Here is a 115,000-nt window from a genome sequence, read left to right as displayed (position 1 = left end):
TATTGATGTCATCCAAAGAGCCAGAAACCAGGATAGCACTCATGTTTTTACACAGATCACCAACCCCTCCTTCCCCACCCCAGAAGGAGCCCAGCACCCCCCCGCCCTTTGACACCTCTCTCCATCCTAGAGAGTGCCGGAAGGTGATACCGCCTCCCCAGGAGCTCGATGGTTTAGGAGTCCAGAAGGAGAAGGTGATACCATGCCACAAGAAGCCAGACCAGGGGTGTCCAATCTTATCCAAGAAGGGCCGGTGTGGGTAAAGGTTTTTGTTTTAGCCCAACACTCAGACACCTGATTCAACTAATTTACTAACCCTGGTCTTCAATCAAGACCTTGATGAGTTGGATCAGGTGAGGTAGTGCTGAGTAAAAACAAAAACCTGCACCCACACCGGCTCTTCTTGGATAAGATATGACCCCCCTGAGCTAGACTGTCTTGGAGCCCAGAAAGAAGAGGTGACATCATGCCACAAGAAGCTAGACTTGGACTGGACTTTATCGGCAAAGTCAAATTGAAAACCCAACTCTGACATGAAGCTAAACACAGGCTTAAAAGGAAAACACCACCGCATTTCCATACTGAACTATGTTCTGCTCTGATCTTAGACGAGGTGATACATACCTCCCTCTCCTCTGTGCGTGCACTCAATGGCTCTTGCGCGCACTCCGCGCAGCGCTAATTTGCTAGCATGTAGCTTGTCCCAGTATATTCCTTAGGATCCAAAGGGGGGTGAAGTTAGAAGCGACCAAGCACTTCCACGTTGTCCCTATTTAAATACGGTTACGTGAGTAGTTACACGACCCAAGTTTGGTTACACAAAATGAAACATGCCAATTTTTCTAAGCGGATAACAAGGATAACTATATAGTATGGCGGAATAACAACTGGAAGCACTTCAACATCGGCGCAGTAATATCATCACTCCGCTCCCCCTCTTACTTCCGTCAATAGAACCTACGTGACCTGCACGCCGTCGCCTGCACTACCTGTAGTAGTTTGTGCACAGTTGAGGAAGCATCAGGTTGTAGTAAGATAGTTTGTGAACAATCAAACATCATGGTTATAACGTGCATCGTACAGGGTTGTGAAAACAAGCAGAAGGTATATAGTCCCGTCATATTTTGAGTGATGATATTACTGCGCCGACGTCGAAGTGCTTCCAGTTGTTATTCCGCCATACTATATAGTTATCCTTGTTATCCGCTTAGAAAAATTGGCATGTTTCATTTTGTGTAACCAAACTTGGGTCGTGTAACTACTCACGTAACCGTATTTAAATAGGGACAACGTGGAAGTGCTCGGTCGCTTCTAACTTCACCCCCCTTTGGATCCTAAGGAATATACTGGGACAAGCTACATGCTAGCAAATTAGCGCTGCGCGGAGTGCACCACAGAGGAGAGGGAGGTATGTATCACCTCGTCTAAGATCAGAGCAGAACATAGTTCAGTATGGAAATGCGGTGGTGTTTTCCTTTAAGAAGTTCACCTGCGGATGGTGGATGAGGTAGGCGATGGCCCACTTCAGGACCGTGGTGGTGGTCTCCACTCCAGCTCCGAAGATGTCGCCCACCGTCATGAGGAGGTGGTCGTCACTGAGGCCCACCGATTCTGTACCGATCTCTGCTGTGTTGTTGTTCTCGGCACTGCGTTTGGCTCTCAGCAGGGCGTCCAGCAGATCTCTTTGGACGTGGTCACTGTAGTCCGCCTTGGGGGGGGGGGGGGGGGGGGGGGGTATTGGTCTAGATTTATTAGGTTGTATCGTTATAAAAGCACACACAAGAAGGAATCTGAAAGCCAAGCGTACCTTATGTTCATCATATTTCTTTGCAGGAGTTTGTCTCGGATGGAAACACACTGCTTTAGAAGATGAAGGTCTGCATTGGGAAAGATCTGCGACAAAGAGATGCAGATGACGTATACACAATGTGGTATATTATATAAGTATATATCTGTTTTCTGTAGACATTTTAATACTTATATGACTATAGAATCTCTATAATCTAGCCATGTTAAGCCTGACACGTCAACAAAAATGCCAGAAAATTCTAATTTAACTGTAATATAAAGAATCAATTATGAAGTCATTATGCATTGTTTCAAACAGAAAATATTTATTTAAAAAAAATGAGTAACAATATAAATGTTTTTGTATCATTTTTGCTATTGGCTCCGAGAACTCTGTCATCAACATGATCAACCGGCTTTCCCTAAAAACCTGTTGTATATGACCAGGGGTCCATTTCACAAAGCAGGTTTAGTGAAAACCTTGAGTTAGTTAACCCTGAGATGAGGGAAACTCTGGTTTTTCGGTTCACAAAGCCAGTTCAGCATAAATCTCAGTCAGTTAGCCGGGGTAACATACTCCGTGAACCTAACCTGCTCGCTAGCAGGTTTGCTTCCACAAACCATGAGGTACTTGGTGGGCTGCCACTAGAGGATGATTGACAGGCGCTCCTTGCTACAACCACTTCATGGCTACACCTGATTGGACGATCGCTTTCACTGCTGGCCTGTCTGCTCTGGAGTTCACGCAGACCAACATGGCAGCTCATTTGGAAATTTTCTCTTGTTTTACGAAAATAGTTCACCGGAAGGTGTTTCTGAAAACATTTTAAGCGAGAAATAAGCTATGCAGTTGCTGAATCTGTCTTTATTTTAGATCGACAACATTCAGTTTAGAAGATTTTCGCGAGCGTTCCCGAGGCGGCGAGTCGAGCCCGGCGCCTAAAGTAGATTCGACTTCAACTTTATGCAAATGAGGAGCGGCCAACTCGCGCGCCGTCTCTCGACATTCGCCGCGACGCTACCAGAATGCATTGCACAGCTTTTCACATAGACAATGAATGGGACGCGGGGAAACAACGCTGCCTGTGGACACGTACCTTGAGTCAAGTCAAGGCAAGCCTAGACCATCCTGATCAAGCCTATTGAATGGGACGCAGGGAAACACCGTTGCCTGTGGACACGTACCTTTTCTCCCTACATGTCTCCGGCTTTTTCCGGAATCTGAACCAACTCTGAAAAAATGTGCCGTCCTTTCATCGTCAACCTAATTGATATGGAAATAAAAGTGATTCTAGCAGCTTTGCATCGGGAGAGAATTTTGATTGCCTTTCCTTCCAATCACATTAGATATTATCTAAACAATATTCTCCGACATTTTCATATCGTGGACATAATCCGCAACCAGATTCTTTGCGGAACTAGCGTTTTTGCGAACGGGAGATTCATGAAATGTTTAAGTACATTTCTGTGTAGACATACCTACTTATATTTACTGTTTAATGTGTGAAATATGATTAAAATCATATGCCTTAGTCAAGGTATTTGCGCAATATTCTTCTGCTTTCAACTGACGCCACTTTCTTTCTGGGCATGGGGGGATTGCACCCAATGAAAATGATAATTCATTCAATGAACTGCTTTGTGAACTACGTGAGTTGAACCCCTGTCCCCTGCACCGTGGGCGGTGTTGCTAACCATTACACCACAGTGCCGCTCTGCAAGGTTGAAAATAAAGACTTATTACCTTTAGATCAATAGACTGTTTCATTCAGTTATACACATTAGATCGGGCCGTAATTGTCTGCCACGCCAACTATCACTACTTTGCTGCAGTTATGTTGCTCCACTTTCTAAGGATGAGCTCGTTTTCTACATAAACACTCAGTAATATCTAATAACGCTCTCCCAGCTGCCATGGTGAATCGTAGTATCGGAGCTCCATTGATGATGGCTTTGTAGAGTCGGCAGGCAGGCGCGTAACTCAGAGTTTACATACTCAGAGTTGACTGAACTAATTCAAAACCACTGTTCTGAAACCGAAAACTCAGAGTTGCCCATCTCAGAGTTGGTCAACTCAGAGTTCAGGGTTAGGTTCAGAGTTTGTTGAACCTGCTTTGTGAAACGGGCCCCTGATGAATGTGATCTGCCCTCTAGTGGCTTATCAGTTAACTGCAGGCAGTCTTCAAAAAGGCCGCTGTCATTAAATCATCCACACACTTTTGGAAGGAAAATCGTTGCTACGTTGAGGGACATTCAAATAATTAAAATCGTGTTAAAATGTGCGTATCAAATTTGATACTGCAGGTAAATATGGCACGTTATCATTTTTTTTAATTGCAAAATTTCCTTTTTTTGGGGGAGTGGGGGGATAGGATTTTGTTTGAAGGATTATCAACATGTCAGTTCTGAAAATTCTGGCTATTTTTTTGAAGGCTTTACATCATTCTGTGTATCTCCGGCGTGTTCCTCTTGTTGATTGCCTCGTCTCTGCTCTGGCGATGTATGTGGTCAACCTATGTCCATGTGGTCTACTGTGTCCATGTAGTCCACTGTGTCCATATGGTCTACCTATGTCAATGTGGTTTACTGTGTCCATGTGGTCTGCTGTGTCCATGTGGTCTGCTGTGTGGTTTACCTGTGTCCATGTGGTCTACTGTGTCCAAGTGGTCTGCTGTGTCCATGTGGTCTACCTGTAAGCAGGGGAAGATGTCCACCAGGCTGTCCTTGGCCACCGTGTCCACGATGCCCTGGCTGTAGTGCAGCATGGCCTCGAACTCTTCGTCTCCTCGCCGGTAGGACGAGTGGAAGCAGAGCGAACAGATGACGTTGGTGACCGCCCGGGTCAGTTCTGGAGACAGATCCAATGCCAGTCCAGCAGCTGCTGCCTCAGAAAGGACGGAGCACAGAGACTGGGCCTCTGTATGGACTTACAAGGACAAGGACTGTCTTCTGTCACTGCTGAATGTTAAAATGTTCTTCTGGAGCTACTTTTCCCGAAAAGCCATGCAAAAAATATGCCCAGCCATTTAACTTCTACACTGAAAAAAAAAATCTTTTTTTTTTCTTTTTTTTTTTTACACTGTTACAGGTTTCATCGATACAAAAGGATTGCCAAGTGGAAAAATATTTGTACATAGTTTATGTATAAGTCTCTTATAATATTCAAACGTTTTGCTTTGGCTCCTTTTTTCAGGTATATTTTAAATTCACTTATGAAAACAATACATTTGGAGGATGACTTCAGGATTCTATTCTAGCGAATGAACCACAGAAGAGATAATGTTACATCATCTTTAGCCATCTTGGATTATGGCTACCAGGCTTTTCTGGGAAAAGTAGATCCATGCCAAATTTGGTTCTTCTGAAATATTGATTTCATCTGCTATTAGAGGTCCATTTAAAACATTGTTTTTTTGGATTTGTTGTTTTGAAAGATTTACATCAGTGATGGTGCGAGCCACAGACACATTGTTTGGGTCTTTTACCACCAGGCTTCGGTTTAAGGCTGCATTATTACACTGATGGAGTAAATCCACACACAAAAAAATAAAAATAAAAAATCAATTCAAGTGTCAAAATGAACTAAAAAAGATCTGCTAAAAATACCTTATTTACATGCTTTGGACCAAACTGACTAATTGTCAGGTTAATGAATAATCAAAAGCATCTCTTTATCACTTTACCAAAAGTTATGTGCAATTGTTAAAAAAAACAAACTGAAATAGTAGAAAAGTAAATATAGAAAAGTGCAGTACACCCAAATTACAAATATCTTTTTAGCAGTAAACTTTTCAAGCAGATATTGGCTTGTTTTAACTTAAAAAGTTGCCCATAATTAATTAATATTATTAGTATTATTATTAAGCAGTTTGAATTAAATTCCATTCAACTCTATTGTGTTTGTTTGGAGACAGACCTGATCATTTGTTTGTCTGAGAAAAATGATGAATTCATAATTCATCCGCTCCTTCCAGAGGGAATGACGCGTAGCCTACTCACCAATCTTCTCGATGGAGGCCGAGCCCTCTCCAAACATACACAGCGCCCCGTGGACGATCTTCCTGTGGAATCTCCAGGTGGCGCTGTAGTCTCCGAATGCGATGTCTTTCCCATCTCTGGTCAGGACGTCTGTGGTGACCTTCATCACACGCAGACGCAAAATGAGAGAAGAACAACATGGCCATCATAAAAAGAACAGGTATACCCACCGTTCTGGGTCTTCCTGCAAACACCTTGCCCTTCTTCAGCAGGACTTCTTTGGCGTGCGCGTGCTGGTTGATGACGATGACACGATGGGAGCCCATCATCAGGGAGTACGTCTGTCCGTATTTGGCCTGGAGGTGTTTGAAGAGGACGTGAGGGGGGTGAGGACTCCGCAGACTCAGCAGGCTGCCGATCAGAGGGAGAGCGGGGAGGCGGGGGGGCTCCTGGGGGCCACGCCTGGATGTCCGGAGCTTCAGCACGAACAACGTCACTCCGATGGCCACGAAGAGACAGAGGATCAGAAACCAAGCCATGTCCACAGAGCAGGGACCTGATGGAGGGTCTGCTAGATAGGGGGGTCTGGGAGGGGGAGCAGCTCTGCAGGAAGCTGCATTTATGCTGCTCCTTCAAGGCCACGTCCTTCACTGGGCCCATTCAAACAAAGATAAGACGAGTCATCGGATCCTTGCAGGAAACCATGACGACACATAGCCTTTATCTGACAGCTGGTGCTTGTTTTGCAGATGCAACTTTAACACACACACTTATATATTTATTTATGTATATAAAAATAAGATGTATGTACATTCAACTACCCAACAGGATAGCTTATCAAGTTACAACATTATGAATTAATTAAATATAATATAGATGAATTAGCTCCACCCAGATCAGCTGTGTCAATATGATAGACAATAATGCAACACAGTAAATAATTAAACATAATAACTAAATAAAACACATCTTTGCAGATAAACGTATCCATGTACACGCACAAAAAAATGTCAATTTTTTTTTACTGCTAATATGCCTGTATTAATAATGTGTTGACTCCAGTTTATTATTTGCATTTGAATGAACTTCAAAGAGTCATACTGGGAAAAATACACATGATAATGAAATACTACTAATAATAAAAGTTTTGGAAGATTATGAATCTATGAGGAATATTTCTATTCTAATTTATTATAATACATATTATTATTATTATTATTATTATTATTATTATTATTATTATTATTATTATTATAGTATTTCTAAGGTGCACTGTTGCTCTTTTAATGTAATATTTTTTTTTTTTTTTTTTAGATTTTATTTTATATAGTTATTATTATTATTATTATTATTATTATTATTATTATTATTATTATTATTATTATTATTATTATTATTATTATCGTATTTCTAATGTGCACTTTTACTCTTTTAACGTAATATTTGTGTTTTTAGATTTTATTTTAACAAGTTGTAATAATAATAATAATAATAATAATAATAATAATAATAATAATAATAATAAAGTATTTCTAATGTGCAACTTTACTCTTTAAACGTAAACATTTTTTTAGATTTTATTTTATATTCATGATGTGATATATATCACATAATAAATGTAAAATAAAATCTACAAACCAGACCAATTTATTATGTTGGTCTGTCATGTCACGTGTTCTTTGTTGTACGCCGCTCCTGGATGGAACGCGTTGCTGTGTATTTTGACCCTGTGCGCGTACCGTCCATTGCCGTCCTAGACCAGGGAAATGGCATCGGCGGAGTCCCAGCCGCGGTTTGGTCAGTCTGTCAAAGGCTTGTTGTCCGATAAAGTGGGCTCGTGCAGCGGGGACGTGATCGCGCTGACCCGCCAGGTGCTGAAGGGATCCCGCAGTCAGGAGGTAAAACGGCATGAGCGCTGCGATACAGCAGCCGTGATGCTAACAGCTTCTAGCTAATGACGTCACTTGTACGGAAACGCAATGAGTTGTGCGGATCGATGTCGAACATGTTCATTCATGTCTCTTCCAGCTTCTTGGTCAGGCAGCAAGAAACATGGTCATTCAGGAGGATGCCATCCTCCACTCTGAAGATGTAAGTCCAGTCTATTCAGCCTATTCAGTGTGTGTGTGTGTGTGTGTGTGTGTGTGTGTGTGTGTGTGTGTGTGTGTGTGTGTGTGTGTGTGTGTGTGTGTGCGCGCGCGTGCGTGCGTGCGTGCGTGCGTAACGGACAGCTGCAACGTCACAGCTGTGTGTGTGTATCACATGGCAGCGACTCAATGCATTTAGGCATGTAGACATGGTCAAGACGATCTGCTGCAGATCAAACCGAGCATCAGAATAGGGAAGAAAGGTGATTTGAGTGACTTTGAACGTGGCATGGTTGTTGGTGCCAGACGGGCTGGTCTGAGTATTTCAGAAACTGCTGATCTACTGGGATTTTCACGCACAACCATCTCTAGGGTTTACAGAGACTGGTCCGAAAAAGAGAAAATATCCAGTGAGCGGCAGTTCTGTGGGCGCAACTGCCTTGTTGATGCCAGAGGTCAGAGGAGAATGGCCAGACTGGTTCGAGCTGATAGAAAGGCAACAGTAACTCGAATAACCACTCGTTACAACTGAGGTATGCAGAAGAGCATCTCTGAACGCACAACACGTCAAACCTTGAGGCGGATGGGCTACAGCAGCAGAAGACCACACCGGGTGCCACTCCTGTCAGCTAAGAACAGGAAAGGGAGGCTACAATTCGCACAGGCTCACCAAAATTGGACAATAGAAGATTGGAAAAACGTTGCCTGGTCTGATGAGTCTCGATTTCTGCTGCGACATTCGGATGGTAGGGTCAGAATTTGGCGTCAACAACATGAAAGCATGGATCCATCCTGCCTTGTATCAACGGTTCAGGCTGGTGGTGGTGGTGGTGTAATGGTGTGGGGGATATTTTCTTGGTACACTTTGGGCCCATTAGTACCAATTGCGCATCATGTCAACGCCACAGCCTACCTGAGTATTGTTGCTGACCATGTCCATCCCTTTATGACCACAGTGTACCCATCTTCTGATGGCTACTTCCAGCAGGATAACGCGCCATGTCATAAAGGGTGAATCATCTCAGACTGGTTTCTTGAGCATGACAATGAGTTCACTGTACTCAAATGGCCTCCACAGTCACCAGATCTCAATCCAATAGAGCACCTTTGGGATGTGGTGGAACGGGAGATTCGCATCATGGATGTGCAGCCGACAAATCTGCAGCAACTGCGTGATGCTATCATGTCAATATGGACCAAACTCTCTGAGGAATGTTTCCAGTACCTTGAATCTATGCCACAAAGGATTAAGGCAGTTCTGAAGGCAAAAGGGGGTCCAACCCGATACTAGCAAGGTGTACCCAATAAAGTGGCCGGTGAGTGTATGTGTGTGTGTGTGTGTGTGTGTGTGTGTATATATATATATATATATATATATATATATATAATTATTATTATTATTATTATTTTTTTTTTTTGTTGTTTTTTTTGTTTGTTTGTTTGGTCGCATGTGTGCAGTTGAACATCTTTATCACTTCTCTTCCAGAGTCTGAGGAAAATGTCCATCATCACCACACATTTACAATACCAGTGAGTATCGGTCAATGGCAACACACCAAACTGCAACAATTGCCTTTCGCTCCAATTGGAAGTGAATACTGAGCCTTTCTGTCCGTCTCCTCTCCCTCCCTCAGGCAGGAGGCCATCCAGAAGAAGTAAGTCCAAACCCAACACTGTTGGCTGACATCACCGTCTGACAGGAAGCTATAACACTGTTGTTCATCCTCCAGCGTGGAGCACTCCAAAAACCTGCAGGACCAGCTGAGACACCTGCTGAAGTGAAGCGTTGGACAAGCTGCCATAGTCCGAACACAACCATGGAGCTGGGACGTTTAATTCAATGTTACCATTCACCTTTTCTAATATGTAAATGTGCATCATATGAATATGCTTTGAATTTACAATGTAGCACCTTTAGAATTGTTATCTATCTAGTTTTTTTCTTGAGTTATATAAAATGATTTCAGCAATTATTGATTTATAAATAAAAGTTGTGTTTTGGGATTTAAATGTGTTTTTATTAAGTTTTTCGAAGACATTATTAATAATTTGCCACTCTTCTTTCCATTTAGTGAGCAACCACGTAAATAATGCACTGGTCAATTTAAAGAATTTGCTCTATTTTTCTTCAATAATCTTCTTTCAGACTAGTGGGGAAAAAAATCACAAATACAATCATTTTAATACTTTGTCTATTTTTTGTTCGTTTTTGTTCACAAGATGTTTTTTTCTCAGACTCAAACTTTACGGTTTAATTTCTATATTCTGATGTTTCTTTTAACAGAGGGGTTTGATCTATCATTCATAGCCTCGTTTATGTCACTTATGAATAAAAACATGGATAAATTACATTGATATTTTATGATTCATGGAGTGATACAAAGAGATATCGAATCATCCAATGTTCACATATATTTAAGAAGAAAATGCATCATTTGCACATTTAAACATGGCATTTCAGAAAACATTTAATATAGAATATAACGGTGTTAATGTCAATCAATCACTATTACCTATTCAAATTAATTAAAGACAGTTTTGATGACAAAAATGTGTGAGCATGAAACACCAACAAATATACATTAAAATTATTTCCGATTGAGAGGGACTATGGTTATTGTGGCGGCTGCACAGTCTAACAGTGAAGAGAAAATTAAGATTTCCTCCTTTCACTGAACGCATCATCAGCTCATTCTCCAGATACGCTTTCAAAGGGACGTTGTTATCTGCAGCCTGAAGGCCAAACAGCTGTTGACCCTGACGCTGGCCCTTTAAAGCTGCACATGTTCACCACCAGGACACTGTGTTCGGATTGACCTCCGACCCACAGCTGAGCCTGGCTGAATATCTTCACAAGCCTTGAATGTGCAGGATGTTCCTCCTACGACAGCATATCATCTTATCAGAGTTTTGAGGACTGCCAGGATTCAGGTCCAGGGACGGGGGGCTCATCATGCACAGCTCCCACCACAAACCCCTTTCTACTTCAACAATATTATTATCACCATTATTATTACCAACACTCTGAAACAGCTTTGTCATGCACTTATGTATCTGCTAAAACATCCTTTCATCCAGAGACACTGTTTAATATCGATAGATATCGACCCATTTTATTTCTATAGATATAAACTTTTTATTTCTATAGATATAGACCTGTTTTATATCTATAGATATATACCTGTTTTATAGATATAGACCTGTTTTAATCCTATAGATGTAGACCTGTTTTATAGATATAGACCTGTTTTATTTCTATAGATATAGACCTGTTTTATATCTATAGATATATACCTGTTTTATAGATATAGACCTGTTTTACATCTATAGATATAGACCTGTTTTATAGATATAGACCTGTATTATAGATATAGACCTGTTTTATTTCTATAGATATAGACCTGTTTTATAGATATAGACCTGTTTTATTTCTATAGACTTTTGATATCTATCGCTATAGACCTGTTTTATTTCTACAAGACCAGTTTAATATCTATAGATATAGACACGTTTTATTTCTATATATATACAGACCTGTTTTATTTCTATAGACATAGACCTGTTTTATAGATATAGACCTGTTTAATTTCTATAGATATAGACCTGTTTTATTTCTATAGATATAGACCTGTTTTATATCTATGGGCATAGACCTGTTTTATATCTATAGATATAGACCTGTTGTTTATCTGTAGATATAGACCTGTTTTATTTCTATAAGACCTGTTTAATATCTATAGATATAGACATGTTTTATTTCTATATATATACAGACCTGTTTTATTTCTATAGACATAGACCTGTTTTATAGATATAGACCTGTTTTATTTCTATAGACTTTTTATATCTATCGCTATAGACCTGTTTTATTTCTATAAGACCTGTTTAATATCTATAGATATAGACATGTTTTATTTCTATATATATACAGACCTGTTTTATTTCTATAGACATAGACCTGTTTTATAGATATAGACCTGTTTTATTTCTATAGACTTTTTATATCTATCGCTATAGACCTGTGTTATTTCTATAAGACCTGTTTAATATCTATAGATATAGACATGTTTTATTTCTATATATATACAGACCTGTTTTATTTCTATAGACATAGACCTGTTTTATAGATATAGACCTGTTTTATTTATATAGATATAGACCTGTTTTATATCTATGGGCATAGACCTGTTTTATATCTATAGATATAGACCTGTTGTTTATCTGTAGATATAGACCTGTTTTATTTCTATAAGACCTGTTTAATATCTATAGATATAGACCTGTTTTATTTCTATATATATATAGACCTGTTTTATTTCTATAGACATAGACCTGTTTTATTTATAGACCTGTTTTATATCTATAGATAAAGACATGTTTTATATCTATAGATATAGACCTGTTTTATTTCTATAGACTTTTTTATATCTATCGCTATAGACCTGTTTTATTTCTATAAGACCTGTTTAATATCTATAGATATAGACATGTTTTATTTCTATATATATACAGACCTGTTTTATTTCTATAGACATAGACCTGTTTTATAGATATAGACCTGTATTATAGATATAGACCTGTTTTATTTCTATAGATATAGACCTGTTTTATATCTATAGACATAGACCTGTTTTATATCTATATCTATAGACCTGTTGTTTATCTGTAGATATAGACCTGTTTTATTTCTATAGATATAGACCTGTTTTACATCTATAGATATAGACCTGTTTTATATATATAGACCTGTTTTATAGATATAAACCTGTTTTATAGATATAGACCTGTTTTATTTCTATAGATATACCTGTTTTATATCTATAGACATAGACCTGTTTTATATCTATAGATATAGACCTGTTGTTTATCTGTAGATATAGACCTGTTTTATTTCTATAACACCGGTTTAATATCTATAGATATAGACCTGTTTTTTTCTATATATATATAGACCTGTTTTATATCTATCGCTATAGACCTGTTTTATTCCTATAGACTTTTTATTTCTATAGATATAGACCTGTTTTATTTCTATAAGACCTGTTTAATATCTATAGATATAGACCTGTTTTATTTCTATATATATATAGACCTGTTTTATTTCTATAGATATAGACCTGTTTTATTTCTATATATATAGACCTGTTTTATATCTATAGATAAAGACATGTTTTATATCTATAGACCTGATTGATTTATATAGATATCAAGCTGTTTTTTAATAGCTAGATAACATTTTTATATCTTTAAATAGAGAGACCTGGTTTATTTATACATTGATCTGTGTTATTTTTATAGACATAGACCTGTGTTATATCTACAGATAGACCTGTTTGATTTCTGGAGATATAGATCTTTTTTTCTATTGCGACAAATGGTTTTGTATCTAGCTTTTATTTCTATAGATAGAGGACTCTCTATTGATACATATTTCATTGATACTGATATAGTAGCTGGTCCCAGCTGATGCTAGTCAACATGTAGAGACAGACAGGTAAACAGTTTAACACAGGGCTGACATATAGAGACAGACAGGTAACCAGTCTATAACAGAGTCGACATGTAGAGACAGACAGGTAACCAGTCTACCACAGGGCTGACATGTAGAGACAGACAGGTAACCAGTCTACCACAGGGCTGACATGTAGACAGACAGATAACCGGTCTATCACAGGGTCGACATGTAGAGACGCTCCAATCCAGTCGGTGGCGGTAATTCACCTCTAAGCTGGTTTGCCGGCTGCGAAAAAAATCCGAAGAAGAAGCAGCAGAATTGGTAGGAGGAGAAGAAGAAGACGGGGAAAAAGAAAGAAGCAGAAGAAGAAGAAGAAGAAGAAGAAGAAGAAGATTCGTTGAGTAACTATTCGTGTCGTTTTCATGTCTTTGTCGAAGAGTAAAACGCGTTTGAAGTCAAACGGAGCTCCCAGCCGGTACAGTCACCTAATAATGTCGTGTTTACCGTTTGATAAAGTTGTGTTGAAGACACGCCGCGTCCCGGTAACATGAAACATAACGGAGCCTCGCTAATGCTTAGCGCCTGAAGTTCCGTTGCCTTTACGGGACAGCAAGCTAACTTTAGCTGCTCCGGTTTCATTAACATGGTGTCAAATGTGTGTTTACGAAGCTGGCATTGGCGGAGTGATACGGCTCTGTAACACGGCCACCTGTTACTACCATCGTCGTCAAACGGTCAGGCTCCAATAGTAGCATCCGCTTTTCTAGTTCCTGTTTTTTTTTTTTTTTAACCTTTTATGCTTTTTTTTTTTTTTTTAACAGCAGAAATACCAGGGGATCAGAATATAGCCAGAAATCATACCTTAGTTTGTAAAAATGGTATATAGGGTACACAGATTCAGGGTTTTAATATTTGTTTTTGTTTTTTAGAATTTAAAATTGACTTAATATATTGTTTGAATTCCTGTTTGGTGTTTAGTTAGCGTTCATGCACAATTGCATCACTTTTATACTGCAATTTAAAGTGTGTATTTTTTAAGTATTTTGATTTGATTTGTATTTTCCTAGTATAGAAAGTACAATATTTACATAACATAAAATACATCATACAAATAATAAAAAAAAGATTCAAGATCGAGGAGAGAAGCTAAGCATATCATGTCCTGCCCCTTCTTCCATCCATCCATCCATATTCTTCCGCTTATTCGGGACCGGGTCGCGGGGGCAGCTGCCTGAGCAGGGACGCCCAGACTTCCCTCTCCCCAGACACTTCCCCCAGCTCCTCCGGGAGGACCCCAAGGCCTTCCCAGGCCAGCCGGGTGACATAGTCACTCCAGCGTGTCCTGGGTCTTCCTCGGGGTCTCCTCCCGGTGGGGCATGCCTGGAACACCTCCCAAGGGAGGCGTCCTGGGGGCATCCGATGCAGATGCCCGAGCCACCTCAACTGGCTCCTCTCGATGTGGAGGAGCAGCGGCTCTACTCCTAGCTCCCCCCCTGTGACGGAGCTCCTCACCCTATCACTAAGGGAGCGCCCCGCCACCCTGCGGAGGAAGCTTTTCGGCCGCTTGTATCCGGGATCTTATTCTTTCGGTCATGACCCAAAGTTCATGACCATAGGTGAGGGTAGGAACGTAGATTGACCGGTAAACCGAGAGCTTCGCCTTTCGGCTCAGCTCTCTCTTTACCACGACGGACCGATACAGCGACCGCATTACTGCAGCCGCTGCACCGATCCGCCTGTCAATCTCACGTTCCATCCTTCCCTCACTCGTGAACAAGACCCCAAGATACTTAAACTCCTCCTCTTGAGGAGGGGGAGTCCTGCCCCTTCTTATCACGTTTAATTTACATAAAGCTCATATATCGGTGTGAAATAGTCATTATCTAAATCAGAATATGATATATATATATATATATATATATATATAAATATATAAAACAATAACAAAAAAACTGGTGTAAACTGGGCACGGTTATTATTAGGGGGTTGACCAGATTGTTTTTATCAGGACATTATGAGTAGAATGAACAATAAACCCAATAATCATGAAGATAAATAAACCCTCTGTGTGTGTGGTTCTGGGTTTTTCTTCCCAGAAGACGTTTTTGTGCTTCAAGATGACGACGTCCTGGAGCGACCGTCTGCAGAACTGCGCTGACATCCCGGCCAACATGGACGGTGTGGCCATGAAGAAGTACCAACGTGAAGCTCACCACAGGTACGTGTTGCCGCTCCGGTCTCAAACGGTAACCAGAATCCTGACTTATGGTTACACCAGTGTTCTAGTCAGAAATGGTAATAACATTAACACTGCTCATAAGATCACCAACGAAGAGCACGATACGTTTCTTTTTCAAGGTCATTGTGATTTCTTGTTTGTGTTGAGATTTAAATAAAGAAAAAAACATTAATTCCTGCTATTATAGATTTGCATAATGTATATATGGTGTGGTAGACCTCGGCCTGTACCTGGGGTCCTCTCTGGTGTGGTAGACCTCGGCCTGCACCTGGGGTCCTGTCTGGTAGTAGATCCCAGCCTGCACCTGGGGTCCTGTCTGGTGGTAGATCCCTGCCTGCACCTGGGGTCCTCTCTGGTGTGGTAGACCCCGGCCTTCATCTGGGGTTCTGTCTGGTGTGGTAGACCCCGGCCTGCACCTGGTGTCCTCTCTGGTGTGGTAGACCTTGGCCTGCACCTGGGGTCGTGTCTGGTGTGATAGACTCCAGCCTGCACCTGGGGTCCTGTCGGTGTGGTAGATCCAAGCCTACACTTGGGGTCCTGTCGGTGTGGTAGATCCAAGCCTACACTTGGGGTCCTGTCTGGTGTGGTAGATCCCGGCCTGCACCTGGGATCCTGCCTGGTGTGGTAGATCCAAGCCTACACCTGGGGTCCTGTCTGGTGTGGTAGATCCCGGCCTGCACCTGGGGTCCTGCCTGGTGTGGTAGATCCAGGCCTACACCTGGGGTCCTGTCTGGTGTGGTAGATCCCGGCCTGCACCTGGGGTCTTTTCTGGTGTGATAGACCCCAGCCTGCACCTGGGGTCCTGCCTGGTGTGGTAGATCCCAGTCTACACCTGGGGTCCTGTCTGGTGTGGTTGATCCCGGCCTCTGATGACCTTATACTCAGACCCTGTTCTTGTGCTGTCCTTCAGATTTTTCGATACTAACCAGTCCTTCTATCTGTCCTTCCATGATCGTTCCTCCTTCCCCCCCCTCCTCCTCCTCGCTTTTCCACTTTCCGAGATATTCACTTAGCAGATCATCCCTTGGGGCTATCACCAGGTTTGGATCATTCTAGTAATCCGGCTTTATGTTACAAAAACTCAGAATCCCCCATCATGATGTGACGATTAGAACATGAAATCCACGGATAAAGCGTTCGTTAGCCCTGATCACTTCTATTGGTATTGATTTCAGCGTTACGTTCTAGGAAGGAGCAGTTATCCAGATAGTAGCTACTGCCTTGCAATTCAGTTTCAGTTTAGCAGTTTATTGTAACATCACTATCTAGCATTGGCTTTATTGCTACTTAGCTAGCTAGCTACAAATGAAATGTCTCAACACAAAAGTAATTTAACGTTCAAGCTTTCTTTTCCGCCTCCTCTTCTCCGTTTTCGTCCTTGGTCGGACCTTTTCATTAAATAATGTGATCAGCAGTTTATTCCACATCATGTTACTTCTGACAGTTGTATGTTCAATATTGTTTGACGTGTATGTTTTGTTGATGATGTCACTGTAACCTTAATTAATGCAATAATACTAGTTGCATATTTCACTTTGTTGCACCAGAGAATAGGTGTGTATTTATGTTGTCACCACAAGAGGCCCCCCCCCCGACATTCTGCGCCCTAGACGATGGCCGATGTCAACAACAACAACAGACCATAATGTCTCATTCACCAAAGTAGGAGATATACAGAATGTTTTTGTCTATTTATTGACGTTTGTTTCCAAAATATTTAAAACGGTTCAAATCTATACAAAGGAAAGGATAGAGTGAAGTTGTTTTTATTTTGTAACTAGAATTTAGTTGTCCTTTTTATTTGTGTCGTGTAACACTGGAAACTTCAGATTTTAGTTTATTATATATATATACATATTATATATATATATATATATATATATATATCCTTTTTATTTATTTAAATAATGTTTTATCATGTTCTACAGTGTTTTGTGATGTTCAGCTACAGACAGAAAATAAATCATATTTGAACCAAAACTAACTGTGTCATCTTCACATCTCACTATAAAGGAACCTTAAAGCTTGACAGAGATTAAGAAACGTTTTCAGAAAATATGCTATTAATATTGTGATATACACTATATTGCCAAAAGTATTTGCTCACCTGCCTTGACACGCATTTGAATTTAAGTGGCATCCCGTTCTTATTATAGGGTTTAATATGACGTCGGTCCACCCTTTGCAGCTATAACAGCTTCAACTCTTCTGGAAGGCTTTCTGGAAGGCTTTCCACAAGGTTTAGGAGTGTGTTTATGGGACTTTTTGACCATTCTTCCAGAAGCCTATTTGTGAGGTCACATACTGATGTTGGACGGGAAGGCCTGGCTCTCAGTCTTCACTCTAATTCATCCCAAAGGTGTTCTATCGGGTTGAGGTCAGGACTCTGTGCAGGCCAGTCAAGTTCATCCACACCAAACTCTCTCATCCATGTCTTTATGGACCTTGCTTTGTGCACTGGTGCACAGTCATGTTGGAACAGGAAGGGGGCCATCCCCCAACTGTTCCACAAAGTACGGAGCACGGAATTGTCCAACATGTCTTACTATGCTGAAGCATTCAGTGTTCCTTTCACTGGAACTAAGGGGCCAAGCCCAGCTCCTGAAAAACAACCCCACACCATAATCCCCCTCCACCAAACTTTACACGTGGGTACAATGCAGTCAGACAAGTACCATTGTCCTGGCAACCACCAAACCCGGACCTGTCCATCAGATTGCCAGATAGAGAAGCGTGATGCGTCCCTCCAGAGAACGTTGGCGACCTCAGCATCCGCTGACCCCGCTCCGTCATTTTACGTGGCCTACCACTTCTTGGCTGAGTTGCTGTCATTCCCAATCGCTTCCACTTTGTTATAATCCCACTGATGGTTGACTGTGGAATATTTAGGAGTGAGGAAATTTTTTGACTGGACTTGTTGCACAGGTGGCATCCTATCACAGTACCACGCTGGAATTCACTGAGCTCCTGAGAGCGACCCGTTTTTTCACACACATTAGTAGAAACAGTCTGCAACACCATCTGCATTCGGTGTTGGTAGTAGTATAGTATAGTAGTAGGATTTGTTTTAACAGTAGTAGTAGTAGTATTAACAGTATTGACAGTAGTAGCAGTAGTAGTATTGACAGTAGTAACAGTAATCATAGTAGTGTTAACAGTATTGACAGTATTGGGGTAGTAGCAGGAGCAGATTTGGTTATCAACAGCTAATTATTAATGTCAATATGATTATCGATATTAATAATTATTTTTAATATATTATTATGATATAATCATGAATATATGGGGCACCACCCTGGGATCAGGGAAAAGATAACCTAAAACTGTATTCAGTCTCAATATAAAGGTTTTACACTCACATGCCAATCATCGTGATCATTGGCATAGAAGTATAAAAACAATCGTACAATTAAAAGGCGTGAAATTCGAGCACTAGCCTTCACAACCTGCTGTTATCCAGTGACATATACACATGTTGGGACCTCACCATGAGGATTACACAATGCGGCCTACAAAAGCCCTCACATGCGGTCAGGACAAAAGAACAAAGGAGATTGTTATGGAACTGTGTACATTTTTACTTGCAGTTGCACTTTTCGACCAGTAGACGGCGCAGTAGTTTCATTCATGTGTTTTTTGCGTGCATGGGTTTTACAGGAAGTGATGTAGGCTACCGGATGTTGTTGTTGCTTTACCTGCTCCGTAGCAAGAGATTCCTCCGTCCTCACGTTTGTCTTACCCCTTTGTAGTGGCAATATGAGTAAGTAATTATTTACCATTAGTAGATTGCAAACGCTTCTGTAGTTTATCGTAATTAATTAACGAGCGAGATGTGATCGCGGACTCTGCCCGTAGATCTGTGTGTGTTAGATCCGCTACCTCCGTTAGCAGGCTAACAGTTACATGTAAACTTGTATTATTTACCTTGTGGTAATTGAACCTTTTTTGTATTTGTTTCAGTTTTATAATTTCTGGCAATAAATGCGATCCAGTCACAACTCCAGCCTGTTCCTTGGATAAAATGTCAGAAAGAGTTTAGCTGGCTGTGAATCTCAGTCCAGGACACTAGTCAACACTGGGTGAAGCAGTACAGTAAAATCATAGCACTCGGCGAGGGACGTCGACAAACTGTTGGACACTGACTAGAGAGCCAGTCACAGACACATACTCACCTTCACCAGCCCTTCCCAGCCAAGCATAATGGAGACATCGGAGGCTCAAGGTCAAGATTGTGAGGAGACCAAATCACTCTCCGCTCACTCCTTAAAGTCCTCAAAGTCAGAAAGGCTGACTGTTAGATCATCAGCAAGAGCTTCAAGCAGGTCAACTACATCGAGCAGAGCAAGTATGGCAGCAGCAAGGGCTCAAGCGGAAGCACAGGCTGCTAAAGCCAGGCTAGCTTACGCTGAGAAAGAAATGAACATAAAGGTGGAAAAAGCTCGCTTAGAAGCAAGTCTTGGTGTACTTGAGCTACAGAAAGAGGCTGATGCTGCCATGGCCAAAGCAGAGGTGATGGAGCTTGCTGCTGCTCAGCTCGACGCTGCAGAGCGAAGTGGTGAGTTTGACTTCTTGCCTACCCAGGCAACCCCAGAGCAGAAAGTGACTGATTACATAAATAAACACAATCACACTGAACTTGCTCGAAGTCAGAAAGACACCTTTATGCAGCATTGTGACACCACCTGTCAGCAGAAACAAGCTAAACCTTCGCCAACATACACACCTTTTCAACAAGAACCAAATCGCTACCAATTCTCACCACTAGATGGCAGCAAACCAACACTACAAAGAGATGTAGTTCAACAAAGTCTTCCCTACAATGTGTGACAGCCACAGTATAGGTTCACTACGAACCACACAGCTTCTGACAACGCAACCAGCGACCTCGCAAGGTTCCTAGCAAAGAGTCAGCTTGTGACCGGAGGACTGACTAAGTTTGATGACCAACCAGAGACTTATCTGAGCTGGAAGACCACATTTCAGAGTACCATTGCAGGTCTTGGATTAACTGACACTGAAGAAATGAATCTGCTCATCAAGTGGCTGGGCCCTGAGTCCTCTGAACATGCTAAAAGGATGAAAGCAGTCAATATACGTCACCCATCTGCTGGTTTAAACATGATCTGGACAAGACTTGAAGAATGCTATGGCTCATCAGAAGCAATAGAAAGAGCCCTGTTTTCCAGGATAGAAAACTTTCCAAAGCTCTCCAGCAAAGAACCTCGCAAGCTTCGTGAGCTCTCCGACCTGCTCTGTGAACTGGAAGCTGCAAAGCTAGATGGATACTTACCTGGTTTAAGTTACCTCGACACAGCCAGGGGGGTGAGTCCAATTGTGGAGAAGCTACCCTTTCACCTTCAGGAAAAGTGGACAGCGGTCGGGTCAAGGTTTAAAGAAGACTATAAAGTTGCCTTCCCACCTTTCTCTTTCTTTTCTGAGTTTGTGAGGAAAGAGGCTAGAGCAAGGAATGACCCAAGCTTCACCACAGCTCATCCCTCCTCTGTCAGCTTCAAGAAAGAGAGGCTTCCAGGTAATTACAACACAAGGCCATCAGTCACAGTGCACAAGACAGATGTGTCAACAGATGTACACACACACACAGCGGTTAAACATGCAACTGAAGATATAAGCAGGCAATGTCCTATACATCACACACCGCACCCACTGAAAAGATGCAGAGGTTTCCGAACAATGCTATTGGAAGACAGAAAGAAATTCATCAAAGACAATAACATCTGCTATCGTTGCCTTGCATCCACCAGCCATCAGGCAAAAGATTGTAATGTCACTATTAAGTGTGTGGAGTGTGACAGTGAGAGGCACCTGGCAGCTCTCCACCCTGGCCCACTAGTGCAGACACCAAAGCCCCTCTCTTCCTCTAAAGAGCATGGCGGGGAGAGTCTGAGCTCATCAAACCTAGATGTTACCGCCACCTGCACAGAGGTATGTGGAAATGGGATCACAGGGAAATCCTGCTCCAAGATTTGCCTGGTACACGTCTTCCCAGAAGGTCAACGACATAACATCAAGAGGATGTATGCAATCATAGACGATCAAAGTAATCTGTCCCTTGCAAAGACTGAGTTTTTTGATATGTTTAACATCCAGGGCACAGTAGAACCATACACCCTCAAGACTTGTGCTGGCACAACAGAAACATCAGGCAGAAGAGCATGTGGTTATACAGTGGAGTCAGCAGACGGGAAATTGAACTTTCCTCTCCCTGTGCTCATTGAATGCAATGCTATCCCTAATAATAGAGAAGAAATACCTACCCCTGAAGCCGCACGTCACCACCATCATCTGAGGTCAATCGCTGCTGAGATACCGCCCCTCGACCCAGATGTTGACATCCTCCTGCTCATTGGACGGAACCTTCTGAGAGCTCACAAGGTGAGAAAACAGTTGAACGGCAGACACAATGACCCATATGCACAGAAGCTTGACCTGGGCTGGGTTGTCGTCGGCGATGTGTGCCTCGGCAGTGCTCACAAGCCAACTGAAGTGAGTGCTCTAAAAACACATGTGTTAAACAATGGACGCCCCAGCCTTCTCACCCCCTGTGACAACCGCTTCAGTGTGAAGGAGAATTTCAGCCTGATGGGTCACACAAAAGCAACTCCTCAACAGCCGCAACCACCAAACCCACACTCCAAGCCCACTGCAGAGAATTTAGGAGAGACTGTCTTTTGCCGCACTGTTACTGACAACCAGCTCGCACCTTCTGTCGAAGACATACTCTTTTTAAAGAAGATGAAAGGAGTCTTCAAAGACAAAAATAACAGCTGGGTTTCACCATTGCCGTTTAGGAGCCCCAGGCGTCTGCTCCCAAACAACAGGCCCTATGCCTACAAGCGGCTTATGTCTCTTCGTCGCACACTTGACAAGAAGGAAGACATGAGAGCCCACTTCGTCGAGTTCATGCAGAAAATGATTGATAACAAACATGCAGAGCTTGCACCACCTTGTGATAAGGATAAAGAGAGATGGTATCTTCCCACTTTTGGCGTCTACCACCCGCAGAAGCCCGGGAAGATTCGAGTAGTGTTTGACTCGAGTGCACAGTTTGATGGAGTGTCTCTCAATGACGTGCTGCTTAAGGGGCCCGACTTGAACAACACCCTGTTGGGTGTGCTCCTCCGGTTTCGAAAGGAACCGGTTGCCATAACAGCCGACATAGAACACATGTTTTACTGTTTTGTTGTTTGTGAAGAGCACAGAGATTTCCTTCGTTTTCTCTGGTATGAAGACAATGATCTCAGCAAGGACGTGGTAGATTACCGCATGAGAGTACATGTGTTTGGAAATAGTCCCTCTCCAGCTGTGGCAATCTTCGGGCTGAGAATGGCAGCAAAGGAGGCAGAAGAGGTCTACGGCAGTGATGCACGACACTTCATAGAACAAGACTTTTACGTTGATGATGCCCTGAAATCCTTTCCAACTGAAGCTGAGGCTGTCGATGTCCTGCAGAGAGCTCAAAAGATGCTCGCTCTCTCTAATCTGCGTCTCCACAAAATCGCCTCCAACAGAGTGGAGGTGATGAACGCCTTTTCTCCTGAAGACGGAGCCAAGGAAATCAAAGATCTGGACCTCTCCACAGATGAGCTTCCTGTCCAGCGCAGCTTGGGAGTGAGTTGGAATATCATGTCTGATACATTCACTTTCCATGTTCCTCAGAGCCAGAAGCCCTTCACTCGCCGTGGGGTGCTTTCAGTTGTAAACAGCTTGTTCGATCCTCAAGGCTTCCTTGCCCCTGTAACTATCAAAGGACGACTTTTACTCAGACAGCTCTCCAACAGTGACCTTGAGTGGGATAGCCCCCTTCCCCCCGACATGTAGGGGGCTATCCCACAATCCAAGATGGCAGCATGTCCATTGTCTCCTTAGTGTCTGCTTAGTGTTTGTCTGTTTTAAACTAATTTTAATGGGTTTTAGTGTCCTGTTTTTTACCCTTCAAAAGTGCTTCATGTTGCTGTTAGTTTATTTTGAGTATTTCATTGACCTTTTGGGATTTTAGCGCATTTATCCCGTTATTTCTTTGTGAATTGCTGCTTGGACTTTGGTCTATCCATCTGCTCTGAGGCCTGCCTTCTGGCTGTAACTAACTCTGGGAATCCAGGGATCTGCTGCAGAGTCGTGTTTGCTGGAGCCTAAATCATCACAATTGAGGCCTGGGGTGTCTGATGCAGCCCAATTCATCACATTGAGAACGGTGGTGTCTGCTGGGGCCTACCTCACCACATTGAGGACGGTGGTGTCTGCTGGGGCCTACCTCACCACATTGAGGACGGTGGTGTCTGCTGGGGCCTACCTCACCACATTGAGGACGGTGGTGTCTGCTGGGGCCTACCTCACCACATTGAGGACGGTGGTGTCTGCTGGGGCCTATCTCACCACATTGAGGACGGTGGTGTCTGTTGGGGCCTACCTCACCACATTGAGGACGGTGGTGTCTGCTGGGGCCTACCTCACCACATTGAGGACCGTGGTGTCTGCTGGGGCCTACCTCACTACATTGAGGACGGTGGTGTCTGCTGGGGCCTACCTCACTATATTGAGGATGGTGGTGTCTGCTGGAGCCTGACTCACCACATTGAGGACGGTGGTGTCTGCTGGGGCCTACCTCATTACATTGAGGCCCGTGGTGTCTACTGGGGCCTACTTCACTACACTGAGGCCTGTGGTGTCTGTTGGAGCTTACTCCATTTTGAGGTCTGTGCAGCTTACTTAGTCTCGGACAATGGTACTTCTTAAGACTTTTCTTTGTCTACTGATTGTGTGGGATTTGGGGGTAAATGAACCTACCTGGGTGAGTACATCTAACAATGTGTTTACCCTGCTGGACATTGCTCACGGATGCACTTCCACTATGGCTGCTGTACAACCTGTACAACCACCAATTCATTTAGCACAGGACATGAATTTATCAACTAACCTTCATAGAGACTTACCCCGACTTCAAACCCTTTTAGTTTTGCATAATAACTTCATGTTCCATGAGAAATCCTGCTTGGTTTTAACGTGCCAGCTGTCTGTTTCATCATGTAATGTTGCTCGGCAGAGACTGTTGATTGTCTTACTATTACTCTTATCTGGAAATGTGCAACCTAACCCTGGCCCTGAACTGCAGTACACTCAGACGCCATCTGATTTTAAATCTTTATCTGGTCTTAAAATCGTTCATCTGAATGTGCGCAGCCTGTTACCCAAGATGGACATGTTCCGGATTTGGGTTAAATCATTAGATCCAGATATTGTTGTAATTTCTGAAACTTGGTTGACCAAATCTATTACTGATGAAAACATTAACATGGTTGGATATAATGTTTATCGCACAGACAGGCCTAAGAAAGGTGGTGGTGTTGCTGTTTATATCAAATCAAAATTTGATTCTTGTGTAGTTCAGTCTGAATCCATCTGCAAACAACTGGAATTTTTGGCAATCAATTTGGAAATTACCAAGGGCCTTTGTATAACAGTTATTGGGTGCTACAGGCCTCCATCTGCCACCAAGGAAGCATTACAATCTTTGAAGCTTCTTCTGTCCAGATTGAATTATAGTGAACTTGTTTTAGCTGGTGATTTAAACTGGGATTGGCTTAAACCAGTTTCTGATGACTTCAAATCCTTCTGTGACTCCATCAATCTTACTCAATTGGTCAATTCACCCACTCGACCAAACCTTCAAAGCCCTGAGAAGTCCACCTTGATTGATTTAATATTGACAAATGTTCCTCATAAATTTTCATCTCTGGGGGTTTTCTGCAATGATTTAAGTGACCATTGTGTTGTTGCTGCTATTAGAAACACTAAGGTCCCTAAAACAAAACCTCGTATCATCGTAAAGAGGAATCTGAAACACTTTAATGAACAAGCATTTCATCACGATTTGTCTAACTTTGACTGGAAAAAAATAGGACTGATCTCTGATGTAGAGATAGCTTGGTCATTCTTTAGGGATGGTTTTATGGATATTGTAAATAAACATGCCCCCTTAAGGAGATACAGGATAAAAGGGCGAGAAAACCCCTGGTTCTCCCCAGAGCTGGCAGACTCCATTCATGAGCGAAATCTGGCTTGGGCCAAGGCAAGAAAAACAGGTTCTACCACTGATTGGCTTATTTTCAGACAACTGAGAAATAAATGCACCTCTTTCATCAAAAAAGCCAAATCTGAATATTATTTGTCTGTCACCACTGAGAATTTAAATAATCCACAGAAATTTTGGAAAGTTATTAATTCCCTTACTGTGAGTAAAAATTCTCAAGCTCTTCCTTCTTATGTATTAAAGGATTCTGTACCTGTCTATGACAGAATGGAGGTATTGAATTGTTTTAACAATCATTTTGTATCTTCTGGGTTTCTGTTTGACTCTGTGGGTTCTGTCTCTGTGAAACCCAGCACTGATTTCCCAATGTACAAGGGACAGATTTTCAACTTTGTACCTTTCTCTGTTCAGGAAGTTCGTAAAGCCCTTACAGTCTTGGATCCTAAAAAATCTTCTGGACCCGATTTAATCGATCCTTACTTTTTGAAATTGGCGGCTGATTTTATAGCAGAACCTCTTGCACATCTTTTTAATCTTACAGTAGAAACAAATGAAATTCCCTCTGTATGGAAATCAGCTTTTGTTCTCCCTTTATTAAAAGGAGGTGATCCAGTGATTTTAACTAATTACAGACCAATATCTAACTTATCAGTGTTGGCCAAAATTCTTGAAGCTCTTGTGAGTGAGCAAGTAAAGGCGTTTTTACAATCCAATAGTATTTTATCTAAATATCAGTCGGGTTTTAGGAAAAAGCACAGCACCATCACAGCTGCAATGAAGGTGGTAAATGACCTTTCTGTTGCACTTGATAAGAAACAACATTGTGCATCACTTTTTATCGATTTGTCGAAAGCGTTTGACACTGTTGACCACTGTATTTTAAAACTTAGACTCCTTCAATCAGGACTCTCGGAGAGAGCAGTTGCTTGGTTCACCAACTACCTTAGTAACAGGACTCAGTGCATTAAATACGATGGTATGTGTTCTGACATTGTTACTGTCCACAAGGGGGTGCCACAGGGTTCTGTACTAGGTCCCCTCTTATTCATTATTTATATTAATGAGCTGGGCTCAAACATGACAGATGTCAATTTGCACTTTTATGCTGACGACACAATCATTTACTGCTGTGGATCAACTCTTGTTCAGGCCATTGAATCCCTGCAGAAAGCCTTTGTAGCTGTTCAGCACTCATTACTTAAACTGAAACTTGTTCTTAATACAGACAAGACTAAGCTTATGTTGTTTTCTAAATCCAGGAAGAGGCCACAAATTGTCCCCCCAGTGACCACTCTTCAGGGATATGAAATAGAGGTGGTTCAGGAGTATAAATACCTGGGTGTACTAATTGACGACTCCCTCACTTTCAAGCCGCATGTGGTGAATCTTGTAAAGAAGCTGAAGACAAAACTGGGCTTTTATTTTAGAAATAAGCTTTGTTTTTCGTTTGATGTAAAAAAACGACTAGTAGCTGCGACTTTTTTACCCTTGTTAGATTATGGAGATCTTTTATACATGAACGCTCCAGCTCAATGTCTTAATATGATTGATACTGTTTACCATGCTTCTCTCAGGTTCATCACAAATTGCAAATCATTGACACACCATTGTGAGTTATACGCTCGGGTTGGATGGACTGCTCTGGCCACCCGAAGGCTTAGTCATTGGTTTATTTTTATATATAAGGCAATACTTGGCCTACTGCCTTCTTACATTTGTGCTTTAATTGCATTGAGAAGTACTGGTCCTTACTCTTCCCGGTCAAATAATTGCCTGTTGCTTTCTGTACCCTTTGCACGTACCGAAATGGGAAAAAAGGCTTTTGTCTATGCTGCACCGTCTGCATGGAATATGCTCCAAAATGACTGGAAACTGGCAGAGTTAATTTCATTGAGCTCTTTTAAATGTAAGTTAAAAGGACTTGAAGCTGATTCCAATCGATGTTCTTGTTTTTAATGATCTACTTGTAAAATCAATACCTTTGTTTGTTTGTTTTTTGGTGTTTTAATTGTGTAACTGTGTAATTGTTTTGTATATGCTGCTGCCTATCTTGGCCAGGTCTCCCTTGAAAAAGAGGTTTTTAATCTCAATGGAATTTTCCTGGTTAAATAAAGGTTATAATAATGTATGATGGCTGGAGAAGCTGGCAAGAGTCGCTGCAGGATCTCCAGGCACTGCATATCCCTCGCACATATGTCTCCTTCTCCATTTCACAAGCTAAGTGTATTGAGCTTTGTATGTTTTCAGATGCTTCAGTCAGAGCTATAGCCGCAGCAGCCTATCTGAAAGTCACACATGGAGATGGACACACTGAAGTTGGCTTCATCATGGGTAAGGCCAAGTTGGCTCCAGTACCAGAGCTCACCATCCCCAGACTGGAGCTCTGCGCCGCGGTGCTCGCTGTGGAGTTGTCTGAGCTCCTCACAGAAGAAATTGACATGAAAATAGACAAAACTACATTCTACACAGACAGTAAAGTGGTGTTAGGATACATAAACAACCAGCACAGAAGATTTCATGTATATGTAAACAATCGTGTACAGAGAATCAAGCAATCCTCCCTACCAGATCAGTGGAGATATGTCTCAACAGAACACAACCCAGCAGATCATGGCTCTAGGTCTGTAGCAGCAGGGAAGCTTGCCAGCACCACGTGGTTATGTGGTCCTGCGTTTCTTTTGCAGCCTGAGAGCACAACACCTGAGAAAGGCCCATTTGACCTCATTAACCCAGAGTCAGATGTTGAAATTCACTCTAAAGTGACAGTGCTCACCACCACAGTCTCTACAAAGCATTTGGGCTCAGCACGCTTTGAGCGCTTCTCTAAGTGGACGTCCCTGATCAAAGCAGTAGCTCACCTTCGTCACATCTCTCACAGCTTCATCAAATCCAGAGAAGAAACCAGTTGTGCAGGATGGCACCTCTGCAAGACAAGTCTCACAGATGAAGCTTTAAGTCAAGCAGAACACACAGTGATCAGATGTGTCCAGCATGAAGTGTATTCAGAAGAAATCAAATGCATCATGGCAAAACGAGGTCTGTCCTCCAACAGTTCTCTTCACAAGCTTCATCCAGTCATTGATGAAAATGGCCTACTGCGGGTAGGAGGACGCCTTGCAGAGTCAAACGTGTCAAGTCGCGAAGCCAACCCTCTTCTGATCCCAGGCAAGCATCACATCACTACACTGCTGATCCGCCATCATCATGTGGCTGTAAAGCATCAAGGAAGGCACTTTACTGAGGGAGCGGTGAGAGCAAGTGGCCTGTGGATAGTAGGAGCCAAGAGGTGTATTGGCAGCATTATCCATAGATGTGTGACCTGCAGGAAACTACGCGGCAGAGAGGAGCCGCAAATCATGGCAGATTTGCCAGCCGAACGTTTAAAGACTGACCCCCCGTTTTCTTATGTTGGCCTTGATGTATTTGGACCATGGGAGGTCATTACACGCCGCACTAAAGGAGGACAAGCCAACAGTAAGAGATGGGCGGTTTTGTTTACATGCATGTCCACTCGAGCTGTTCACATCGAAGTGATTGAAACTATGAGTTCTTCCAGCTTCATCAATGCACTTCGCAGATTCTTCGCGATCAGAGGTACCGCTAAGCAGTTGAGGTCAGACTGTGGCACCAACTTTGTTGGTGCAGCCAGGGAGCTGAAGCTGGAGCCTCCAAAGCCTGGTGAGAAGAGTGTAGACAGCTACCTCCTCAATCAAAGATGTTCATGGATGTTCAACCCGCCCCACTCATCCCACATGGGTGGCACGTGGGAGCGGATGATAGGAATTACACGACGCATCCTGGATTCAATGCTCTTACAAGTGAGCCACTCCAAGCTGACTCATGAGGTTCTGATAACCCTGATGGCTGAAGTTACAGCTATTATTAATGCAAGACCTTTAGTGCCTGTCTCCACTGACCCAGAAGCTCCTCTGATCTTAACCCCCTCAACTCTACTCACCCAGAAGTTTGGTGTCCTCTCACCTCCCCCTGGAGACTTCACCAAAGCTGACATGTTCAAATATCAGTGGAAAAGGGTCCAAGTTCTTGCTGACACTTTCTGGGCTGGTGGCAGAAAGAATACCTCAACATGCTCCAGAGTCGTGGCAGCTCATCAGGCCAAACATGAAGGAAGGAGACATTGTTCTTCTAAAGGACAAGCAACTGAAAAGAAATGAATGGCCAACAGGAGTCATAGTAAAAGCTCTTCCAAGTAAAGATGGACTTGTCAGGAAAGTGGAGGTCAAGGTTACCCACAACACGTCTAAAAAGACTTTCCTCAGACCCATTTCAGACTGTATTCTTCTCTTATCTCCAGGAGATTAGATTGTGTAAATTTGTTATTGTGGCATTTTTAAAATAATGCCAGACGGGGAGTGTTATGGAACTGTGTACATTTTTACTTGCAGTTGCACTTTTCGACCAGTAGACGGCGCAGTAGTTTCATTCATGTGTTTTTTGCGTGCATGGGTTTTACAGGAAGTGATGTAGGCTACCGGATGTTGTTGTTGTTTTACCTGCTCCGTAGCAAGAGATTCCTCCGTCCTCACGTTTGTCTTACCCCTTTGTAGTGGCAATATGAGTAAGTAATTATTTACCATTAGTAGATTGCAAACGCTTCTGTAGTTTATCGTAATTAATTAACGAGCGAGATGTGATCGCGGACTCTGCCCGTAGATCTGTGTGTGTTAGATCCGCTACCTCCGTTAGCAGGCTAACAGTTACATGTAAACTTGTATTATTTACCTTGTGGTAATTGAACCTTTTTTGTATTTGTTTCAGTTTTATAATTTCTGGCAATAAATGCGATCCAGTCACAACTCCAGCCTGTTCCTTGGATAAAATGTCAGAAAGAGTTGAGCTGGCTGTGAATCTCAGTCCAGGACACTAGTCAACACTGGGTGAAGCAGTACAGAGATAAAAAAAACTACAACCGCCATTTTAGTTTCACCTCGCACCAAGGTGCGAAGTGCAACGTCACACAACTGGTGCCCTATTGGCTGACAACCACAGGTACCCCAGGGGGTCCACGGGAGCAGCCGTGAACTATATAAACCGGCGCCACCTTAAGAACACGCTCTTCCATCGCAACACCACGTTGCAACAGGAGGTGGACTCGTCCACCGCAGCACACCGCTGCAACAGGAGACCAACTTATAATGTCTGCAGCGTTTCCTTTGTCCTAGGCCACAGTCTTCTCCCCGATCTCGCTGGACGAGCGACAGACTGTTTTTGCCCGTTTTCCGCGACTCACCCCCTTTTTCTTTTACTCGTTTTTGGATCCTGAGAGATCGCCACGACCGCGCGATTATCTTTGTTTTTACCTGCAGAAGAAGAAACACAAACGGTTTCTTTATTTCAGCGACCAGCCGGAAGCCCCCCTCCTGTCTGAAGTCAGCTGACTAAATCGCCAAGCTGCGATTATATTGTTGCCCGCGGAAGGAAGAAACACGAACTGTTTTCTTTATTCGAGCTTGATCAACGAGAGGAAAACCGCCCCGCTCTCGTCTGGACTTAGCCGACTCATCACGTCCCCCGCTGACGCCGGGGACTCACGCACTACCGCCGCCGCCCGCCATCGCCGGGACGGACTCGCAGCCTACGCAACGACACCAGTAAGAGGGCTATCAGTCTGGGCAGAGACATAAGTTTGATAGTGTAGGATAGTGCTGTGCAATATGGACAAAATTTTATATCCCGATATAGCTAATTTTATATCCCGATAACGATATATATCCTGATATAGTATTTTTTCTTCGAATTATATATATATATATATATATATATATATATATATATATATATATATATATAAATAAATCAATCACATCTCAGCACTACTACGACCAGTGCCGTAAACAGGTGACGTTTGCGGGTGACGTAAAAATGCTACCACAACGCAGTAGCGTTGCTGCAGTTACATTCGCCTTCAGAACTTGTTTTGAACTCAAAATTTGGATATCCAACGGTCATTCCGACATTGAGTTGTGCTTTACACGGCGTATTAAATCACAACCGTAGTGTACGTTAACGACGCCCAATTTCCACTGCATGCGTCTCCGTTGCGGTGCGTCTCCGATCCGGCTTCGGTCCGCCGTCCGCCAATCCCCACAGGATGCGTTTGAGTCTGCCATGGCACAGTCCGTCGTTCGCGATAAATACGTAATCGCGCGCTGCAGTTAAAGATATGTGTAAACACAGCAACCAAGCGATACAAAGGTCAGTGTTCCCAAGGAAGGAGTACAAGACTTTTTTTGACATAGTCAAGTGGTTTTATTAACACAAGTGTTTTATTTTGAAAAGTTTTATTGTTGAGTATGTACCGAACTTCCTGTTTCGCTATATTTGCCCTGTGCTGAATTGCTGCGCCGTGGTCCGGCATCCGCCAGAAATAGAAGTCCGTATTTGTTGCGGAGAGCTGCGGACTGCCGGAGCTGAGACGCAGCGGACATGCAGCGCAGCGGACCTGGTGGGGATTGACCCATAGACTAAAGTGAAACGTATCTGCTCGCTGGCGTGGCGGAGACGCACTGCAGCGGAGACGCATGCAGTGGAAATGCGTGTAGCAACAGTGCTAAACAAGTAGCCTACACGTTAAAATTACGATATAAACGACAGAGGGTTATATCCTATGGTAGACATTTTTATATCGTACTACGATATATATCGTAATATCGCACAGCTCTAGTGTAGGATATGCTTGTAATTCTTGTTAATGTGTTTTAAGTTTTGATCACGGACCGCCAAATCCGTTGCTTTCCGTGTTGTTGTTTGTGCGCCCACGCCGCTGGGTTTCATCTCGGTAACAGTGCGTGTCCAACCTCGGACACATTCACGAGCTCAGTAAGTGATCTACCATCAGTTAAAAGACCGGGGTCCCGCCGAATGAACGCCAGTTCATTCACGGACTCCCGTGTGATGGTAATAGCTTACTGATCCTTTGTGTATTACGCGCGCATTCTCTCTCTCTTTGTTCTGGCTAACACACATGTGCACACACATACACCGCCCCCACACGTATCCTACGCCAGCTGTTTCCGTCTCCGGACGCTGTGAGGAATGGCTCCATCTGGTGGCTGTACCCAGCCATCTCTCGCTCTCTCTCCCTCTCTCGCGATTCTATCTGACGTCAGTGGCTCCGCCCCTGAACGCTGTGAGGAATAGCTCCATCTGGTGGTCGCGCCGGGCCATCTCTCTCTCTCTCTGTCTCTCTTTCTCTCTCTCTGTCTCCACACACACACACACGCACACACACACACACTCCACGTGTGTCTCTTCCTTTGTTTAGCTTAGCTTTGTGTGTTAGGTAGTTAGGTAATAAGGCTTTGTTAATTGCAGTGTTATTGATTGTGGTCATTATTACTGATTTTAATACATCTTATTATATTATAACTAGCGGTCTCTTGTGCTTGTTGTGTATATGTCACTGGATAACAGCAGGTTGTGAAGGCTAGTGCTCGAATTTCACGCCTTTTTAATTGTTCGATTGTTTTTATACTTTTATGCCAATGATCACAATGATTGGCATGTGAGTATAAGACCTTTATATTGAGACTGAATACAGTTTTTGGTTATCTTTTCCCTGATCCCAGGGTGGTGCACCGTTAATTCATGATTATATCATGATAATATATTAAATATAATTATTAGTATCGATAATCATATTGACGTTAATAATTAGCTGTTGATAACCAAATCTGCTCCTGCTACTACCCCAACACACAACAAGCACATGAGACTGCTAGTTATACTATAATAAGATTTATTAAAATCAGTAATAATGATCACAATCAATAACACTGCAATTAACCAAGCCTTATTACCTAAATCTAACACAAAACTAAGCTAAACAAAGGAAGAGACACAAGTGGTGTGTGTGTGTGTGTGTGTGTGTGTGTTTGTGCGCGTGCGTGTGCGTGCGTGTGTGTCTGTGTGGAGAGAGAGAGAGAGAGAGGGAGAGGGAGAGGGAGAGAGAGAGAGAGATGGCCGGGTACAGCCACCAGATGGAGCTATTTCCCACAGCGTCCAGGGGCGGAGCCACTGACGTCAGATAGAATCGCGAGAGAGAGTGAGAGATGGCCGGGTACAGCCACCAGATGGAGCTATGTATGTATATCCTTAGCGTCCGGAGACGGAAACAGCTGGCGTAGGATACGTGTGGGGGCGGTGTATGTGTGTGCACATGTGTGTTAGCCAGAACAAAGAGAGAGAGAATGCGCGTGTAATACACAAAGGATCAGTAAGCGATTACCATCACACGGGAGCCGAGCCTGTGAATGAACTGGCGTTCGTTCGGCGGGACCCCGGTCTTTTAACTGATGGTAGATCACTTACTGAGCTCGTGAATGTGTCCGCGGTTGGACACGCACTGTTTACCGAAATGAAACCCAGTGGCGTGGGTGCACAATCAGCATTCAAATACAACAACGCAGAAAAACACGTTAACAAGAATTACAAGCATATCCTACACTACAGGGCTCCAGACTAACTTTTTGCATTGGTTGCACTGGTGCGCCTAACTTTTTTTTTAGGTGCACCAGCACAAAATTTAGGTGCACCCACATTTTTCATCGCGTCGCCTTTAATGCCAAAAAGTCACCTTTTTATCGCTCTCCTTTTACATAATGACACCCCCTTATGGCCTAGGTTAACTGCAGCACCATCAGCACCCAGAGGAACCGTTTTCTCCAGCCAATCTGCACACTGATGCCCAAGCGCAGTAAATGCTTGCTTTGTGGCAGCATAAATTCCTCAAGAATAAAAAGATCATACAGGTCACTAGCCTATAGATTGCAAATGGAAAACTGTTTATGTGATCTTAGCCTAGCCTAATTATATTTTTACTTAGGCTATTCATTTTTAATAATAATACTAGGAATAGGCTACTATACAATTTCCTATTCATGATCTCTCATGCTGTAATGTGGGCCTTCAAACACTGCTCCACTGCACATGCTCCACCGGACATGTCCAATTAACATGTTGACCGGCCTCCCTTTATGCAAAATGCAGCAGTAGACAATAACGCACTCCTTCGTAGAGACGTCTGTGTCGCCGTCAATCATGAATGATGTGTACGTGGCGTTTCCAACCTCCGCAGCTGTCTTGTTCTTTAGTGTGTCGGCATTTTTTTCATCACAATAATTTCGGACTTAAATTTAGTGAATGGCAACCCCTCCGTTGCAATATTGTATGCGACGTTGAATTTTATAATCATTTCAGATTCCTCAGCGGACCTGATTGATACAGCCTGACGCTGAAATGCAGCTGGATGAGGGGCCACTTTATTAACACACTTTTCACGGCATGTAGTATGCTTTTTGGACATATTGCGCTTTTTCAATGTCTCGATGCGAAATGTTGTTGACTCCTCCACAAACGCACTATTACCGGCCAAATGCTTACCGCACTCCCGACAATAAATGCAGTGCATTGAGTCCCTTTCTTTATCGTACATCAGCCAGGGAAATTGCTTCAACCAGTCCTGTCTGAAGGCATATTTTTGGGGGGAGGCTTTCTGCCTCTCTTCATTTTCAAAGAAAATCGAAGCGCTCAGCGTCGAAGCGCTCAGAGTACCTGCTCTGCTCGCTCGCATTTTCGAACTGACACAATTTACAGCAGTGAAAAGGACCACAGCCAATCGGAGGCAAGGACCCGCCCGAGCTCTGTCTCTTATTGGTTTAGACCACGATACCGTCAGGAGAACATAAAGAGATGCTGCGCTTATGATTTTTTTTTTCACCCGAGCAGCGTTAGGTGCACCAGTGCGACCTACAACTTTTTTTAGTGGCACTCATAAAGATTTTGGTCGCATATGCGACCAAAATGGTCGCACTCTGGAGCCCTGCACTATCAAACTTATATCTCTGCCCGGATAGATAGCCTCTTACGGTGTTGATGTGTAGCCTGTGAGTCCGTTCCCGGGGATGGCGGCGTTTCTTAACGCGGTGGTGACGGTAGTTTGTGAGTCCCTGGCGGTAGCGGGGACGTGAGTCGGCTGAGTCCAGACGAGAGCGGGGCGTTATCCCTCTCGTTGATCAAACTCGAATAAAGAAAACATTTCGTGTTTCTCCCTTCCGCGGCCAACAATATAATCGCACGGCGTGGCGACTTAGTCAGCTGACTTCGGACAGGAGCAGGGCTTCCTGCTGGTCGCTGGGGTAAAGGAACCGTTCGTGTTCCTCTTCTGCAGGCAAACAAAGAATCGCGCGGTTGTGGCGATCTCTCAGGATCCAAAAACGAGTAAAAGAAAAGGGGCGAGTAGCGGGAAACGGGGGAAAACAGTCTGTTGCTCGTCCAGCGAGTTTGGGAAAAGACTGTGGCCTAGGACAAAGGAAACGCTGCAGACGTTATAAGTTGGTCTCCTGTTGCAGCGGTGTGCTGCGGTGGAGTAGTCTACCTCCTGTTGCAACGTAGTGTTGCGATGGAAGAGAAAGTTCTTAAGGCGGCGCCGGTTTATATAGCTCACGGCTGCTCCCGGGGACCCCCTGGGGTACCTGTGGTTGTCAGCCAATAGGGCACCAGTTGTGTGACGTTGCACTTCGCACCTAGGTGCGAGGTGAAACCAAAATGGCAGTTTTTATCTCCTTTGTTCCTTTGTCCTGACCGCATGTGAAGGCTTTTGTAGGCCACATTGTGTAGTCCTCATGGTGAGGTCCCAACAAAAGTAGTAACAGTAGTAGAACTATTGACAGTAGCAACAGTAGTAGTAGTATTAACAGTAGTAGTAGTACTAGTAGTAGTATTAACAGTAGTACTAGTATTGACAGTAGTTATAGTAGTAGTAGTATTGACAGTAGTAACAGTAGTAGTAGTAGTAGTATTAACACTAGTGATCCACTCCTTGGACCGGACAACAACCCTGACCCACTCCTGGGACCAGAAAACAATCCTGATCCACTCCTGGGACCGGACAACAATCCTGATCCACTCCTTGGATTGGACAACAACCCTGATCGACTCCCTGGACCGGAAAACAACCCTGATCCACTCCTGGGACCGGACAACAAGCCTGACCCACTCCATGGACCGGACAACAATCCTGATCCACTCCTGGGACCGGACAACAAGCCTGACCCACTCCTGGGACCGGAAAACAATCACTCCTGGGACTGGACAACAGTCCTGACCCACTCCTGGGACAAGACAACAGTCCGAACCCATTCCTGGGATCGGACAACAATCCTGACCCACTCCTCGGACCAGACAACAGTCCGAACCCATTCCTGGGATCGGACAACAGTCCTGACCCACTCCTGGGACAAGACAACAGTGTACAATGGGAATATTGTTGGTGGATTTCCTGACCAGTTTTCTTCTCGACATTCAGTTCTTGGTAATGTGGCCATATTTCCTCCAGTTGTTGATGACTGTGTTCCCTGGTATGTCTAATGTTCTTCTCCTTATTATTTTAATTGTACAGGTTGAAGGTCAGTTAAAAAGGTTTTTTATGTAGATCCCCAGTGTTTCCCCTAGAATCTTTTCCAGGCACTGTGGTTCCCATTACGATGGTATATTGGCGGTTGGTTTTGGTCAGCAGGCAGATTTCTGTTTGCTCTTTATAATACTTGAAACAAATTAAACACAAGGAGAGGATGACTTATTAAGCGTATACATTTATTGCAGAAAGATAAGGGAAACCTTGCGGAGGCTCCCACAAATGATATTGCAAAAAGCAGTAGAAGTACAAGTACAAATACTGACATTTCAGTACTTGCTGGAAGATATATGCGACCAAAATGGTCGCACTCTGGAGCCCTGCACTATCAAACTTATATCTCTGCCCGGATAGATAGCCTCTTACGGTGTTGATGTGTAGCCTGTGAGTCCGTTCCCGGGGATGGCGGCGTTTCTTAACGCGGTGGTGACGGTAGTTTGTGAGTCCCTGGCGGTAGCGGGGACGTGAGTCGGCTGAGTCCAGACGAGAGCGGGGCGTTATCCCTCTCGTTGATCAAACTCGAATAAAGAAAACATTTCGTGTTTCTCCCTTCCGCGGCCAACAATATAATCGCACGGCGTGGCGACTTAGTCAGCTGACTTCGGACAGGAGCAGGGCTTCCTGCTGGTCGCTGGGGTAAAGGAACCGTTCGTGTTCCTCTTCTGCAGGCAAACAAAGAATCGCGCGGTTGTGGCGATCTCTCAGGATCCAAAAACGAGTAAAAGAAAAGGGGCGAGTAGCGGGAAACGGGGGAAAACAGTCTGTTGCTCGTCCAGCGAGTTTGGGAAAAGACTGTGGCCTAGGACAAAGGAAACGCTGCAGACGTTATAAGTTGGTCTCCTGTTGCAGCGGTGTGCTGCGGTGGAGTAGTCTACCTCCTGTTGCAACGTAGTGTTGCGATGGAAGAGAAAGTTCTTAAGGCGGCGCCGGTTTATATAGCTCACGGCTGCTCCCGGGGACCCCCTGGGGTACCTGTGGTTGTCAGCCAATAGGGCACCAGTTGTGTGACGTTGCACTTCGCACCTAGGTGCGAGGTGAAACCAAAATGGCAGTTTTTATCTCCTTTGTTCCTTTGTCCTGACCGCATGTGAAGGCTTTTGTAGGCCACATTGTGTAGTCCTCATGGTGAGGTCCCAACAAAAGTAGTAACAGTAGTAGAACTATTGACAGTAGCAACAGTAGTAGTAGTATTAACAGTAGTAGTAGTACTAGTAGTAGTATTAACAGTAGTACTAGTATTGACAGTAGTTATAGTAGTAGTAGTATTGACAGTAGTAACAGTAGTAGTAGTAGTAGTATTAACACTAGTGATCCACTCCTTGGACCGGACAACAACCCTGACCCACTCCTGGGACCAGAAAACAATCCTGATCCACTCCTGGGACCGGACAACAATCCTGATCCACTCCTTGGATTGGACAACAACCCTGATCGACTCCCTGGACCGGAAAACAACCCTGATCCACTCCTGGGACCGGACAACAAGCCTGACCCACTCCATGGACCGGACAACAATCCTGATCCACTCCTGGGACCGGACAACAAGCCTGACCCACTCCTGGGACCGGAAAACAATCACTCCTGGGACTGGACAACAGTCCTGACCCACTCCTGGGACAAGACAACAGTCCGAACCCATTCCTGGGATCGGACAACAATCCTGACCCACTCCTCGGACCAGACAACAGTCCGAACCCATTCCTGGGATCGGACAACAGTCCTGACCCACTCCTGGGACAAGACAACAGTGTACAATGGGAATATTGTTGGTGGATTTCCTGACCAGTTTTCTTCTCGACATTCAGTTCTTGGTAATGTGGCCATATTTCCTCCAGTTGTTGATGACTGTGTTCCCTGGTATGTCTAATGTTCTTCTCCTTATTATTTTAATTGTACAGGTTGAAGGTCAGTTAAAAAGGTTTTTTATGTAGATCCCCAGTGTTTCCCCTAGAATCTTTTCCAGGCACTGTGGTTCCCATTACGATGGTATATTGGCGGTTGGTTTTGGTCAGCAGGCAGATTTCTGTTTGCTCTTTATAATACTTGAAACAAATTAAACACAAGGAGAGGATGACTTATTAAGCGTATACATTTATTGCAGAAAGATAAGGGAAACCTTGCGGAGGCTCCCACAAATGATATTGCAAAAAGCAGTAGAAGTACAAGTACAAATACTGACATTTCAGTACTTGCTGGAAGATATATGCGACCAAAATGGTCGCACTCTGGAGCCCTGCACTATCAAACTTATATCTCTGCCCGGATAGATAGCCTCTTACGGTGTTGATGTGTAGCCTGTGAGTCCGTTCCCGGGGATGGCGGCGTTTCTTAACGCGGTGGTGACGGTAGTTTGTGAGTCCCTGGCGGTAGCGGGGACGTGAGTCGGCTGAGTCCAGACGAGAGCGGGGCGTTATCCCTCTCGTTGATCAAACTCGAATAAAGAAAACATTTCGTGTTTCTCCCTTCCGCGGCCAACAATATAATCGCACGGCGTGGCGACTTAGTCAGCTGACTTCGGACAGGAGCAGGGCTTCCTGCTGGTCGCTGGGGTAAAGGAACCGTTCGTGTTCCTCTTCTGCAGGCAAACAAAGAATCGCGCGGTTGTGGCGATCTCTCAGGATCCAAAAACGAGTAAAAGAAAAGGGGCGAGTAGCGGGAAACGGGGGAAAACAGTCTGTTGCTCGTCCAGCGAGTTTGGGAAAAGACTGTGGCCTAGGACAAAGGAAACGCTGCAGACGTTATAAGTTGGTCTCCTGTTGCAGCGGTGTGCTGCGGTGGAGTAGTCTACCTCCTGTTGCAACGTAGTGTTGCGATGGAAGAGAAAGTTCTTAAGGCGGCGCCGGTTTATATAGCTCACGGCTGCTCCCGGGGACCCCCTGGGGTACCTGTGGTTGTCAGCCAATAGGGCACCAGTTGTGTGACGTTGCACTTCGCACCTAGGTGCGAGGTGAAACCAAAATGGCAGTTTTTATCTCCTTTGTTCCTTTGTCCTGACCGCATGTGAAGGCTTTTGTAGGCCACATTGTGTAGTCCTCATGGTGAGGTCCCAACAAAAGTAGTAACAGTAGTAGAACTATTGACAGTAGCAACAGTAGTAGTAGTATTAACAGTAGTAGTAGTACTAGTAGTAGTATTAACAGTAGTACTAGTATTGACAGTAGTTATAGTAGTAGTAGTATTGACAGTAGTAACAGTAGTAGTAGTAGTAGTATTAACACTAGTGATCCACTCCTTGGACCGGACAACAACCCTGACCCACTCCTGGGACCAGAAAACAATCCTGATCCACTCCTGGGACCGGACAACAATCCTGATCCACTCCTTGGATTGGACAACAACCCTGATCGACTCCCTGGACCGGAAAACAACCCTGATCCACTCCTGGGACCGGACAACAAGCCTGACCCACTCCATGGACCGGACAACAATCCTGATCCACTCCTGGGACCGGACAACAAGCCTGACCCACTCCTGGGACCGGAAAACAATCACTCCTGGGACTGGACAACAGTCCTGACCCACTCCTGGGACAAGACAACAGTCCGAACCCATTCCTGGGATCGGACAACAATCCTGACCCACTCCTCGGACCAGACAACAGTCCGATCCCAGGAATGGGTTCGGACAACAGTCCTGACCCACTCCTGGGACAAGACAACAGTCCGAACCCATTCCTGGGATCGGACAACAGTCCTGACCCACTACTGGGACAAGACACCAGTCTGGACCCATTCCTGGGACCTGACAACAATCCTTACCCACTCCTGGGACAAGACAACAGTCCGGACCCACTCCTGGGACTGGACAAGAGCCCCGAGCTCACCATTTGAAGGGAAACAGTTAGGCTGAGAGTTTTTTTTTACGTCAGATGCACTGGTCACTACAAATAACCTGTAGGTTTGCATGTCTGTCTGTGTTGTGATCGGTAAGTTTTATGCCAAAAGCTGACCTTCAGGAAGTCAACTACATCACTGCTGCTCTGTATGTCTTTTCTCCTATAACTCAAAAATGTTCCATCGCACTTATTTATTAGAAGTGTAGGAAGCGTTTTGTGTGAAATGCAGCTGTAATGCATTCATTGACCATACCTTGTCGTCCCCTTCCAGAGTGTTTGTGAACAGAAGTTTGGCCATGGAGAAGATCAAGTGTTTTGGTTTTGATATGGATTACACTCTGGCAGGTAAGTTAGTTTGATTAATATAGCGCTTTAAAAGCAAACAGGTTTGAAACCAACGTGCTTCACAAAGACAGATGTATAAGCATAGAGAGCAATATTTGCATGGATGTGGAAATAAATAAATCAAGATTAATATAGGACAGTTGATCTGAGGGGTCTGGTTCAGCAATGTGTTTATGCATCTACTAGAGCACAGTGTAAAAATACTCTGATACAAGTCAAAGTTCTTCATTCAACTGGTTACTTAAAGAGTAACTAACCCCCAGGGTTCCAGCTGAAGTATCTCCAGCCTGGAAAAAAATTATAATCTGAACCAACAACATTACTAAATACCCAGAAGCTCATATCTTCCAGCAAGTACTGAAATGTCAGTATTTGTACTTGTACTTCTACTGCTTTTTGCAATATCATTTGTGGGAGCCTCCGCAAGGTTTCCCTTATCTTTCTGCAATAAATGTATACGCTTAATAAGTCATCCTCTCCTTGTGTTTAATTTGTTTCAAGTGTTATAAAGAGCAAACAGAAATCTGCCTGCTGACCAAAACCAACCGCCAATATACCATCGTAATGGGAACCACAGTGCCTGGAAAAGATTCTAGGGGAAACACTGGGGATCTACATAAAAAACCTTTTTAACTGACCTTCAACCTGTACAATTAAAATAATAAGGAGAAGAACATTAGACATACCAGGGAACACAGTCATCAACAACTGGAGGAAATATGGCCACATTACCAAGAACTGAATGTCGAGAAGAAAACTGGTCAGGAAATCCACCAACAATATTCCCATTGTACACTGGTTGTGTATTATGTTTTCTGAATATGTCTGGGTTATGGGCTAGGGTAGTAAGACAGGAAAATGTGTTGTGGTCTGATGAGACCAAGGTTGAACTTTTTTAACCATAGCTCCAAAGGGTAGGTTTGGTGCGAAGATAACAGTGCACATCACTGAAGGAACACCATACCAATGGTGAAGAATTGTGGTGGCAGCAGCATTCTTTGGGACTGATTTTCTCCAGCTGGAACAGGGCTCTTGGAGGGAATTATGAACAATTCAGTAATCCATTGTGACACAAAACCTTGAAGGAGAAATCATTTTTGACCCCATTTTCGTTGTCCCCAGGGTCATCCCAACTTACAAGAAGCAAAAAACCAGCCAAAAATTGACGTTGCCTAGCCCGAGATCTGTACCTGCCTGGCAGCCTTCCAGACCCGCTCCAATGCTAACCCATTGGGGCAAGTTTTATCTGCTTTTCTGGGCCTCAGAAAAGAATTCCAAGACCTATGCAACACAGGTTGGGTCCATACGAGACACGACATCGTTCGTTTAGCTCAAATTGTGTGGTGAAACGACATAAATATGTGTGTTTTTGCAGAGTTACTCACCTCAAATCACCCCGTAGACATTAGCAGTAGATAGCCGAGCGCGCGCTCGTCCCTCCCAGTCACCGCAGAAACGAAAACGTTTTCCTCGTAGTTTTGATTTTGTATCCATAAAGAAACGATCGAGCAGTGCAGTCGTCATGTCCATAATAAATCCATGAAGCTGTTCTGTCCATATTAGGGGTGTGAATCTTTGGCTTCACTTCGATTCAATTAACGATACAGTAGTTGGCGATTCGATTCAAGGACGATTTTTCTTTTTTGTTACAATTAGATTCGATTCGATTCTGTAAACCACGATTCGATTCAGTAACTTGTAACCAAAATTCTATGTCCATTAAATAAACATGCAATAATGCGAGTGAGACTATTTGTATTCTTCTGAAAGGTGAAAAAATAACATATTTATTCTATAAAAAAGTAAACCTGAAAAAGAAAATATTTTATGCTGAATACAAAAATGTAATTAAAATATGCTCTGTTATTTTTTAACATTTTCAATAGACTACATGCTGGCAGGGGAGAGAGTGTCTTAAACGTATTAAAACATTAATCATTAGTAAGAATCATGATTAATCTGATTAAATGCATTTATATCGATTATTGGTGAAGTCAAAACGATTCATTCTATTTATTTATTTTAGCACATCGATTTAGTAGAATCTATAGGACTGACAATCGATTCATCGATTAATCGAATTAATCGTTACACTTCTAGTCCATATGTATGACCATGTTACAACATAGCAACGATTGCTACAGCTAAACAGCAGCCCATAGCCAAAACAATGCAAGTCTGGCGCAAGTTCCTGTCTGACGTCCTCACTCTGGAGCTGTTTTCAAGCCAGTACAGTGACAAATCTTGGACAGTCGCGCGAGGCTCACTTTGAGTACACTGGAGTCGAAAAACAGCGACAATGGCAAGTAGTAGCTAGCTAGCTTCGGAGGCTCTTGCTCGATCTCACTCTGCTGATGAGAGACTGCAGTCTGCACACACGACTCCCACTAGTGCTATCAACACAACTAGCCTACTTAGACTGCGCGAGATTTGTTGTCTCTGTAGGAGGTTCAACTGTCACAAAGGCTAAGCAATCTTACTATGTAGTAGTGACGGCACTGCTCGATAGAAAGAAGTTTGTCACTGTACTGGCTTGAAAACATCTCCAGAGTGAGGACGTCGGGAGACGGCAGACGGGAACTTGTGCGAGACTTGCATTGTTTTGGCTATGGGCTGCTGTTTAGCTGTAGCAATCGTTGCTATGTTGTAACATAGTCATACATATGGACATAACAGCTTCATGGATTTATTATGGACATGACAACCGACTGCTCGATCGTTTCTTTATGGATACAAAATCAAAACTACGAGGAAAATGTTTTCGTTTCTGCGGTGACTGGGAGGGACGAGCGCGCGCTCGGCTATCTACTGCTAATGTCTACGGACTTATTTGAGGTGAGTAACTCCATGCAAAAACACACATATTTATGTTGTTTCAACACACAATTTGAGCTAAATGAGCGCTGTCGTGTCTCGTACGGACCCAACCTGTGTTGCATAGGTCTTGGAATTATTTGCTGAGGCCCAGAAAAGCAGATATAACTTGCCCCAATGGGTTATCATTGGAGCGAGTCTGGAAGGCTGCCAGGCAGGTACAGATCTCGGGCTAGGCAACATCATATTTGTCTGTTTTTTTGCTTCTAATAAGTCGGGATGACCCTGGAGACAACGAAAATGGGGTCAAAAATGACCGGATTTCTCCTTTAAGGCGTCCTAGAAAGGAGGAATTTCAAGAACCCCAATAAAATGCTACTAGAACAGCTGAACTTTATTGGCTTTGTTTGGCAGATCTTTGTTTGCGCTTCATATAAAAGACTTGAAACAAATTAAAAAGAAGGAGGATGACTTATTAAGCATATGCATGATTGCATAAAAATAAGAGAAACCTTGCGGAGGCTCATGCAAATGATTATTGATATTTGGGAGGGATGCACCGGTACCTTGTTTTCAGACCAAGTAAATGGTCCTCATTTAAGTACAAGTACAAATACTTACATTTCAGTACTGAGTGACGATATGTAGCAATACCATTACAGTTTTAACAATAACTTTTAAAACTTTTTTCATTTTCATCACACAATCCTCACAAATTAAAAATGGAAACACTTTGTTTTCTGAACTGAACACTAACTTTAATTTTTTTTTTTTTTACATTTTCATCACACAATCCTCACAAATAAAAAAAAATACAACATGATGCTGTTGCTGATATAGTAACATTAAAGTTGTGTTTTTCTGATACAAACAGAGCAGAGTTTGCAGTAAGGATATTAATAATTAACTGTTTAACCTGCTGTCACTTACACAGTTCAAATGCATAATAAAGATATATAAACCCTCAGAAAATCAGAGGAGCAGCTTGTCACTTAAAGAAGAATAGGTCCACCTTATCAGCCCACCTTAAGTGTGCTGAGCGGGAACTTAGCTTATGTCTAGTTGTAGCGTTTATTCCCCCAGAAATACGTGAATACCTGGTGAAAGGTTTTATGTTCGCCGTCCGTGGCATGGCGGCGGGTTCCATAGGAATGTTGCACCGCCATTGCTAAGACACATCGCCTGATTTACTACAGCTGTATTCAAACAACGCCTTCATCTCCCTCCTTGTCCGTCTGCCTAGTTTATAAATCACCCGAGTATGAGTCGCTGGGCTTCAACCTGACGGTGGAGCGTCTGGTGTCCATTGGATATCCGCAGGAGCTGCTCAACTTTGTCTACGACCCGTCCTTCCCCACCAGGCGGGTTCCCAAAGTCCCGCCTTTTTTGAAATGCCTTGAATCCTCTGAGGTGTGCTTTGGACTCTCTTACACTCACCTGTCTCCGTCCTTCTCAGAGGTCTGGTGTTTGACACACTGTATGGAAACCTGCTCAAAGTGGACTCCTACGGGAACATCCTGGTGTGCGTGCACGGCTTCAACTTTGTCAGGGGGTGAGGTCCACGACTCCCGCCGAGACTCCGATGAGCAGCTTGTCACTTAAAGTAGAATAGCGATTGTCCACCTTAAAAGTCAGCCCGCCTTAAGTGTTCCTGAGCCGAAGTTAAATCCATAAATTATGCATTTCACATATTTGTGCAGCTGGCTTTTTAGGCTCAACAGGTGAAAGGTCAACATCACATTGCTTTAGTGGTATCAGGTGCGCTTGTATCGGAGTAGTTTTATTAGTGTATGAGTACAGTATCAGACCCATGCACATTAATATACCATCAATGAATATAATCTATATAAAGATAGTAATATCTACCTGAGCAGGGAGTAGATATCTCCCTCTGTATGTCTTATCAGATCATAATGATGTGTATAACTATAGTCTATATAAAGATATAGTGTAGTAATGTCTCTTTAGTTTTTCCTTATCGATTCAACCGAATCCTAAAACTGTTTTGGTTTGGTTATTAATAGATAATTATCAATGCAATTATTGATATTAATATGATTATTAATACAAAATATTAGGGCACCAACTTGGATTTAGAGTAGGAGTAAAATCGAGCACTAGCCTTTATATAAACATGCAAATAAACACAATATACAAGGTTGGTACGGGTGCTGGAAGTCCTTGAAAACACGTGAATTTTAGTGTGGTGTGCTTGGATTTAGAATAAAGTGCTTGAAAGTGCTTGAAGTGCATGTCCCATGTTATGACATTTAGAACACAGAGAAAAGAAGATCTCCATATTTGAGGGACTGAAATTAGTTTTTTTTTTTTTTCACATTTCTGCATGAAATATGACTTTTGATGATGAACAGATGATGAAAATAGTTGTTAGTATTTCTGTGGATCTGTTAGTAGAATTAGTTTTCCTTTCATTTGTGCTCCTTCTGTAAAAAGCTGTCTCCAAACATGTTGGTAGTTTATAAGTAGGGTTGGGCATCGAGATCCGGTTCCAAATAGGAACCGGTTCCTAACCTCCGGTTCCGGAACCGTTAAGAAGCTGTTGGAATTGCGATCCTTTTTTTCGGTTCTTAAACGTCCGCACTAGTTTGTTTGTTTTACTCCGCTCGCACTAGTTTGTTTGTATTACACTGCCCAGCGTGCGGAGACTCCGCGATAGAACGAAGAACGTCACTCACTCAACATGGATGGCAGAAGAAGACGCCGCTCGAAAGTCTGGCTTCATTTTAATTTGAACAAAGATGGATTAGCACAGTGCAACATATGTGGAAAACTACACGCTACTTAGTAACGCGTTACTGTAGTCGGACTACTTTTTTCAGTAACGAGTAGTCTAACGCGCTACTATTGCCAAACCAGTAGTCAGATTAAAGTTACTTATCCAAATACAAGGTGCGTTACTATTTTTGTCAGTTAAAAAAAAGATCTGCTTTCTTCTTGCGTCTCAGGGGGGTGATGTATGTTAGCCGACACCTTCACGGACGGTCGCGTGTAGTCTGCTATACCGGCAGAAACGTAAACAATGGAGGGGGAAAGATACGCATTTTCCAGCTGGAAATACAAGCATTATTTCGACTTCATCTCAGCAAAAGATGGCAACATAAAGGTTCGTTGTACACTCTGTGTTAACAACAAAGTGTTGTCTACTTTCAAGAATACAACGTCAAACTTGAAAAAACATTTAGAGTCACAGCATGGCACAACCACATTAAACGAGCAGGTCCCGTCCGGTGACGGTGAAAAGGCGCAGCGTGTGAATAAACAAGACGAGTTCTCGATTTCACGGAGCTCCTGCTAACTCAGTCTGTGCTGAAATGCGAGCGGAGTCTCTCTTGAGAGTTTAGTGGAGAAATGTCTTGCTGCTTGCTGGCCCCGCCCCCTCCCTTCATCATCACGCCGCTCATACTTGAGGACTGTGCTCATTTGTTTCATAAAAACAATCCTTGCTGCTCTAATGCTGGTTCAATATTCATAAAATGTTCATTCATGATGTTACTGCCATTACAATATGCAAACAATTATTTAAGTTAAGTGAAGTCAAGGAAGACTGTCTTTATTTTTTTTATATAAAAACATGTATTTTCTATCAGGACATAGTTTTCAAGTGCAACTTAAAATGTCAGTGGATACATTGTTGATGTTACTGTTAAAAAAGCACATCAATAAAGTGAGTATTGGCAAAATCGGTAGTCGGCAGCTGTTGAATGTAACTAATAAAGTAACTTGTAATCTAACTTAGTTACTTTTAAAATCAAGTAGTCAGTAACTTAACTAAGTTACTTTTTAAAGGAGTAGTCAGTAGTCAGTAGTCAGATTACTTTTTCAAAGTAACTGTGGCAACACTGGACCTGTTGACCTGCACCTCAAAGAATCAGAATCGAGAATCGTTTAGAACAGGAATCGAAACAGGGGATCGAGATCGGAATCGGTAAAATCCAAATGATGCCCAACCCTATTTATAAGACAATAACATCTCATTTAATGTGATGAACAAGTGCAATAATAAGTAGACTGAATACTGACGATTGGATTGATACAAATATGGAGTTCACCTCAGCTGGAATGTGCTGGGAAAGCATTAAAATGCACCTTGAAATGCTTGAAAAGTGCTTGAATTTGACTTTGGAAAAGGTGGAGGAACCCTGGTTTGACCTTCGTCATCACTTCTTGTGTGTTTGTATCCGTGCAGACCTGACATCAGAGAGATGTACCCCAACAAGTTTATTCAGCGTGGAGACACGGACCGCTTCTCCATCCTCAACACACTCTTCAACCTGCCTGGTGAGAACGTTTTTTGAATAAAATTACAAAATTAAAAAATGGCTTTAATGGCTATAATGTCATATAGTTAGATGTATTCATGATATTATTATATACAACGGTGTATTAGGGCCACTGTAGGAAAAAAAACGGAGCCAAGAGAGGGGTTAATATTCCACGAAAATAAGTCGCAAAAATGTGAGTTTATAAAGTACCAAAATTGCGAGTTTAGAAAGTGGCAAATTCACAAGTTTATAAAGTGGCAAATTTGCAAGTTTGAAAGTGGCAAAATTGCGAGTTTATAAAGTGGCAAATTGCGAGTTTATAAAGTGGGAAATTGCGAGTTTATAAAGTGGCAAAATTGTGAGTTTATTAGGGGTGGGAATCGAGAACCGGTTCCTACTCAGAACCGGCTCCAACTAACCAATTCCATCGGAATCCTACGCCTCCAACGTTATCGACTCTTCTTAACGATTCCGCACCATGTTTTCCGGTTTACTCGAAATTTTGCGTCGCGGTACATTGCGGCACTCTCTCTGCGACGACCCTGCGCGCGCCGACAACCTATAAACAACGAGGCAGCATCATGGAGAGGAGGAAGCGATCAAAATTCTGGCTACATTTCACCAAACGCGATGAAAATGCTGCCGTGTGTAATCAGTGGAGGCATAGACCCATTGTAGCATATACAGTACGCTACAAAAGATCATGTTGTCTTTAGAGCGTCATAACTCCGTAATGGTTTGCGCTAGAAACAAGCGTTGTTTCCCTCTTAAACTAGAGAAATGGGGCTAAACAATGGTACCCTGCTTGTCCATGTGAGCGATTTATTTCTGACAACAAAACGAATGCGTAAAGTTGTAAAGATGTGACTAGATGTCTCCTCGTCTCAGTGGCGCATTTCTCCGTTTTTGTTTATGTATATCGATCAACTTCTCATCCACCATCTTGCTAGTGACGTATAGAGTTACGTATATGCATCGGACGCTCGTATTGGCTCCCGTATCGGCTTTTACAGCCAATAGGAAAGCCTGATTTATGCTTGGCCGTGTTTGCCCAAACGGGAGACACAGGAGTTCAAATCAGAGAAAAATGATGGTCAAAAAGTTACTGTAGTGATAGAGATACATGAATGGCACAGAAGAAATTCACTATATCCACACATATTTAGGGCAGGGAGAGGAAAGGACCATTCCTGGCAAAAAATAAATAAAATAAAAATAACACCCATAGACACTACCCAAAAGAATATCCATATTTCATAAACAAAAGCAGCTAGAAGCTTCAAATGACTTCTAGCATAATTCAAACAAGTGTGTGCAACTTTCTATGTTGAGCTTTTCTTTTGTTATAATGGTTTGCAGTGCTTTTGTTAATAAAATGTGTAAAAATTCAAGGTGCGTTTTTTATTTATTTTTAATTTATGGGCTAAAATCCCCTATTATAGTGTATATAAGTATTTATTGAACTACTCAGGAATCGATAAGATAATTGATAAGGAATTGGATCGATAGGCAGAATCAACAATGGCATTGATATTGATAAAAACTTATCAATTCCCACCCCTAGAGTTTATAAACTGGCAAGTTTGCGAGTTTATAAAGTAGCAAAATTGCGAGTTTATAAAGTGGGAAAATTGCGAGTTTATAAAGTAGCAAAATTGCAAGTTTATAAAGTGGCAAATTGCGAGTTTATAAAGTAGCAAAATTGCAAGTTTATAAGGTGGCAAATTTGCAAGTTTGAGAGTGGCAAAATTGCGAGTTTATAAAGTGGCAAAATTGTGAGTTTATAAAGTGGCAAAAATGCGAGTTTAGAAAGTAAAGTCAGCTGCTGCCATTTTGCAGTTTTTCTGACTTAATGTAGTGGCAACTAAAGATTAAAACCTCCTTCGCCACTTCATGAAGAACTTGAAGTTTTAAAATTTCGATATAATCTAACGAGGAAAAGAGGCGGGTGTAAAATAAACCAATCAGAAGATTTTATTCTCCATAACGTGTTAAAACAAAAACTTGTTCACAAAATTACCAAAAAAAATGTACATATAACTGTCAGAAAAGCTGCTGCTCCTCATCTGCACCCCCCAGTGTCCACATGGCAATACTACAGTACAACAACATAATTAGTTGTGGCAGCAGGACATGCAGGTCACCATATCCAAATACATGGTATTTGGATATAATGACGTCTTATGACGTCATTATTGATCACTGTCATTTGTATGCAGCTGGATTTTACAGATCAAATTTCAAGATTGAATCACTTAAAATGACATTTATTTCTCTTTTATCCAACTTCCAAAATTAATTTGACCCCCTAGGGGATCAGTTAAAGCAGGTGGTCCCAAAAATGATCCCAAACTTTTTTTTCTTCCAAAATGTCCAAACATACACATCAAAAGTGTCAATACAAAAAAATCAAGTATTGCAAAAAAGGAAGCAAAAGTGTCTGTGGGGCCGTGATCGGAGATGTAGGGTGTCTGGTACTGAGGCTTTAAAGGAATGACTCTTCTCCCTCAGAAACCTACCTCTTTGCTTGCCTGGTGGATTTCTTCAGTAACTGCTCGAGGTACTCAAGGTACTGCATCCTCGCCACCACACACACACACACACACACAACACTGTGACCTTCTGAGTTACAGCTTCATTGATTGATGAATTACTTCATTGCTTTGGTTAATTAGTGAATTACTTAATTGACTGTTCACAGGCCACTTTTTGACTCACTTGTGTCCTAATGTGTGAGTCTGCATGTGTGTGTCCGCATGTGTGTCCACGTGTGTCCACGTGTGTGAGTACACATGTGTGTCCACATGTGTGTTAGTGTCCGTGTGTTTGTGTGTGTCCACATGTGTCCATGTGTGTGTCCACGTGAGTGTGTCCACATGTGTGAGTGTGTGTCCACGTGTGTGAGTCCATGTGTGTGTCCACATGTGTGAGATCACGTATGTGTGTGTGTGAGTCCACATGTATGTCCTCCTGTGTGTCCCCATGTGTGTGTCCCCATGTGTGTGTCCTGGTGTGTGTCCATGTATGTGTCCACATGTATGTGTCCTTGTGTGTGTCCATGTGTGTGTCCATGAGTCCACATTGATACTTGAGTCCAACCTGCCTGGTCGGATAATCAGACGTGGCTTTAAAATGGTGGATAAACAATTTTATTTCATGTTATTTCATCACAATGGAAGTTATTTAATTATTCAGGAGCAATGTTGTGTTTCCATCAGCAGTAACTTACCAGGACTCAGACAGGTCTCTGCAGGGCTCCAGACCTGGTTGTCCCCTTCTCAGTCTTTAGGAGAGGATCTGAAGAAGATGGGGACATATGTTTGATGGTTTTAAACGTGCTTTAAACTGTCTCTGTAGTTGTGAGACTGGCTTCAAAGATGGCGACCTCTTCATGTCCTACAAGAGCATGTTTCAGGATGTCCGAGACGGCGTGGACTGGGTCCATTTCAAGGTAGCATCATTTCGTTTTCCGACACATAAAACCTGTTTCCAGGTCATCTGCTGCAGTGAAATGATTTCTTCACAGGGGTCGTTAAAAGAGAAAACGGTTGAAAACCTGGAGAAGTATGTGGTGAAGGATGTAAGTAAACCAGCAGCATAAACTCTGCTTGTACACACTGAACTTGTTTCTGATGTTGCCTCTTTTTATGTCCGCCAAGCCGAAGCTTCCTCTCCTCCTCAGTCGCATGAATGAAGTCGCTAAAGTGTTTCTGGCCACCAACAGTGATTACAAATACACAGAGGTGAGAGTTCACAGTCAGATGTATTCATGATATTATTATGTATGACGGTGTATTTGGGCCACTGTAGGGAAAAAAACCTTTAAAAAAACGGAGCCATGAGATTCAGAAAAAAAAGTGGCAAAAGTTTGAGTTTATCAAGTTGTAAAATTGCGAGTTTATAAAGTGGCAAAATTGTGAGTTTATAATGTGGCAAAATTGCGAGTTTATAAAGTGGCAAAATTGCGAGTTTCTAAAGTGGCAAAATTGCGAGTTTAAAGTGGCAAATTTGCAAGTATATGAAGTGGAACATTTGTGAGTTTATAAAGTGGCAAATTTGCAAGTATATGAAGTGGAACATTTGTGAGTTTATAAAGTGGCAAAATTGCGAGTTTATAAAGTGGAACATTTTCGAGTTTAAAAAGCGGCAAAATCGCGAGTATATAAAGTGGGAAATTGTGAGTTTATAAAGTGGCAAAATTGCGAGTTTCTAAAGTGACAAATTTCATGTTCATAAAGTGGCAAATTTGCGAGTTTAAAGTGGCAAATTTGCGAGTTTAAAAAGTGGCAAAATTGCAAGTATATAAAGTGGGAAATTTGTGAGTTGCGCTGCTAACTAGAACGATTGACTTGCGCTAGCCATAGCACAAGCAAACTCGGCAACTAGAAGAACTGAATGAAATTTCTTGAAAACGTCTCCAGACGTCTCCAACACACCGGCTGAGTTGGAAAATAGGTCTTATGTCCAAAATTCCGAACTATCCCTTTAATACATCACAACGTGTGACAGCGCCTCGTGAAGGTCCTTAAGGTGATGGCTGTTAATGGTTATTGTTGGTTTAATTAATGTGGGCCAAATTGTGAGTTGGGCTAATATGCTAGCAGAAGCATTCACTTGTTGTCATAGCAATGGCAAACGGCCGGTGTTAGTGGATGAAGTGAAAACTACCGCTAGCATCTTAGCCCAACCACCCAATCAATAAACACCAATAAGATGACAATGTGGCCCATATAAATAAAACCAACAATAACCATCAACAGCCATCATTGGGGCGACTGTGGCTCAGTTGGTAGAGCGGGTTGGCCAATGTTCGGAGGGTCGGCGGTTCGATCCCCGCCCTTGTCACTGTGTGGTCATTGTGTCCTTGGGCAAGACACTTCACCTAGCTTGCCTCGTGTGAATGTGTATGACTGCTGTATGTTTGAGGCGGTGGTCGGAGGGGCCGTAGGCGCAGAATGGCAGCCACGCTTCCGTCAGTCTGCCCCAGGGCAGCTGTGGCTACTATGGTAGTTTACCACCACCGGTATGACTGTGTGTGAATGAATGGAACCCGGAACCCTGTCAGAGCGCTTTGAGTGTCTTGAAAAGCGCCATATAAATCCAATCCATTATTATTATTATTATCATCCTAAGGACCTTAGCGGCATTGTGATACATTAATTAGAAAAATGAATGCGCAAATTTGCTAACAACCGGCATTTATGCTAGCTAACTTCCCATGAATGTACACGTTTATTTTTCTGATTAATATATCACAATGCGTGACAACACCTGATTGCCTTCCAACAACTGCCACTTTATAAACTTGCGAATTTTTTCGCGCAATATTAACCCACTACCTCGGCTCCATTTTTTTGTTTGTTTTTTTATTTATTTTTTTCCCCCCTACAGTGGACCTAATACGCCGTCGGAATGATGCACTGATTCAATTATCTAACAAAGCCATGTGGTGTTAATGATAGCAGAGAATTTCTCTTTTTCTGTCTTGTTAAAATAGAATTATCGCTCCTGTCTTCTTTCAGAAAATTATGACCTACCTGTTTGACTTCCCCCACGGGCCAAAGGTAACACTTATGATTTAATAACATTTGTTTTGTCAGGAGTCTCAATGGGTTTGAATTGAACCAGTGTGTGTGTGTGTGTGTGTTGCAGCTGGGGACACCCCACCGGCCCTGGAAGTCCTACTTTGACCTGATCCTGGTTGATGCCCGTAAACCTGTATTCTTTGGAGAGGGAACCGTTCTGCGGCAGGTCGACACGGTGAGTGTGAAACACCATTACTCACATATGAGTCATTAAGGAGTCATGAAGTGATCTTATGTCTTTCCTGGTCAAAGGAGCGGCTCTAAGACAGTGGATAAACACATTTAATTTACTGATGAACTTTTCACAGTTTATTTTAGTTATTTAAAGCTTTTATTTTGAATCCGCACAGGAAATGTTGTTTTCTTCAGCAGTAACTTACCAGGTCTCAGCTGGTCTCAGCAGGTCTCCAGACCTGGTTTTCCACCCCTCGTCTCTCTGCCCTCCCCGGGAGAGGATCTGAAGATGATGGAGACCTACATTTGATACATTGTCCAGATTCTGTCCACATACGGTCCTCACTGAGATCTGAACTCAATGTCAGCATGTAATCTGGCTAATCCCAATGCAGAAAGTACATGCTTGACAGTTAAAGGCAGAGTAGGTGATTTGTTCAAAGCCCCGCCCCCAGAACGCCAAACGAGTGCTCAAGCTCTGCAATCAGGAAGTAAGCATCGACAGACAGACAGGCCGTCCAATTATTTTCTCCTGCCTTTTATGATTGGATGGCATTTTTACAGTCCTGCCACGGCCACAGATGACATTTTACATTTTTTTTATGTCAGAACGTTTCATTTATTCATTGCAGTTTGTTAGATTTCAAGTAATTTAACAAGTGTTTCTGAATAGAATCACCTACTCAAACTTTGATATGGACTGGCTTTATGGGATATAAAAGTCAGATTAAAAAGACGAGTGTAACGTTGGTCCTGGTCTCTCTTTCAGACTACAGGTCGGCTGAAGATCGGAACATACACAGGTCTTCTGCAGCATGGCATCGTTTACTCTGGAGGTAAAGGAGCACATGATGATTCCTTGGGTGTTTAAATGATAGTCATAAAGGTAAACTTTTTCCATATAATAATGTTTGATGGAAAGGAATAAAGTCCTTCAGGAATAAAGATCTTCATTTAAGACCATCATTGATTGTGACGGTTCTCATGTGAATAAAGGACATTGTTGTACTCCAGGTTCTTCAGACATTGTGTGTGATTTGCTGGGTGCCAAAGGGAAGGACATTATCTACATTGGAGACCACATTTTCGGTGACATCCTGAAATCCAAGAAGCGTCAGGGCTGGAGGACTTTCCTGGTGATCCCTGAGCTGGCTCAGGAGCTGCATGTGTGGACGGACAAGAGCTGTGAGACTGACATAGACGCACTCCAACACACATAACATTTAGTTGAATGAATAAGTGTGATTTTAGCTATGACCTGAGAGCTTTTATTATATTCCTTACATTCATTATCAGTGTATAAAATTGATTTTATTAGGTGTTAGGAAATAATACTCATACATTACCATGCATGGTATAAAATGTTACTGGTCTGTATTTCCATTTAAGGTCACACCAATTATAACAATTATGGCTGAAACGATTACTCGAGTAATTCGATTGCAAAAAATGCTCGAGGCAAAAACTCTGCCTCGAGTCTTCTTTAAATTCCTCGTGCATTATGCGGCTGCTCAGCAGGGATCATTGCTCCACACGGGCGGTTTCTGAGGAAGCCCATGCGACCAAAAATCAGTGAGGTGCGGCTAAATATGTTCCTTGGTTGCAATGGTACTCCATTCAGCTGGTCTGTTTATGTGTGGAGCGTCATGTTTTTTCCCCACAGCATACAGAGATGAATCACCATGGTCTGAGCCAATCAAAGGCCGAGTAGGGGCGGGCCTTCATCTCTGATTGGCTCTGACCCCGGTCTCTTTTTCGCTGAATGTTTGTGTGGGAAAGTAATCAAGTAGAGTGACTTGAGCGTCAAAAATGAAGACAACTGTTGATCGTTTTTTTCGTACAGAAAGTTGCCGTGCCTGTAACACCTGTCTCCTCTCCCATAAGACACCGGCTGTCTCACCATCTCCCCTCCCATAAGACACCGGTCCTGTCTCACCATCTCCGTCCGAGACGGTTTCGCGAACCGGGCGGTCCAGTCGGACGTAGTTTTAAGAACCGGGCGGTCCGGTCGGATGTAGTTTTAAGAAACGGGCGGTCCGGTCGGGCGTAGTTTTAAGAACCTGGTGGTCCGGTCGGGTGTAGCTTTAAGAACTGGTCGTTTGATCATGTTTCCGGTTCACCGCGGGCGGTCAACATTGTGCAGTACGGCCAGAGCCAGGCTGGGAACGCTGCCTTTACTGTCGGGCCGTAGTCGTTCAGAATCGTTAAAAAGCAGCAGAAACACAACAGACGTTAACACTGCTTATAATATCACCAAAGACAAGCATTTTAAGTGTATTTTTAAACAATTTAGGTTATTTTGATTTAAATAAAGTAAAGAACATTCATCTTTAGCTTTTTTTCTCCTTTCTTCTTTTCTTATCTAATTACCGTTTACAGTCATTGACCAAATGTGTTAAGAAATTATCAGTGTATTTGGAAACTATATACAATGTTAATTTTTTATCCAAGTACTCGATTAATTGATGGAATAAGTAGATTATGTGGTTATAAAAAGATTCGATAGCTGCAGCCCTAATAACAATATAATTAAGAAACAGTTCACTGAAGCTTAGATCAGACTAGATAATGAAGGAAGTTGACAGTACAAACAGTAAAGGTTGTTTAAGACTGAAATTATGCTAAATGTACTAATGCAAGATGTTTTCCAGCCATATTTGAGGAACTTCAGTCTCTGGACTGCTTCCTTGCAGAACTTTACAAGTGAGTTCCCCTTTGTTGAGTTCCTCTTTAAGTTCACCTTTGTTAAGTGTCTCTTTCTCAAGTTCCTATTTAATTTCCCCTTTGTTAAGTTCCATTTTGTTAAGTTCCTCTTTAAGTTCTCTTTTGTTAAGTTAAGTCAAACAAGTTTAAAAATGTTTGACTGGTCCAAAATTAATGTTTTGCTTACCTCTGTGTAGATGTGACGTTTGGCTGCGGCTTCTAGCAAGACTTGTGAGCCAATTCAATAACGACATTGGTATCACTTGGTATCTCTGCGTAGTCAGGGATCAAGAGTCTTTAGGGTTGCCAGTTAGTGTGGGAAAAACAGAAAATTGGCTTAGTTTTACAGTAAGCAGGCAGCATTTCGGTACCTAACACCACCGCACAAAGTAACCCAAATGCACTTGACATGACTGAGTCACTCCAATCCACCATGAAAACGCAGGTTGTGCAACGAACTGGCAACCCATTGAGGGTGTATGCACTTCGAGCAATAGCTGTGTTGTGACGTGAATGCAATGGGGGGAGTGCAAGTGCGACATCTAGTGGCTGGATGTTATCAATGTTGTCAGTAGCGCCTACGTTTGCCATTGCTAAATAACCCCTTTGTTAAGTTACTCCTGTACCTCTTTAAGTTCCTCTTTGTTAAGTTTATCTTTGTTGATTTCATTTTAAAGTCTCTTTTTGTTCAGTTTTCTTTTTCATTAAATTCAGTACATTTAAATTCCGCTTTGTTAAATCCCTCTTTAAGTTCCCTTTTGTTAAGTTCCCCTATGATGAGTTCTTATTCAAGTTCCCCTTTGTAAAGTCCCTCTTTAAGTTCCCCTATGTAAAGTTCCTATTTATTGAGTTCTTCTTTGTTAAGTCACTCTTTGTTAAGTTCCTCTTTGTTAAGTTCCTCTTTAAGTTGTTCCTTTGTTAAGTTCCTATTTGTTTAATTCCCCTTTATTGAGTTTGCTAAATTCCTCTTTAAGTTCCTCTTCATTAAGTTTCTATTTGTTAAATTCCTCTTTAACTTCCCCTTTTTTAAGTTCCCCTATGTCCTATTTGTTAAATTTCCCTTTATTGGGTTCCTCTTTGTTATGTCACTATATAAGTTCCCCTTTGTTAAATTCCTCTTTATTGAGTTCCTCTTCGTTATATTCCTCTTTGTTGAGTTACTCTTTCTTAAGTTCCCATTTGTTAAGTTCCTCTTTGTGAAGTTCCTATTTGTTAAATTCCCCTTTATTGAGTTCCGCTTTGTTAAGTTCCTCTTTGTTAAATTCCTCTTTGTTGTGTTCCTCTTTGTTAAGTCACTCTATAAGTTCCCATTTGTTAAGTTCATCTTTGTGAATTTCCTCTTTGTTGAGTTCGTCTTACTTAAGTTCCAATTTGTTAAGTTCCTCTTTATGGTCCTGTTTAAGTTCCCCTTTGATAAGTTCCTCTTTTATTGACATCAGGTTAAGACTGATCTGGTCTATTCAGTCATTACTTCAGTGGACAAACAGACCTTTTCCCAGAAAGTGTTGGGTTGCATGTTGATGTCCAGTCTATTAAAATTAAGATAGTTCTGGGTCTGCTGTATGTATACCACAGTTCCCTTGTGTTTTGTCCTCAGACATCTGGACAGCAGCAGCAATGAGAGGCCTGACATAAGCTCCCTGCAGAGACGCATCAAGGTAAAACTACTCCAACACATATTCCTTCACTGAAAGCTGAGTCCATTAAAAGTCAAAGAGTAGGGTAATTTAAACAATATCAAGTTTCTGATACTACTTATTTTTCACACACAAACTGATGTTGCGCATAGGTAGGAGTAGGTTTGGTTATTAATAGATCATTATGTATAGAAATAAAATATTAATATTGATAGGATTATTATTAAAACCATAACATAAAGACATGGGGCACCACCCTGAAATCAGGGAAAGATAACTGAATCTTAAGATCATCTCAATATTAAAGGTTGATATTAAAATGCCAATCATTAATAACTATTTGCATAGTTAAACAAAAAGTTGAAGTGAAATCCGAGCGCTTGCTTGAACATGCACAATAAACACAAGAAACTGTTATATAATAACAGAATATAAAATATAAGAAGGTATTAAATTAAAAAAAAGTAAATAATGAGCAAAATCAATGACAATGAATGGGTTTATCCACTGTGGTTCCGGTCCTAATAGGACCTAGTTTTGATAAAATTAGACCCGCCATATTTTTTTAATCTGTCCAAGCATCTCCTGGAATCTATCAAACCCATAATCCACCAAAGAGCACATTTTTAAATATAACTTTACTGTTTATCATGCTAATGTGAAATAGACAGAAAGTACAAACAGTCCAACAATGTGACAAACACAACCAGAGCTTTTTACCATTATTGTGGTGTCTTCCACTTTTTAGCAGCTTTCCCTCATCAATTTCTGAATGTATTCATTTTGATACCTTACACACTTGCACACACACACACCCTATCAAATATAATCTCCATCCGTCATTTACATAAGCCATGGTAACAGCTTTCTGTTATTGTCTGTAAGTCACTTTTAAGCGTATCTTTTGTCAATGCTGCCCTCTTTTTTTATTTTCACTTTATTTCACGAATAAAAACATTTTTAAGACTCCTGATCATTTATTGTGATAAAACTAACAGTGAGGTTACTACTATTACAAACGTGGTTTGTAATAGTAGTAATGAAAAGAGTGGGACATTCCTGTCCTTTCGACTCACTTGGAACAGCCTTTTTGATTCTCCAAAAAGAAAGAACAAGTACCATGTTTTAGACACAAAAGTTGTCTCTAAAACATGGTACTTGTTTTAGTACCACAAATAGAAGTTTTTATCTGTTTTCTAAAAGAGAAGTATTTTATCTGTTCCCTAATAGATAAATGTTTATGTTCCTTAAAAGAGAAGCGCTTATCTGTTCCTTAAAAGAGAAGCTTTTTCTCTTCTCCCTAACAGAAATGTGTTTTATCTGTTCCCTAAATGAGAAGTGTTTTATCTGTTCCCTAAAAGTGATGTATTGTATCTGTTCCCTAAAAGAAATGTTTATCTGTTCCCTTAAAGAGAAGTGTTTTTTCTGTTCCCTAAAAGACAAACATGGCTGCCAGAATCCTCAGGCATGTCTCCTTGTCCTTTTCCAGAAAGTGACCCACGACATGGACATGTGCTACGGCATGATGGGAAGTCTGTTTCGCAGTGGATCCCGGCAGACATTGTTTGCCTCCCAAGTGATGCGCTACGCCGACCTGTATGCGGCGTCCTTCATCAACCTGCTGTACTACCCCTTCAGCTATCTGTTCCGGGCTGCACACGTTCTGGTGAGCTCACCTCTTCTTTCTCTCCGACGCCGCTCTGCCTTCGCGTGCTTTGACCGTCAATGTTTCCGCCTCCCAGATGCCTCACGAGTCGACGGTGGAGCACGCCCACATCAGCGCCGTCGACGGCGAGTCGCCGCTGGCCACGCGGAACCGACGCGACCTCAAGGACATCGAGTGCAAGCGTCACCAGCTGACTCTATCCCTCAGCGAAATCCAGCCCCCCCTCTTCTTCCCTCAGGCTCCTCAGGAGATCACCCACTGCCATGATGAGGATGATGACGAGGAGGAGTAGAGGATGCTGTCACAGCCGGTACACCCTGTTTTCTTCTTTCTGTCATAAACACACTGCTCGTTAACACAAGGAGAACTGGGACACTGTCTGCTGCTCTTGGACCTGGTTTAGTTTGATGTGGACCACGGTGGATCCAGGTGGGTAACCGCACCAGCCGATGGGTAAAAGAGAATTCTACGGGGAGTTGAGGTTCATGTCAGATAGCAAGTTTGAAGTGGACCTTCATCAGCGTAGCAGCAGTTGTTAGATTCTGTAGTTTGAGGGGAGTTTTCTCTTATTGTTTGTTTTGTCAGAAGTCCAGAGAAATCTGTTCAAATTTTTCTTTATTTTACAAATGTTTCTTCTTTTTAAATTTTGGGGAATGTAGCAATGAAATAACAGCACATTTGAGGGTGGATCTTTACTTGAAGAAATTGTAGCTGTCACAGTCAAAATGATGAAGCAAATATACAAAATAGTGACTATTGCAATTTGTCTATTTACACTATTTTTTGAGTGTTTGTCAGTTTATTTGAAATATATATATATTTTTTTTTTTGCAAAGAATGTTGAAAGTTGAGATGGTTTAACTTGTGACTGTTTGATGAGTTTTAACAGGCATGATAATTAAAATTAATAATAATTGTAATTATCATATTAGTCTAAATTTTAAATCACACAAACATTTTTCTCTGAACTTTTCACTATTATGAGTTACAATGATGAAACAAATAGTAATAGTCACAATATTGTGCCTATTTTTCTATCTACACACTATTTTTGGAGTGTTTGTATTTTTGTTACTGTTAATTTGAAATAATTGTGAGTTTTTTGCAAAGAATGTTGAAAGTTGAGATGGTTTAAGTCACAACTGATTGATGAGAATGAGAATTTTAATCATCATGGACTAATGTCCAAATTTTAAATCATAGAAACATTTTTACTCTGAACTTTTCTCAAATGATGAAACAAATAGTAATAGTCACACTATTTTGTCTATTTTTCTATCGACACACTATTTTTGGAGTGTTTGTATTTGTGTCACTGTTTCGGTATCTGTACTGGCGGTGATGGACTTCCATAGGGATGTACCTGTTGCTGTAAACATGCTGGAACTGTAGAAGTGGACTTGATCCACACATACTGTCAACATGATGATGGTGCAATCATACAGTATTTACTAATGGTTAATAGTGCTGATAAGGTTGGTTTTCCTCGAGTATTATCGTGTGGATTTTGAAGGACCTGACCTAACGGGAGGAACTGTTTTATTGAAAAAAAAAAAGCCTGATCTGCTGGAGTGATCACAAAGTGTTGATCAACTGAAAATCTGATTCAGAGAATCCAGAATGTGTGATTCTGCTGTTTGCGTGTTGTCACTTTATTACTTACATGGAACTTCTGAGACATATTTGTACTTCTTTAAATCTCCTGCTGACAATTGTTTGTTTTATCGTTTGTGCTGTTTTTCGCGTTTGGATATCCCAAAGTGAGCTGGAAAAGGTCAAACGAACCACCGGCGTGTCAAATTAGCCAAATGATTGTTTTGTTTTTTTATTATGTTTTACTAGCAATAGTTCATACATTTCTTCTGCTTATTTGAAATAATGTTGAAAAGTTGAGATGGTTTAAGTCACGACTGATGTTTGTAATAAATACTCGAAATTAAGTGAGTGATTTTCTAAAACAAAAAGGTAACTTTCAAAGAAGACACAGGATGAATAAAATTGTTTATATATGTATGTATGCATAGACATAAAACCCCAATTAAGTAAAACAGAGAGAAAAAAGTCTTACACTGAAAGAACCACTTACCAAGGGGGTTATAACCAAGGCCTATAGGGTGGAACGAACCAATACCCACAATACACACCATGCTAAATACACAGAACTGAAACATCCCTTTTAAAAAAAAGAAAAAGGGGGCATGTAAAGGGAAGCAACACTACCCCCCTATTGGATTAAATGAACAGTTTGGCAAAGCTCACAATACAAACTACACAGTTTGTTCTGGCTCTTTCCAGATTACGATATTCTGATTTGAACTAAAAACCCAGGGAATATCCTGTAAATCTTTGTAGCTTGAACACTTGGCGTCAAAGTTAGTATGCACTAAGTGAGTTAAAGGTGTGACAAAAAAAATGATGTCCCAAACACAGTCTTTACTTGAAAAGCTGCTGTTCCTTCATTTTCTGTGATCGTTCCTTCCATACTGCTTCTGTCCAGCCTCACATGTCCTTGATCCTCAACCTCATCCCTCCAGCTGAGTCCTCCCGTCAGGCAACGGAGGAAAAGACCCCTCCTCCTCCATCTCAACCACCACTTCATGGACCACCTCCACCTGCTCAGATGGATCTGTGAGTGATACGCAATAGAGATGTCATTTCCTCTCTTCTATTTCCTCCACTGCTCTCATTCTTACCTCGTCTACTTTGCAATGGTTTTTCCCCACTTCCCACTTTTTCTTGTTTGTTAAAGTACCAACCCTCAACTGCTCTGCTTTAAATGTAGGGTTGCAATAACAATTGTTTTCATGTTATGTAACTGTTTGGCCACCGGTGTCAGAAAAAAAGTGAAGAATCCATTTTTAAAGCAAGATATTACCCCCACAGTGAACAAAACAATTGGTAAAAGAGCATTTATGTACAAAGCGCCCTCAGACTGGAATAATCTTCCTTTAAATTTACGCTCATTGACCTCTTTTCATAGGTTTAAATATTCTGTGTCTTCTTATTTTGAGTTAAATTGCACATGCTTCAGATGAATTATATCTTTTTTTTATTCTTTTTTTTTTTTTCTCCCCACTGTAATTTTTAATTTGAACATTATGATATTATTTTACATTTCTCTTAGTTTATTTAGGCTATTGCTATGGCCATTTGCGGCCATTGAGAGGTTGTGTCCATTTTTTTTTTTTTTTTGTACTCATTTCTTTTATGTCTGTGTTGATGTCTGTTGTCTTTGTTGCTGTATGTTTGTAGATTGTTGATTGTGTCTTGTCTCTTTTCGGTTTGTAATGTATATTAGGACCCCCTCGAAAACGAGAGGATTCCTCTCAAGGGGTTTATCCTATCAAATAAATTTCTGAATGAAATATTCTTTGTTTTGTCCCACTAACAGCTGACACTGAAGCCAACAAGAAGAACATTGTCATATAATTTTAGTAAATATTCATATTTTATTTTATATAAGTTACAGAACATTAAACTGATAAGAGTTTACCGCTATATGGCTTTTTTCAACTTTTATCCCAGAGTTGGGCTTTTGCATGTACAGTGTACTTAAAATCTACAGCTCATCATAAAGGTCATAAAATCACAATACACTACCAATAAATAAATGACAACACAAAATAAGTTATATAATTACTGCACAGTTCTGTGTGACTTTATATTCGGAACTTCCGGAAGCATTTCAAAAAACAGATCCACTTCACGATATAACGTGATACTCAGGTAAACTACGGAGGATTTAAAATATTAAATGCCGTTTTTTGAAACCTCAGAGCCTACAATTAAAAGAGAAAATTCTTTTTTTTTAACTATTAACACTTGAAAATGATGAAGGCACAAATGACAAGCTCATGCAAAATGCTGGTGAAAACATAATGCTACACACAGATGGACCAAGGAAAATCTGTAGTCGCACTTTCTGGTTGTACGTGCAACCAAAATGGCTGCACTCTGGAGCCCTGAAGTGGTTGGCTGTGTTCAACTCAATGACCTCTGATGGGTTTGGTTGCACCCCTCCCCAAAGCATTTTGGGTAGCATGCTGCTACACATAGATGCCTAATTCATAGGTGAGTTACAATTCTGCAATTATTGAAAATATCTTAAGACCCTAACCTAAATTGTTTCTAGCACTGGAACCCTGAACCCTAACCAGACTAACTTTTTACATTGGGCGCACTGCCGCGCCTTACTTTTTCATTTTGGTGCTCCAGCACATCTTTTTTCATAGTTTTTCACTGCTCCTTTTGGCATCACAATAATACACCTATTATACCTTTTCTTTACAGTTCCCGTATACACTGGTCATTTCTTAACACGTTATGTAAATGACTATAAACATATTTATCTTCATTTTTATTTTAATCTTAAAACAAACAAGAAATCAAGAAAAAATAACTATTAAATTAATTAAAATGCTCTTCTTTGGCAAAATTTAAGCAATGTTATCATTTCTGCTTTGGTTTGTGGCTCCAAAGTGGTCGCACTCTGGAGCCCTGCTAACCCTTTATTTCTAGCACCATAACCCTCTAATTCTTTATTTCTAGCACCATAACCATGAATCCTAATCCCCACATTGTCTCAGAAATTTAGTACAGACCTTTCAGGTGACTCCTCCACGGAGTGAATGGGATGGAGTTTTCTTCTTCGGGATTCAAGTCTGAACACACAACACATGTGTATTAATACAATGATTTGCATTAGTGTTGTACCTCAAAAATAAAAAAACTGCTATGTTTATATACATTAAAAAAACTGTAAAACTAAAAACTATTAATATGAAAAGTGTGTAACGTTTGTGTTGGTGTCTGATGACAGTGTTTCCTCCGTGTGTTCTGGGTGACAGTGTATGTCGTTTCCATGACGATGGTTCATGGACAAGTATTTTGCTATAGATAACAGATTTGTAACTGAAGCACATTTATTTTATGATGTTGTCGCTGCAGATAAACTAGCGCCCCCTGCAGGTTATGATTTACTGACCCGGGTGGTTCGGTGGCCCTCTCAAGTGGCTCCTCCAAGGAGGGAAGGACGCTGTGTTTGCTTCACTGGGATTCAACTCTAAACACACAGAGAGGTGGATAAGAGACAGGACATCTCTGCTCATCGTTTCTGGGTGAAATGAGTTTGAAGCTCACCCTTTTCATCCTTTTGAGTCTCGTTGATCATAGGATTCTCTCTCTCTACCAGCTCCTCTTCCCGCTGCACCTGTCCATCAACATTTCATGTTCTGTCCTTTCTGCTGTTTATTGTTTGGAATGAACGGATGGGAAAGAGTTGTCTTACCACTTTGATGAGAGCTGAAGGATCTTTATCTGCCTCAGAGTCCTGCAGCTTTAATGAACGTCTGTAACAAAAACTTGATTTATAAATCGTGACTGCAGCATTACTCCATAGTGTATTTTGCTGTTTATAGTGAGCTCTTTAAGATATGATGGTGCGTGGTCTGGGTTTTACTGGCAGCCAGTGCAGAGAAGCTAATACAGGGTAATGTGACAGACGCCTTTCTTGTATGGTTTTGGGTAGGGATGTCAACGTCTACACGTCTAAATGGGTACATGGATAATAAAACATAACCATTTAGAAAAATCAACCATTTACACGTCATTTTTACTCCTTGTTTATTTCTCACCAATATATACACCGGATCCGGCCCGCGAAGGAATATTTACTGGCCCGTTTAGTGGAAAAAACATTAAAACATGCTGGCCGTATAGTGGCCGATATGAGCTGCCCTCTCTCATCTCCGCGCAGCACAGTGGAGACTTGCTCCGCAAGGCGCGCGGCCACAACAATCCTCACCCCGCTACGTTCTTCTTCATGTACTTTACGTGCTTGATGTTGTTCTGATGACCGTCCGCCTCGTTGAACTACCATAATGTCGCTTTCTACTTGGAAAGTTGATACTGTATTTTGATAAGCTGCCTGCTCGCACAGATCCGCTTGTATTCACATGCGCTGATGCAGGTTGAGTGTTGACTAGAAATATATGCAGACGGCACTCCTTCAAAACAACATCAAGCCATGCGTGTGTAGTATTATGTACAACGGGCAATCAACCGGCCCTCATTCAAAACCAGTGTTGGGCAAGTTACTCTAAAAAAGAAACTAGTTAAAGTAGCTACTAGTTACTTCTCCCAGAAAGTAACTAAAGTAGTTACTGAGTTACAAATTCTAAAAGTAACTAGTTACTTTGGAAAGTAACTATTGCGTTACTTTCAAATAATTTTTAAATACTGATGTGTCAAATCATTTGGACCCCATCTCCATCCCTCTTTGACGGAACTTAAAAAACATGTGCGTGTTCAATTATTTATGATAAATCTGAGTATTATAATGAATGTATACTCAAAACATTACAAGCAGAAATCTAAACAATTTTATTGGAGATATTATAATTACAATGCATAGAGTAGATTGACTAAAATAACACTATATATCTTTTGGAAAAGCATGTAGCAAAACATTATCACCCAATTCTAATCCAATAGTAATAATAACAATAATAATATTACATTTTATTTATCAGATTATTGAGAGCTTTGTAAATGATGAGAAGGGTCTTGAAGTGGATATGCTGCTTTTGCCAGTGAAGGTGTTGCAGGATGGGTGTAGGAGTCTCTTATGTCCACTTTTCTTTTTTTAGACATCCTGGCTGCATCTAATTACCAAACACACATACACACGCATGCGCGCACATACGCACACGGACACCGATTCAAACATAAATGTAAATGAAACCTCTGATATTACAATCCTTCTAGCTGACGTGAACCAGGCAGAACAAACTCCCAACTTACAGTACCTACTCCTGTAGGACTCCTGACCGCAGACTAGCAAACCGGTGTGCAAGCAAGATGTATTTTTGAAAAGATCACAATTCCATATGATACCCTAAGATCAGGGTCATCCAAAGATTACGTGTGCCAATTTTCGTGCTGATCGGACTCTCTGTCTAGGAGGAGTTGGAAAACGTAGTTTTAGCATTGTTAGTGAAATTGCAGAAAAATATCACAGGCGCAAATGGGTGTGGCCTATATCACAACATGCAGCTGCCTTCAGAGAACATGTGGATGTAAGAATTGTGACCTTAGTGTGGGAGTTAGAAGCAAATACGCTTTCACCTTGATTGTAGCACCACCTGCTGTTTTTTTTATGTCTGGTGTATACCTCACATGAAAGTTTCACTTATATGACATGTACGGTGTATGCTGCAGTATGGCTTTTACCCGTGGAAGAATACAAAAAAAAAAAAAATAATAATTTCTGTTTCTGACAGTTTTAGAAATACAAATCTAGAATACGGAGCGACTGACCTGCTGCATTCACTGCAGAGAGCTGTGAGGACGATGGAGAGAAGGAGGATGATGAACAAACTGATGACTCCTGATGTCAGGAACCACGAGTTCATGAATTCCGCCGTCATGATCACTGAGAGAGAGAGAGAGAGAGAGAGAGAGAGATGAATTATGGGAAAACCTTGTTTGGAACCAACTTTATCATCCACGAGCCACGAATCAGCTACATGGTTAAAACCACCTATATTGTGAATGTCAAGTGACATATTCCTAAATAAAAGAACAAATGAATGGCTCAATCTGCAGAAATCTACACAACTAATGGCATGACAGTGTTAGGCCTAAATTTGTTGAAAAGATTTGATGCGGTTAAAATAAAAAATAATAATATCTACGTGTTCATTTTTATGAGAGGGACTGTTTTGGGACCTAAGGGTAACAAGTGGAAGTCTATGTGAATAAACTCTCATTCCTCCAAAACTAATGATGCATCAATATCAATGTTGTTATCAATTATTGGGCAAATCAAGGCTGTAAAACCACATCCCGATTATTCAACTTTGCACTGATTTTTTGTTTTGAAAATCAGGGGTCCTGGGGAAAAACAGCATAAAAACAAAAAAATATTAGGAAAAAAAATGTTTTATGTGGTGGACGTGAATTTTTTTTATAAATTACATTTTTATTACACTTTTAATGAGAGGGACCTTTTTGGGACCTAGCGGTAAAGAGTGTAACATCATTTTAAAGGGGCCTCAAGGGTTAATAATGTCTAGTTCCTTTCTTTGGAGGTCATATTTAAATTTTTTACTGAATTAAAAAAGGGGCGGATCTACAGGGGGGCAAGGGGGGTCAGCTGCCCCCCTGCTGTAGAGTCTTGCCCCCCCCCCAGCTGCCCCCCTAACTTTTGGTTTCTTAAAACTGTACTTGTAAAAACAAACCTCCACTATGTCCACAAGCTTTTCAAAGCATTGAAACAAATAATAAATTGGCCAAAAGTGAATAATTGTAAATATAATCTTAGGCCCCTGACCCACTTAGCTACGGCCCTGCATCAAACGTGCTGAGCAGCGTTCACAGTCCGTCTCACGAGTCTGCTGCGGTGGAAAGAGTGGAGCGACTGCGCTGCCCCCGAGCATCTGAAGGTGAAGTTAGTTTCCCCTGCTGATGTTTTAATAGGCCAATTTAACCTAAAGTTACATTTGTAATGAATGTCATGTATGCTAAAGGTGATTCAGCAACGGCAACAGTGTGATCGTTATTTAGCCAAACGTAAAATCGCTCGCTCGTGATTTGTGAGAGCATGTTGCCCTTTGATTAGTTTTGGTTTTAGTAAAGACAAAAACAGCTTCATACAACATATTAAAACCTGTCATGTTTCAATCCATAACGTTTACAGAGGCTCGCGTTTCGCGGGCGTTACGTTACAACGCACTACACAGTTCTAGCAAGGAGATCGATCATTTTGATTTGATTAGCTAATCAATACTATAAAACCATTGACTGTCACATATCACAGCAATGACGCTGCACAGTAAAACTGGGAAAATAACAAATACAGTAGCATTAATTAGTCCAAACATAACTGTGTGCGTGTGATAAATCTTTTCTGATTTTATATTTGTTATACTTATTAGCTACATGGCCCTACAGTGTAACATAATATCAGGATAACCAGAGCTTTTCCCATCTTGACTATTGCAGGCAAGAGTAGCTGGAGAGAGCAGAACAATGAAAAGGAAAGCAAAAGTGGGGATATTGACAGTTTTTTTTTAGAAAAATGAAGACCAGGAGGGTCAGAGCAGGAGTTGAAGAAATAAGTAAAGGAGAAGAGGATGTGAGAGATGAAGAGGAGGCTGCTGTAGATTCAGAAAGTGGGACAGAGGCAGGGAGTGACCACCAGGCAGATGAAGATGACGGGGAGGGTCCTAAGGCCGACAGCAATTCCCCCTGGACCACATTGTATGTTTTTATTCTCCTTCCATATAAATTGCAGTACAGTAGCATCACATATTTACATTTACATTTAGGTCATTTAGCAGACGCTTTTGTCCAAAGCGACTTACAATAAGTACATTTGTCAAAAGAAGGAAACAAAGAAACCACAACGTATCATCTCACTAAGTAAAATAACATGTTTTCAGTTATTGGCTATTTTCTGTAGCATATGTTATTGGGTTAGATATTAAAAAGATTTACTATTACTATAATATAAGTATTTTTGTGTTTGTTTTGTTACATATTGTTTACATATGGGGATTCCTGCGTACCGTCCTCCCATGCCACCCTGCCAAGACCTCTTGCCACCGCTTTGCCACCCCATGTAGAATTTTCTAGATCGACCACTGATTGTAAGTTGCCATATTTTATATTTCAGGAATGTATTCTTTGGTTTAACAGGATAAGCGGTAGACAATGGATGGATGGATTCTTTGGTTTAACACATAGATAAATATCATGATATATCAGAGCTGATCTCATCATTACAGTGGTCGCGCCCTAAGAATGCCAAAAGAGTGCTCGAGACAATCAGGAAGTACGGGGAGAGTTGGAGAGGGAGAGGAGAGGGAGAGGAAAAGGAGACAGGCAGGCAGGCCGTCCAAGTATTTTCTCCCGAATCTTTTTGATTGGACGGTGCTTTTACAGTCCTACCACAGCCACAGATGACTTTTTAATTGATTTTTTATGTCAGAGCATTTAATGTATTCGTTGCTATCGGTGTGTGACAATGATTTCAAGTAATATAACAGAAAGTGTTTCTGAATAGAATCACCACTCAACCTTTAACCAAGTAGACCAATTTAAACCCAAACCATCATAAAAGGTACGATAATGTTTTCCTCAGAAGTGATGAGTAACATAACAGTTACAGTCATCCTGCTTATAGGAGCACTAAAACCATGATGAGGAAAAACCAAAAGCAACTTGTGGAATAATTGAAAAATCCAAATGTGTTTTATTACCTGTAAAAGACCAGGGGCCTCATGTACTAAGAATTGCGTGGATTTCCTACTGAAACATTGCGTACGCTAGAATCCAGAAACTGTCGTACGCACAAAAAAAATCAGATGTATCAAAGTGTGCGTAAGCATGGATCCAAGCACTTTTCCTTTGTACATCCCAATCAACGTGGAATTGAGCGCACATGTAGAAAAACTAAACTCCTCCCTGTCCACGCCCCCATTTAAATATGCAAATAATTTTAAATAGGGCCTGCACCGGGGATTCCCCTCTCTGCACCATCAGATCTAGAAAATGAGTAAAGGGAAGAAGCGCAACTTCACCGAGTCTGAGCTGGAAACGCTCTTAAACGAAGTCGAGACTCGAAGACCAGTATTATTTGGTAGCCTCTCATCAGGCATAAACACACAAAAAAACGTGCGTACGCTGCTCTGGGACACCGCACATTTCCACGCTCATTTCACTTTTGATACATCTGAACGTTGGCGTGGAAAATTACGTACGCCACGTTTTTGTGCGTACGCAACATTGATACATGAGGCCCCAGCTGTCTAGATGTGAGCAGCTCCAGGTTCAGCTGTACACACACATCAGACAGTGAAAATGTGCTGCAGGCTGATTTCCCTCTCTGTCAACATGCCACTTTAAAGGGCGGCGAGGAAGAGCAGCAGCCGCCGGGTGGAGTGACACACAGAGAATAGTGAAACGACTTATTGAGAGGAAAAACAACAGCTTTAAAACACTTGCATGTTTGTCTTTTATGCAGAAACATAATGGCTGCTACATGTAAATAAGCTCCAGTGCTCTCCCTTGGGCATCATTTTTACAAAATACTTCAGAGTATAAATGTAATAAGATACAACAACAAAGTGAGGAGGACATAAATGATTAATATTCTCTTTAAATACCATGTGCATGAGTTCACTTCATCTGAGGTTCAGAGGAGGAGGGGAGAAGGAGGTGAGAGGAGGGGGAGGAGGAGAAGGGTAGGAAATTTGGAGGAGGAGGAGAGGGAGTGGAGGGGGAGAGGAGTTCGAGAGGGAGAGGCAGGGGAGAGGGAGTGGAGGGGGAGAGGGAGAGGAGGGGGAGAGGGAGTGGAGGGGGAGAGGGAGAGGAGGGGGAGAGGGAGTGGAGGGGGAGAGGGAGAGGAGGGGAAGAGGGAGTGGAGGGGGAGAGGAGTTCGAGAGGGAGAGGAGTTCGAGAGGGAGAGGAGGGGTAGTACAGGGAATTCTTGCAAAAGACTTAGTAACTCATTTGACTGTAAAAATTATGTGTGTGTGTGTGTGAGTCAAGTAAACACAACTCGATTTTCAGAGGAACTGGTTCTGAAGTAAAAAAAAAAAAAAAGTAGTAATGAATGTGTGCTTGTAAAATGTTTTTTCCCTTAAAAATAGAAAAAGGAACTACATGATGTAATTTTATGTCTAAATTACAATTGATGTGAATTACCATATGTTAAATAGAGAGGAGCTTTGTTTGTTAATGTTTTTGATGTGTCTAGTTTATACAGCAACTTTACACTATGCCTTATGGATGGATGTCAACCACTGTATTTCACAAATACCAATATGAATATTGTGGCAAAAACAAAAGTAGAAATGAATGCGTATAAGGGCCTACCTGTTTCCATGGCGACGGCAGCTGTGAGATCAGTTTCAGATACTGTATGAGAGGATTCTTCCTGCTGCAGGTTTACTAATTGACTGACTGAACAAACACTCAGCTGTTTGAACTTCTTAAAGACACACACACACACACACACACACATGACAGTGATGGACAAACTACTAAGCAAGAGGAAAGTGCTGGACCGCTGACTTTTGTCTATGCAACTGTTAATAAACTGATACATTTGTATTGTATTGCACTTTGGGCTTCGGTATCTTCAGGGCCGGCCCAAGCCTTTTGGGGGCCCTACACATAATTTGGTGGCCAAGGGGCCCCAAGCAGCCGTTTAGTTTGCTTATGTCTCAGGCCGGCTCTGTGTATCTTGCCCAAGGGCACTTCAGCATGGGAATCATCAAGAGATGTGAACATTCCTGCGGTTCAAGAACATATCATGAATCTGACGTACTTTTCTTAGAAACTTTCTGAATTCAATTAATTGAAATAAGATCATAAGTTTATGTTAAGGTGAAAAATGGAACCATATATTGTATATGTATTCATGAATAAATAAATATACCTTCTCCGAGGTCATTACCACGGGGACAAGGGTCGGGCCGGACAGTCTGTCTGCTCGCTGGTCGTGGTAAACGCATTCCGATGGCCCAGATCGGGAGCGAGCGTAAAGTTAGCGGAAGGATCTAAGTGTTACAACTTCCGGTTTCAAAATAAAGGCGAAACTAATCGTATACTATTAAAAAAACATACATTGAAAGGGTTAGCATTAGGTTTTGTAGAAGAAAATGTGTTACCTTACATTTCTTATTTGTTTTTTTATAATGTTCCTTTCTCTCGGGAACATCAAATGTCCTGCTGAGCTGTTTCTATTGAATTTAACCCTTGCAGTCTTGATGAAAAGACTCTTTGATCTTTCCTCTCTTCCTGAACTGTCGCCGTAACATTTGTCTTTCATACATTGATCAAGGCCTGATGAGTGACCCCTGTAGTGACATCGTCTAGCTCTCCCGAGAACGGTCACACCTTGTAGATATCAACAGATGTCTCTTCCTCTGCAGAGAGACATGTGTTGATTCAATGCAAACCCACTCATGACACCTTCCCTTTTGTTCTCTTGAATGTTCTGTATAAATCCAACTCGGCCAGGCCATTCAACAGACTGGATCTTCATGGATACACTGTGAATTTCTTTTCTCCACTGTCAGTGATTGAACCTCATTTGAACCAGCTACAGAATTGGACCTGAAGAGTTTTCTTCTACAGTTTCATTTGGAATTTAGGAAATAAAACATGAGATTAATTAGTATTTTAGAAATTAGTTGATAGTTTAGTTGGAACAATATTGACGGATCCAGAATCTATATTGATGGATCCAGGATCTATATTGATGATCTATATTGATGGATCCAGGATCTATATTGATGGATCCAGGATCTATATTGATGATCTATATTGGTGGTTACAGGATCTATATTGGTAGATCCAGGATCTATATCGATAGATCCAGGATCTGAGCCTGGTCTGGAGCAGGCTAGCTCAGCAGGATAAATCTCCACAGTGACTTATGCCATGTAGTCATAAGGTGCTTTCCTACAACCGGACCACGACAAACTTTGTAGTCTAGCTGATTAGATGTAGTTCAGTAGATAGGGCAACATCTAGGATAACTTGTTCTGAGTGAGGACCAAAGACCGGGAGCTAAACAATAGATCCATGTGAATGTGATGATTGGGACTGAAAGTGTTCATACAGCAAGTTAACAGATGGGAGGACTACTTTTTCAGATGACGACACCAACTTCATGCTGGGAAATCCCAGCTTACCAGCCCTCCGTTTGCGTTACGAGTAGAACGTAATAAACAAACAGACACAAACACGCGTAGAGTACTTAGTACAGAGACAGCTCTGGTGAAAATTACACATGACCTTCTAATTGCTTCTGACAAAGGACTTGTTTCTGTACTTGTCCTGCTTATCTTAGTGCTGCGTTCGACACCATTAACCATGAGATTCTTTTCAACTTATATATCCTTTCCTTAGGCAACATTATCAGAGGACACTCTATAAACTTCCATTGTTATGCTGATGATACTCAATTATATCTATCAATCAAGCCTGAAGAAACCAATCAGCTAGTTAAACTCCAGGCATGTGTTGATGACATAAAATCCTGGATGACCTGCAATTTCCTGAAGTTAAACTCAGATAAAACAGAAGTTATTGTACTTGGGCCTCAACTCCTCTGAAGCTCGCTGTCTAAAGATATAGCTACTATTGATGGGATTGCCATCGCCTCAAATACTACTGTAAGAAACCTTGGAGTTATCTTTGATCAGGACCTGTCCTTTGACTCACATATTAAACAAACGACAAGGACTGCCTATTTTCACCTTCGTAACATTACTAAAATTAGGCCAATACTGTCTCAAAAAGATGCAGAAAAACCCGTCCATGTATGGTGCTGGTAATGGCGACATGCAGCAGCAGTTCCTGTGTGCTCCGTGGTCTCGCTACTAATGCTCACTTTAAGTTGATTCACAAGTGATAAACTGCAACTATGCCTCACCTTAGTTTGACGGGCCTTGCTGTCCTTCAGATACTTTTATTCCACTTTATGTGTGGACTCTGTGAAAACAGGGAACCGCTCCAGTATGGCCGGGAGTTTCTCCTACGCTTTCGCAGCTCCGGAGTAGGTGCTGTGGATTCCTCAGCAGTCCTCCCCGCGTAGATCATCTGGCAGGATCACCAGGGGGGCACCTCCGTAGACTAGGGCACCTCCGTATTCCCCTGCCAACCCTCATGCTTGCCAACGTCCAATCCCTCTGCATTAAGGTGGATTGGCTCCATGCTAATGTCAAGTTTCTGGAGGAGTATAAAAGTGTTTGCATTGTTTCATCACAGAAACCTGGCTCAAGGATCACGACTCACATTGAGGATCAATGGCTTTGGAGAGCCCTTTCGCCTGGATAGAGACCCCGCAGTGACAGGCAAGTCTCTTGGGGGTGGCCTGGATACATTTAATCATCATGCTTTGATTTTTTTTAAAAGGTACAAAAGGTAAAAGTAAAATTTTTCAGTTTATTTTTCATGCGGGGATGCAATATTCGTGTTTTCTTCATACATGTTGTACACCTTGTAGCTTCAAGACAACTGTGAAAGGTGAACTTTTGCTCGTCTTGCATACAACTCTTCAACCACAAGTGAAGTTACTTTGCATCACATACGCATTGCTGATATAACGGCGGCCTTGTACAAGCAACTACCGGCTTTTTATCTTCTTTGGATCTACTTTCTCAGCTCGTTAAATGCTCCATTGGCACTTCGCCTAGTAACGCATCTTTAAACCGCCAATATAAACAAACGCAACTTACAGCGCATGCATCTCCCCCTCCCACCTCGACTGAAATGCAATCTCTGTCTTCCGGCCTCGGCTTGCTCATTTTGTGCACCAGCCGACTGGACACTTGCCGATCCTTTTATGAATAAACACAATATTATTTTAATCACATCATTATCGCTGCTTATTATTAATGAAAGGCACGTCGGATTTTGTGCCGTGACGCAGTCGGTACAGGTCGCTGATGTTTTTAATTTTCCAGAAAGTGGACAAATGCCGGTTCAACCGGTTTGTGCATAAATTAATCAGGTCTAGCCCGTACACCGAACCGGTGAAACCGGATTGCCCAGCCCTAAGCTGAGCTAGTAAGCTATAGCTAGCAGCATTTCATTGACCATTTAAGAGGCTTATCATGATGCTAGCTACCTCAAATGTGATGCTGCTTTTTCTGCCTCCTGCAAGATCTTTTTTCTGTGCATCAATTGTAAAATATTTTGGACCCTTCCAGTTGTTTGGCTATGCTAACTATTTATATATCGGTTCATGCCTTTGCATTTGTATATTTACAAGCTGTTATCTTAAGGCCCCCACACACCGCCCAGACGTCCAACTGCCTTATCCGACCATTCTCCGCCCACTCTGTTGCCTCTCGTCTGACCCGTTCGGCAGAAAAGTTGCGTTGTACACACCGCTTCGACGTGCTTCCGATGACACAGCAGCGTGTACGTTCTGCGCTTGCGCGAGATGCAATAAGCCTCCTTAACAGCGGGTGGCGCTAGTCTCGTGCCAGTACTCCAAAACAGGAAAACAGGAAATGACGGAACGGAGTGCAGATAAAAACAATGCACACAGTCTTGGTTCAGTATTCGTTCAACTCGAGAAGACCTTTGTGGACTAAATACTTGGCATTTCTGGAAAGATAACTCTGGCTAGGGTGACACTCGCGTTGTGTGCTCTCGGGCTCATTATTTTACGAAGACGTCGTTTCAGTAGGGAACGAGTAATACGGAGTTTACCATCGTCACTTCCGCCCCGCCCACACAGACGTCCAACAGCCCACCTCCTCAGACTTCGCATGCTCAGTCTGATCAGACAACGTCCGCGCGGCTCCGAAAGCTTCCGACGCAGCTGTACACACCAAACATATGTGTTCCCGACCTCGTCCGAGCCTCTCCAAACGCTTCAGACGTCCAACGATTGGGCCGGTGTGTTCCTGCCTTTATTCTACCGAAAAATGCCACATGCACCATCCGATTTCACACAATCTAATGTTCAAGGAAAGTCTTGGTATATGTGTAAATATTGTGAAAAGACATACGTGAAGAATGCCACAAAACTGCAGCAGCATATTGCAAAGTGCAAATATAATATATGAATATTCCCAAAATTCCCGAGCGTAACTTTCATGGAAAGTCTTCAGAAAATGTACTGGAAATGTTCTGCTGCTTTGCAACCCAATCTTTGAACAGATACACTGCAATAATTGTCAGTCAAGTTAACTTCTACATGTTAGTCGAAAGTCATTTGGAATATAAATCTTAACTTGAAATGGTAAGTCATATAAACGTATTCAAGTTGTTTTAACTTGAGATGGTGAGTTACAATAATGCAGACGTGTGTTTGAGTGACTCGGTAAGGAAAGTTTTCTGGCATTTATAATGTAAAATAATTATTTGTTTTAACTGATAGTGTGAAGTTAAAATAACTACTGGTTGAAATTTCTAACTCTGACAACTTAAAGAACAATGTTGAGACAACTAGAAGATCATAGTTTGGTTGTTTAAAGTTAAACCAGCTTGACATTTCTTTTAACATGCCATTAATAACACCCTCAACTAATATGTATCACACTTTGCACATGTACATATTTTTTTACAAGAAAAGTAAATATGACAAAGTTCACAAATATGGCTGTAAATATGGTAAAAAGTGACTTTGAAATATTCACACCACTTTTATAAACATTAAGAGCTAAATGTGGCAACATGTAATAATTCATTTCAGAGTGTGTCACGAGAAAAATAGTCTAGAAATCAAATATGGGCATAAAATATAACATAGAAACATGAAATGAGAGATTTGTGGTCGATTGTAATTTTAAAACAAATATACAAAATCAAGATTTCAATGTTCTACTTCAACTGCATCGACCTGCTGCATGTTTCTTATGTTGATTCAGATTGTTTGCTTCGTTATGACCGTATTTCTCATCAAAATCTGTTCAGTACAAAAATGAGCAAACTCCTTGAGACTGATGCTTAATCATTATTCTATATACAGACTTTTATTTTGAAATGTGCTTTGATTTACGGATCATCCCATGGCCTCATTTGTTAGTTTTTGGTATTTTTGTTTCATTTTGGCTTTTTGCTTGATCATCTCATCATATAAAACATTGTCATGAATAAAAAGTCAAGATAAACAACAACATTCCTTAAACTAAGTCAAATGAGCTCAAAACTTATTAAAAACAGCTAAATCAAGTACAATTGTTATGAAATTAGCAAAATGATTAATAAGAGTAAAATCCTGAAATACAAAATCATATACTTGTTTATAAAGTACAACATTAAGTATTGGTTCATCACAAAAATAAGCTGTTCATTTTGATTCTCTCAAGCTAAACGTGTCCTGCTGCCAAAATTGACTTCACAACAACAATGAGCCATGTGAACCACAAGGGGATGCTGACGTGAAGTCATGACATATGTGACTTACAGAGGAAGTCGGTGTGAAAACAGTCTCTGGGACCTCCAACAGGACTCTGCAGTCCTGTTGCTGGGAGATTTCAACCACGTCTCCATGAAGAAAGCTCTTCCCAGATACAACTGATCGGTGAGTCTGATCACAACACTGTATTCCTCCTTCCTAAATACCTTCAGAGACTCCAAACATCTAAACCAAGGACAAAGATGGTGTTTTTAAACCTGATGAACATGATGATATCCACATTTTCACTGACACTGTAATGTCCTCTATCAATGTCTGTGAGTCTGTGTGTATCCCACCAAACCTGTTACCATAGCAACAACAAGCCTCGGTTCAACAAGGAAGTAAGGCGCTTATGCAGTGAGACAAATGCTGCATTTCAATGTGGCGACAAAGACCAATACAAATTAAATACCAACTTCAAAAGGCAGTTCAAACAGCTGAAGCCACTTCTAGAGTCACACTTGAAAACAAGCTCCAAGTTCATGACATTAAGGGGGTTTGGCAGGGCCTGCACAAAATCACTAACTACAAGAGCAAGCATCATGTTATAGACTGTGAGCCCTCCCTTCCTCAGAGGCTGAAGGATTTCGACTGTAGATTTGAGTCCAGTGAAGCTAGAGCCCCGTTCAAGTATTTTTATTACTTTTTCAGACAGTGTGGAAATGGTGAGAAAGAAAGGGAGATGACATGCAGGAAATACGTCCCGGGCGGGAGTCAGGCCTGGGACCACCACATGGTACATGGGGCGGCTGCCCTAACCACTGTGCCACTGGCCTTATGAACCCTTTCAAAATAATGCCCGTGGCAAAAAAGTACAATAAAATCATGATATATCAACATTTCTTTGGTTAATTTTGTTAATTAGCCATGGTAGGTACATTAGTATATTATTAATTAGCCTATTTAGTCGTGATCATAACTATTAAATATTCAGTCATGTTCAGGATGTTAACCCTTTCAATGCTTCTAAACATAATGCCACAATTTTTTTTTTTATTTCAATCCTTCAAAGACACATGAAACTGAGTGAATGACAAACAATGCAATGAGAACCGCTTGCTCTGGTTCATAGGGTCATGCATTGTGTACACCCCTACAAAGATGCACACATCCTCACCACCAGTCACTGCATGAAAAGTCGGATTTTCGTCCCTGTAAACGCCCGGAAATCTCCCTAATTTTCGGGAGTTAACGACAATTTACAGGCTGCGAACGCCGCGTTCGTCTGTGCCGAAAATTGTCGGAAACGAACCACAGCGAAGGCTCTAATTAGCATATGAATAGCAGCGAAACCGCGCCTGGCCAGAGATGGCTTGAATATCCTCACTCAGGATTGGATGAAACCACTAGTTTTAAACAAGTATAATCGCTCGTGATTGGTTGGCAGATCTGGTCATTATAAATGTAAAGCCAACCCACGTTGGCAGATCTATCACTATTGGTCAACCTGATGAGTCATTATAAATGTAAACCCCACCCCCGTTGGCAGATGTGTTACTATTGGTCACACTGGGTCTTTTAAACAAGAATAATCACTAGTGATTGGTTAGCAGATCTATCACTATATATATATATACATATATATATACATATATATATATATATATATATATATATATATATATATATATATATATATATATATACATATATATATACATATATATATATATATATATATATATATATATATATATATATATATATATACATATATATATACATATATATATATATATATATATATATATATATATATATATATATATATATATATATATATATATATGTTTATATATGTATATATATATATGTATATTTATACATATATATATATATACACACACATATTTATTTTTATTTATTTATATATTTATAAATGTAAATATGAATGAATTTATTGAGGAAAGGAAAAATTGCCAGGAGGAAGTATTCAAAGAAAGAGCTTTATTGACAACACAACACACAACTGTACAAATTTGCCCACACAACAAACAAATGAACTGGCGACATTCTGTCCGAATTTGGTCAATTTTACAGCCGCCTGCGGTGCGTGGCCCTGTACTTGGGAGTCTTCTCTAATCGCGACTGTAGAGTCGCACAGAGCTCGGTGAGCTCCTGGCTGTCGCACAATCCATCCAGACACCCCGCCAACGACGCCGTCCTCCTCATCAGACATCATGTCTGTGGTGGCGCACTTCCAACGGTTCGCCTCATCGCCAGCAAGCACACTCTGTCTCGCTTCCAGCAGCTGTAAAACAATAAATAAAGACAATCAGTACTGCGCGATGCACTGCGCATGGACACAACACATCTATTAATGCACCTGAAAAATAGGTTTAGGTAGGTTTGGTCACATTGACCAAAAACGGATCTAATAAATCTAATAAGTCTTACCCTCTTTCTCCTGGAACGACTCCGAGCTGACGTCTTCACAGCTTCCGCCTGCGATGCGAGATCAGGCTGTGTGTGTCTGAAGCTCCTGCGTACCGTTTCATAGTATGTCTTACAGGCAGCTGGAAAACAATTAAATGAGTGGTATGAATAAGAAAACTTAAGTCACAGTAAAATTAAAACAAGGAAGAAGAAAACAGTAAAAGTTACTTACACACAATGGCGTCACTATCAGCGTCATAGAAATCCGGACTTGCGGACAAAGCTCCGAGCAAGTAAGCGGTCACAGCTTCGTTATGAGGCGAGGTTCGTCTGTGAAAACAAAATGAACAGTTAAGATCGGTATCTACTGTTAACGCATCTATTTCCTTATACAGCAGAATGAAAGCATATTCTTTAAATCGTACCCTTGCTCCGGTTCGTAGCGCCTACAATTCGTCTCCGAGTTGTGAAGACGGCGTACTGCTTCCTGTAAAAGACCAACAACATACACTTAACAAAGCAACTTAACGTTACACTGGTTCCTCTCTCTTGTTCTTTTACAAGGCTACTATGCTACTTTTAGCTTGGACTATTAGCTTTTAAGCTACTTTTAGCTTGGGCTTGCTTTGCTAATTTTAGCTTAGCTAGCAGTCACCGAACATATTCTTACCGCAATCATCCTGAGAGTCTCCAGCAGTCCTGGGACATCCTGAGAGTCTCCAGCAGTCCTGGATATAAGAATTATAACATTTAAACCACATTTTCTTAAGTGAAGCCTCTCAGAGCAGCATTCCTGCTGCCGGTGAACGTGAACGTCTCCTCATCGTTCCCTCCACTGAATGAGGCGCCCGGTGTCTGCATACGTCCCTTTAACGGACAACGGTGCACGGCGTTATTAATCACCGTTAGTACATATATAACCACGGTTTAACATAAGCAATATATTATTAGTTAACGTCGGTAAAAACGGCACATTTTCCGCTTCGCTTGCGCTCGCTAACCTCTATGGTAAATTAGCGTCAGTAGGCTAGCCGGCTAGCAGGACCTTCGATTCGTAACGTTAACGTACAATGCCAACAACAATAAAGTAACGTTCATTATCAATACGATTTAAAAGTCAGCTGGAAACATAAAAGTCATGTTACAGTATACTTACATGTGTACGCGGTTTGTGTCGGGCTCCTCGCCAGAATCACCGCAGTCGTCCGCCATTATCCAAAACTTGTGAAGTCAGACGAACCGCAATGCATTTTGGGAAGTTGAGTAGATTTAGCAAGGTCCGCTGTATACTCTGAAATTCTTGCCAATGCAGTATACATCCGGGCATTTCTCGCGTACACAAATTCACATACTATTGTATGTGAACGCACTACGTACTCAAATTTACGTCACAATTAAGTACGAGTAGGACGTTAGTATGGCATTTCTAACACAGCCGAGATCTATGATCTATGAACCCATCCTTGACCCTCTAGCAGAACTACGACCAGCCATTATAAAGCAGTTTATAGTTGTTAATGTTGTGTCAAAAGGTACTGCATTTAAACATGTTATTGCGCAAGTTTCCTGGCTTCATCCCCATCCGGACAGACATTTTTATGGAAAGCCAATAGAAGTTTGGAGCTTGCAGGGAACAGACACGTCATACCCAGCATCATTTCTGCCTGTTGAGCGCATTGCTGGGAGATGTGTGGTTAACACATCCACTGTGCATTTAAGCACAGAAAGGGTCACTGTAGTCATGCCACTATGCACAGTGGTTGAGCTCTAGGAGACTGTGATGTTGCTTGCATGAATGTACATTTTACCTTTGTGGCAAAGCCTGATTAAAAGTAATTGTTGAAGCAAATTGTTTTGTGTATCTTTGAATGAAGATGAAATGAAGTTATATCTTTGAATGAAGATGAAATGAAGTTAACACCTTTCAGAAAAATGTCGCCTGGGGGAAAACTCCCCCTGCTACCCTGATTTGCATTTGTATAGCTCACAGCATTTTCATTTACATGTTAAAGCCTCCCCTAGGATTACGGGGAGGGGGGTCATGGGGGGACAACTCCCAAGCAAGGCCCACGTCAATTCCCGGCAATTTACGTCAGTTTTCGGTGTTTCCTGCAAATTGCCGTTTGCAGTCGTAAACCTGAACTTCCACGGGAATTTACAGGGCCGCTAACTGACGAAAATCCCACTTTTCATGCAGTGTGATGCCACTAACGCGCTACTTAGTAACGCATTACTGTAGTCGGACTACTTTTTTCAGAGTAGTCTAACACGCTACTATTGCCAAACCAGTAGTCAGATTAAAGTTACTTATCCAAATACACGGTACGTTACTATTTTTGTCAGTAAAAAAAAAAAGATTTGCTTTCTTCCTGCGTCTCAGGGGGGTGACGTATGTTAGCCGACACCTTCACGGATGGTCGCGTGTAGTCTGCTATACCGGCAGAAACATAAACAATGGAGGGGGAGAGATACGCATTTTCCAGCTGGAAATACAAGCATTATTTCAACTTCATCTCAGCAAAAGATGGCAACATAAAGTTTCGTTGTACACTCTGTGTTAACAACAAAGTGTTGTCTACTTTCAAGAATTCAACGTCAAACTTGAAAAAACATTTAGAGTCACAGCATGGCACAACCACATTAAAAGAGCAGGTCCCACCCGGTGACGGTGAAAAGGTGCAGCGTGTGAATAAACAAGACGAGCTCTCGATTTCACGGAGCTCCTGTCAACTCAGTCTGTACTGAAATGCGAGCGGAGTCTCTCTTGACAGTGTTTAGTGGAGAAATGTCTCGCTGCTTGCTGGCCCCGCCCCCTCCCTTCATCATCACGCCGCTCATACTTGAGGACTGTGCTCATCCTTTGTTCCATAAAAAAACACTCCTTGCTGCTCTAATGCCGGTTCAATATTCATTAAATCTTCATTCATGATATTACTGCCATTACAATATGCAACAATTATTTAAGTTAAGTGAAGTCAAGAAAGACTGTCTTTATTTTTTTGTATGTATTTTCTGTCAGGACATAGTTTTCAAGTGCAACTTAAAATGTCAGTGGATACATTGTTGATGTTACTGTTAAAAAAGCACGTCAATAAAGTGAGTATTGGCAAAATCGGTAGTCGGCAGTTGAATGTAACTAATAAAGTAACTTGTAATCTAACTTAGTTACTTTTAAAATCAAGTAGTCAGTAACTTAACTAAGTTACTTTTTAAAGGAGTCAGTAGTCAGATTACTTTTTCAAAGTAACTGTGGCAACACTGCTCACCACACACCCCCACACATGTGCACACACACACACACACACACTCTCTCTTACCCCTTTTCCACCAACGCGAACCTATAGAACCGGGTTGCTGGTTCGCAGTTGGTTCAACTTGCGAACCTTCTGAGAACCTGTTTGCGTTTCCACCAGAGAGCCCAGAGAGCCACGTCATTACGTCACTGTATACGTCTGAGGTTTCCCCGCAGCGCTCATTTCAAGCATAGCAGACATGTCTTTTCAGCAAAAGTGTTTATTTTGGTAAATAACAATAAAAAAAGATAACAATAAAATACACAAAATACTAAAATCACAACAATTTTTTAAAGTGTAGAACAATCTGTGATCAATAGATCGAGTGTTTGATGTTTAGTCATCTGCAGGTTGGACCTCCATTCAATATCGCCGATGTCCGACAGCTCTACAAACACAAACCAGAGAACAGCGGTTTAATCACAAACGTGTCCACGACGCTGTGAAGACAGATGTTAAGTCACGTTGGTAGTTGGTAACGTTTAGTGAGCCAACGGCAGTCAGAAAGTGGCATGCTAACGTTGTTGTTAGCAATATCACACTAGCTGGCAAACTAGCCGGTCAGCTTACATTACCCGAGGAAGCAAAGCCACTAGTTGCTGCTGTTACGAACGTAATCACTAGCTTGGTAAACTAAACAGAAATGTGTCGTTGGTATGCAACGAGTTGAAACAATTTAAAAATGAAACTTACCGGGAACAGTAACGTTAGTAAAACTCTGCAGCGGCGTATTTTCACCTGTTGCCTTGAGCGTTAACCCCAGCCCCTAACGTAAGCAAGACCATCTTCCGGGGCCGGTTCCAGCCCAGCAAGGAGTTAGGGCCGCTCGGGAACCAGTTTTCCTGGCCGAGAGCCGGCTCTTTGTCTGTGGAAACAGGAAGAACTGGTTCGCGATTGGGCACCGGCTCCGAACCGGCCCTCAAAATGCCTCGGTGGAAAAGGGCCATCTGACATCTTTTTCAACAACGCACATCATCTGAGTTGAATATATTTGCTCAAAAACACATGGAGGAACTCAGGAATATTGCATGTGTTTTCCCCAGAGGTGGATTGTCCGAAGTACCGGGAGTTTTCCCGGTGGGCCGGTCAGTGATGGGCTGGTAGTGGCTGCCTTTTTTTCTTTTTTTTTGCTGCAGCCCAGGGAGAGAGACATGCACCGGCCCACAGATCTCAGCTGCAGCCCACAGACACATTAGAGGCACATTGGCTTGTCTGTCTAAAGAATACCTGGTCCAGTGGCCCTATATGATATTCCTGATAGGCTACAGAGGCCCAGTAGTCCCCCCCCTCGTCCAATCACCTTTAATGATGAGCAATCATTATGAGAGAGAAGAGAAACACACACGAAAAACAAAGCGAAAATGGAGAAAAAACGAAAAGGCGGTGCAGAAAAACTGAGGGAAAAGGAAAAAAAAAATCTCTCACTACTGATGCCGCTGAGAGCAGAAACGTATTAAACATGTTTGTTGCGGCTGCGGCGGGTTGCGGCGGGTCCCTCTAGGCAGGTGTCGCAGGCGGACAGTGAAAGTGAGGCTCCCGCTGCCATGGTGGTACAGGAGGAGGAGGAGATTGGTGGTGGTGATAGCAGGTGTGTGTGTTAGATAAGAATGAATGAATGAATGAATGACTTTTATTATTGTGTCATGCATACTTTTGTATGCCCAGCCCACATGGGCTTACAAGACACCAACAAAAAAAAAAAAAAAAAAAAAGAAACCACCAAGTCAGATCCAGAACACAACTGAATCAGCACAACAACAACGCATCAAAAATTAATTAAACAAATGTATCTGTCTTCTTTTCCAAGCTTGAGAAATAAAGTTAGCAGTTTTAAACACATTGAAATTAAACAACCACTCCAGCTTCTGTTCATCAGAGCACCAAAATATTTCAGGGTTTTGTCCATAGATTTCATAAAATAACACCTCTCTCAAATCATCATACTTTGTGCAGTATAAAAGGAAATGAGACTCACTCTCTACTTCATCTAACTCACACATTTCACAATGGATGTTGTGGATAAACACTCTAAATGTTTCGTGCTTGAATCACTGAAAAACCTTCTCTCCTGCATCTAACAGCAAAGTAAGCTCATTACTGGCATGAAACCTCCAGAAAGCCTGTTCCCTGCTTGAATCACTGAAAGACCTTATCCCCTGCTTAGAAAAGCTAAATAAGCTCATTTCTAGCATGAATCATCCAGAAAGCCTGTTTCCTTCTTGAATCACTGAAAAACCTTCTCTCCTATCTAAAACAGCAACGTAAGCTTATTTCTTGCTTGAAAGCTCCAAATAACATATTTCCTGCTTGAATCACTGAATAAGCTTCTCTCCTGCGTCTAACAGCAAAGTAAGCTCATTTCTAGCATGAATCATCCAGAAAGCCTGTTCCCTGCTTGAATCACTGAAAAACCTTATCCCCTGCTTAGAAAAGCTAAATAAGCTCATTTCTAGCATGAATCCTCCCGAAAGCCTGTTTCCTTCTTGAATCACTGAAAAACCTTCTCTCCTATCAAAAACAGCAACATAAGCTTATTTCTTGCTTGAAAGCTCCAAATAACATCTTTCCTGCTTGAATCACTGAATAAGCTTCTCTCCTGCGTCTAACAGCAAAGTAAGCTCATTTCTTGCATGAATCATCCAGAAAGCCTGTTCCCTGCTTGAATCACTGAAAAACCTTATCCCCTGCTTAGAAAAGCTAAATAAGCTCATTTCTAGCATGAATCCTCCAGAAAGCCTGTTTCCTGCTTGAATCACTGAAAAACCTTCTCTCCTATCTAAAACAGCAACGTAGCTTATTTCTTGCTTGAAAGCTCCAAATAACATCTTTCCTACTTGAATCACTGAATAAGCTTCTCTCCTGAGTCTTACAGCAAAGTAAGCTCGTTTCTAGCATGAATCATCCAGAAAGCCCGTTCCCTGCTTGAATCACTGAAAAACCTTATCCCCTGCTTAGAAAAGCTAAATAAGCTCATTTCTAGCATGAATCCTCCCACAAGCCTGTTTCCTGCTTAAATCACTGAAAAACGTTCTCTCCTGCGTCTAACAGCAAAGTAAGCTCATTACTGGCATGAAACCTCCAGAAAGCCTGTTCCCTGCTTGAATCACTGAAAAACCGTATCCCCTGCTTAGAAAAGCTAAATAAGCTAATTTCTAGCATGAATCATCCAGAAAGCCTGTTCCCTGCTTGAATCACTGAAAAACCTTATCCCCTGCTTAGAAAAGCTAAATATGCTCATTTCTAGCATGAATCCTCCCAAAAGCCTGTTTCCTTCTTGAATCACTGAAAAACCTTCTCTCCTATCTAAAACAGCAACATAAGCTTATTTCTTGCTTGAAAGCTCCAAATAACATCTTTCCTGCTTGAATCAGTGAATAAGCTTCTCTCCTGCGTCTAACAGCAAAGTAAGCTCATTTCTAGCATGAATCATCCAGAAAGCCTGTTTCCGCTTGAATCACTGAAAAACCTTATCCCCTGCTTAGAAAAGCTAAATAAGCTAATTTCTAGCATGAATCCTCCAGAAAGCCTGTTTCCGCTTGAATCACTGAAAAACCTTCTCTCCTGCGTATAACAGCTAACTAACCTCATTTCTAGCATGAATCCTCCACAAAGCCTGTTTCCTGCTTGAATCACTGAAAAACCTTATCCCCTGCGTCAAAAAGCTAAATAAGCTAATTTGAAGCATGAATCCTCCCGAAAGCCTGTTTCCTGCTTGAATCACTGAAAAACCTTATCCCCTGCTTAGAAAAGCTAAATAAGCTAATTTCTAGCATGAATCATCCAGAAAGCCTGTTCCCTGCTTGAATCACTGAAAAACCTTATCCCCTGCTTAGAAAAGCTAAATAAGCTCATTTCTAGCATGACTCCTCCAGAAAGCCTGTTCCCTGCTTGAATCACTGAAAGACCTTATCCCCTGCTTAGAAAAGCTAAATAAGCTCATTTCTAGCATGAATCATCCAGAAAGCCTGTTTCCTTCTTGAATCACTGAAAAACCTTCTCTCCTATCTAAAACAGCAACGTAAGCTTATTTCTTGCTTGAAAGCTCCAAATAACATCTTTCCCGCTTGAATCACTGAAAAACCTTCTCTCCTGCGTATAACAGCTAACTAACCTCACTTTCTAGCATGAATCATCCAGAAAGCCTGTTCCCTGCTTGAATCACTGAAAAACCTTATCCCCTGCTTAGAAAAGCTAAATAAGCTCATTTCTAGCATGAATCCTCCCGAAAGCCTGTTTCCTTCTTGAATCACTGAAAAACCTTCTCTCCTATCTAAAACAGCAACATAAGCTTATTTTTTGCTTGAAAGCTCCAAATAACATCTTTCCTGCTTGAATCACTGAATAAGCTACTCTCCTGCGTCTAACAGCAAAGTAAGCTCATTTCTAGCATGAATCATCCAGAAAGCCTGTTCCCTGCTTGAATCACTGAAAAACCTTATCCCCTGCTTAGAAAAGCTAAATAAGCTCATTTCTAGCATGAATCCTCCAGAAAGCCTGTTTCTGCTTGAATCACTGAAAAACCTTCTCTCCTGCGTATAACAGCTAACTAACCTCATTTCTAGCATGAATCATCCAGAAAGCCTGTTCCCTGCTTGAATCACTGAAAAACCTTATCCCCTGCTTAGAAAAGCTAAATAAGCTCATTTCTAGCATGAATCCTCCAGAAAGCCTGTTTCCTGCTTGAATCACTGAAAAACCTTCTCTCCTATCTAAAACAGCAACGTAGCTTATTTCTTGCTTGAAAGCTCCAAATGACATCTTTCCTACTTGAATCACTGAATAAGCTTCTCTCCTGCGTCTAACAGCAAAGTAAGCTCATTTCTAGCATGAATCATCCAGAAAGCCCGTTCCCTGCTTGAATCACTGAAAAACCTTATCCCCTGCTTAGAAAAGCTAAATAAGCTCATTTCTAGCATGAATCCTCCCAAAAGCCTGTTTCCTTCTTGAATCACTGAAAAACCTTCTCTCCTATCTAAAACAGCAACGTAGCTTATTTCTTGCTTGAAAGCTCCAAATGACATCTTTCCTACTTGAATCACTGAATAAGCTTCTCTCCTGCGTCTAACAGCAAAGTAAGCTCATTTCTAGCATGAATCATCCAGAAAGCCCGTTCCCTGCTTGAATCACTGAAAAACCTTATCCCCTGCTTAGAAAAGCTAAATAAGCTCATTTCTAGCATGAATCCTCCCAAAAGCCTGTTTCCTTCTTGAATCACTGAAAAACCTTCTCTCCTATCTAACACAGCAACATAAGCTTATTTCTTGCTTGAAAGCTCCAAATAACATCTTTCCTGCTTGAATCAGTGAATAAGCTTCTCTCCTGCGTATAACAGCTAACTAACCTCATTTCTAGCATGAATCATCCAGAAAGCCTGTTCCCTACTTGAATCACTGAAAAACCTTATCCCCTGCTTAGAAAAGCTAAATAAGCTCATTGATAGCATGAATCCTCCCGAAAGCCTGTTCCCTGCTTGAATCACTGAAAAACCTTATCCCCTGCTTAGAAAAGCTAAATAAGCTCATTTCTATCATGAATCCTCCACAAAGCCTGTTTCCTGCTTAACACAAAATGGCGTCTAAACATCAAATGTGCTTTCAAGCAAGAAACAATGTTTAAACAAGTTTAATGTGGGAAAAAGGCTGTAATAGCTGTTTCACGCAGGAAAGAGGCTTTTAAGCTGTTATTTGCAGGAAACATGCGTTTTAACCACTATTGCAGTGTCAGTTGTCAATAAACTGGATCTTCAATGTCCCACAGATATCAACACATTTAAGTCATAAAAGCACTCTGGAGTGGATATTCTTTCGTTTCAGTGTGAATCCAGTGTCTTTTAACACAAAATGGCGTCTAAACATCGAATAAGTGCAAAACAATGTTTTTACAAGTTTAATGTGGGGAAATAGCTGTAATAGCTGTTTCACGCAGGAAAGAGGCTTTTAAGCTGTTATTTGCAGGTAACATGCGTTTTAACCACTATTGCAGTGTCAGTTGTCAAATAAGCTGCATTCTTCAATGTCCCACCGATATCAACACATTTAAGTCATAAAAGCACTCTGGAGTGGATATTATTTCGTTTCAGTGTGAATCCACTGTCTTTGAACACAAAATGGCGTCTAAACATCAAATAAGTGCAAAACAATGCTTTTACAAGTTTAATGTGGGGAAAAGGCTGTAATAGCTGTTTCACGCAGGGAAGAGGCTTTTAAGCTGTTATTTGCAGGTAACACACGTTTTAACCACTATTGCAGTGTCAGTTGTCAAATAAGCTGCATTCTTCAATGTCCCACTGAGATCAACACATTTAAGTCATAAAAGCACTCTGGAGTGGATCTTCTTTTTTTTCAGTGTGATTCCAGTGTCTTTGAACACAAAATGGCGTCTAAACATCAAATAAGTGCAAAACAATGCTTTTACAAGTTTAATGTGGGGAAAAGGCTGTAATACCTGTTTCACGCAGGGAAGAGGCTTTTAAGCTGTTATTTGCAGCTAACACACGTTTTAACCACTATTGCAGTGTCAGTTGTCAAATAAGCTGCATTGTTCAATGTCCCACCGATATCAACACATTTAAGTCATAAAAGCACTCTGGAGTGGATATTATTTTGTTTCAGTGTGAATCCACTGTCTTTGAACACAAAATGGCGTCTAAACATCAAATAAGTGCAAAACAATGCTTTTACAAGTTTAATGTGGGGAAAAGGCTGTAATAGCTGTTTCACGCAGGGAAGAGGCTTTTAAGCTGTTATTTGCAGGTAACACACGTTTTAAGCACTATTGCAGTGTCAGTTGTCAAATAAGCTGCATTCTTCAATGTCCCACTGAGATCAACACATTTAAGTCATAACAGCACTCTGGAGTGGATCTTCTTTCGTTTCAATGTGATTCCAGTGTCTTTGAACACAAAATGGCGTCTAAACATCAAATAAGTGCAAAACAATGCTTTTACAAGTTTAATGTGGGGAAAAGGCTGTAATAGCTGTTTCACGCAGGGAAGAGGCTTTTAAGCTGTTATTTGCAGCTAACACACTTTTTAACCACTATTGCAGTGTCAGTTGTCAAATAAGCTGCATTCTTCAATGTCACACTGAGATCAACACATTTAAGTCATAAAAGCACTCTGGAGTGGATCTTCTTTTGTTTCAGTGTGATTCCAGTGTCTTTGAACACAAAATGGCGTCTAAACATCAAATAAGTGCAAAACAATGCTTTTACAAGTTTAATGTGGGGAAAAGGCTGTAATAGCTGTTTCACACAGGGAAGAGGCTTTTAAGCTGTTATTTGCAGGTAACACACGTTTTAACCACTATTGCAGTGTCAGTTGTCAAATAAGCTGCATTCTTCAATGTCCCACTGAGATCAACACATTTAAGTCATAAAAGCACTCTGGAGTGGATCTTCTTTTGTTTCAGTGTGATTCCAGTGTCTTTGAACACAAAATGGCGTCTAAACATCAAATAAGTGCAAAACAATGCTTTTACAAGTTTAATGTGGGGAAAAGGCTGTAATACCTGTTTCACGCAGGGAAGAGGCTTTTAAGCTGTTATTTGCAGCTAACACACGTTTTAACCACTATTGCAGTGTCAGTTGTCAAATAAGCTGCATTCTTCAATTCCCACCGAGATCAACACATTTAAGTCATAACAGCACTCTGGAGTGGATCTTCTTTCGTTTCAATGTGATTCCAGTGTCTTTGAACACAAAATGGCGTCTAAACATCAAATAAGTGCAAAACAATGCTTTTACAAGTTTAATGTGGGGAAAAGGCTGTAATAGCTGTTTCACGCAGGGAAGAGGCTTTTAAGCTGTTATTTGCAGGTAACACACGTTTTAACCACTATTGCAGTGTCAGTTGTCAAATAAGCTGCATTCTTCAATGTCACACTGAGATCAACACATTTAAGTCATAAAAGCACTCTGGAGTGGATCTTCTTTTGTTTCAGTGTGATTCCAGTGTCTTTGAACACAAAATGGCGTCTAAACATCAAATAAGTGCAAAACAATGCTTTTACAAGTTTAATGTGGGGAAAAGGCTGTAATACCTGTTTCACGCAGGGAAGAGGCTTTTAAGCTGTTATTTGCAGGTAACACACGTTTTAAGCACTATTGCAGTGTCAGTTGTCAAATAAGCTGCATTCTTCAATGTCCCACTGAGATCAACACATTTAAGTCATAACAGCACTCTGGAGTGGATCTTCTTTCGTTTCAATGTGATTCCAGTGTCTTTGAACACAAAATGGCGTCTAAACATCAAATAAGTGCAAAACAATGCTTTTACAAGTTTAATGTGGGGAAAAGGCTGTAATAGCTGTTTCACGCAGGGAAGAGGCTTTTAAGCTGTTATTTGCAGCTAACACACGTTTTAACCACTATTGCAGTGTCAGTTGTCAAATAAGCTGCATTCTTCAATGTCACACTGAGATCAACACATTTAAGTCATAAAAGCACTCTGGAGTGGATCTTCTTTTGTTTCAGTGTGATTCCAGTGTCTTTGAACACAAAATGGCGTCTAAACATCAAATAAGTGCAAAACAATGCTTTTACAAGTTTAATGTGGGGAAAAGGCTGTAATAGCTGTTTCACGCAGGGAAGAGGCTTTTAAGCTGTTATTTGCAGGTAACACACGTTTTAACCACTATTGCAGTGTCAGTTGTCAAATAAGCTGCATTCTTCAATGTCACACTGAGATCAACACATTTAAGTCATAAAAGCACTCTGGAGTGGATCTTCTTTTGTTTCAGTGTGATTCCAGTGTCTTTGAACACAAAATGGCGTCTAAACATCAAATAAGTGCAAAACAATGCTTTTACAAGTTTAATGTGGGGAAAAGGCTGTAATAGCTGTTTCACACAGGGAAGAGGCTTTTAAGCTGTTATTTGCAGGTAACACACGTTTTAACCACTATTGCAGTGTCAGTTGTCAAATAAGCTGCATTCTTCAATGTCCCACTGAGATCAACACATTTAAGTCATAAAAGCACTCTGGAGTGGATCTTCTTTTGTTTCAGTGTGATTCCAGTGTCTTTGAACACAAAATGGCGTCTAAACATCAAATAAGTGCAGAACAATGCTTTTACAAGTTTAATGTGGGGAAAAGGCTGTAATACCTGTTTCACGCAGGGAAGAGGCTTTTAAGCTGTTATTTGCAGCTAACACACGTTTTAACCACTATTGCAGTGTCAGTTGTCAAATAAGCTGCATTCTTCAATTCCCACCGAGATCAACACATTTAAGTCATAACAGCACTCTGGAGTGGATCTTCTTTCGTTTCAATGTGATTCCAGTGTCCTTGAACACAAAATGGCGTCTAAACATCAAATAAGTGCAAAACAATGCTTTTACAAGTTTAATGTGGGGAAAAGGCTGTAATAGCTGTTTCACACAGGGAAGAGGCTTTTAAGCTGTTATTTGCAGGTAACACACGTTTTAACCACTATTGCAGTGTCAGTTGTCAAATAAGCTGCATTCTTCAATGTCCCACTGAGATCAACACATTTAAGTCATAAAAGCACTCTGGAGTGGATCTTCTTTTGTTTCAGTGTGATTCCAGTGTTTTTGAACACAAAATGGCGTCTTAACATCAAATAAGTGCAAAACAATGCTTTTACAAGTTTAATGTGGTGAAAAGGCTGTAATAGCTGTTTCACGCAGGGAAGAGGCTTTTAAGCTGTTATTTGCAGGTAACAAACGTTTTAACCACTATTGCATCAGTTGTCAAATAAGCTGCATTCTTCAATGTCCCACCGAGATCAACACATTTAAGTCATAAAAGCACTCTGGAGTGGATCTGCTTTCGTTTCAATGTGATTCCAGTGTCTTTGAACACAAAATGGCGTCTAAACATCAAATAAGTGCAAAACAATGCTTTTACAAGTTTAATGTGGTGAAAAGGCTGTAATAGCTGTTTCACGCAGGGCTGTTATTTGCAGGTAACACACGTTTTAACCACTATTGCAGTGTCAGTTGTCAAATAAGCTGCATTCTTCAATGTCCCACCGAGATCAACACATTTAAGTCATAACAGCACTCTGGAGTGGATCTTCTTTCGTTTCAATGTGATTCCAGTGTCTTTGAACACAAAATGGCGTCTAAACATCAAATAAGTGCAAAACAATGCTTTTACAAGTTTAATGTGGTGAAAAGGCTGTAATAGCTGTTTCACGCAGGGAAGAGGCTTTTAAGCTGTTATTTGCAGGTAACACACGTTTTAACCACTATTGCAGTGTAAGTTGTCAAATAAGCTGCATTCTTCAATGTCCCACCGAGATCAACACATTTAAGTCATAACAGCACTCTGGAGTGGATCTTCTTTCGTTTCAATGTGATTCCAGTGTCTTTGAACACAAAATGGCGTCTAAACATCAAATAAGTGCAAAACAATGCTTTTACAAGTTCAATGTGGTGAAAAGGCTGTAATAGCTGTTTCACTCAGGGCTGTTATTTGCAGGTAACACACGTTTTAACCACTATTGCAGTGTCAGTTGTCAAATAAGCTGCATTCTTCAATGTCCCACCGAGATCAACACATTTAAGTCATAACAGCACTCTGGAGTGGATCTTCTTTCGTTTCAATGTGATTCCAGTGTCTTTGAACACAAAATGGCGTCTTAACATCAAATAAGTGCAAAACAATGCTTTTACAAGTTTAATGTGGTGAAAAGGCTGTAATAGCTGTTTCACGCAGGGAAGAGGCTTTTAAGCTGTTATTTGCAGGTAACACACGTTTTAACCACTTTTGCAGTTCCAGTTGTCAAATAAGCTGCATTCTTCAATGTCCCACCGAGATCAACACATTTAAGTCATAACAGCACTCTGGAGTGGATCTTCTTTCGTTTCAATGTGATTCCAGTGTCTTTGAACACAAAATGGCGTCTAAACATCAAATAAGTGCAAAACAATGCTTTTACAAGTTTAATGTGGTGAAAAGGCTGTAATAGCTGTTTCACGCAGGGAAGAGGCTTTTAAGCTGTTATTTGCAGGTAACAAACGTTTTAACCACTATTGCATCAGTTGTCAAATAAGCTGCATTCTTCAATGTCCCACCGAGATCAACACATTTAAGTCATTAAAGCACTCTGGAGTGGATCTGCTTTCGTTTCAATGTGATTCCAGTGTCTTTGAACACAAAATGGCGTCTAAACATCAAATAAGTGCAAAACAAAGCTTTTACAAGTTTAATGTGGTGAAAAGGCTGTAATAGCTGTTTCACGCAGGGCTGTTATTTGCAGGTAACACACGTTTTAACCACTATTGCAGTGTCAGTTGTCAAATAAGCTGCATTCTTCAATGTCCCACCGAGATCAACACATTTAAGTCATAACAGCACTCTGGAGTGGATCTTCTTTCGTTTCAATGTGATTCCAGTGTCTTTGAACACAAAATGGCGTCTTAACATCAAATAAGTGCAAAACAATGCTTTTACAAGTTTAATGTGGTGAAAAGGCTGTAATAGCTGTTTCACGCAGGGAAGAGGCTTTTAAGCTGTTATTTGCAGGTAACACACGTTTTAACCACTATTGCAGTGTCAGTTGTCAAATAAGCTGCATTCTTCAATGTCCCACCGAGATCAACACATTTAAGTCATAACAGCACTCTGGAGTGGATCTTCTTTCGTTTCAATGTGATTCCAGTGTCTTTGAACACAAAATGGCGTCTAAACATCAAATAAGTGCAAAACAATGCTTTTACAAGTTTAATGTGGTGAAAAGGCTGTAATAGCTGTTTCACTCAGGGCTGTTATTTGCAGGTAACACACGTTTTAACCACTATTGCAGTGTCAGTTGTCAAATAAGCTGCATTCTTCAATGGCCCACCGAGATCAACACATTTAAGTCATAACAGCAATCTGGAGTGGATCTTCTTTCGTTTCAATGTGATTCCAGTGTCTTTGAACACAAAATGGCGTCTAAACATCAAATAAGTGCAAAACAATGCTTTTACAAGTTTAATGTGGTGAAAAGGCTGTAATAGCTGTTTCACGCAGGGAAGAGGCTTTTAAGCTGTTATTTGCAGGTAACACACGTTTTAACCACTATTGCAGTGTCAGTTGTCAAATAAGCTGCATTCTTCAATGTCCCACCGAGATCAACACATTTAAGTCATAACAGCACTCTGGAGTGGATCTTCTTTCGTTTCAATGTGATTCCAGTGTCTTTGAACACAAAATGGCGTCTAAACATCAAATAAGTGCAAAACAATGCTTTTACAAGTTTAATGTGGTGAAAAGGCTGTAATAGCTGTTTCACTCAGGGCTGTTATTTGCAGGTAACACACGTTTTAACCACTATTGCAGTGTCAGTTGTCAAATGAGCTGCATTCTTCAATGTCCCACCGAGATCAACACATTTAAGTCATAACAGCACTCTGGAGTGGATCTTCTTTCGTTTCAATGTGATTCCAGTGTCTTTGAACACAAAATGGCGTCTTAACATCAAATAAGTGCAAAACAATGCTTTTACAAGTTTAATGTGGTGAAAAGGCTGTAATAGCTGTTTCACGCAGGGAAGAGGCTTTTAAGCTGTTATTTGCAGGTAACACACGTTTTAACCACTATTGCAGTGTCAGTTGTCAAATAAGCTGCATTCTTCAATGTCCCACCGAGATCAACACATTTAAGTCATAACAGCACTCTGGAGTGGATCTTCTTTCGTTTCAATGTGATTCCAGTGTCTTTGAACACAAAATGGCGTCTAAACATAAAATAAGTGCAAAACAATGCTTTTACAAGTTTAATGTGGTGAAAAGGCTGTAATAGCTGTTTCACGCAGGGAAGAGGCTTTTAAGCTGTTATTTGCAGGTAACAAACGTTTTAACCACTATTGCATCAGTTGTCAAATAAGCTGCATTCTTCAATGTCCCACCGAGATCAACACATTTAAGTCATAAAAGCACTCTGGAGTGGATCTGCTTTCGTTTCAATGTGATTCCAGTGTCTTTGAACACAAAATGGCGTCTAAACATCAAATAAGTGCAAAACAATGCTTTTACAAGTTTAATGTGGTGAAAAGGCTGTAATAGCTGTTTCACGCAGGGAAGAGGCTTTTAAGCTGTTATTTGCAGGTAACAAACGTTTTAACCACTATTGCATCAGTTGTCAAATAAGCTGCATTCTTCAATGTCCCACCGAGATCAACACATTTAAGTCATAAAAGCACTCTGGAGTGGATCTGCTTTCGTTTCAATGTGATTCCAGTGTCTTTGAACACAAAATGGCGTCTAAACATCAAATAAGTGCAAAACAATGCTTTTACAAGTTTAATGTGGTGAAAAGGCTGTAATAGCTGTTTCACACAGGGCTGTTATTTGCAGGTAACACACGTTTTAACCACTATCGCAGTGTCAGTTGTCAAATAAGCTGCATTCTTCAATGTCCCAACGAGATCAACACATTTAAGTCATAACAGCACTCTGGAGTGGATCTTTTTTCGTTTCAATGTGATTCCAGTGTCTTTGAACAGAAAATGGCGTCTTAACATCACATAAGTGCAAAACAATGCTTTTACAAGTTTAATGTGGTGAAAAGGCTGTAATAGCTGTTTCACGCAGAGAAGAGGCTTTTAAGCTGTTATTTGCAGGTAACACACGTTTTAACCACTATTGCAGTGTCAGTTGTCAAATAAGCTGCATTCTTCAATGTCCCACCGAGATCAACACATTTAAGTCATAACAGCACTCTGGAGTGGATCTTCTTTCGTTTCAATGTGATTCCAGTGTCTTTGAACACAAAATGGCGTCTAAACATCAAATAAGTGCAAAACAATACTTTTACAAGTTTAATGTGGGGAAAAGGCTGTAATAGCTGTTTCACGCAGGGCTGTTATTTGCAGGTAACACACGTTTTAACCACTATTGCAGTGTCAGTTGTCAAATAAGCTGCATTCTTCAATGTCCCACCGAGATCAACACATTTAAGTCATAACAGCACTCTGGAGTGGATCTTCTTTCGTTTCAATGTGATTCCAGTGTCTTTGAACACAAAATGGCGTCTAAACATCAAATAAGTGCAAAACAATGCTTTTACAAGTTTAATGTGGTGAAAAGGCTGTAATAGCTGTTTCACGCAGGGAAGAGGCTTTTAAGCTGTTATTTGCAGGTAACACACGTTTTAACCACTATTGCAGTGTAAGTTGTCAAATAAGCTGCATTCTTCAATGTCCCACCGAGATCAACACATTTAAGTCATAACAGCACTCTGGAGTGGATCTTCTTTCGTTTCAATGTGATTCCAGTGTCTTTGAACACAAAATGGCGTCTAAACATCAAATAAGTGCAAAACAATGCTTTTACAAGTTTAATGTGGTGAAAAGGCTGTAATAGCTGTTTCACTCAGGGCTGTTATTTGCAGGTAACACACGTTTTAACCACTATTGCAGTGTCAGTTGTCAAATAAGCTGCATTCTTCAATGTCCCACCGAGATCAACACATTTAAGTCATAACAGCACTCTGGAGTGGATCTTCTTTCGTTTCAATGTGATCCCAGTGTCTTTGAACACAAAATGGCGTCTAAACATCAAATAAGTGCAAAACAATGCTTTTACAAGTTTAATGTGGTGAAAAGGCTGTAATAGCTGTTTCACGCAGGGAAGAGGCTTTTAAGCTGTTATTTGCAGGTAACAAACGTTTTAACCACTATTGCATCAGTTGTCAAATAAGCTGCATTCTTCAATGTCCCATCGAGATCAACACATTTAAGTCATAAAAGCACTCTGGAGTGGATCTGCTTTCGTTTCAATGTGATTCCAGTGTCTTTGACCACAAAATGGCGTCTAAACATCAAATAAGTGCAAAACAATGCTTTTACAAGTTTAATGTGGTGAAAAGGCTGTAATAGCTGTTTCACGCAGGGCTGTTATTTGCAGGTAACACACGTTTTAACCACTATTGCAGTGTCAGTTGTCAAATAAGCTGCATTCTTCAATGTCCCACCGAGATCAACACATTTAAGTCATAACAGCACTCTGGAGTGGATCTTCTTTCGTTTCAATGTGATTCCAGTGTCTTTGAACACAAAATGGCGTCTAAACATCAAATAAGTGCAAAACAATGCTTTTACAAGTTTAATGTGGTGAAAAGGCTGTAATAGCTGTTTCACGCAGGGAAGAGGCTTTTAAGCTGTTATTTGCAGGTAACACACGTTTTAACCACTATTGCAGTGTAAGTTGTCAAATAAGCTGCATTCTTCAATGTCCCACCGAGATCAACACATTTAAGTCATAACAGCACTCTGGAGTGGATCTTCTTTCGTTTCAATGTGATTCCAGTGTCTTTGAACACAAAATGGCGTCTAAACATCAAATAAGTGCAAAACAATGCTTTTACAAGTTTAATGTGGTGAAAAGGCTGTAATAGCTGTTTCACTCAGGGCTGTTATTTGCAGGTAACACACGTTTTAACCACTATTGCAGTGTCAGTTGTCAAATAAGCTGCATTCTTCAATGTCCCACCGAGATCAACACATTTAAGTCATAACAGCACTCTGGAGTGGATCTTCTTTCGTTTCAATGTGATCCCAGTGTCTTTGAACACAAAATGGCGTCTAAACATCAAATAAGTGCAAAACAATGCTTTTACAAGTTTAATGTGGTGAAAAGGCTGTAATAGCTGTTTCACGCAGGGAAGAGGCTTTTAAGCTGTTATTTGCAGGTAACAAACGTTTTAACCACTATTGCATCAGTTGTCAAATAAGCTGCATTCTTCAATGTCCCATCGAGATCAACACATTTAAGTCATAAAAGCACTCTGGAGTGGATCTGCTTTCGTTTCAATGTGATTCCAGTGTCTTTGACCACAAAATGGCGTCTAAACATCAAATAAGTGCAAAACAATGCTTTTACAAGTTTAATGTGGTGAAAAGGCTGTAATAGCTGTTTCACGCAGGGCTGTTATTTGCAGGTAACACACGTTTTAACCACTATTGCAGTGTCAGTTGTCAAATAAGCTGCATTCTTCAATGTCCCACCGAGATCAACACATTTAAGTCATAACAGCACTCTGGAGTGGATCTTCTTTCGTTTCAATGTGATTCCAGTGTCTTTGAACACAAAATGGCGTCTCAACATAAAATAAGTGCAAAACAATGCTTTTACAAGTTTAATGTGGTGAAAAGGCTGTAATAGCTGTTTCACGCAGGGAAGAGGCTTTTAAGCTGTTATTTGCAGGTAACACACGTTTTAACCACTATTGCAGTGTAAGTTGTCAAATAAGCTGCATTCTTCAATGTCCCACCGAGATCAACACATTTAAGTCATAACAGCACTCTGGAGTGGATCTTCTTTCGTTTCAATGTGATTCCAGTGTCTTTGAACACAAAATGGCGTCTAAACATCAAATAAGTGCAAAACAATGCTTTTACAAGTTTAATGTGGTGAAAAGGCTGTAATAGCTGTTTCACTCAGGGCTGTTATTTGCAGGTAACACACGTTTTAACCACTATTGCAGTGTCAGTTGTCAAATAAGCTGCATTCTTCAATGTCCCACCGAGATCAACACATTTAAGTCATAACAGCACTCTGGAGTGGATCTTCTTTCGTTTCAATGTGATCCCAGTGTCTTTGAACACAAAATGGCGTCTAAACATCAAATAAGTGCAAAACAATGCTTTTACAAGTTTAATGTGGTGAAAAGGCTGTAATAGCTGTTTCACGCAGGGAAGAGGCTTTTAAGCTGTTATTTGCAGGTAACAAACGTTTTAACCACTATTGCATCAGTTGTCAAATAAGCTGCATTCTTCAATGTCCCATCGAGATCAACACATTTAAGTCATAAAAGCACTCTGGAGTGGATCTGCTTTCGTTTCAATGTGATTCCAGTGTCTTTGACCACAAAATGGCGTCTAAACATCAAATAAGTGCAAAACAATGCTTTTACAAGTTTAATGTGGTGAAAAGGCTGTAATAGCTGTTTCACGCAGGGCTGTTATTTGCAGGTAACACACGTTTTAACCACTATTGCAGTGTCAGTTGTCAAATAAGCTGCATTCTTCAATGTCCCACCGAGATCAACACATTTAAGTCATAACAGCACTCTGGAGTGGATCTTCTTTCGTTTCAATGTGATTCCAGTGTCTTTGAACACAAAATGGCGTCTAAACATCAAATAAGTGCAAAACAATGCTTTTACAAGTTTAATGTGGTGAAAAGGCTGTAATAGCTGTTTCACGCAGGGAAGAGGCTTTTAAGCTGTTATTTGCAGGTAACACACGTTTTAACCACTATTGCAGTGTAAGTTGTCAAATAAGCTGCATTCTTCAATGTCCCACCGAGATCAACACATTTAAGTCATAACAGCACTCTGGAGTGGATCTTCTTTCGTTTCAATGTGATTCCAGTGTCTTTGAACACAAAATGGCGTCTAAACATCAAATAAGTGCAAAACAATGCTTTTACAAGTTTAATGTGGTGAAAAGGCTGTAATAGCTGTTTCACGCAGGGCTGTTATTTGCAGGTAACACACGTTTTAACCACTATTGCAGTGTCAGTTGTCAAATAAGCTGCATTCTTCAATGTCACACCGAGATCAACACATTTAAGTCATAACAGCACTCTGGAGTGGATATTCTTTCGTTTCAATGTGATTCCAGTGTCTTTGAACACAAAATGGCGTTTAAACATCAAATAAGTGCAAAACAATGCTTTTACAAGTTTAATGTGGTGAAAAGGCTGTAATAGCTGTTTCACGCAGGGAAGAGGCTTTTAAGCTGTTATTTGCAGGTAACACACGTTTTAACCACTATTGCAGTGTCAGTTGTCAAATAAGCTGCATTCTTCAATGTCCCACCGAGATCAACACATTTAAGTCATAACAGCACTCTGGAGTGGATCTTCTTTCGTTTCAATGTGATTCCAGTGTCTTTGAACACAAAATGGCGTTTAAACATCAAATAAGTGCAAAACAATGCTTTTACAAGTTTAATGTGGTGAAAAGGCTGTAATAGCTGTTTCACTCAGGGCTGTTATTTGCAGGTAACACACGTTTTAACCACTATTGCAGTGTCAGTTGTCAAATAAGCTGCATTCTTCAATGTCCCACCGAGATCAACACATTTAAGTCATAACAGCACTCTGGAGTGGATCTTCTTTCGTTTCAATGTGATTCCAGTGTCTTTGAACACAAAATGGCGTCTTAACATCAAATAAGTGCAAAACAATGCTTTTACAAGTTTAATGTGGTGAAAAGGCTGTAATAGCTGTTTCACGCAGGGAAGAGGCTTTTAAGCTGTTATTTGCAGGTAACACACGTTTTAACCACTATTGCAGTGTCAGTTGTCAAATAAGCTGCATTCTTCAATGTCCCACCGAGATCAACACATTTAAGTCATAACAGCACTCTGGAGTGGATCTTCTTTCGTTTCAATGTGATTCCAGTGTCTTTGAACACAAAATGGCGTCTAAACATCAAATAAGTGCAAAACAATGCTTTTACAAGTTTAATGTGGTGAAAAGGCTGTAATAGCTGTTTCACTCAGGGCTGTTATTTGCAGGTAACACACGTTTTAACCACTATTGCAGTGTCAGTTGTCAAATAAGCTGCATTCTTCAATGTCCCACCGAGATCAACACATTTAAGTCATAACAGCACTCTGGAGTGGATCTTCTTTCGTTTCAATGTGATTCCAGTGTCTTTGAACACAAAATGGCGTCTTAACATCAAATAAGTGCAAAACAATGCTTTTACAAGTTTAATGTGGTGAAAAGGCTGTAATAGCTGTTTCACGCAGGGAAGAGGCTTTTAAGCTGTTATTTGCAGGTAACACACGTTTTAACCACTATTGCAGTGTCAGTTGTCAAATAAGCTGCATTCTTCAATGTCCCACCGAGATCAACACATTTAAGTCATAACAGCACTCTGGAGTGGATCTTCTTTCGTTTCAATGTGATTCCAGTGTCTTTGAACACAAAATGGCGTCTAAACATCAAATAAGTGCAAAACAATGCTTTTACAAGTTTAATGTGCTGAAAAGGCTGTAATAGCTGTTTCACGCAGGGAAGAGGCTTTTAAGCTGTTATTTGCAGGTAACAAACGTTTTAACCACTATTGCATCAGTTGTCAAATAAGCTGCATTCTTCAATGTCCCACCGAGATCAACACATTTAAGTCATAAAAGCACTCTGGAGTGGATCTGCTTTCGTTTCAATGTGATTCCAGTGTCTTTGAACACAAAATGGCGTCTAAACATCAAATAAGTGCAAAACAATGCTTTTACAAGTTTAATGTGGTGAAAAGGCTGTAATAGCTGTTTCACGCAGGGCTGTTATTTGCAGGTAACACACGTTTTAACCACTATTGCAGTGTCAGTTGTCAAATAAGCTGCATTCTTCAATGTCCCACCGAGATCAACACATTTAAGTCATAACAGCACTCTGGAGTGGATCTTCTTTCGTTTCAATGTGATTCCAGTGTCTTTGAACACAAAATGGCGTCTAAACATAAAATAAGTGCAAAACAATGCTTTTACAAGTTTAATGTGGTGAAAAGGCTGTAATAGCTGTTTCACGCAGGGAAGAGGCTTTTAAGCTGTTATTTGCAGGTAACACACGTTTTAACCACTATTGCAGTGTAAGTTGTCAAATAAGCTGCATTCTTCAATGTCCCACCGAGATCAACACATTTAAGTCATAACAGCACTCTGGAGTGGATCTTCTTTCGTTTCAATGTGATTCCAGTGTCTTTGAACACAAAATGGCGTCTAAACATCAAATAAGTGCAAAACAATGCTTTTACAAGTTTAATGTGGTGAAAAGGCTGTAATAGCTGTTTCACGCAGGGAAGAGGCTTTTAAGCTGTTATTTGCAGGTAACAAACGTTTTAACCACTATTGCATCAGTTGTCAAATAAGCTGCATTCTTCAATGTCCCACCGAGATCAACACATTTAAGTCATAAAAGCACTCTGGAGTGGATCTGCTTTCGTTTCAATGTGATTCCAGTGTCTTTGAACACAAAATGGCGTTTAAACATCAAATAAGTGCAAAACAATGCTTTTACAAGTTTAATGTGGTGAAAAGGCTGTAATAGCTGTTTCACTCAGGGCTGTTATTTGCAGGTAACACACGTTTTAACCACTATTGCAGTGTCAGTTGTCAAATAAGCTGCATTCTTCAATGTCCCACCGAGATCAACACATTTAAGTCATAACAGCACTCTGGAGTGGATCTTCTTTCGTTTCAATGTGATTCCAGTGTCTTTGAACACAAAATGGCGTCTAAACATCAAATAAGTGCAAAACAATGCTTTTACAAGTTTAATGTGGTGAAAAGGCTGTAATAGCTGTTTCACGCAGGGAAGAGGCTTTTAAGCTGTTATTTGCAGGTAACAAACGTTTTAACCACTATTGCATCAGTTGTCAAATAAGCTGCATTCTTCAATGTCCCACCGAGATCAACACATTTAAGTCATAAAAGCACTCTGGAGTGGATCTGCTTTCGTTTCAATGTGATTCCAGTGTCTTTGAACACAAAATGGCGTCTAAACATCAAATAAGTGCAAAACAATGCTTTTACAAGTTTAATGTGGTGAAAAGGCTGTAATAGCTGTTTCATGCAGGGCTGTTATTTGCAGGTAACACACGTTTTAACCACTATTGCAGTGTCAGTTGTCAAATAAGCTGCATTCTTCAATGTCCCATCGAGATCAACACATTTAAGTCATAACAGCACTCTGGAGTGGATCTTCTTTCGTTTCAATGTGATTCCAGTGTCTTTGAACACAAAATGGCGTCTAAACATCAAATAAGTGCAAAACAATGCTTTTACAAGTTTAATGTGGTGAAAAGGCTGTAATAGCTGTTTCACGCAGGGCTGTTATTTGCAGGTAACACACGTTTTAACCACTATTGCAGTGTCAGTTGTCAAATAAGCTGCATTCTTCAATGTCCCACCGAAATCAACACATTTAAGTCATAACAGCACTCTGGAGTGGATCTTCTTTCGTTTCAATGTGATTCCAGTGTCTTTGAACACAAAATGGCGTCTTAACATCAAATAAGTGCAAAACAATGCTTTTACAAGTTTAATGTGGTGAAAAGGCTGTAATAGCTGTTTCACGCAGGGAAGAGGCTTTTAAGCTGTTATTTGCAGGTAACACACGTTTTAACCACTATTGCAGTGTCAGTTGTCAAATAAGCTGCATTCTTCAATGTCCCACCGAGATCAACACATTTAAGTCATAACAGCACTCTGGAGTGGATCTTCTTTCGTTTCAATGTGATTCCATTGTCTTTGAACACAAAATGGCGTTTAAACATCAAATAAGTGCAAAACAATGCTTTTACAAGTTTAATGTGGTGAAAAGGCTGTAATAGCTGTTTCACTCAGGGCTGTTATTTGCAGGTAACACACGTTTTAACCACTATTGCAGTGTCAGTTGTCAAATAAGCTGCATTCTTCAATGTCCCACCGAGATCAACACATTTAAGTCATAACAGCACTCTGGAGTGGATCTTCTTTCGTTTCAATGTGATTCCAGTGTCTTTGAACACAAAATGGCGTCTTAACATCAAATAAGTGCAAAACAATGCTTTTACAAGTTTAATGTGGTGAAAAGGCTGTAATAGCTGTTTCACGCAGGGCTGTTATTTGCAGGTAACACACGTTTTAACCACTATTGCAGTGTCAGTTGTCAAATAAGCTGCATTCTTCAATGTCCCACCGAGATCAACACATTTAAGTCATAACAGCACTCTGGAGTGGATCTTCTTTCGTTTCAATGTGATTCCAGTGTCTTTGAACACAAAATGGCGTCTTAACATCAAATAAGTGCAAAACAATGCTTTTACAAGTTTAATGTGGTGAAAAGGCTGTAATAGCTGTTTCACGCAGGGAAGAGGCTTTTAAGCTGTTATTTGCAGGTAACACACGTTTTAACCACTATTGCAGTGTCAGTTGTCAAATAAGCTGCATTCTTCAATGTCCCACCGAGATCAACACATTTAAGTCATAACAGCACTCTGGAGTGGATCTTCTTTCGTTTCAATGTGATTCCAGTGTCTTTGAACACAAAATGGCGTTTAAACATCAAATAAGTGCAAAACAATGCTTTTACAAGTTTAATGTGGTGAAAAGGCTGTAATAGCTGTTTCACTCAGGGCTGTTATTTGCAGGTAACACACGTTTTAACCACTATTGCAGTGTCAGTTGTCAAATAAGCTGCATTCTTCAATGTCCCATCGAGATCAACACATTTAAGTCATAACAGCACTCTGGAGTGGATCTTCTTTCGTTTCAATGTGATTCCAGTGTCTTTGAACACAAAATGGCGTCTAAACATCAAATAAGTGCAAAACAATGCTTTTACAAGTTTAATGTGGTGAAAAGGCTGTAATAGCTGTTTCACGCAGGGCTGTTATTTGCAGGTAACACACGTTTTAACCACTATTGCAGTGTCAGTTGTCAAATAAGCTGCATTCTTCAATGTCCCACCGAAATCAACACATTTAAGTCATAACAGCACTCTGGAGTGGATCTTCTTTCGTTTCAATGTGATTCCAGTGTCTTTGAACACAAAATGGCGTCTTAACATCAAATAAGTGCAAAACAATGCTTTTACAAGTTTAATGTGGTGAAAAGGCTGTAATAGCTGTTTCACGCAGGGAAGAGGCTTTTAAGCTGTTATTTGCAGGTAACACACGTTTTAACCACTATTGCAGTGTCAGTTGTCAAATAAGCTGCATTCTTCAATGTCCCACCGAGATCAACACATTTAAGTCATAACAGCACTCTGGAGTGGATCTTCTTTCGTTTCAATGTGATTCCATTGTCTTTGAACACAAAATGGCGTTTAAACATCAAATAAGTGCAAAACAATGCTTTTACAAGTTTAATGTGGTGAAAAGGCTGTAATAGCTGTTTCACTCAGGGCTGTTATTTGCAGGTAACACACGTTTTAACCACTATTGCAGTGTCAGTTGTCAAATAAGCTGCATTCTTCAATGTCCCACCGAGATCAACACATTTAAGTCATAACAGCACTCTGGAGTGGATCTTCTTTCGTTTCAATGTGATTCCAGTGTCTTTGAACACAAAATGGCGTCTTAACATCAAATAAGTGCAAAACAATGCTTTTACAAGTTTAATGTGGTGAAAAGGCTGTAATAGCTGTTTCACGCAGGGAAGAGGCTTTTAAGCTGTTATTTGCAGGTAACACACGTTTTAACCACTATTGCAGTGTCAGTTGTCAAATAAGCTGCATTCTTCAATGTCCCACCGAGATCAACACATTTAAGTCATAACAGCACTCTGGAGTGGATCTTCTTTCGTTTCAATGTGATTCCAGTGTCTTTGAACACAAAATGGCGTCTAAACATCAAATAAGTGCAAAACAATGCTTTTACAAGTTTAATGTGGTGAAAAGGCTGTAATAGCTGTTTCACGCAGGGAAGAGGCTTTTAAGCTGTTATTTGCAGGTAACAAACGTTTTAACCACTATTGCATCAGTTGTCAAATAAGCTGCATTCTTCAATGTCCCACCGAGATCAACACATTTAAGTCATAAAAGCACTCTGGAGTGGATCTGCTTTCGTTTCAATGTGATTCCAGTGTCTTTGAACACAAAATGGCGTCTAAACATCAAATAAGTGCAAAACAATGCTTTTACAAGTTTAATGTGGTGAAAAGGCTGTAATAGCTGTTTCACGCAGGGCTGTTATTTGCAGGTAACACACGTTTTAACCACTATTGCAGTGTCAGTTGTCAAATAAGCTGCATTCTTCAATGTCCCACCGAGATCAACACATTTAAGTCATAACAGCACTCTGGAGTGGATCTTCTTTCGTTTCAATGTGATTCCAGTGTCTTTGAACACAAAATGGCGTCTAAACATCAAATAAGTGCAAAACAATGCTTTTACAAGTTTAATGTGGTGAAAAGGCTGTAATAGCTGTTTCACGCAGGGCTGTTATTTGCAGGTAACACACGTTTTAACCACTATTGCAGTGTCAGTTGTCAAATAAGCTTCATTCTTCAATGTCCCACCGAGATCAACACATTTAAGTCATAACAGCACTCTGGAGTGGATCTTCTTTCGTTTCAATGTGATTCCAGTGTCTTTGAACACAAAATGGCGTCTTAACATCAAATAAGTGCAAAACAATGCTTTTACAAGTTTAATGTGGTGAAAAGGCTGTAATAGCTGTTTCACACAGGGAAGAGGCTTTTAAGCTGTTATTTGCAGGTAACAAACGTTTTAACCACTATTGCATCAGTTGTCAAATAAGCTGCATTCTTCAATGTCCCACCGAGATCAACACATTTAAGTCATAAAAGCACTCTGGAGTGGATCTGCTTTCGTTTCAATGTGATTCCAGTGTCTTTGAACACAAAATGGCGTCTAAACATCAAATAAGTGCAAAACAATGCTTTTACAAGTTTAATGTGGTGAAAAGGCTGTAATAGCTGTTTCACGCAGGGCTGTTATTTGCAGGTAACACACGTTTTAACCACTATTGCAGTGTCAGTTGTCAAATAAGCTGCATTCTTCAATGTCCCACCGAGATCAACACATTTAAGTCATAACAGCACTCTGGAGTGGATCTTCTTTCGTTTCAATGTGATTCCAGTGTCTTTGAACACAAAATGGCGTCTTAACATCAAATAAGTGCAAAACAATGCTTTTACAAGTTTAATGTGGTGAAAAGGCTGTAATAGCTGTTTCACGCAGGGAAGAGGCTTTTAAGCTGTTATTTGCAGGTAACACACGTTTTAACCACTATTGCAGTGTCAGTTGTCAAATAAGCTGCATTCTTCAATGTCCCACCGAGATCAACACATTTAAGTCATAACAGCACTCTGGAGTGGATCTTCTTTCGTTTCAATGTGATTCCAGTGTCTTTGAACACAAAATGGCGTTTAAACATCAAATAAGTGCAAAACAATGCTTTTACAAGTTTAATGTGGTGAAAAGGCTGTAATAGCTGTTTCACTCAGGGCTGTTATTTGCAGGTAACACACGTTTTAACCACTATTGCAGTGTCAGTTGTCAAATAAGCTGCATTCTTCAATGTCCCACCGAGATCAACACATTTAAGTCATAACAGCACTCTGGAGTGGATCTTCTTTCGTTTCAATGTGATTCCAGTGTCTTTGAACACAAAATGGCGTCTTAACATCAAATAAGTGCAAAACAATGCTTTTACAAGTTTAATGTGGTGAAAAGGCTGTAATAGCTGTTTCACGCAGGGAAGAGGCTTTTAAGCTGTTATTTGCAGGTAACACACGTTTTAACCACTATTGCAGTGTCAGTTGTCAAATAAGCTGCATTCTTCAATGTCCCACCGAGATCAACACATTTAAGTCATAACAGCACTCTGGAGTGGATCTTCTTTCGTTTCAATGTGATTCCAGTGTCTTTGAACACAAAATGGCGTCTAAACATCAAATAAGTGCAAAACAATGCTTTTACAAGTTTAATGTGGTGAAAAGGCTGTAATAGCTGTTTCACGCAGGGAAGAGGCTTTTAAGCTGTTATTTGCAGGTAACAAACGTTTTAACCACTATTGCATCAGTTGTCAAATAAGCTGCATTCTTCAATGTCCCACCGAGATCAACACATTTAAGTCATAAAAGCACTCTGGAGTGGATCTGCTTTCGTTTCAATGTGATTCCAGTGTCTTTGAACACAAAATGGCGTCTAAACATCAAATAAGTGCAAAACAATGCTTTTACAAGTTTAATGTGGTGAAAAGGCTGTAATAGCTGTTTCATGCAGGGCTGTTATTTGCAGGTAACACACGTTTTAACCACTATTGCAGTGTCAGTTGTCAAATAAGCTGCATTCTTCAATGTCCCATCGAGATCAACACATTTAAGTCATAACAGCACTCTGGAGTGGATCTTCTTTCGTTTCAATGTGATTCCAGTGTCTTTGAACACAAAATGGCGTCTAAACATCAAATAAGTGCAAAACAATGCTTTTACAAGTTTAATGTGGTGAAAAGGCTGTAATAGCTGTTTCACGCAGGGCTGTTATTTGCAGGTAACACACGTTTTAACCACTATTGCAGTGTCAGTTGTCAAATAAGCTGCATTCTTCAATGTCCCACCGAAATCAACACATTTAAGTCATAACAGCACTCTGGAGTGGATCTTCTTTCGTTTCAATGTGATTCCAGTGTCTTTGAACACAAAATGGCGTCTTAACATCAAATAAGTGCAAAACAATGCTTTTACAAGTTTAATGTGGTGAAAAGGCTGTAATAGCTGTTTCACGCAGGGAAGAGGCTTTTAAGCTGTTATTTGCAGGTAACACACGTTTTAACCACTATTGCAGTGTCAGTTGTCAAATAAGCTGCATTCTTCAATGTCCCACCGAGATCAACACATTTAAGTCATAACAGCACTCTGGAGTGGATCTTCTTTCGTTTCAATGTGATTCCATTGTCTTTGAACACAAAATGGCGTTTAAACATCAAATAAGTGCAAAACAATGCTTTTACAAGTTTAATGTGGTGAAAAGGCTGTAATAGCTGTTTCACTCAGGGCTGTTATTTGCAGGTAACACACGTTTTAACCACTATTGCAGTGTCAGTTGTCAAATAAGCTGCATTCTTCAATGTCCCACCGAGATCAACACATTTAAGTCATAACAGCACTCTGGAGTGGATCTTCTTTCGTTTCAATGTGATTCCAGTGTCTTTGAACACAAAATGGCGTCTTAACATCAAATAAGTGCAAAACAATGCTTTTACAAGTTTAATGTGGTGAAAAGGCTGTAATAGCTGTTTCACGCAGGGAAGAGGCTTTTAAGCTGTTATTTGCAGGTAACACACGTTTTAACCACTATTGCAGTGTCAGTTGTCAAATAAGCTGCATTCTTCAATGTCCCACCGAGATCAACACATTTAAGTCATAACAGCACTCTGGAGTGGATCTTCTTTCGTTTCAATGTGATTCCAGTGTCTTTGAACACAAAATGGCGTCTAAACATCAAATAAGTGCAAAACAATGCTTTTACAAGTTTAATGTGGTGAAAAGGCTGTAATAGCTGTTTCACGCAGGGAAGAGGCTTTTAAGCTGTTATTTGCAGGTAACAAACGTTTTAACCACTATTGCATCAGTTGTCAAATAAGCTGCATTCTTCAATGTCCCACCGAGATCAACACATTTAAGTCATAAAAGCACTCTGGAGTGGATCTGCTTTCGTTTCAATGTGATTCCAGTGTCTTTGAACACAAAATGGCGTCTAAACATCAAATAAGTGCAAAACAATGCTTTTACAAGTTTAATGTGGTGAAAAGGCTGTAATAGCTGTTTCACGCAGGGCTGTTATTTGCAGGTAACACACGTTTTAACCACTATTGCAGTGTCAGTTGTCAAATAAGCTGCATTCTTCAATGTCCCACCGAGATCAACACATTTAAGTCATAACAGCACTCTGGAGTGGATCTTCTTTCGTTTCAATGTGATTCCAGTGTCTTTGAACACAAAATGGCGTCTAAACATCAAATAAGTGCAAAACAATGCTTTTACAAGTTTAATGTGGTGAAAAGGCTGTAATAGCTGTTTCACGCAGGGCTGTTATTTGCAGGTAACACACGTTTTAACCACTATTGCAGTGTCAGTTGTCAAATAAGCTTCATTCTTCAATGTCCCACCGAGATCAACACATTTAAGTCATAACAGCACTCTGGAGTGGATCTTCTTTCGTTTCAATGTGATTCCAGTGTCTTTGAACACAAAATGGCGTCTTAACATCAAATAAGTGCAAAACAATGCTTTTACAAGTTTAATGTGGTGAAAAGGCTGTAATAGCTGTTTCACACAGGGAAGAGGCTTTTAAGCTGTTATTTGCAGGTAACAAACGTTTTAACCACTATTGCATCAGTTGTCAAATAAGCTGCATTCTTCAATGTCCCACCGAGATCAACACATTTAAGTCATAAAAGCACTCTGGAGTGGATCTGCTTTCGTTTCAATGTGATTCCAGTGTCTTTGAACACAAAATGGCGTCTAAACATCAAATAAGTGCAAAACAATGCTTTTACAAGTTTAATGTGGTGAAAAGGCTGTAATAGCTGTTTCACGCAGGGCTGTTATTTGCAGGTAACACACGTTTTAACCACTATTGCAGTGTCAGTTGTCAAATAAGCTGCATTCTTCAATGTCCCACCGAAATCAACACATTTAAGTCATAACAGCACTCTGGAGTGGATCTTCTTTCGTTTCAATGTGATTCCAGTGTCTTTGAACACAAAATGGCGTCTTAACATCAAATAAGTGCAAAACAATGCTTTTACAAGTTTAATGTGGTGAAAAGGCTGTAATAGCTGTTTCACGCAGGGAAGAGGCTTTTAAGCTGTTATTTGCAGGTAACACACGTTTTAACCACTATTGCAGTGTCAGTTGTCAAATAAGCTGCATTCTTCAATGTCCCACCGAGATCAACACATTTAAGTCATAACAGCACTCTGGAGTGGATCTTCTTTCGTTTCAATGTGATTCCAGTGTCTTTGAACACAAAATGGCGTCTAAACATCAAATAAGTGCAAAACAATGCTTTTACAAGTTTAATGTGGTGAAAAGGCTGTAATAGCTGTTTCACTCAGGGCTGTTATTTGCAGGTAACACACGTTTTAACCACTATTGCAGTGTCAGTTGTCAAATAAGCTGCATTCTTCAATGTCCCACCGAGATCAACACATTTAAGTCATAACAGCACTCTGGAGTGGATCTTCTTTCGTTTCAATGTGATTCCAGTGTCTTTGAACACAAAATGGCGTCTTAACATCAAATAAGTGCAAAACAATGCTTTTACAAGTTTAATGTGGTGAAAAGGCTGTAATAGCTGTTTCACGCAGGGCTGTTATTTGCAGGTAACACACGTTTTAACCACTATTGCAGTGTCAGTTGTCAAATAAGCTGCATTCTTCAATGTCCCACCGAGATCAACACATTTAAGTCATAACAGCACTCTGGAGTGGATCTTCTTTCGTTTCAATGTGATTCCAGTGTCTTTGAACACAAAATGGCGTCTTAACATCAAATAAGTGCAAAACAATGCTTTTACAAGTTTAATGTGGTGAAAAGGCTGTAATAGCTGTTTCACGCAGGGAAGAGGCTTTTAAGCTGTTATTTGCAGGTAACACACGTTTTAACCACTATTGCAGTGTCAGTTGTCAAATAAGCTGCATTCTTCAATGTCCCACCGAGATCAACACATTTAAGTCATAACAGCACTCTGGAGTGGATCTTCTTTCGTTTCAATGTGATTCCAGTGTCTTTGAACACAAAATGGCGTCTAAACATCAAATAAGTGCAAAACAATGCTTTTACAAGTTTAATGTGGTGAAAAGGCTGTAATAGCTGTTTCACTCAGGGCTGTTATTTGCAGGTAACACACGTTTTAACCACTATTGCAGTGTCAGTTGTCAAATAAGCTGCATTCTTCAATGTCCCACCGAGATCAACACATTTAAGTCATAACAGCACTCTGGAGTGGATCTTCTTTCGTTTCAATGTGATTCCAGTGTCTTTGAACACAAAATGGCGTCTTAACATCAAATAAGTGCAAAACAATGCTTTTACAAGTTTAATGTGGTGAAAAGGCTGTAATAGCTGTTTCACGCAGGGAAGAGGCTTTTAAGCTGTTATTTGCAGGTAACACACGTTTTAACCACTATTGCTGTGTCAGTTGTCAAATAAGCTGCATTCTTCAATGTCCCACCGAGATCAACACATTTAAGTCATAACAGCACTCTGGAGTGGATCTTCTTTCGTTTCAATGTGATTCCAGTGTCTTTGAACACAAAATGGCGTTTAAACATCAAATAAGTGCAAAACAATGCTTTTACAAGTTTAATGTGGTGAAAAGGCTGTAATAGCTGTTTCACACAGGGAAGAGGCTTTTAAGCTGTTATTTGCAGGTAACAAACGTTTTAACCACTATTGCATCAGTTGTCAAATAAGCTGCATTCTTCAATGTCCCACCGAGATCAACACATTTAAGTCATAACAGCACTCTGGAGTGGATCTTCTTTCGTTTCAATGTGATTCCAGTGTCTTTGAACACAAAATGGCGTCTAAACATCAAATAAGTGCAAAACAATGCTTTTACAAGTTTAATGTGCTGAAAAGGCTGTAATAGCTGTTTCACGCAGGGAAGAGGCTTTTAAGCTGTTATTTGCAGGTAACAAACGTTTTAACCACTATTGCATCAGTTGTCAAATAAGCTGCATTCTTCAATGTCCCACCGAGATCAACACATTTAAGTCATAAAAGCACTCTGGAGTGGATCTGCTTTCGTTTCAATGTGATTCCAGTGTCTTTGAACACAAAATGGCGTCTAAACATCAAATAAGTGCAAAACAATGCTTTTACAAGTTTAATGTGGTGAAAAGGCTGTAATAGCTGTTTCACGCAGGGCTGTTATTTGCAGGTAACACACGTTTTAACCACTATTGCAGTGTCAGTTGTCAAATAAGCTGCATTCTTCAATGTCCCACCGAGATCAACACATTTAAGTCATAACAGCACTCTGGAGTGGATCTTCTTTCGTTTCAATGTGATTCCAGTGTCTTTGAACACAAAATGGCGTCTAAACATCAAATAAGTGCAAAACAATGCTTTTACAAGTTTAATGTGGTGAAAAGGCTGTAATAGCTGTTTCACGCAGGGAAGAGGCTTTTAAGCTGTTATTTGCAGGTAACACACGTTTTAACCACTATTGCAGTGTCAGTTGTCAAATAAGCTGCATTCTTCAATGTCCCACCGAGATCAACACATTTAAGTCATAACAGCACTCTGGAGTGGATCTTCTTTCGTTTCAATGTGATTCCAGTGTCTTTGAACACAAAATGGCGTCTAAACATCAAATAAGTGCAAAACAATGCTTTTACAAGTTTAATGTGGTGAAAAGGCTGTAATAGCTGTTTCACTCAGGGCTGTTATTTGCAGGTAACACACGTTTTAACCACTATTGCAGTGTCAGTTGTCAAATAAGCTGCATTCTTCAATGTCCCACCGAGATCAACACATTTAAGTCATAACAGCACTCTGGAGTGATCTTCTTTTGTTTCAATGTGATTCCAGTGTCTTTGAACACAAAATGGCGTCTTAACATCAAATAAGTGCAAAACAATGCTTTTACAAGTTTAATGTGGTGAAAAGGCTGTAATAGCTGTTTCACGCAGGAAGAGGCTTTTAAGCTGTTATTTGCAGGTAACACACGTTTTAACCACTATTGCAGTGTCAGTTGTCAAATAAGCTGCATTCTTCAATGTCCCACCGAGATCAACACATTTAAGTCATAACAGCACTCTGGAGTGGATCTTCTTTCGTTTCAATGTGATTCCAGTGTCTTTGAACACAAAATGGCGTCTAAACATCAAATAAGTGCAAAACAATG

At 41.0% G+C, this 115,000-nt stretch overlaps 4 protein-coding genes across 9 annotated transcripts in view; 2 read left to right on the top strand and 2 right to left on the bottom strand.

Annotated features, from left to right (window-relative positions):
* cyp17a1 (cytochrome P450, family 17, subfamily A, polypeptide 1) overlaps positions 1-6,492 on the bottom strand; it is a 7,930-nt gene extending 1,438 nt beyond the window's left edge. Inside the window, 6 exon segments of the mRNA XM_084004475.1 lie at positions 1,490-1,708; positions 1,808-1,830; positions 1,833-1,893; positions 4,479-4,705; positions 5,788-5,926; positions 5,997-6,492. Of these exon segments, the coding sequence (XP_083860601.1) occupies positions 1,490-1,708; positions 1,808-1,830; positions 1,833-1,893; positions 4,479-4,705; positions 5,788-5,926; positions 5,997-6,305 (978 nt within the window). The 5' untranslated portion in view covers positions 6,306-6,492.
* Positions 6,493-7,505: 1,013 nt separating this feature from the next.
* Positions 7,506-9,857, top strand: borcs7 (BLOC-1 related complex subunit 7). The gene is made up of 5 exons (XM_084004029.1): positions 7,506-7,664; positions 7,795-7,857; positions 9,340-9,383; positions 9,488-9,508; positions 9,584-9,857. Exons 1-5 carry the CDS (start codon positions 7,533-7,535, stop codon positions 9,633-9,635), a joined length of 312 nt encoding a protein of 103 aa, XP_083860155.1. The 5' UTR covers positions 7,506-7,532; the 3' UTR covers positions 9,636-9,857.
* Positions 9,858-13,657: 3,800 nt separating this feature from the next.
* On the top strand, positions 13,658-62,011 carry LOC311009984 (cytosolic purine 5'-nucleotidase-like). 6 transcript variants are annotated; one of them, XM_084004468.1, is made up of 18 exons: positions 13,658-13,783; positions 15,405-15,526; positions 41,136-41,209; positions 45,267-45,384; positions 45,480-45,575; positions 48,231-48,322; positions 50,818-50,875; positions 51,664-51,757; positions 51,833-51,886; positions 51,966-52,049; positions 53,829-53,870; positions 53,959-54,066; positions 54,835-54,901; positions 55,080-55,250; positions 56,717-56,768; positions 58,366-58,426; positions 59,895-60,071; positions 60,148-62,011. In XM_084004468.1, exons 2-18 carry the CDS (start codon positions 15,426-15,428, stop codon positions 60,361-60,363), a joined length of 1,665 nt encoding a protein of 554 aa, XP_083860594.1. In that variant the 5' UTR covers positions 13,658-13,783; positions 15,405-15,425; the 3' UTR covers positions 60,364-62,011. The 6 variants fall into 6 exon arrangements, with proteins under 6 accessions (XP_083860594.1, XP_083860595.1, XP_083860596.1 ...); XM_084004469.1 differs by having other exon boundaries at positions 13,661-13,783; positions 15,408-15,526; XM_084004470.1 differs by having other exon boundaries at positions 13,663-13,704.
* Positions 62,012-62,143: 132 nt separating this feature from the next.
* LOC311009989 (uncharacterized protein) lies at positions 62,144-71,982 on the bottom strand. Its single transcript, XM_084004478.1, has 7 exons — positions 71,952-71,982; positions 67,389-67,503; positions 65,359-65,419; positions 65,211-65,280; positions 65,056-65,133; positions 64,673-64,732; positions 62,144-62,697 (listed from the first exon to the last, which is right to left on the bottom strand). Exons 1-7 carry the CDS (start codon positions 71,959-71,961, stop codon positions 62,594-62,596), a joined length of 498 nt encoding a protein of 165 aa, XP_083860604.1. The 5' UTR covers positions 71,962-71,982; the 3' UTR covers positions 62,144-62,593.
* Positions 71,983-115,000: the final 43,018 nt, after the last annotated feature.

Source organism: Eutrigla gurnardus, assembly GCF_963514095.1.
Source record: "Eutrigla gurnardus genome assembly, chromosome: 24".
NCBI lineage: Eukaryota > Metazoa > Chordata > Actinopteri > Perciformes > Triglidae > Eutrigla > Eutrigla gurnardus.
The sequence above is the reverse complement of the archived record's forward strand: the minus strand, read 5'-3'. Positions and strand labels throughout refer to the sequence as shown.

Excerpts from the sequence above, each read along its gene's own strand:
- borcs7 (XM_084004029.1), top strand. The coding sequence starts at position 7,533 with ATGGCATCGGCGGAGTCCCAGCCGCGGTTTGGTCAGTCTGTCAAAGGC. Across the intron at positions 7,665-7,794 it reads AGGGATCCCGCAGTCAGGAG|CTTCTTGGTCAGGCAGCAAG; the intron begins GTAAAACGGCAT and ends TGTCTCTTCCAG. Across the intron at positions 9,384-9,487 it reads ACCACACATTTACAATACCA|GCAGGAGGCCATCCAGAAGA; the intron begins GTGAGTATCGGT and ends TCCCTCCCTCAG.
- LOC311009984 (XM_084004468.1), top strand. The coding sequence starts at position 15,426 with ATGACGACGTCCTGGAGCGACCGTCTGCAGAACTGCGCTGACATCCCG. Across the intron at positions 15,527-41,135 it reads CAACGTGAAGCTCACCACAG|AGTGTTTGTGAACAGAAGTT; the intron begins GTACGTGTTGCC and ends GTCCCCTTCCAG. Across the intron at positions 60,072-60,147 it reads TCCGGGCTGCACACGTTCTG|ATGCCTCACGAGTCGACGGT; the intron begins GTGAGCTCACCT and ends TCCGCCTCCCAG.
- LOC311009989 (XM_084004478.1), bottom strand. Across the intron at positions 65,420-67,388 it reads CTCTGCAGTGAATGCAGCAG|ACGTTCATTAAAGCTGCAGG; the intron begins GTCAGTCGCTCC and ends TTTTTGTTACAG. Across the intron at positions 64,733-65,055 it reads AGGGCCACCGAACCACCCGG|ACTTGAATCCCGAAGAAGAA; the intron begins GTCAGTAAATCA and ends TTGTGTGTTCAG.